We start from the raw sequence: 140970 nt of genomic DNA, 5'->3' as shown, positions 1-140970 counted from the left end.
AGTTAGTACCTATCAATCTATTTAAGTATTTTTAACTGTGTAATATCATACAGTGGCAGACTTTGAATTTAAATTGAGGGGGCGAACTTTTTTTTATTTGTAAGTTAGGAAGAATATACTTTATTTTCTACACGATATAATATGTTAAAAATTTATACAAACTTCTATGTTCATATTATTATTAAATATAATTTAAAGTAAAAAAAATAACAATAAAATGGTTAGTTTTAATAGTTAAGACACTACATAGAAGTTTTGTTGGTAAGGGTTCAAATCTTAAGACAATCTTTTTTTTAAAAAAAATAAATAAATAAACTACAAAAAAACTAAGTTGAGATTTGAAATTTTGACCTCTAAAATGTATATAAATTAGTTTAGCCGATAAACCAAAACAAATGTTTTGTTATAAATTCAATATATCATTACAAATATATGTTATAACTAACTAAAATATTTATACATATTTTTCTCCTTATCTTATAACCCCTATCTTATAATTAGACAGTCTTAGAATATTCCCAAACAATTTAAAATTATGCAACTTACTTAATATCTCTCTTACCCATCACATAATTCTGAATGTCATATTCTCAAAATTAAATTAACCTTAAATAATTATAATAAACATCATCATATAAAAATTCAGATTATAAGTAGAGATACAATTGATACGGAGTGATGTGTAGTGAATTCATCTTAAAGCACCTATTAATATTTTCTAAAAATTATACCAATTATTTGTAAGAAGCCAAAATAAATTGACTATCAACAAAACAAAACCAAAAGAATTTGTCAGCAAAATCCTAATCTTCAATTCAGCGTGAGTCAATTAAAATAACTCCTGACAAACAAATCAGTGTGTCAGTCACCTTCCTCACCACATTTACGAGTCTTATACATGGAAAAATAAATTAAATTTTTAATGCAAAATAATCCTTTGTAATTGTTAGTAAGTTTGTTCTTTTTTTCGTTTTTTTAATAAAATAAAACAATAATAACTGACTTGTGATGTAAAAGTGGGCTTGGAGAGTATGTGTACTGCTGTTGTTGTAAGAAATCATCTTGGTAGAGTGATTAGAGTTCAGACAGCTCGGGAGGATTTCTCGGATGCACTTTGTGGAGAAGCTGCGGCTTACTGCTTGGCTGTGTCAGTAGCTTTGGATATCGGCTCTAAGTATGTTATTGTGGAGAATGACTCGAGAGTGGTTGTCGACACTATCAATGGGAAGGGGTCTCGTTGGGCAATCGAGAACTATATCTCATTTTGTACTAGTTCTTCTCCCTCCTTTAGTAGTTGTTGTTTTTCTTATGTTAGTAGACTTTGTAACTTTGCCGCTCATAATGTAGCTAGATGGGCCTTTACCTATCAGGTGTTTGGGTCTCTCCCGGTCTCTTTCATACTGGAAACTCTATTTTGTAATGACCGAGAGGTCTAACTTGATGTAATTTTATGATATAAACGCTTTTTCTCAAAAAGACTTGGCATGGGCAAAGAAGAGGAGAGGGTCTAAACTGCTTTTATTGCATTAAGAAAAGACTACTTTGCTTAAACAAATCAGACTAATTAATTATGAGTTTTTTTTACGATTAAATAATTTTAATTATCGTTTTACTTGCATTTAATTCTAAGCTTAAATTTTAACAATAAAACCCTCCTGAAGTAGTAGTAAATATAAAGTGTCGTTCGGTTAACTGTTACTATGGGATGTTTATGTATACATTCTTATACACATGTCACGTTTATATTGGTACAATTAAGATTATTTTTAAAATTAAATAAAATTATTAAAATAAAAATACAATATTTAAAAAATAAAAAATATAAATTTTGAAATAATTTTTCATATTTTTAAAATAATAATATTAAGTGTGCCAATATAAATTTGACACATGTACAAAAATGTCTACATATGCAGTCTATATTGGCAGTTAACTGTAAAAAATAGATGAAACCTTAAATTTGCAAGCAGTTCAGTAGTTTGAAGGGTTTTGCCGTCGAAATTTGAACTTCAAAGATTAAGTGCAAGAGAATTAATAGTTGAGAGAGTTTACCCATAAAAAACTCAATCATTAATTAGAGAATTCAAAGCATCTCTAATGGTAATAATTTTCTAAAATTTTCATATTATCTAAAAATATAATATTTTATTTTATATCTTTTTCATAGTATTAATGCTATTAGGTCACCTCTAATGATCAATTTTTTGTTTTTTGGTGAAGAAAATCAAACTTGAGACCTCATCTTTATAAGAAAAAGTGTGAAACCACAAAACTATATCTATAACCACAAAATAGTTGTTCAATTAGAATCTTTTTATTACCTTTCTCTTCTCTCTCTTGCCACATCATAAAATATGACTCATTATTTTTTAGACAACTATATAATCTCACATATTATTATTTAATACATTATTTATTTTAAGCATTCTCCAAAATTTAATTATTGGAGATGCTCTCACAAAAAATGAGCTATATTAGCTAGAAGCTAAAAAAAAAAAAATAGCTAAAAGCTTAAACATGCTTCTGCCTCTTGGTAAACATGCTATTGGTTCTCGTTGGGTGTATAAAATCAAGACCAAGTCTGATGGGTTTATTGGACGGTACAAGGCTCGATTAGTGACTAAGAGCTTTTCACAAAAGTATGATATGGACTTTGAGAAAACTTTTGCTCCTATTGCAAAAATGATTATTGTTCATACTCTTATAGCAGTGACATTAGTTCGTCAAGGGACTATATCTCAAATGGATGCTAAGAATGCCTTTTTGAATGGTGACTTACATGAGGAAGTCTACATGGTTCCTCCTCCTGGTGTTCCTCATAAGCAAGGCAAGGTTTGCAAGCTAAAAAGGGCTTTGTATGGTCTTAAACAAGCTCCCCGAGCATTGTTTAAGAAGTTCTCTATTGTTATTTTATCTCTTGGTTTTGTTTCAAGTGATCATGATTCAGCATTACCTGTCAAGTGCACATCTACATGTCGTATTATGCTTTTCTTATATGTTGATGATATGATTATTACAGGGGATGATTTATAGGGAATTGAAATGTTAAAGTCAGAATTAGCTTCTCAATTTGAAATGAAGGATTTGGGTTCTCTGCCTTATTTTATGGGTATTGAAGTTGCCTTTTTGCCAAAAAGTTATCTTCTTTCTGAGTCAAAGTACACAACTGACATTATTAAGCGTGCTCGCCTTACTGATACTAGAGTTGTTGACACTCCTTCTGAGTTGAATGTTCAATATTCTCCTTCTGATGGCTCTCCTTTGGAAGATTCTACTTTGTATCGCACTATTCTTGGCAGTCTAGTTTATCTCACTATTACTCGTCCGAACATTGCATATGTTGTACATATTGTTAGTTAGTTATTAGTTGCTTCTCCTACTACGATTCACTAGGTTGTTGTTCTTTGCATTCTGCAGTATCTTCGGAGTACCATCTTTCAGAGCCTACTCTTGCCTTCTACCTCCTCTTTGGAATTACGAGCTTACTATAATGCAAATCATGGTCGTGATCCCGCATACCAAAATTTTGTCATCTGTTTCTGTATCTTTTTGGGAGATTCCCTTATTTCTTGGAAGAGCAAGAAGCAGTCCGTTGTTTCTCAATCTTCTACGGAAGTTGAGTATCGTGCCATGACGTCTACTACTAAAGAGATTGTTTGGTTAAAGATGGTTACTTATAGATATGGGTGTTATTTAGATTGTCCTACTCCTATGTAATTGTAACAATCAAAGTGCTATTTAGATTGTTCACAATTTAGTTTTTCATGAACGCACCAAGCATATTGAGATTGATTGCCATTTTACTCGTCACTATCTGAAATTGGACACCATTACTTTGCCCTTTGTTCCTCGCTGCAGCTTGCTGACTTTTTTACCAAGTCACATACGATTTCTCGTTTTCGTTTTCTTTTAGACAAACTTGCAATGCTTCTTGCAGCAGCATCGTAAGTTTGAGGGAAGGTGTTAAATAATTATTTAAGATTATTTTAATCTTTTATTTTATTTTAGTATTTTATATTAGTTGCCTATATAAGAATTTTTTATTAATTGTATTTTTTCACTTTTAATTTTACAATTGAATGAAACTCTATTTTTTTTTTTCTCTTCTAAGAGAAAAATCGACCAGCAATAATCAAATACAATATGGCTTATGAATAATAATAAATAAAAAAACTGGTGTCCTATAATCACTTTTTTTCTTTTTTTGCTCAGTAGGATTAATTTGAATTATCTTTCCTTGAGTTCAGTTATAATATCAATATGTCAGGTAAGTTTATTTTTATTTATTTATTTATTTTTGGAAATGGATATGTAACGTAGGTTGGATTTTTATTAATTTTGTCCTCTAATCTTCTATGACTACAAAGTGAGAATATTTCTAGGCTTTCTCTATTTAAATTACATAATTAACCTTCATTAAATATTAAATTACAATTTTTTTTTATGAACAACAAACCCATTAATATTTTTTTATGCTTTCAAAAATAAAATATTATATTATAATCATCTAACTCAATTACATCTAATTAAGAAATGGTTTATTTATTATTTTATTAAAAAAAAAATAGAAGTTTGCTTATACATGTATAATTAGTGTATATAAGATGTTAATTTTTTTTTTTTAAAAAAAGAAAACTATATATTTATATCATACATAAAAAGTGAAAATATTTTTGGACATCTTCTAATTGAATTACATAATTAGCCTTCAACACATATTAAATTACAAAAAAAAAAAAAAATTGATAAAACAAGTACCACATTACACTATACTACTTCTTAAGGTTAATGCTAAATAAGTTTGTCATCTAATTGACATTTTGTCTTATGTGAAATATTTGTGGAGGTGATTATTTTATCAAAGTCTCTCAATTATAAGTATAATTTTAATTTAATAAGGTTTCTTTATTCTTTGAAGTGAATATTTTGCATTTGATAATTATATAACGAATATATATACTAATAATCATACCATATAATAAATAAATTTATTAGTATGTATAATTAAATTGAGACAATATTTATCTATAATGTATAATTGTAATAAAATTGTTAATAATTTTAAAGTTCTATTTACACATGTACACTTCATTCTTAAAAAAAAAATCAAACTTAATAAAAACCTTATGTATTATTTATTTTATAAAATTAATTAGGTATTTTATGTATTGATTATTTCTCTCTTAAAAAAAATCTAAAGTATTCGATTTTACAAAAATAGAATAATGTGTGTAAAAGATCCTAAATATTTTTAAGAGCCACAAAATTAATAAATAATTTTGGCCCTTGTTAATTTACAAAAAACAATGAAGACTAAGAACACATCTCGAATGGAGATGCAAAATATAAGTAATGCAAATATAAAATATAGCATACTTTGTCAAAAGTCTACTTTAATGATATGTCAAATTATGATGCAAGTATCTCACATAACAAAAAGTAATCTAAATTTATCTAAATTTAGATCACAATATAGTATAATGCAAAATTTGTATTACAATGAATGCTATGATTTTATAATTATTATTATGCTATTTTTAATATTTTATTATAAAAGTTTAGTTAGCATGTTTATTTACATTATTATTTTATATTTTTAATAAATTGTTAGATGAATATTTAATCATATATTAAATTTTGCATTAAAATTTATAATAATACGCATAATAGTAAAAATTGATACAAAAATATCACAAAATCATTTTTTGTACTAAATATAAATCAACTTTTACATCTCTCATTAGAGACAGTCTAAAAAAATAATATATTACAAATTTATTGAAAAAATATTTGAATTGGACTCACGTGCAAAGCACGTTAGACCCAACTAGTATTTAATAAAAATCACCATTTATTCATTTGATTTTCTGTACGCTGAAAATTAATCCATATGGAATAAAATATCAAAATTATACATGATTTTGAGCTTATCATGAATGAACTAGCAAACTTAACTTAATTAAATTCACCTCTGAACATGCTAAAAATAGTTTAAAACCAAATTAAGTATTAAAAGAAGAAAAATGATTGAACACACTCAAATTATACATATTTTTTACACACAATAATATATAATTAATTATACCTAATATTATCTCACTTAAAAATATAAATTACTCTTAAAACAAATCCTGTATTTCCATCTTATACTAAAACAACATCTCAAAATCGAACACAAATTCCGACAAAATTATTTATCGAATTTCTACAAACATTCCCCCAAAAAAGAAACATTCCTCAACCCAGAAAAAATCAAATCATTACAAAAATGTGAAAAAAAAAATAATAATAACCCAATTCCCAAATGATAATAACTCTGTACTTATATCTACAATGGAACTTGCTTATGTGTAGAGTATAGTATACCTCTTATATGTAATTTTTTTCCAAAAGAAAACGTAACAACTTAAACTTTGAGCCTTATTTTTGGGCCTTATCCTTCGACATTTTTCCGGCCCAAGCCCGTTTGTGGCCCAAATCTTGACTTGGCCCTGTCTCCTTGCCTGAAAGAGTTCTCCTTCTCCAAGATCAAACCTGCCCTGAATCTCGCGATGAAGTTATCAGCTTTGGTATCAACATCCGGGCTCGGACAGAACAACGACGGCGCCGGCGACTGTCCACCTTCCGATGCCGCCAACGGACTCGTGCCTTCTATTGAAGAATCCTCGCTCTCATCCAAATCCGGGGACACACTTCTTGAGCTCCCGCTACTCTTTATCCTCACAAAATCCCCATGCTTCACGAATTTCCAGTCCTGAATCCTGAATGGCGGCGGCGGAGGCGGAGGTGGAGGGATCGAACTCGACATCGGCGGCGACTCGCTTCCGGTTGTAGCCGATAGTGGTAGTTTGTGAGTCACTGGAATCGGTTTGCTTAGAGCTTTGTTCTTCGAAACCCTTAGTGTTGAAATATTGACCGGTGGCCGAGGAGGAGGCGGCGGCGGCTGAGACCTCGAGTAAGGGTTTCTGTTTTTACCTTTCTTTGAAGAAAACAGATTATGGAAAACTGAAGGTGGCGGCGGTGGAGGTGGAGGCGGCGGTGATGGCGATGGGTATGAAGATGAAGATTGCAATGATGAAGTATGGTCGATTGAGGTAAGAATGGATTCAAAATTTTCGACGCTCTTTTGTCTTTGCTTTTTTTTCTTTCGCCTAAGTGAGATTAAGAAATCCTTGGTAGCCGTATTTCTCTTTTTCTCACTTTTTCCACTTTTGGGTTCCGATTCTTGGTACGTCGGCGGCGGCGGTAGCGGCGGCGGAGGTGGAGGGGGACGCAATGGTGGAGGTGGTGGTTGAGAATTTACATGTTTAACTTCAGAAAAGTTGTTTCTTTCAATCTCGTCTTTTTGTCTAATATCTTGATAGGTCCTCTTCGCTTTGCGCTTTTTCACCGGAGCCGTGGGAGGCGACGGAGGAGGAAATGGGGGTGGCTGAGGCGGAAGCTGCGTAGAAGGCTGAGGGGTTGGTTCAGGCGCTTGAGATTTTTCCTCTGTTCGGACCTGAAAAGTGTCGACCTCAATATTCTTGGTCTCCAAGTTTTGATCTTTTTCTACCTTTTCAGGTTCCTGCAATGGCCGGCGACGTTGGTGTAGCCCATCGGAGCCGAGTGGGCGGTAATTAGAGACATGGGTATCATCGTAGAATTGCCATTGTTCATCTCTGGTAACCCAGGAAGATTCTTGACGTAGATCAGGGTATGAGCTACTATTTCTGAGTCTAGTAAGTCCATTTCCATTGTTATATGACAGTGTCCGATCTGAATATTGGTACCATCGATTTGGACTTGATGGGTTGGACTTCTCAACCTCTCGAGTTGAAGAAGATTTAGAAACAGTTCGATCTTCATAAGGGCTAGCGTTCTCACCACTGTTTCTGCTTAGAAACCCACAAATAATGGCGAACAGAACTAGAATCAGATTGAGAGAATCCCAGCTCTTCTTTACAGACTGAGGTTTGAATATTTGAGAAGCGAAGGAAAGAATCGTTGGAATAATAAAGAAGATAAATGCAAGTGTTGTAACAATCAAGACTATGAGAAAAGCACTAGAGTTGAAGAGTAGAGATGATGAACGGCTCAGCCGCCGCTGCCGGCGACTATCTGAGGATTGTAGCCAAAAGGGTGTAAGATCATTCTCATCTCCTTCCATTATTTGAGTTTTTTTTTTTGCTTTTGATAGAATTAGAAGCAGGAAAAAGGGAATCAGAGGTTATAGATATGAGCTTTTGGGGGACACTCTATCTGCTCTATAATATTTTCTTTTTGTGTATGTTGTTGTGTTTGTGAGTTGGGTTTTTTCTTAGGTATACGAATATTATTAGCTTTTTATATAATATATGCTTTGGTTATAATAAGGTAGCATGTAGTAGTATTAGTACTAGTGATAAAGATGTGAAAGTGGGAGAAAAGTGGTTTGGATTAAAATGATTATATCATTATGTGGGGTCTTCGTTTCTTTATTTCATCTCTAAATAAGAAAAAAAGGAATAGAAACAGAACAAGTTATGCGCGTCACATGACCCATTTTTGCCTGTCATGGCTAGAATGACAGCCAAATGATACGTTGAATAATTGTTGTAAACCATGTGCATAGTACTTGTTTTCTTTTTTTTTCAGTTTTGTAAATTTGTAATATGCTAGTAGTAGTTGTTGTTGTTGATCCACCATATGCAATTTCGATAACACTAATTCTCATTCACACTAAAATATAATATGAATTTCCCAAACACATGTCTTTTTCCAAAACATTGGATTCAACATCATATCATATTAGATAATCTCCAATTATTTGTTACACAACAAAGTAGCTTGCTAAAATAAGCATATGGCTTTTTAAATTATAAAATGAAATTATGTTATGAGTCATGGTCAACCATTCCGCGTCGCGTAGTACATAAACTCAGCCATAATTTTTCACTTAAAAAAAGGTTTATAATTAGATTTTAAGTCACGGCCATCAATCAGCATGGATTAACTTATGGTAATGAAAATTGACAAAGACTAGTTATCAAAAAAAAAAAAAAAATTGACAAAGACTAGTAGAGCATATAATATTATTATTATTATTATTATAATGCATAACGCGTAGTTTATATTTGCTGTACATGTCTTTATCATACGCCACCACTTTTGTTCAAGGAAAATGCTACTCTTTGTTTAATCTTATAGATCACTGTATAATGCTTTGGCCCCAAGCATGAAACCAAACAAATATTTAGTCTTTGGAAACCCAAAAAAAAATATTTGCATGAAAATAAAAAATTATATGTATACACATAACTTTGTCTTAACTTGATTTACGACAAAAGATATCTTACAGTGAACGAAAGAGTTTAAAATGTTGGCACTACAGCTAGTAATGTTTAGACTTTTATATAAACCTGTACAAGTTTTGGACTTTTATTTATTAAAGCTAAAAGAAAAAGGCTGATAAATAAAGCTGGTGAAAAAAAGACAGGATCATGGTTTTCATAGTAATTACATGAGAGTTATTCCTAGCAAAAATAATTACACGAGTTATGGAGATAATTGAGGATAGGCCACTGTGGAGAGCTTGGCAATGTTTTTTCTTTTTGTCAATAACGGTGCCGTTTTGCCAGAGTGGGATTCCATCTCACGTGATTCTTGTGTCCAAGTACTTTGATTCGGACCACTTCGTAAAGGAATTAACATATTTAATACTCAAATATAGTTAAGATTATACTTTATCATGGAATTAACATATTTATTTATATTCGTCTGCGTTTACACATTAATTGTACCCTTTACATTGTTACAGTTCTAATGAATTTTGCGACATAATAAGCTTGTAATTTACAAAATAGTATGAACTTTTTTTGTTTAGGGATTCTAGCTCAACATTTACTTATATATATAAAATGCTTATAATATAATGCATAATAACTTAATATAGAAATAAATGTAATTATAGTAAAATAAGTATATATATATAGAAAATGTGTAACACATAAATTTAAGTAGTTTGACAGAATTTTATTTGCTTACGTCTATGGTAATATTTAAGCTATGATTATGTTTTATTAATAAATAGAAATCTACATACTTTAAGAATTATTCTCTCAGCTGAAATGGTGTGTAAAAATATATTTTAATGAATAGAGACGATATTAATGTAACTTTGCTTGTGTAGAGAGAAATTCAAATGAAGGAAAAAAAAAAGACAAAGGTGCCGTTTGGTAACACTATTGTTTTCTAATTTTTTAATCACAAAATGAAAGTAAAATTTTTGTTTTTAAAAATTTTGTTTTTGAAAAATAAAAATGCGTTCTGTAACCACTTTTGTTTTTCAATTTTAAAAACAGAAAACAAAAGTGTGTTCTGTAAGGTTTATTTTTATTTTTATTTTTATTTTATTTTATTTTATTTAAGTCGGGTCTAGGTCTAGGGTCGAATTCGGATCCGGGTCAGAGGTCGGGTTCAACATAAGGGCTGTGGGAGAGGATTTGTGTAACGTACCCGCTTCAAGCCTCCATTGGGCCCTTACACCCACGGACTAATGGCTCTTATACACGAGTACGCCACTCTGGCTGCTTCCTGGATTGATGACTGACCCTACAGACCAACACAAGTGTTTCCAGCGTGCTTTGTCCTCACTCACACGCATCCTGGGAAAACTTCCCAGGAGGTCACCCATCCTTGAAATTGCTCCAGGCCAAGCACGCTTAACTGTGGAGTTCTTTCGAGATGGGCTACCGAAAAACAAGATGCACCTTGTTGATATAGGTAGTACCAATCAATCCATTTAAGCCCTCTTCAACTGTGTAGTCCCATACCTACACAGTCTCAGAATCATCCCACTTGACCTTCCCCAGGCGATGTGGGATTGCACAGCTTACCCGGTATTTCCCCTTACGGATCACGGGACTACTGACTGTCACAATTTGGGTCCGGGTCGTGTCGGAGTCCAAAATATTGATTAAAAAAAACTGTTTAAAAAAATATTAAAAGTGATTTTTTTTGTTTTTAAAATTTTGATTCTCAATTAAAAAATTGAAAAGCAAAAACAGTTTTATAAAACATGTTTTTAAAAAATATTTTCACTTTTCTAATTTTAAAAACAAAAAACTGATTAAAAAAGTGTTACCAAACGCCACCAAAATAAACAAAGAGGTTTGAAGTTTGTCTTTCTTAAGGATTTGAAGTGGATAATTCATTGAATTCAGATGAAGTTGGTAGCTTATATACAAGCATGATGTTATGCTTTGAACCTTACAAGCAGCCTGTGTAGAGGAAGAGAAAAAAAAATAATTTCTTTGAAGATTGATAAGAAAGTTTGATGGGACTAGATGCCTTCTTTTCCTCTTCCCTTATCTCTGTTCGTCCCTAGCTAACAGCTTAGGTGAATGCATTTATAGAGGTAGCTTGTCGTGCCTCCTTGAGGTGAACCTTATTTTTTTTAAAAAAAAATCAAGTGGCAGCTGCTTTTACATTTATGCATTCACACCTAAACTTGGGTGTATATTCATCTCAGATTTTGTGCGACTACCATTCATGTTTTAATACATATTAATTTACTATTTTGCTTCTTTTACTGTTATTATTTTATTTATTACACACAATCTTTTTTTCTCTCTTTTTACTTATCAACATTAGCCCACTTGGAAAAAAAAAACGCTCAATATTTTTTCTTCTCACAGACAATTTTTACTGTTCAAAGTTGATTAATCACCTCTCTATTTTTTTAGTACATGGAGGGTTGGTGTTCATCCTCCATAGATCATCATACTCTTCTTTTACTTTCATGCATGCATCACAACAATTTTTACTGTTAAAAAATGATTACTCATCTCTTCATCTTTTTACTATGTGGAGGATTGGGGAGAAAGCTCATATGTCTATAAATTATCACTTTTCATGCATCTCTTTCATTCTTCCCATGCAATCTCTTTCTTTTTTTTTTTTGAATATCAACCCTGAGGTATGTCTTCTGGAGATCACAGTTTATCTCCTCACTTTTCACACAACATGAATCCCATTAATGAACTAAAAGAACTCCCTCCTAATGCTCTTTCATACCTTAACGATTTTCGAAATAAAGTATATTGTTTAGAGCACTCTCTTTCCAACTCAAAGGATGTTAATCGAGATAGGACTACGAAGTGTCATGATCATGTACGTCAACTGATCGTGTTGCGGAGCTATCACTCTTTCTCAGAAACGAACTACTGCAGGTGTCGACTATTATTTCCAGAAAGGATATTGAGATGAGACGTGTCCTCATCGAGCATGATAGAAACATGCATATCAATTGCAACTAATTTAATAGGAACGTGGAGATGTTAAAGATTGAGATCCAAATATGATTTTGTCAGTATTTGGATGCTACTTCGTCCTTAGCTAATAACTTAGAGTGAATATTATTGTGTCTCCTCGAAGTGAACCTTATCTTCGTAAAAAAGAATTAAGTGACATGGGTATATTCATCTCACATTTTGTGAGGCTACCATTCATATTTTTATACACATTTATTTACTATTTTACTTCCTTTATTGTTAATATTTTATTTATTACACACAATCTTTTTTCTCTCTTTTTACTCATCAACACTTTTCAAATAAAGTTAAAAGGAAAAGAAAAAGAGACAACATTGTGACTCAAGTTATTATAATTTTCACTATAATTGTGTTTAATCTTTTTGGTTAGCATGGTTTGTTGTAAACGGGACTTTGTTAATATTATGAATTTGCCCAAGTCCCAAAATACTATAACACAACAGCTGTCTTGTTTATGGGCAACAACTCGTGTATAGAATTTCGAGAAAATATGTTGTATCAATTATCAAAAATAGTTCAACTCTGAGACGAATAATGTTAACATTTACTTTCCAACTTAATCAAAAAACTGAATCCCAATATTGGTGGGTACAGCAAGTTTAACAACAATGGTGTTTGGAGTCTATCACATTCATATTACCTTTTCCCAAATCGAAATTTGCAATAGGAGAGGATCTAAACTATAGAGATTGACGTCATAAGAAAAAAATAGCATTATTCATTGAAAAAACGATAGAAGAAACCAACTTCTATTGAAGCAAAAAAAAAAAAAACTTTGAATAACATCATCATGCAAACATCTTATATAAAGTGAAATTACTAGCAATACATGATAAATCATAAATCTCAAGACATCTCCAATATATGTAAATGGAAGTACTTTCAAAAAAAGTAAATTCACAAGAAAATCATCATGTCAAATTTAAGAAACTAGTTCATGGTGAAAGGATAGCATATTAGTTTAAGGAAATAAAATCATAATAACCTGAAACCTATATGTCAACTGTGGTCACTTCTTGCCACTCACCATCCACAGCTTCTTTCCACAATGTTACATTGTTATTCCCATCAGCCACAGCCAATAAGTTTCCGGTGAGCGACCATGATACCCTCCAAACCGGGGTCTTAAAATCCTTGAGAACTTTCCCCTCCCATTGATCTCCTTCCTTGGCCACGGTCCATATGACTACTGTACCATCCTGTGAAGCACTTGCGATTGTGGATTTTGGAAGTCCCAAGTTGGGTGCCCAAGCAACATCTCTTACCCAATCAGTGTGCATCTGAAGAGCAGGAAAGCAATCCATCTTCCAAGTCCCGTTATACAGCTTCCACACTTTAACAGTATTATCACAACCGCCAGAAGCTAGCTTCTGAACAGGTTCCGTTACACCTGAACCAACAAGAGAACCGGGTGCCATTGATGGGGCCCATGAAACAGAGGTTACCCCAACAGGGTGGGCTTGATCTATCCTGGTAGTGTCCCAACCACCATCAGTCCTGGCTGTGATAACCGAGATATTCCCATCAGATGATCCACAAGCCAAGCAAAGGCCAAGCTCGTGAGGTGCCCAATCAATGGCATTCACAGATGACTTGTGGTCATTAAAAACATGTGCCTGCTGCCACTCGTTTTGATTACCCTCCTTCCAGATTATCACTTGACCATCATAGGAACAAGAAGCAAGGATGGATCCAAACTTGGGGTGTGCCCAAGCTACCTCCCAAACAGGACCTCTATGACCACTCAATGTAGCAAGGTGCTGAGAACCAGCATTGTTGCTAACACCAATAATCTTAATGGTAGCATCAGATGAAGCCGTTGCCAGACGCTTCCCATAATAATCCATGGCTATACCCTGGACAGTATCCTGGTGCCCTGTTTCAATCTTTTGTGGAGGCATTATTTGTCACTTTTTTATTTGCTTCTTGCCTAATGTTCCCTTGCTCGCAGCTCTTTAATAGTTAAACCTGAATTCCAATATTTTCCAAAATAAAAACATTAACACAAAATAGTTTCTTCAACTAAATTCCATAGACCCAATTATTTTATTGCAGAAACTGAGACCGAATTCTTAAATTATAAATTACTCGTATAATCTTTATATTTCTCGCGAATTACCAATCTCTTCGTGTTTCATCGCCCTACAGATGAAACCTAATTGTAGGACTTAAAAAACCACCAAATGCACACGATTAATGCTCAGATATACATATATTACATCTGAAAACTTCACAGCGAATTTATAAACAAGAATTTGAAAAATCTGAAGCAAGCAAACGCAAATACTAACATTATAGCGAAATCGAATCGAGTTTTAATAAAATGTTCTTACAAGCAAATAGGATTACTTAAAAACAAATTTTCAACATGCAAGAAGCAAAAATTCAGATTGTGTAATTAGATCTACGAACAAAATGTAACAAATCCAGAATTTCTCATCATAATCTCAAATTCAAATGAAGATCTATTAATGACCAAAACAATTCTCATATATTTAGATTTAGAAATAGATGGAAAATATAAACAAGGTTTCATACCTGTGAGAACAGTGGTGACAGAAAAACCTAAAAGAGGTATTTGACGGAGAGGAGGAAGAAGAAAGGTTCTTGAGAAAAGATGAAGGTAGTTGGCGTTGGTGGATCCCCCGAGATCGTGTGTTTGTGGTGAGCAGTGGTTGCTGTGCCGAGGAAGAGAGTGATCGGATCGGAAATGGGGTGAGAGAGAGGAATTGGGGAAGAAGGGATTGGGGTTATTCTTATTTTACAGAAAAAGAGAAAAGGGACACCTGTAGAAGGTGGGCCTAGTTAGGCCCAATATGGACAGCCCGGCCCAGGCTCTCTATTTTCCGCAAAATAGGGCTGTTGCCCAGATTTTTACAAAAAACTCACTAAGATTGTTTCATTTATGAAAATGTCATTCTCTACCTTTTACATTTTCCCTAGAAAAGAAAAACGGAGAAGTATTTGCTGTGTACAGTTATATAAGATACATACATAAAAAAAAAGGATATATTAAGGAAATATATACTGTTTTCATGTATGATTATAACTTGAATTAGTATAGCTGTCTTTTAATAGTATTTTATGTTTTATTTTTCATAGTGGGAGTTAATTCTTTTTGCTAACAGGGAGTAATTCGAATATGAATATTTAGGAATCCAAGGTTGAGATTAGTATAATTAATTATCTCAAAATCATGAAAATGCCCCCATGTTATCTCAAATCCACACTTTTCTCTGACTAACAGTTTGTGATTAGCTTTCAAGCTGGAGTAAAAGTCTCTTATGCCAATGGATTTTGAGGAATATACTAGAGAATAAAGTTTATGTTACAAGAAAAAGTTGCATGATACTAAAAAGTGAACCATCACTTCATTCATGCCAAATTTGGTTCATTTCATATATCATTATACCAGCACCCTTTTTCACAATTACATTTTACTCAGTTTCACACTTATACATTTCATTTCATTTTCTCTGTACATAACATAACTATACTATTTTTATAAACAGACAAGAACCTGATTCACAGGCTATAATAATTTTGTGTAAAAAGATTGAAATCACCCTTTTCCAATTGCTTCCAAAATATACAAGTGACTCCAGATTTATCTGCAATACGATTTACAAAAAGCTTTATGTTTAATGCTTGGACTCCAAACTGACTTGCATGTAAAATCCCAGTGAATGGGAACTGAGCATTGGCAGTTTCTCCAGAGTGTGAAAGAATATCCAAATACTACACTACTTTTGATAACATAAATGCTACTGAAACTGAGATAACAATATTATTTTCTTGGGCCTGGTAATGTATGTAAGCAAAGAAAGCTTGATCTTCATCTTACCATTAGTTTTAAGCTTCATTGAGGAAGCTGAAATATGTATATACGAGCCAAGTGGCATCATATTGACAAGGATTATAAAACAACAACTAGTACCGCAATTGTCACTGCGATTGTACATACCAAAGCCTGCATCAACAATCATTAGATTAGTTATTAAACCAAGAAGATAGAGCAAACACACCCTTCATCATAATTCCAACAAACCCGAGTATAAACAATCAGAATGGGGATTACTCAAAATTTTAATGGGAAGTAAAATGCTTATCACGAGGAAAAATTATTTCATAAGAGTCTTGCATAGCATATGACTTAGGATCTTATGATGCACCAATTTGGAAAGCTTCTTTAAGCACTGTTTGCTTCTTCAAAGGCTACAAGGTATCCATGGCAAACTAATGAATGGTGAAAATTTACTTGTTTAGTGTAAAACTTACAGCTATCGCTGAAGCAGCAAGTCCAGCTCTCTCTCTTGGGTCTCTCTGATAATAGTTTCGAAAGTAGAGGAATGTTGCATAGTACCACATCAATGGAAATACAAATCCAAGTAGAAAACTGCAGAAGAAAAATGTTTATAAGTCAGACATAGACAGATAGTGAGAGTGTGTTGATATGTCAGAGAAGATAGCAAGGAAAAGTGGAACTCACGAAAACCATCCAATTCCGCAACCACAACAAGGAAGGGGTTTGTCAAACAGGCTCAGCTGTGGATCCTCTGCGTCTTGAATCCTAGAATACTTGCCGCGTCTATGCTCCACTACATCTGTTGAAATCTCTGAAGTTCAAGAGACCACCTTCAGAAACTAAACCATACATTTTATCTAAAAATAGATTTCATAACAAAATGGAGAAATGCTATTATACAAACTTTATATGGAAATGGTCCACTCTTGATTCCAAACTAGCATTTAAAGATCATTTTTCACAAATTAGTTTGAAATGCAAATAAAAATACAAGGAATTTTCGATTCTATCTATCCTCTAATCTAAGCTGAGAACTCATTGCTGATAATCCTCTAAGGAACAGGTTGGACGGAACTCATTGTTGTAAAGTCTCATATCAATAATGTTGGAGACAACTAAACTTTCTGTAGACATAATAACCATTTCACAGACAAAAGAAATTAGGAGCAAGCAGCATCCCAAACAAGAATCATGATTGAAAATGTATGTCCAAATACAATTCATAAAGATACAACAACTACTATCAATTGCACAAAAGTAATTGCCAATAAGAAAAAAAGACAGTAATATAAGAATGCAGTAGAATTTAGTACTTTGATCCATGTTTCACAGAGACAAATCAGTATTTAGTATTCTCAGCTTTCCCTTTTTGCCTCCTCCAAAGCACCTGCTAAGAGAGATAAACATGCTTTTACTAATAAATATAGAAAATATATGCTAATGTTTGAAACCCAAATAAGAGAAAGAAAGGGGGAAAAAACTCATTTGAAAGTTGATCATGAAAATTATATGAAAACCAAAAAGAATTGCAAATTGAATGAGGCAATTCACGTACTAGACACGAAACAACAATCCAAGTGAGTTTTAACAGAACCCTAGATGAGAAGAAAAGAACATCTTCATCTCATAGTTGTAAACAATCGATAACTTAAGAATCAAAACGAGTGCGTGTAAAGTTGTAAACCCATATCAACGAACCCCAAAACCGAATTGAAATTGCTTAAAAGCAAAGAGAAACAAATGATTCAGCTACAATTATATTAAGCTAATTACTTTGTCAAGACGTTCACCCAAAACAGAAACACCTTACCTTCGACACTACATTAAGAACACCAAAGAATTATTGTTCATATAACTGCCCATACATAAATCCCTAACAAATACAAGAACTATTTCGCTAGTTCTCACTCATTATAAACATTTAAATTATCAATCACAATAAAATTAACAGAAAATAACAAAACCGACAAGAATTATACAGGGGCAGGGGATTTCTAAAATACCCAGTTCCATAAAAATGTTAAACACCCACTTTACTGATAATGCCTGGAAAATATAATAGATCAGCCATGGACAAGAAATCCAGAGCCCCATCTTAAAAAATTTCCCACCGTTTTTTTCTATTCCGGTAAAGATTACCCCCATTTTCCTTCACCATTGAGAAATCTCGACCGAAAGAAGTAAAATTTTGTTGAATTAGAAAGAGATAAAGGTGTCAACTTTACCTTGATATCTATACACACAGGAAACTGGATAGCAGAAAAGATAGATCAGAAGTGGGTTTGGGTTGAGAAAGTTTATTGGTCTTTAGATTGTGAAGTTGGAACAGTTTCTAGTTGAAAAAACCAGACTCCATAGAGGCTTTACTGGAGTGGTAGTTATGTTTCACTGTCTCACTTTCACATACAAGAATTAGAAATAGAAGAAGGAGCTGATACTACCAAGGCACACTATGGCTGGTAGGTGTAATAACCCCAGTTTACAAGTGTCATTACACGTCCACTTGTTTTGTAATATGATAGTTTATGTTGCATTTACTACAGCTTTCGAAAGTATGATTAGAAAAATTGGGGGGTTTTACTACCTTAAAATCACAATTTAAAAATGTGTAAAAGGCATACTTGCTACACTTTTAATTTTTTTTTTTTGATAAATTGTGAAGTTCACTTCATGGTGATGTGACTTCATTTCCTGCGTGGGCGAGGTTGGGTTGGGGTAATCGTTCGGCTAATTAATAATTTTTCTCCCCGAACTTTGGCGGTTAAAAATTCCATCTAAACTATTGAAATTATTAGATTTAAGGATTTTTGTGCTTTGGTGGAATTTGATATTTTTAATTTTTTTTTTTAATTTTTATTAACTTTGAAACCAAAAAAAAAGTTTGACCGGTTTGGGCGGGTTAACCCGACCAAAGGACCCAAACCGTTGGTCGGTTTACAATTTTTTTTTTTATTATTTTAAATTGGGCGGGTTTGACTTAAATTTTAGCTACCCGAACTTTAGATTGTGTTAGAAAATATATAAACCACCCAAATCGATCGATGTACATCCCTACTTATTATATCCCTTAAGTTAATGTAAATTATATGCTAGACTTAAGTAAAGAGTGAGAGTATATTGGGCAACTCACTACTCAAGGTGGGTATATTTTAATAAAAAATAATATGAGGACATTTTTGATTAATAGAGATAAAAAAGAGGTATTTCTCAAAGAGTTTGTTCTTGTTGTATTGTTCGAGTTAGCCCAATTTTTACAGGACACCCAAAACCACAGTCAAAGCGCGAGCCCAATCCAACTTCTTGGCTCTCTCTCTCTGTCTTTGTTACTCATCTTTATCGGCCTTTTGGGCTCTGTTTGGTTCTGTCACCAACTCATCAGCGCTACCCTAGAAATATTATCAACCCCCTTTACTGACTGATCGGGTCCGTATCGGAGATCGTAGAGGAGGAATTCCGTTTCACTCATTGGCCGGAGAAGCATTTACTTCACTCACAACAGGTACTGTGCTTAAGATTTTGAGGCCTAACGAGGTTGAAACTTTGTCTGGCTGTTTGAGTTTTTTAAGTGTTTCTCTCTGTTATGTATAGAGTTCACAACAGGGATATATGATTTAGCTATTATCCAATTCCCGTTTCTTATTATTTTTAATATTAGTTAGGGTTGTCGTAATTAGGTTATACTGTTTAGTTCTAAGATTTAGAAATTGTGTATGAATATTAATATGGGGTTTATAGGGCATCATCTTCTGGTGGCACAAAACTTGAGCCAAAAGCTTTTGGTGGGAAATTCCCTGCTCAGGTCATTTATATACATTTTCCTGTACACCATTCTGTTCGATGTCTAGTTAATAACATAAAACTTTGTTTTTTACTCAGAAAAGAAAAACCCCTAATATTTAACTTTACCCCGTTCTCCCATTTGTGAGAACCGCCATTCTTTCCTCTCCTTCTGGCTTATTCCTTCCACGGTTCCACCTCTCGTCAGTCTCTCCGGTGGTGACTGTTCTTTGCAGCTGTACCACCTCTCTCTGGTGGTGAGTGTTCTTGGTGGTTTCTTCCTCCTTCCTCCTCTCACTCTCCATCTTTCTTCGAGTTTTTCGGATGCCTGTCGCCTGCAGCAACTGTCATATTCAGTTTGAAGATTTGATTTTGTTAAAAAAAATAAAATTAACAAGCTGAAATTTGTGGACTTTAATGGAAGCAAAGTTGTTATTATTATTTTTTTAAAAAAACATTCCTGTGCATAAGAACTAGAAAATAAACGGAAGAAAACGCAATATTAGTTGAAATATTTTCTGTTCGTGTTTAATTTCTTAGAGATATGCAGGTTTTTTAGTTGTTAATTTCCTACGTCTGTTATTTGGCAGTTTAGTCTTTATCACTCATTAATTATATGAATGCCAATTCTTGTGATGGAGTTGGCCAATTGATACAAACGTATTTGCCATTCCAAGAGTTTACTTGTTTTTGTTTTCTTTTGTTTTGCTTCGTTGATTACACTCAGATAATCATCCAAGTATGTTAATGAATGATTTAGTACTTGTTTGTATTGTCAGATTTTGCTACCATTTTTTCCCAATCATTGAAGTGCTCTGTAGTTGTCAAAGTTGTTTTTCCAAAGTTTGTAGTTGAATTCCTTGATCATATTACTTGAGATTGTCATTTAAATTTTCCAACCACAAAAGGTTGGTGTTGTTGCTTACATTTAGTATGTAAGTATGCATATGTATGTTAAGGCTATTGACCTGCTTTCTATTGAACTGATATTTTTTATGTATAATTTTATAAAATATTGCCAAATGGGGGAGGTTTTACTATTGTGGCTGATTCATATTTATATTGAGAGTTCTTCGCTGAAGCAGATAGAAACTTTTTCTCTGTTCCTGCGATATTTATGTAAATATATATTTGTAAATATTGTTATTAATCTCTCACTATGTAACTCTTGATTTTTCTTATAATACTCTACTCTTTGCATAGCAATGGAATTGATCCAACTTGTTATTAGTTTCAATTTAGAGATTAGAAATTTGAATTTATCATGTTTATATCATGCTTGAGTAGATTAAAACTATCAATCTCATGTATTGTGTTTGTGACCATGCTGTAATTGTATTGTTGTTGAGCTATGCACTGTGTGAGTTTGTGAGATGGGTTTCATAATTTTTATATAATTATGTTTTTTTAGAACTCTAATTATATCAAATCATGTCAACTTCATGTTGTCACATGACATGTTTACAGTTTCAGGTTTGCCATAGCCAAAATCTGAAAGTCTTTTCTCATTCTGTGTCTTCGTATCAAGTATGGATTCAGACTTATCCCCATCTATGGTAAATCACCTAGAGCACACAAGTATGGTCACGGACTTATCATTGTCTCCAAAGAATGAAGACAAGAAGGAAAAGAAGAAGAAGAAGAAAAAGCAGAAGAAGGAAGAGAAGGAGAAGAGTCAAGAGTTGTCCGTTCAAGCAACTGTGGAAATGGTCAAAGAACAGACTGACAAATTGGCACCTCTTGTGGGGTATTTCCCTTCTGGATTTGATCCGAATAAGGACCCTTCTTCTACTATTACTAGGGTTTTTAGAAACAAGGATAAGCCTAAAAGACTCGAGCTTGTGGTCACTCCAAATGCTACGTCAAAGGTGGATTTTGTTGGAACCAACTATTCTGGCGAAGCTGCAGCTGGTCAGCATTGTAGCTATGCGCTTGGAGTTCTTGACAAGGAAACTCAAACATTGAAGATTGTTCCTATTGCTTCCAATAAGGTATTTTATAGAATTTTGTGTGGGAAACTATGGAGGTTCTGTTATTTGCTCTCTTTCCCTTTTTGAGACACTGAGGATTTATAGTTGCTTGAGCTTTAGTAGTTGGCAGATTTGTGCTGTGTTCGTATATTGTTTGTTTGTATGATTATCATCAGTAATTCATCTGTGTGTATTTGTACGTAGGTGATGTTTTTTTCTAAATTTTTTAGCATTTTAGACTGGCACTGATGATGAAAAAGTTAAATATTATAAATGCTCATGTCTTTTTCGTTTTTCCTTATATTCTATGTCCACGCAAGTTATTGTTGAACCTCACTCAGTCACTTGTATGTAAATGCTTGCCCAGATATTTAGACTAGAACCCAAAATTCGAGGGCTGGTTGGACAGAAGTCAGAGCAAACAGAACCTTCTAAATTGAAATCAGAACAGATGGAAGAGCTAACTAATCACTATGGTACAATAAGGTCAAGAAGAGAGGTAAGTTACCGCTTTTCTTTGTGTTTGTAAACTTTTTTAATGCGGCCACACTTGGTAATGTCACTATTGTATCTTGTTTTGAAAGTATCTGAGTTTTTCTTTTTAGCATTAGAATATTTAGTTGAATTTTTTGTGATAATTGCAGGCTGAGAAGTTACGAGTTCTGCATAAAGAACACGATCCTAGCTCTCAAAGAGATCTGCTTGGGACCATTAATCAAATTGCTGTGAAGAAAGAGGACATTGGAAGTTCTGAGGTTCATGGCTCCCGCAATACCCCACCATATAATTCAGCTGCTGCTACTCCTCAGGAGGCTTACCCATTGGAGAAGATCATTTTTGAAGGAGAATGGGATTTCCTACTTGAAGATATATATGACCTTTTGCAAACAGAAACAGAAGTGACTTGGGATGCTTATCCAACCTTTGTTGCCAATAGAATACATAAGTTGCACGAAATCAAGGTATGTGTTCTGTGCCTAATGTTTGAGTTTTGTGAATGGTGTACATTAAATGCTCTAAGATGGAACTTGTGGTGTGGCTTTGCCATGTACATATTCATTTCCCTTTTGATGCTTTATTATATTTTCTATCGTATTCTGGATTGGAAGACACTTTCCATTTATGGAATGAGACCTTCCAGCCTTTTCTCTGGGTAATAAAAAATCAAGTTCCTCAAAAGTTGTACTGAAAGACAATATAGTTTCTTTACTATTAAAGAACTTCATATATGGATTTCTAATGAAAGGGTAACTACAACAAACTAATAAGGCTATATAGCTCGTACATCCCTGAGACTCAAGACTAATTTTTATCTTGTGTAATGTCGTGTGTTTGTAGGATGAAGAGGAGAAGAAGAGGCTGTCTTGCGTTTTCTCATACATTACCCATCTTGTGAAGTTTAAAGATAAGCACTCAATGGATCATTTTTCCTCCGCAAAGAAGCACAGGTTGCCAAGAATTATACTCCAGAAGTTTTCATCCATGTTTGAAGACCCAGACTCTCACAAACTGTCACCAGATAAACACAGTCTTCTCATTAGTTATGTATTGGTACTCACACTACATGCTGATGGATTCCGAGCAAATTTGACAGATATAGCAAAGGATTTGAAACTAGATACAGGAACTTTGAGAGAGCATTATGAGCACTTGGGTTGCAAGCTTGTTCGTGACAAGAAAACGTTGGTTGCAACCCTTCCTACTCCTCTCAAGTTTCCCTCAATGAGGCAGAAGCGCCGACAATAGTCTAACTTTATGTTTTCGGCTTAGGTTTGGTACACAAAGTGTTGATGTTTTTCTTTGTATTCAATACAATAGTGCCATACTCATTGGGAATAGTTTCGCTTTTGAAAGTTTAAGTTTGTTGATTCAGGCTTGCACCATTTTTGACAAAGTCGTGTTGTATTAATGAATTTTATGAACGTATTAAAATTGACCTCATTCAACCCAAAAAAAGAAAATTTAGAAGTTTTTCCACACGAGCTGTACTCATCTTATTTCGAATAAATTTCAATTTATATGAGATGAAAGTTTTTCATGTTCTAAATATGTGTGTGGTGGTGTACTACTACTAATTCCACATTAACAAAAACAGAAAACAAACTAAAAACCGCTCGTTATAGCTCCAATAAATGCACAAGAGGATTTTCTTGAACTAAATAAGGACAAGCAAAATTTACATATCTAAGGAACTTTAACATGACGCTGACGCATATACCAAAAACACATATGGCATTCCACATTACAGTTCTTTTTGTTTATAGTACACAGATTTCTTTACTCAGAAATCAAATTTGAGCCCAAGAGAGGAAAAAAAAAAACAAATGGACATTAGCAATATATATGAATTAGATTTTCTTATCTAAGAGTAGTATGCTGGGTGAACTTTTAATCCATTAGGATTTGCTCTTGAATTTTCTTTGAGCTTTCAAATCCACCACAATCACAGAGATGTTGTCCTTGCTGCCCTTTTGAAGGGCTAGCATTGAGAGGTACTCAGCTGCTGCTTGCGCTGCTAGATCCGCGCCCAAACCCCTGTCTGCCAAAGCTGTGACACCGTTCTTCTTGTGCCAGAGGAGTAGCCGCCGTCGGGCTACTTCACAAATTTCTTCATTCGTCATAACGTCCCATAAACCATCACTGGCTAAGATAAGGCACTCGTCCTCTCTGGCTCGAGGGACAAACATAACTTCTGGTTCTGGAATTATCCACGGTTTTAAATATCTATCTCCTGTAACATAAACAGTAAAGAGTAGTAATTAGAAATCATGCATTAGTGGAGGTTAAGATCAATGTCAGACTAAGAGGGACAGAGATAATACCTATGGACCTTGACATTGCAAGAACACCAAAAACTCGGTGACCATTCCACTGAATGACCTTTCCTCCGGATGCCTCAATCCTAGCATATTCATCCTCTCTATTGGGCTGATAAAATAGACAAAATCAAAGAGAAAAAGTTGGAAGATTAAATTAGGTTCTCCAAAAATAAGTTCAGGCTTGTCTACAGTTAGATACGAAAGACCATAAAACCGCCTTACTTTATGATCTACTGACAACGGGACAGGTTCTTTCCCACGGCATAGCACTGCTCTTGAGTCTCCACAGTTTGCAACTATGATGTGTGATGAACAGACTAAGGCAACCACAGCTGTAGACCCAACAGTTTCTGGGGCAATAGGCTCAATTGTAGCATCGGAAGCATCTCCATTAATTTTTCCACCAATCTCATCATCTACCTTTTGAAAGCAAGAAGTAAAGGCTTTCTCCCACAGTACTTGTTGATTTTCTCCAACATCTCCATTGCTTAAATCATCATTACACATTTCTATCTCCTCAGCCAAAGCCAAATGGATACGCTCACTGCAATAACTAGCAACCTACACAAGGAGACCCCTCCCAATAAAGTTAACAATATCAGAGTTTTCCAGAGTAAAATTACTATCATAAGGAATACCAAAAGTGGTGCAAATCTAAAATATTGGCCATATGTTGTTGAGAAGTAGGCAAATTACTAACAAATAAACATCACAGAAAAGAGAAATTACCTGAGAACCACCATGGCCATCATAAACACCATAAAAATGACTGTTCAGGTGGGTCAAATTCTGGTTGGTTTCATTGAGCATATGATTGCCGATAAGCATTTTGATAGGAATTTTTATACACCGAGGTATAGCAGCAACTGCATCTTCCATTTCCGGTCTTCTTCCACAAATAGAAACAGAACCCCAAAGGGGGATGCAGTCCTGTTCCAAAACACTTCGGCTGCTCCCTTTACCGAAGTTCCTCTCCCCCTGTGACTGAATAACCAGTGTGGAGGCCACTAAGTCAGACTTGCTGGAAATATCCGAAGCAGGACTCACTGCTGCAACAATAACTTCACCAGAAGGTACCTTACCATTGCTTGATTCCACCAAGATAATAGCCTTAGCAACAATCTGACCATCTTCAACATTTTCAATCTCTACAACATCTGGTATGCTTATTTCAGGTCCCACCCCTAAAGCTACCAACTCTTCCTTGATAATTCCATTATTATTGTCACAAACTGCTACCATTTCATCATCACTGCTAACTTGGACCATAACATCACTGGTCACACAAATATTTCCATTCTCGGGCAATATAGTAAACAAATCGGCCCCACCTCCATTCTCTCCTTGAGTTGACATGGTCACCATGCTAACTGTATTCTTTGCAGCATTACAACTAACATTGGCACATGAAATAGACTCAGCAGACACCAACTTACTAGGATCTAATGGTAAATTTCCAGCTTCAGTTACGAGCTTGAGCTGAGTGAACCCAACGTGGGTTGTGATTCCAGAGTTATCACACATAGGATTATCTACGCTAAATGTCATTGCAACTGCCGAAGGCATCTCTTCCATCAAGTCCCCTCTTTCTCTACCATTAAGCTCTTACATTTCTTTCTTCATTGCATAACCTTACAATTCTTAATGTGCTTCATTCTTTTCGGCAGTGAGCCCAGGTTAGAGTTATCTAGCAGAAACAACAGAAATACATAATAAAATCAAATCAAACAGAATAAAATAATCTTAGTATCATCCAAAGAAACATAAAACAAAAAAGGAAAATAAACTATGTGGTTCAAGATTCCTAGAATGATGAAGGTGAAGACCACCAACCGAATTTCTATCAGACAAATCCAAAGGAAGGCCTTGCCCAGCAAAAGAAAAGCACGTAAAAGTCAAAGTTGATACATGAGAAACAAGCTGACCATCAGTCAATGCTAACACATAAGCTCATAAGTGTCAGAAAAGACTCTTAAAACCACTGCAAAAGTCATACCAACATAGATTTCTGCCACCAATTCCCTAAATCCTATTATTGTATATATAGGAGGGCTATCCTAAGTCCTTTTCATCAGAGTCCTAGAAAAAAGTTATCACTTTTCTTTAAAGTAAATCCAAACTGAAACATGGTAACCATATCAAGTGAGGAATTTTACACATGTTCAAATATACTCCACAGATCCACCAATACTTTGACAACTAAAGCCAAATTAAAGTACAAATTACAAATCCAAGATTAGAAATTCATGATAAGTTTCAGCTAATCCTCAACTAAACGAAGCAGATCTGACGGGCAGAAACAAATCTATTCACCTAATCATCGAAGTATAGTACTTTCACGTGTAAATTGATTTTCCATGGACTAAAAAGTTAGTAAAGTCTTCTTCTTCCTGGTACAACAATCCTATCCTCAACACCCAATCCTTATTATATAAATAAAAAAGATATATACATGTTCATATGAAAATGACTGCAATTTAATCTTTTTCTACAAATCCAGGAAGAGAAAGCAAAAGGGTCATGGGAAAGAACCTAGAAAATAGGAAAAACTACCCCTAACTATATCACAAGGAAAGCCCAAAAAGATGAAACCTTTTTTCACATAAAATAAATAGGTTTCCTGGATCTGAGGAAAACCATCTATCTTAACCTCTCTTATCAAAAGGGTCCTCCTCCTTTCTTCCCTTCTTCCAACCAACATAAAATTACCATTAACCCACTACAAATAATCACCAGGAGATTAAATTTTGCTACTTGGTGATCCTGGTTGGTAGGTCCCTAAAAAAGAAAGAAAAAACAAAAAAACAAATCCTTACCTGAGAAAACTGAATAGAGTTATAGAGTTGGGCCAAAAATAAATGGCACCTTGAAGGCTCTTCCCCTAGATTTTTTCTTCTTTCTGTGTTGGGATTGAAATGGAGTCTTCAGACTTTGAGAGAGAGAGAGAGAGAGAGAGAATGATAGAGAGAGAGAAAGAGAGAGTCTTTTTTTCTCTTTTCACTAAGGACTCCTTTTTAAGACACGTATACATATTATCTTACATCATTTATGGGTGTGTGCGACAGAAAATGCTTAGCTTAGGACTGTTGTTACCATGAAGACAACTACTCCCATGGATTTTTCAAGAGGACAACTTTGAGAAAGCCACGTGTCTATATTGTCTCGATAATGTCTCTTCAACAGTTCCCATCTCTATTATTACTCATTACATTACCATTACTACTACTTCACACAATCACAACCATTAAAGCAAAAAAGAAGAAAAAAAAAAAAGAAATTCTTTCTGTCAATGTAATTTTACGGCTCCAATCCAAGTTTTTCCCAAAAATATCTCACTTTGTTTTCATAGCACTTTCTTTTTTCATAGCTTTTTTTTTTTTCTTCCTTTTAATTAATATTAGAATAAATATTAGTTTGTCCGCTAGAAGTAGTGTTTTGTCCTTTTGACTTTTTTTTTGTTGTAATTTTTTTCAAAATTATATAAATCGTTACAATTACCCCCATCATTAATTCAATTATATTCTACGATTTTTTTTATAAAATTAATTTATCTATATGGCCATGAGTGATTCTAGTGATGTAAAAAATTAAAAATGTCTATTTAGCTACTTTTAATTACTTCAAATCTAATTTATTAATATTAAATATATAAATATTAACTCTATTCTCATAATTAATCATTAGTACTATGAATATTTGCTACAACTTTTATAGTAACAGAAAAAAAAAGTCCTAGACAAAATATGGAGGAAATCCTATTTATTCTTAATATTACTGTTGATAGATTTGGTATCATTTTGATTATGTAATATTAATTATTAGCGTTTGTTTTTTTAATTAATTTTTTTAACTCTCATTTTTTTATGAAATAATTTAAAAGTAAATTTATATTTAATTTTGATCAATTTTTTAATAATATAATAAATAGATTTAAAAAATTCGTCACCATAACCAACAGAAATTTGACAAACTAATTTAATTATATTAAAATAAAATTTTGTTAAAAATTAAGTTTAAATAACTTGATTTTATTTTTTAATTTTTATTTATTATAAAAAAATAGGAGTAAATACTATTTTAAACTCTGTATTTACAAAAATAAACGTTAAATAGTAAAATAAAGGTTATATTTTTTAAAATAGTAAAAATAAGATCTTAAGTTTAATTTTTGATTTTTTTTTTTATATAACAAACTTGAAGACAATTCTTATTATTAAGTTTTATTATAATAAAAAAAAGCAGGTTTCTATTTGAACCATTTTAAAAAATAAAGGATCTATTTTATTATTTAACAAAAAATAATCCAATTAATAGCTTTTACAAAACAAATAACAAAAAATAATATCTACCTTAAAGAATAGTGTGTAATTTTATTATCAAGAAATAAAACTTCATTTATCAAACAAGCTCATTGACAAATCAGGGATAAAACCCTCCAACACAACTCCTTGACAAGTTTGAGAGCATCTATATATATAAGGAGTTAAACATCTCAAATATGGACAAAAGTTGCTATTCATCCACATATGTTATAAATTGTCCTTGCAAAGCTACATAGAGCACAATAGTAATAACACTATTCGTTCTCTTATTATAATTAATTCACCTATTGAATAAAATGTGCTCGATCAAATAAGACTTCCCAACCAACTTCTAATTCTTTGCAAAACTCTCCATGAGTATGAGCAAGAGAAAAATAAGTGTGCATGATCTTTTATGTTTATATCTCACACATTGGATAGTTAATTAGCAGACTCAACATATAAATATTTCTTAATCAAATTATCTCGAATAAGAAAATTAATCTGAATTACTAGCCACATTATGAAGCGATGATTTGCAGCCGATAATGAACACCAAACAATCTTCTCAAACTTGAGCTTAGCATTGTTCGACCCTAGCTAGCATTGTTTGCTATCAAGAAATTATATATCCTTATGATTATTATTATTTAATAAAAAAACTTTATTACTCACAAAATAGTTTAAAAATTATTTTTAGAAAAACAGAGAATGTAACCAGGGACGAACCCATTAAGATTGATGTGGGGGCTATAGCTCCCACGAACAAAAATATTGCTTTTTAAAAAATTAAATGTAAATTTTTTTATTTAATAATTATAGGCAGAAATAGTAGAAAAGCCCCACAAAATTAGATAAATTTAGTAAAAGTGATTATAATGTAGCTATAAATATTTTTTTATGATAAATTAGCCACCACAAAATAAAAATCCTGGGTCCGTCCCTGAATGTAACAAATAAATAAGATGAAATACATTGTTGAAATTCGTATAAATCGTTCTTTATAATCTTCTACTTTTATGCAAAATTAAAGGTTGTGTGATATTTTAATTTAAAGTTGAAATGACTAGAAGAAAAAGGGCTAAGTTATTAAGATAAACGAAGAGAGACAATGATATTTGTTGCTTTTAATTAGTTTTTAATTCAAAAGTATTCATTATGGTTGGAATGTTAGATTAATATATATCGTTTACATATATGCTTACATATATTCATTGGATCTAAATTTCACGATTCACGTTCTTCTTCCTTTCTTTTTTTTTAAAAAAAATAAAAAATAAAATAAAATAAAATAAAATAAATAAATAAGTGTATTGTTAATTTATAGATATTTCGTTTAATTAAAGAATGTGAGGTCGACTTAAGATTAAATATATCAGGGTATGTAGTATATATTTATACTAGGAAAAAAAAAACCATATATTGCCTTTAATTTTTAAATTTGAGCAAACAACATTTTTGGATCATGTAATTCATCTCTGAATATGATTGTCTTAGATCGATTAGGAAAAAAAAAAAGCCAAAGATTATTAATTTAGATATTAGTGACAAAACTATATTATATATGTTTTAAACGATGAAATACATTATCTCAATAAAATCATGTGTTGGAAGATATGATAAACATATATTGCAAAAATCTTTATACATTTGTTTATACCATTAATTATTAAGTGTGTCCTTTGATGATTTTCAATTTTATTTTAATGAAAAAATAAATGCAAATTTAAAATAATAAAACTTAATTAACTATATATGTTTTTCTAGTTAAAAAAAAACACCTACTGTATTAGTGTATTTAATAAAATTTCACTTTTTTAAATATAATCTTTATGAGGCCTAACTGTAAGACTACATTAGAGATAGAAGATATTTCTTAAAAGATAAATGATAAGAGGTATGTCAAGGTGTTAAGCACTACAAGAGGTGATATTCAGTGCAATTTAATATCGGATCTTACACATTTTCATTTGTATGGGAAACTATTAACCATTTATAACGTTTCGTATCAGTATGATGTTAAGCACCTTAAAGTAACATCTCAATAGAGGGCTATAAAAGTAGTATATTACTGCCCATAATTTAGCTTATTCAAAATAATGAAGCTCCAATAATAGTGTAAAGGTGTGTCAAGTTTGGCACATGCTAAATATAGAATGGATTAAATTTATACCATAATTAATGTTATATTTTTTATTTACTCATTTGTCACTAATTAATATTTTTTGCTAATTAAAAGTTTTTTAATATTTTATTATTTATTCATTTAAATAATTTTTTATATAATTTCAATAAAAAAATTAATAATTATGTTGATTTTGAAGTTTGAAGGTTAATTTACAGTTTGTACATTGAAGTATAATTATAAAATTTGGACTAAATATAACATTAAGCTATTTTTTGAGTTAAATTTACAATAAAATTTGCACCTTACATTAGAGATAGTCTAATGGCAGTACTCTTTTTAAAAAACTCAGTTGCTTAGCCATAACACACCCATCAATTTCTCTACTCTTTTACAATATTGCAATATTTTTCTTTTATATTATTTAAAATTATTATTTATTTATTATGTTATAAGAAATAAAAGAATAAAAAAAATAAATATATATTTTTTGGAAACAAAAGATTAAATATATTGAAACGGTATAGTGTGTGAGAGAGTGATAGCATTGTAGCTAAACATCTTAGCCATTATTATATATATAGAAGACATTTTAAAAGATTTTGAATTATATTTTATTTATTATGGCATTTATGTAAAAATATTGTTGAAACAATAAATTTACATTAAAAAAATAAATACACATTAAATTTTATTTTTGATATCATAAAATGTGAATTATTCTAAACCCTTTAAAATTTACATATTTACGATATACATCATTATATAACTATAAAAAATTAAGATTATAATTATTCATTTATCAATAACACGTACGACCGTTTTTTTTAAAAGATTTGTCTAAAAGTTTCCCCGAATTATACCCTGTTTTTTTTATGTGTATATGATAGAATTTTCCTAAAATATTTAGGTTGAACTACGTGAGGTCCACACTATGAAGACTCAAAAGCTAAAATATATGAATGAAGCACACACACCTTTGTGTAGAAAAATCTAATATATATCAATAAAGCTATAATTGATTTTTGTCATAAACATTGGCAATGTATCAAATTATGCTATCAGAATTTTTTTAACCGTTAAAAATTTTCACTAAATCATTAAGATTGTTATATTTAAAGAATTTTATTCAATTTTACTTATATACTAAATTATGCTTCTCAGATTTTATTATGTATCAAATTATATCTCTCAAATTTTGATATATACTAACTTATATCTCTAATTTTTCATTTATGTTAAACTTGTCTTACTAAAATTGTAAAAAAAATAAATAAATATACATTTATATAACATAAAACCATGATCTAGTCTGGAATGATAAGGCTATTTCTGTGGAAAGAGTTGTTTCATCTGCAATTACTTACCTTGATATTTGGAAATCTGCTCAAAATAGTAATGGAGGAGCTTCGTCTTCTTCTAGTCAGCTTCATGCTGGTGTTGAGCACTGGATTAAACCATCTTTGGGAGAGTTGAAGGTTAATTGTGATGCTGCTCTGTATTCTGGAGAAAGGAGTCATGGTTTGGGTTGGATTGCCAGGGATCATGCTGGTTTGTGTGTTGCTGCGGCTGCTGTCAAACACCGAGGAGATATTGATCCTGTTGTTGCTGAGGCGCTGTCCATGAAGGAGGCGTTGAGTTGGATTAAGTCCTGTTGGGAAGATAGCAGGACTGTTGAGGGCTTGTGTCCTACAGCGGTTTTATTGGAGTCAGATTGTCTTGTGTTGGTTAATGCTATTAATAGCAAGAGCCATATTCTGTCTCCTCTTGGTCTTATTGTTTCGGATTGTATTTCTCTTATACGATCATTTTCTAGTTTTGATATTTCAGTTCAGTTTGTTAAACGATCTGGGAACCAAGCGGCTAACTGGTTAGCTCGTTCTTCTGGTTCTTGTCCTGATCGTTTTTCCAGTAGGGGGTCTGTCCCTTCTGGTTTGGAAGCTATTTTGTTAGCTGATTTGCTTTAATGAAAGTTGCAATTTTTGTTTCAAAAAAAAAACCATGTTTATATATAACATAGCACCATAACCTACTAAAACATGGCCAATTAATTTTTCTTCATATTTTATTTGAAGATTAAAAATAAAATATTTACGTTTTTTTTATAGATTTTTTTTTTTGTAATGTATAAATTTTTTATATTTTCTGCGTTTTGGAAAAATAATATAATATTGTAACAATATGAAATCAACATAAAACTGTAAGGCTAATTAGGATTATTACCTGGTGAACTTTACCATGTACCAAATCATGTCCTTAAACTTTTAAAGTCGTTAAAAATGCCCTCTGCACTATTGAGATTGTTGGATTTAAGGACTTTTGTCCAATTTTAGTAAAAAAGTCTAACATGGATAAAAATTTAGGGGCATGATTTAATACATGTCAAAGTTCGAAGAGCATGATTTGGTATATATTAAAGTCTTAGGAGCATAATTTAGTACATAAACAATCACTGAAATAGTAAATTGAATGAAATTAGACAAAAGTACTTAAATCCAACAATCTCAATAGTTCAGGAGTCATTTTTAACGACCTTAAAAGTTCAGGAACATTATTTGGTACATGTCAAAGTTTAGTGAACAAAAATCATAATTAGCTAAACTGTAAATAAATAAATCATACAAATTTTAAAAAAATCCAAGTGTATTATGTAAAAAAAAAAAATTCATTAACTCTACTTAGTTCCTCAAAGATTTATTTTTACAATTGTTTTTCATGGACGAGATGATGATCTGTATGTATAACTGATAACTGTATTATCTGTGTAACATTTTCTAAATATACTAAATTACAACTTATATTCCAATGAGGCAGAGAGCGAGGATGTTTTGTATGTGTATATCTACTATGAATATCATTATTGATTAACAATAATTACTGCCAAAATTAGCAAAACAGTTTCAAATTAACCAAGGATAGATGATGAAGTTGTTAATGGATGCTAGCTATTTTTTCATTTTATTATTATTATTATTATTTTTGCATTAACATATTATGATATTAATTAAATAAGAAGTGATATATATTCTCTGGTGGCCATCGGCGGTGGTGGTGGTCGTCAATGGCGCTTTCAAGAACATCCTCGAAGTTGGGGAATGTGAACGTCGTTATCGCCATTAATAGGGACAAACAAATTAGCCAATCTCTGGTCAAATGGGCAGTGGATCATCTTTTGCGTGGCCACAAGAAATCAAATTGTTTTATTGTTCACGTAATCAATCATGATACTACTCATTCCAGTAAGTATCCCTTTCCTTTATATAAATCTATACATATATCTATACACACGTTGTAGTATAATTATATTATAATTATTTATGCAGATACTAATTCGAGTAACAAAGGAGGTCGCTCATCTGATGAGTTGCAACATATCTTTCTTCCTTTACTTGGATATTGTGCTCGAAAAGGGGTCAGTTATAACTTATATATATATGTATGTATTATAAATATATATATAGAGAGAGGTTTTTAATATATGGTGTGTATATATATATATATATATATATATATGTTAACGTGCACTTCAGGTTACAGCAAAGGAAGTGATCCTTCATGATATTGATGTTCCAAGTACAATAGTTGATTACATTGTTAAAAACGACATCACCAACGTTGTCGTTGGTGCTTCCAATCACAATGCTCTTATAAGGTTCTCTCTCCTAGTCCTAACCATATGGGGTTTTGTATATAACTCTACTTATTCGATTCTCTATTTCTCTCTTTCTCTAAATAACAGGAAATTTAAAGAAGCAGATGTGCCCACTAGCTTACTCAAAACTGCACCACAATTCTGTTCTGTATACGTTATATCAAAAGGGAAACCTACTTCTGTGAGAGCAGCAACTCAAACCAAAACACCCAAAAATAATGAAGGATCCAATAATGCCAGGTAAAATTACTTCCTTACATACAATGCATAACATATGGTGGCACTAAACAAGTTTATATTGACTTTTGCTTGCTATGCTGAAGTCTTGGGAATCTGATTACTTCTGGTTCTGGACAATTATCTGTGGACAAGAGTAATAGAAGCAAGCCAAACAGCAGGGTTGATGCATCATCAACAGTCCAAACGAATTTATCGGTGCATAAAAGCGCCCCATCATTTGTTAGTACTGATTACACAGGCACACACAGCTTCAATTCACCGTTGCATAGTTTCCAATCATCAACCACCTCTAGGAGTTTGGACTCGTTTACAAGCTTGGAGAGTTCAGGCGACTCTTTTGTAACACCTGTAAGTGTCGTGAAAATGTAATGGTGACATAACATAAGGGCTAATTTTTTCTTATTCTATAATAAAACAGCATTTCATTCAAGTTCATGGCATTACTCATTTGATAGGATGAATTGGAAGTTGAGATGCATACACTAAACCTTCAATTAAAGCAAACTATGGATATTTACAACTCACTTCGTGATGAAGCTAAAGAAGCCAAACAAAGGGTATGCTGATATTCATAGATGATTATTATGTTATAAAACTAAATATGATTCTAAAACCTTTCACTTGGGGCTTTCAGGCCGATGAAGTTCAATTGAAGCCATTGAATGAGCGTAGCCTACATGAAGCCAAGATGGCAGAAGAGACTGAAACTGCTTTGGCAGAGATGGAAAGGCAGAAGACCAAGGCTGCCACTGAAGCGGCTCACATTGCAGAACGGATAGCAGACATAGAAACTCAGAAGAGAAAATTTGCTGAAGCAAAATCCAACCTGGAGGCAGAGGAGATAAACTCTATGCAGGGTGGTGTCCAATATAGGAGATATGGCATAAAAGAGATTGAAACTGCAACAGATTACTTCAACCCTGATAGAAAGATTGGTGAAGGCGGTTATGGACCTGTTTATAAAGGATTTCTTGATCACACTGCTGTTGCTATTAAGATCTTGAGGCCAGATATATCTCAAGGACTAGTCCAGTTCCAACAAGAGGTAACTGAAAAAGAAAGGCAGTTTTTTTTATTCATTTTAGAAAGAAAAAAAAGAATAGCAAAATCTATATTTTACTTGCAGGTTGAGGTTCTGAGCAGCATAAGGCATCCAAACATGGTTCTCCTAGTAGGTGCTTGCCCTGAATACGGGTGCCTTGTCTATGAGTACATGGACAATGGTAGCTTAGACGACAGGTTGTTCTGCAAAGACTACACTCGCCCCATTCCATGGAGAGATCGCTTCAGAATCGCAGCGGAAATCACCACTGCTCTTCTCTTCCTTCATCAAAGAAAGCCAGAGCCACTGGTCCACCGTGACCTCAAACCGGGAAACATCCTGTTAGACCGAAACTATGTAAGCAAAATCAGTGACGTAGGCCTGGCCAAGCTTGTTCCTGCATCTGTAGCTAACACTGTCACACAATATCACCAGACAGCAGCAGCTGGTACATTTTGCTACATTGATCCGGAGTATCAACAAACAGGACTATTGGGTGTGAAATCAGATGTGTACTCATTGGGAGTTATGCTTCTACAGATAATCACAGCAAGGCCTCCCATTGGTCTGTCCTATCAGGTTGAAGAGTCCATTGAGCAAGGTACTTTCGCTGAAGTTCTTGACCCCTTAGTTAAGAATTGGCCTGTTGAAGAGGCTTTGTCCTTCGCAAAACTGGCACTGCAGTGCTGTGAGATGAGGAAGAGAGATAGACCTGACCTTGGTTCGGTCGTGTTACCAGAGCTAAATCGTTTGCGTAACCTTGGAATGGAGGATGGAAGCAATTACTAGTGATATTAACGTTGAAACTGAAGACACTGACCCTCATTGGGAAAAGTGTTCAGAGGGGGGCTGTTTGTTATAGCAAGAAGAAGACTAATTGTAAAACTTAAAAACTTGTTATATGTATTAGTGTGTAAAGTCTATAAGATCGTGAGATAAATAATCTGAATGAACATTCTCTCTCAGTTTTTGGTCCACCAAGGAACAATAAAACAGACAAATATCTTACAATTATAGTAACAATAAAGCTTATAAACAAAAAGACTTGACAATTGTAAGATGACAACAATTAGAAAATCAAGTAAATAAATATCTTATTAACCAATGCCTTCCATTAATCATTTGTTTCAATCATAAATAAATATCTACCGTAGTTGCTTGACAACATACAAAATATGGTGAGCTAGCCTACAATATTAGTCAATACAAGCTAGTTGGAGTAACTATTTCCCTTCGTGAAGTAAGTTGAATCTGTCTTCTGAATCTGCCAGGAGCAAGTGGAGCAAACTAATTTCAATCACTCACTTATAGCAAAGTGAAAACATATTGTTAATTCATAAGTTGCTTCGTTCGAAATCTATATGAATATGACTGTCTCAAAGAATTTTGCCTTAAACCTGGCTTCCTGAGGGGACAAATAGGTGGTTACTTGATCCATTGGCAAAAAAAGAGTTACCTAGTTGTGGGATATTGAAGCCTTGAACTGTAGTACTGTACTGCATTGCCAGTTCTATAAATCAAATGCTTTTAAATACCCCGCGTATCCAACGCCTGTGGATAGAGTTTACAATCAAGAATAAGGAAAAGAACAAAGTGGAAAGCAAAGCCATTTTTGAAGGAAAGCTTTAAGAAGAGTGAAGATTTGAACTAGTGAAATCCATCCTTACAGTGGTTACAAGTTTATATTTGTCATACAGAAAGTATCAAGAGTGAAAAAATAGTATTGAAACAAAATAAGAACTCAAAATATCTTAGGCATACGGTATGCAGCCAGCATCCTAAATGTCTGGCCTTGTAAAGAGAATTTAACTAGAGAGTTTGAGAGTTCAGAAATTTGTATGAAAGAAGAATAGTTAATTCTCCTTAGAAGCAAGAACATGTAACGGGAAATACCTGTTCATCGTAACATTCCGAGAACGATTGTAAACCTCTCTGCAGTATGTGTTCATATCCACAGTGTGAAAGCCAGCTCTTAGAAACAATGTTGACAAAAAATCTTCAGAGAAGTAGAATGAGCACTGATGAACATAAATAAAAAGCTGTTATAAAATGATACACAAAAGATATTTATAGTTATACGAAAAACATTTGCCAGAAAGTGCAAAATACTTACAGTACCATCTCCTCGAACATAAAAGTCCTCACCGATCATCCTATCCTTTTTCTGTAACTTGACCTAAGATATTGAGGGGCATATAAGAAATAGACAAAGTTGAAACTTGAAACCCACCAAAGTGATGAAATTCAAGTCACTGAAAGAAAGAAAAATCTTTCTTTTTCTTCTGAGCCTTTGTTTTTTCTTCCTCCCTTTTGTGTACTTATGAATCAAAACTAACCATCTCTAAGTAATAGGATGTTGATTTCACATTAGCTTACTGGCTGAGAAAAGAGCTTCAAGTCTTAAAACCCAACAAAAGATTTACTAAATAGATAACCATGATAGAGAGGGGACTAATTGAAATTAATAGGTTATCAGACTTCCATCCTTTGATTCTTCTTCTCTTCTTCTCTAATATTAGGTGTATTTTTCCCTATCATTTTCTTGTACAGATTAATCATGCAAAATTAGAAAGAGATTATCATCTCCAAGAGCAATGGTGGATGTAAATATGCATTAGAACACTCACTTGAGCAAAATCTCCAGCAGCATAATCTCGTAATAGAACATAACCATTGGGCTGCAAGAATTAAAAGCCATGTAGCATTTAAATTTTAGGAAAGTATAATAAACTTACTGGGCAAATATTTGAACCCATAACAGGTACCTTTATCACTGTTTTGATGTTCTCCAATATCAAAGGCATTTTACTTGGAGAAACTGCAGATAACATGAAAACCTGTGGATAATCTTTAGTGTTCATATACGCAGTTTACCCACTCCCTCATAGACAGCATAACGTTTCATGTAATTTTGCTTGTAATTAACTACTTGGTCTTACCAATGTAACAACATCAACTGAAAAGGGGTCAATTTTCTCACAAAGAGACTCAAGTGTAACATCACAGACAATTGCATTAACCCTGTCTTCTATGAAATTCACATTTGACTGCACTCATTAGAGAAAAGGTAGCAATTAGCATACTCAGCCGGTCAATCTGAGAAATAACAACACATAAGATGATCATAAGTAATGATTGCTTGATAATTAATATGTTTAAGGTCAGTTTGGATGATAGAAACAAAAGAACATTAACAAAGTATTTGCAATTGTAACACTAAGATGATCATAATAACAGAGAAAAGCTACAAACAAACCTTAACAAGCTCAATTGCATGAGGTGAGAGATCACAGGCATGAACATAAATATTGGGAAATGCAGCCATAAGGGGAAAGAGGGTACTTCCAGACCCACATCCAACCTGCCATTTTCAAAAATATCAAACTGGACTTCGTTCAAAAGCAAAATCATATAATATAATAAACTAACTCCAAAAGGTCAAATAACTACCTCTAAAACGACCTTTTCATTTGAGCAGACTTCATCTTCTGCAAAGTAATATCTCCAATCCTTCTCCAAGTAATGTCTATCCTTGAAGAACTGCAAAAATTTACAAAATTAAACAGAACCCAGAAGAGAAAAACAGAAGATAAATGTATAAAGAGAGAAAAAAACTTTGTCTTGGTGGCGTTTGTAGAAATTGTCCCAGTATTTGGTGGCATTTCTTTGGTAGTGGTCTTCAAGAGAGACTTTGTTATGATTCAAACATTTTAAGGCCGTCGGATAAGTGTGAGTTTGCGATCGAGTGACGGTGGTGATTAAGTTAGAAAATGGAGGTGAGAGTACAATGGTTGGAGCTACAGTAGCTCTCATTATGCTTTTCCGTTACATCTTTTTCTGGAGAATCCTTTGGTTAAATACATACATCGACCACGTTTGGCTAATCTACAATTAGCTATTGATTTTTTTAGTAAGAAAAATTTAAAAATAATTTAAAAAAATATATTTTATTCTCACTTTTAAATACTGAAGATTAAAAACACAGTAATAATCTCTAGAACTGTAACTATCGTTGTAGTTTCTTATTATCTAATATTGTCGTTTTTTAAATTTAAAGTATACAAAACGACTTCATCAAAAAAAAAAAAAAATATACGAAACGACAGCGACTTCATTTGTCGTTTACCCGCCAAAACGACACGTTGCATTGCATATGAAACTTTTGCGCAGTGCGCCGCCACAGATAGAGGGATCCATCTTCTCCACTTCAGAATATATTCCTTTTCTTATTTAATATATTCTCAAATCTAAAGAAAAAAAAAAAAGAAATTAAAAATATTTCTCTTTGTTTTCCCAACGTTGTGGTGGATCGCTCTTGCGGGTCTCTCTTTCCCGTACCAGAAGCAATCTAAAACCCTAGATCAGAAAACGAGCTACGATTCCTGCCATGGCTGGCTCAATCTCTTCCTCTGATCACGAACGAGATCTTTCCAAGCCTCGTCTCTACAACCCCTACCAGGACCTCCAGGTACCTAGCAGAAACCTCTATCAGCTCCCGACTTCCCCCGAGTTTCTCTTCGTCGAAGAAGCACGTCGCCAGCGTCGATCTTGGGGCGAGAATCTCACCTTCTATACTGGTTGCACTTACCTCGCCGGTGCCGTTGGTGGCGCTGGAACTGGCCTTGTGACTGGAGTTAAATCGTTTGAGTCCAGTGACACCATGAAGCTCCGTATCAATCGGATTCTAAATGCGTCGGGACATTCGGGACGGGTTTGGGGAAACCGATTGGGTGTGATCGGGTTGCTATTTGCGGGTTTGGAGAGCGGTATCGTTACATTGAGGGATACTGATGATGTTTGGAATAGTGTGGCGGCGGGTCTCGGTACTGGTGCGCTGTATCGGGCGGCGAGGGGCGTTAGGTCGGCGGCAGTGGCGGGCGCGGTTGGTGGGGCTTTGGTCGGGGTAGCTTTGACGGCGAAACAGGCGGTCAAGCGATATGTGCCTATTTGAGAAGGGTTCTTGTGAGTGTCACTCAAATTGTTTGTTTAATCTTCCAATTTTGATCTTTTAGGTAGGTTCGGTCCATTGAAAAATTTTAAGAATGGACTTTATTCTATGATAATGATACTGTTTTGAACTGGAATTACTTTATTGTTGAATAGCTCGGCATGGGAGTCACATGCTTTGATTATAGTTTTGTTTAATCTATAGTTGGCTCTTCGAATTGTTTCGGATAATAAATAATGGAAATTGATTTGATCTTGTGGATAGTACGTTCTTTCTAAATGTATTTATTGATTAATACCCACTGTAATCGTTGTGCTTACTGCTTACCAATTGCTTTTGCATAGATTGTTTTTATTTGTTTTGTGGGCATTTTCATTTTAGATATGTGTTCTCAAAAATACATGATAGCATGAGTTTCTTGTGTGTTAGATAATTAATCATTGTTCTGTTATTCTGTGGCTGTTAGTAGTCAGTACTAGGTTTCCAATACATTATGTCTAGTAAGTGTTCTTTAGTGTTAAATCTTGTCTGGGTGTGTATGACATTATATTACATTGATCAAGCTTTAGTTTGAAAACTTTGGCTTGAAATGAACTATACATTATGCTTTAACTCGAATATAAAATTGTCAATTAAAAACCTGGGGAGCTTTGAAATTTGTTACATACATGTATTCTTTCCTAACCTGTAATGCTATAACATTTTAATTTTTCATCAATCCTGCAATCTAGAAGCTCCTGAACAGTGTTTGTTCAGTCAAGTGCTATATTGCTCAAATGACTTGGTCTAGCCTGATTTAGGGGTCTGGTGAGTTCATGTCAGTCCACTTCAGTTTAGGAGTTAGTACTAGCTGGTGCTTATTTGAAATATTCTCCGGAAGAGTATTTTTGTAGTTACCTTTCTCTACTCTTCCTTGTTAATCACCGTAGCACGAAGAAAGAAATATTCGAAATCAAATATACAATAAATAATATTAGTTCTTGGGATTCCTTTGTTGAACTTAAAAATATTCTCATAGTTAGGAGTTGAGTGAATATTTATATAACATTAGGGACATCTTTAGTATGTGTTTTGTTATGGCATTCAGAGTACCAAGCTTTGGATTGTTGCATGTCTTTGAAGTTAGTCAGTCAGTGACTGGACTGATGCCCAAAGATGATCCCCAGTTGAGCGAATTGAGCAGGTGAATAATATTGTCTGTTATATCTGTATCAGAAAACTTATTCAGGAATTAAATATATTCTAGAACATTCTAACATGGCAGGACATTAGGGACCAACATTAGTAGACTAAAGTTATTAAAAGAAAGTGTTTTGTTAGGTCGAATGGTCAGGTCATAGTTTGCTCCTATGAGGTCATGGTTCAATTTCTTAATGACCTAGTAACAATCTGCTATTTTCCGAGTGCATGGTGTAGTGATTGGGACGCTTCTTCATAAGTCCCTCATTGTTGCCTTCTGGAATTCAAGTCCCTATGGTGACATTTGGAACTTGACTTTAAAAATGGCACTCCTTTGGAGCTACAGGTGAATAGTGGGTAAGTTATGGGTTCCCTGGTGATCTCCAGGATTAAGCTGGAGGAGATGACGATATGATGTACCACTTTTGCCTCTCAAAGATTGTAGGGTTCATGAAATAGTATGAGCCCAAATGCGTATTAAAGAAACAAAGGGGAATAGTCGTTTACTTTCAAACTTATTTTGTAATTCTTCAGGATGGTAGGCTATGCCATTGTTTGTTAGGAGAATTTCTATGGGGCATTAAAGTGCTTAATACTACTATGAGGTGGCGTACTATAATTAGTTAGTAATTTTTTATAATTTTTATTAAAGTAAAATATGTGAGATCGTAAGACTTAATATTGAATTATAGTAACCGTTTAGCATTTCTCCATTGTTAGAGATAGAGCTTAATGGAAGGTGGGTGGTGTCTATAGAGACTCAAGGGAGGGATAGAGTATAGATTTTGAGCCAGTAACTTGTATTTAATTTCTTCCTACCCCTTTCTAGATAAATGCATTAAATCCTTGGTGATGAATGTTACATCTATTTCTTCCACATTTGGAAAAGTGTTACTTTCATTAAAATGCATTAAATTCTCACTTTGGGGAGTTTGATTTAAGTTCTCATACTAAACAGGAGACGATATATGATACATTCGAACGTTTTTTCAATCAAGAATCGTGGTGATAGTATTCAAATATTCGAATTAACAACTCACAAAGCCAGCTTCTATTTATAGTTCAAATACTTATAATATTTCATCAGTTTACCTATAATTATTTATAATTTATATCTTTCTTCTTTGACATTTACAATAATTTTTCTTATTAGCAACTGTTGTCAAATCTTGAGGATATGTCCATTCTTCCTCGCCAAGTTCATCAGTTAAGTTTTCTTAAATTTGGCATTATTGTTTGGAATGCAGTTAATTGCAAAACAAGTGTCAAATTTATTGTGCGTTTTGTTTAGTATAAATATTGTCATGTGAAAATATACAACTTGTTTTATCAAGGGTGGTCTTTGTTTATTTTGAAGACCTTTTTGCTCTCAATTTTGGAAAGATTAAAATGTAGTGAACCCTAGTTTGTTTTCAATATCTTCCCATCTAAATATTGTGAGGTGCGACCTAACTAAGTAGTTAAGTACCAACTTTCAATTGCAAGTATTGGATGCCAGTAATAGTAACAGGAAAACAAAATTTTCCAAATATTCACAACGATCCCAGAGAATGAATACGGGACAAAATCTAGTGTCTGCTCATATACAAGGGGGTTCAGCACTCTACATGAGCAAAATTCAAAGCCTCAATCAACCCCAATTATTGCAAAAAAAGAAAAAGAAGAGAAGCTTGGAACAGATACTACCCAAGGATGAAGAAATGTTTATCGCCAATGCAAAATTAGTCGAATCTCATTTTGGAACTCGGAGATGAACAAATGGGACTTAATTTAAATCCCTCGTTAATTTATGCAAGAAATTGGGAAGGAAAAAAAATTATTTGAAGATTAGCCTCCAGTTTTAGAGCAACATTGACTCGGGGTTCTCGATGTAGCCTTTGAATGCTTTTAGCCACTCTGCACCAACCGCACCTGAGAAAAACACAGCAGGTAATTATTTACTTGGTAAACATTAAAAAGAGGAGATGAACTGTCCACATATCTAGGTGAACTACTTGAAAAACTTACCATCAATAACGCGATGATCGCAACTTAGTGTTGCAGACATGAAGGAAGCAAACTTGTATTGTTCAGGCCCGGAACTAGGCACAACTCTCTTCTCAGCTGTGCTCAAACAAAAGGGCAAAAAATGTCAAATCCAAGGAGAAAATATCCACTCTAAACAAAAAGACGATGTCTAGGATTAGGCTTACCAGATCCAATTGCAAGAATGCCTGATTGAGGAGGGTTGATGATGGCACAGAATTGCTTGATACCGAAGGGACCTCCCAGATTTGAGACTGTAAATGTACCTCCCTGCACAAGAGGATAAATACTGTACATGTAAATTGATGTAATCACAACTTTTGCATTGAAGTTGGGGCAAAATATTCTTCTTACCTCATAATCTGCAGGTTTTAGGCCGCCATCTTTTGCTTTTTGAGCCAACTGCTTGACCTCATCAGCTATGGTGGACAGACCTTTCTTGTCTGCATCCTGCAAGTTAAATGCGAGTAGAGCAAGTTAAACAGATAATGAATAATAACAAGATACATTTTATCAAGATGTAACAGAGCCAACTCCCAAACATACCCGGATAACAGGGGTAAAAAGTCCTTTTTCTGTCTGCACTGCGACATTGATATTCACATTATGAAACCTAAAACAAAGAGAAGGAATAAGGTTTTGCTGAAACATGATATGAAAACACAACTTTCATATAAATGTATTCTTACTGGCGGATACATTCGTCAGTCCATGAACTATTGCATTGAGGAACTTTACGAAGGGCCAACGCAGCAGCCTGCAGCAATAATTACATAGGAGTTAAATCTGAAGAGTAAACAGAAAATAAATGATATACATATACTTAAATACATTACATTACTTAGCAAGGAAAGGAAGAAAAGAAAGGGCTGAAAGTTCTTGTTGGCAGCATGCACAAGGTACAGTTTGTAAATACATTGTGTTGGAAATGAAAGCAGAATCAGTTTTGACCAGAGAGATGCTTCACCCCTCATCTTAAGCAAGCATGAGTTTTGTTTCATTCAATTCTCTAACCATGAATTGTTTCAAACTATCTCATAATTTATTGATATTCAATTAGAGAAAATTTTCATTACTAATTAGTTGCCCAACATCTAATGTTACAAAAGAAAATGGATAAATCCAATACCTTTAGTACAAGGTCATTAACAGATATCCGCTTTCCACCTGATGCTTCTTGTAATGTATTGAGCTGCCCACGTAACCTGCAAGAAGAGCAGCTTTTACTAAGCACAAGACATTTAATCACAGCTTAACTTCGGAAGAATAAATGTTAATGCAGAATAGTTTGCTTACTCCATAAGGTTATCAACACATGAATCTACTGTCAAATAATAATGAGGAATAGTTTGCTTTGCGAATAATAAACGTGAAGCTGTGACCTGTCAAATTATATCAGAGAATAAGTTCAGAAATTAAAACAATTAAAATTCAAGAAATATGGTCCATAGAGTGCAGGCCAATATAAGAGAATCTAATCATCCTGGATTGGAAAATAGTTAGATTATTTACAACACAATAGTGAGAATAACTATGAGTTTAGAAACTACCTTTCGTATTTGAGAGTGAGGAATGTCAGTGTAATCTACATCTGCAGGTGCTGCATGCTTAGCCTTGGCAGGTGCCTCTTTGCTGCGAGAAGCTACACCATTGAATAAAATTGGTATATTAAACTCTGGCATTAATCTAACTTCACTATACAGAAAAATTGAAGAGAGACCAATACAATTAAGAAAATTTACAAATAATCATTAACCAAATGAAGATCAATAATGGTTAAAAAAGACATTAATACCCAAGTAATCTTCAATATCAGCTTTGACAATACGTCCATCAGGACCTGTTCCTTTGATACTTGAAAGTGACACCTAGAATAACGCAAACAAAGCACAAGTTATGAACAAGAGGCATCTCTAACTGTTTATGATTGACTTGAAACAAAAAAAAAAAAAGTCATTAACATTTCACATAACATACTTTATTTTCCTCGGCCAAATTTCTTGCAAGTGGACTGGCAAAAACACGATCTTCGGCAGAAGCTTCACTGGGCTTCGAAACCTTAGGCTCGGGAGAAGCAACTGGTTCTTTAGCCACCTCTTTCTGGGGTGGAGTGGAGACGGATGGTCCAGTATCTGCAGCAGAACTGGCATCTGGTGCCGAAGGGGTATAATCCTTAAACTTGGAAATGTCCTCCTCCTCTTCCACAGTTATAGCAATAACCTATAAGCAAGCATTGAATGTCAAATAGAAGCAACTACAAATAAACTTGTTTTTCCATGAATTTTCTTTACAAATAATGGCTGAGGTTGTGAAGCTGACTTTGTCTGCTATAAGTCTAATTCATTGGCCTTCTAAAACATCAACCAACCACACAAGGAAGGAAAGATAAATGATTAATATAATCATGCATGTTCCCTACAGCCAAATATCATTAATACCTCTCCAACTTTAATTTCTTTGGCCCCATCACCGCGCACTATCTTGGCAAGATAACCTTCTTCCATGCATTCCATCTCAACTGTAGCTTTATCCTACAGAAAAATTGAATCGATCAAGAGTAATATGTAAGCTAACATTCAATCAGCATTTCAGCAAATGTGTGCGCGTGTGTGTTTGTGTGTGAGAGAGAGAGAGCTACAACTTACAGTTTCAACTTCACAAAGTACTTCACCTGGAGAAACTTTCTCACCCTCCTTCTTTAACCACCTTGCTATATTACCCTACAGACAATAAAAGTAGTGCTTAGAAGGACAAAATGGAGATAATAAGTAAAAAAACCAACAGAAAGATAAAAACCTCTGTCATTGTAGGTGAAAGGGATGGCATTCCTATCTCTTGGTGAGGCGGAAGGCCTGAAAGAAATAAAAAAATATTGATAAGTTGTATTTTTCCAAGATAATATATAGCATGACCAGATCTGACTGAACACTACGTCATTGGTTTTGGATGATGATGTAGAGGTTTATTGTAACAAATTTAAATCTAGGAGATGAGTTTGAAAGCTGGGAAAAATTTACTTGTTCATGACCGAAATTAGGGGATAATTGGGAAACATCATTATAATGCACAGAAAAAGATAAAAAGATAAAAGAATCTTGGATAAGTACCAGATGATGAAAAGCCTCTCCTTAATAGCACCTGTGAACTGCTAATAAATAAATCAGTATTAAGGCATGGAGAGGGAAAACGAAAGGAGAGAGAAAAAACTCAGACAACTTACACTGAAAGTTTGTTTAATCCCAGTCCAGCAATTGAATTTCCACCTTTCACTGCGGTGGTAGAGAAATCCCTACCCTGAGGGGCACCAAACAATGACTTCTACAAGACACAAGCTAAGCTTTGTGAGCTCTATCAGATTTTTAGGTCATTTTATTAGGTAAAAAATAATGCAAAACAGACTGCAACCACTGCGAATTTTATTTCCTACTAACGCCACTAAGACAGAACTTACAGTGATGAAAGATTTAGTAACTCCGTCTCCTTCTGAAGTCACATAACCATGGCAGTTAAACCTCCGTATCTCTGAGATTAAAACAAAACCATGAATGAATAAGCAAGTCAATATTTTGAATGAATTCAATGCGAAAGCAGCAAAGCAGTCATTTTGCAACATGAATTTTCCTTGAAAACAGAACTGAGAACCCAGCAAAATGTCACTACCATCTGCAGCTTGTGCATAACAATATTTACACAATTGCTTAACCACAGTGAAACTTATCTTAATACTTGTTATGAACATTGAAAAATGATAATCAGCTCTTAACAACAAATAAGCGTACCATCTCTTTTACCGACAGAAGGTTGACCACTGAAAGAAAAGCAACGAACTAGGAGAGCTTGCTCGTGCCTCAGCAAGTTTGGGGCATTTCTTAACTGCTAATACAATTAATGATGATCAATATTTTTTAGCATACAAATAAAATCATAGCGCGAAGAAACATTCAAAAAACCCTGTTCCAATTAACATAATTCAAATAAAAAACCTAAACACTATAATTCTGCAAATGACAGTTCAACTATAAGTCACTATATCTACAAGTGCCAAACAAAAACGGACAGAAACAAAAGGCAACACCACTGAATTTTAGCATAATCTCATAATCAAGGAACTAAACCCACGTCCATTGTTCGAACCCATGATCTTTTATGCTGACAAAAATTAATCACAAACACACATTTCTATCATTTAACATAAAAATGAACATTGAAGTAATATAATACAACTTTCAAAATCCAGAATAATAAAATATTAGGTTCAAGATTCAAATTTGGGCAATCCTAATCTACCCAGCAAAAAAAAAGTGGGGACAAAACCCAAAATCAAGTAGGGTCCAAGTAAAACGAATAGTTCAATACGAAAGTACGAATCCAGCATCAGATGCAATAAAATTACAGCAAAGAGAGACTACACGTAAATCCATATTTAACATAACAATACGAAAAAGAGATACCTTTTTGGAGTGACTGATAATACGGGAAGCATAAGCCATATTTCGTATGGTATAGATCAAAATAAACTCAATTGAAGCTCAATGATGAATTCGAAGATAAGAGAAATGAGAATTGTTTGGTTAGACGGGAGATAGGTAAGGCTTTTCCTTAGGGTTCAGTGATCTATACAGAATCACAGATCGCGCACTGATTCGATTGTTCTTCCTTTTAATCTATTTTTAGTTAAAATAAGAATAAAAATAAATACTAATATGATATTGAAGGTAGGAGAAAGAGAAAGAGAAAAGAGGAGATGTGTGAGAGAGAGGGAGACGAGAAATTGGGCTGGGCTGGGCTTAGCTGGGCTTTTATTAGCTGGGCTAAGCAGATGCCGCGCCTACCTTTTAGGATTTTGACTAAAATCTTGCTTCTACCTACTACTCTTCTTTTCTTTCCATCTATTTGTCAAAGTAAATTTCTTTGTTGGATATTTTTAGTAATTATCGTCGTTTACCTTGATTATTGTCGTTTTTAAAAGTTAATTGTCATTTTAAAACTGTTGTCATTTCAACCGTTTTAATTGTGGCTCTATTCGTAATTGCTGCTATACTTGAGAGAACCTCACTTGTATTTCTTTCGCACAAGCTCTATTGCTTAGATTTCATTAACAGATATTCTCTACTCTTTTGTGTATCTAATTTTTTAAGATACCAGCAATTAAATGCACTAGTCCCACTATCATTATTATTGTTGTTGTTGATAGGAGTACTAGTTAGGGCTGAACATCGGGCGGGTTTATCGGGTTTCGGGTTGGCGGGTTTCGGGTTCAAAAAATTGAAACCGAACCCGGACCCGAATAGGGCACGGGTTGGCGGGTTGGCGGGTCACGGGTTGGCAGGTTTCGGTTGGTCGGGTTTAGCGGGTTGGCGGGTTGACCCGGTCAATTCAGTCAATTCGGTCAACTCTTTAAAAAAATTAATTTTTTATTGAAATAATTAATTTTTTTAATTTTTTTTATTTATTAAATTAAGCATATATAATATAACAATTTGTTCATAGTATCTACTATTGAAGAAAAAATGCATTAATCAATCCAACCAACAAACAAACAACCTATTTATCAAAGATTCAAATCAAACTTCATATTCATGTTCATGAATCATGATAAAAGTGAAAACTAAAATATTTCAAAATACATCCATATCTAATATCCATAGTCCAGAAAAATCTAAAATCCATATTATATATATAAAGATAGTAATAAAAAAAATATATATAATATATTTATAAATCGGGTTCGCGGGTTCAACCCGAAACCCGGTACCTCTAAAATCTCAACCCGCCAACCCACCCGAAGGGTACCGGGTTGAACCCAACCCGCCCGAAACTTTTTTAAATAAAATTTTTTTCGGGTTCGGGCGGGTTACTCGGGTTCGGGTCAAACCCGCTCAAAATTTTCAGCCCTAGTACTAGTCCCACACTTTAATGAAAATAGTCAAATTTCTATTTTTGGAACAATGAGCTATCATATTTTCTTGTTTTTGGAATATATAAGGGATGCTTTAACAATGGACTTTCTTACCTGGATTTATCAATGAGAGTTCACTGATGTAATCCAATATGTTTTAGTATATGATAGAATTTTTTATTTTAATTTTTTTTAAAGTCGTTTACGTTATAATTATTTAACACATCTATAAACTTCAAAACTAACAATATCTTGTAGAGTAATATCATGCTAGACACAATGGGTGTGGTTCAGGCAATTAGTAGTAACTTAGTTATGGATTTTTATTAGGAAATTTTATTTTATATGCTTAAATAAATACCCTCTAATAAAATTTAGATTCTTAATTAATTTATACAATTAAATACTTTGTTTTCAATTTCTACCCAAAATACCATCTTTTTCATTTCCTTCTCTCTTTGTCTCTTTCTCTTCCTCGCTCTCTCTTCCTCTTCCTCGCACCACTGAGACTACCCAGACCCAGGCACCAAGACCACCAACCACCACCACCAAACCTCCTTTCCTTCACTACTAAACCTCCTCATCTACCCATAAACCCAGACAAAACCCAGAGGCCCAGGACTCGGACCTCCATAGCACTCAAGCGTCCAAAAAACCCAAAGGCCCCAAACCTCCATCTCCGTCTTCGTTTGTGAGCGTCGTCCATACTGAGAAGGCGACCTCGTCTCTGAACCCACCTAGATGCTCACCAGATTTCACCTTCATCTTCATATTCGTGTTTATTTTTTTTTATTGGATTTGTGTTTGTTTCATACCTTGGATAGTTGTGGCTATGATACTTGTTGGCCAAAACGTGCTTGTCGATAGGTTATCGACAGTTTATCGATGATTTATATTTGTGAACACAGTTTTGTCAATTTGACATATATCGATAGGTTATCGATGGCATTTATCGATAGTATATTGATGACATTTATCAATACGTTATTGAGGATTTCTGTTTGTGTATAAAAATAGCAGTGCACACACAAAACCATCGATAACCCATCGGTAATCATATTTTGGCTGAAAAACCATATCCTCCACCACCATCTAATGTCTCAAATAAATACAAATTCAAAAGAGAAAGATAAAGCGAGGAAGAGCTTCTGGTGGTATATACAAATACAAATTATGAAAATAATGTTAAAATAAGTACTCAAATTAGCACAAGATAGTGTTAAACTTATTTTATTATTATTTTGTTTTTTGCTAATTAGGATTTTTGCCTCTTGAACTTTGACATGTATTAAATCATGTCCTTTAAACTTTTTTGGTCGTTAAAAATTCTCCTGAACTATTGAAATTGTTGGATTTAAGGACTTTTATCCTATTTCATTCAATTTTACTGATTCAGTGATTGTCCATGTACTAAATCATGCTCCTTAGACTTTGATATTTACCAAATTATGCCCCTTGAACTTTAACATGTGCCAAATTATATCCCCGAACTTTCATCGATGTAAGACTTTTCTTACTAAAATTAGACAAAGTCTTTAAATCTAATAATTTCAATAATTCAGTGAAACTTTTAACGCTTTTCAAAATTTAGAATACATAATTTAGTATATGTTAAAGTACAGAGCTAAAAATACTAATTAACATTATTATTTTTTTTTTTTAATATTGGCTACAAATGAAGACAAAAGGGTTTAGCTTAGGAGAGGAAAGTTTGAATATAAACGTCTCTTATTTCAACATTGACCTCCCTTCAACTCCACGGGCCCAGATCCGAGGAGTTTTAGAAAACCCTAGCTATATCTTCCTACTATTTTCGCTATATATCTCTCTACTTTCGATACGGAATCTACAGCTCGCAGGTATCCTTACATTTGTAACTATATGTATGTATATATGTTTCGAAAGTTTGTATCAACTTATTTATATCACAGCTGCACGTCGAAGTAATTTCTTACTGTTTTTTTGTTGTTTTCGGATTTGATGGTACCTCACAGTTTGAATCATTTGATGCTAGAATGGGTTTGGTTGAGTTTTGTTTGAGATCTATTTGTTTATGTATAGTTATTTTCAGATAAGCAGATACTCAGTCCGAAATCATTCTTAAATTATTTTTTTCACTTGCTTTTCACCGGGGAAGAACAAATTCAAACAAAACCTAACCAAAACCATCATAGCATCAAATGATTCAAACTGTGAGGTACCATAAAATCCGAAAACAATGGATTAGAGGGCTTTGTGAGCACGTCATTTCCCCGTTTTTTGTTTGGTTTAATGTATATGTATTTATATTATATATAACAAGTTTCCTTATTGATTATACCTAAAATCAGAGTCAGTTGTTTGGGGTATTTCATATGTTTTTTTTTTTTCTTTTCAATAATAAGTGCAATACATTGTGTATTTTTTTTTTTGTGTGTGTGTGTGAGGAAACATTCAATGCAGCGGATAGACATATACCTCATATTTGTTTCATTTGCAAGCTTTGTTCGTCACATTTTACTTTAGATGTAATAATAGATGTTTCTGGTTAATGGCTTTTATTTTCAAATGACATTTTTAGAAGGATTGATTGTTTTGTGGAGGGGTGGGCAATGTGTTTGTTTGCATGGTGTTTATCCACTTCAAGCAGATAAACTGTCTTCTATGTTATCTTCTCGATACATTAACACGGGATTTTAATACTTGTATTCATAATTGTTTGATCTGCAAGCTTGGCTCTTCTGTCACATTATTCTTTTACAAGTATAAAATTGATGTCTTATGTTCCTACTTCCTGGCTTTTGTTTTCGAATTACATTTCTAAAAGGATTGATTGTTTATTGGAGGAGTGGACAATGTGTTTGTTTGCGTGGTATTTATCCATTTCAAGCAGATAGACACTGTCTTCTATGTTATCTTCTCCAGAAATTAAAACAGGAGTTTAATACTTGTATTCATAATTGTTTGATCTGCAAGCTTGGCTCTTCTGTCACATTTTCCTTTTAGAAATATAATAATAGATGTCTCATGTTCCTGCCGTTTGTTTTCAAAATACATTTTTAAAGTATTGATTGTTTTGTGGAGGAGTGGGCTATGTGTTTATAGGCACAGTATTTATACACTACAAGCCGATAAACACTGTCTTCTATGTTATCTTCTCCAGAAATAAAAACAGGAGTTTAATACTTGTATTCATAATTGTTTGATCTGCAAGCTTGGCTCTTCTGTCACATTGTTCTTTTACAAATATAAAATAGATGTCTTATGTTCGTGGCTTTTGTTTTCGAATTACATTTCTAAAAGGATTGATTGTTATGTGGAGGAGTGGGCAATGTGTTTGTTTGCGTAATATTTATCCATTTCAAGCAAATAGACACTGTCTTCTATGTTATCTTCTCCAGAAATTGAAACAGGAGTTTAATACTTGTATTCATAATTGTTTGATCTGCAAGCTTGGCTCTTCTGTCACATTTTCCTTTTAGAAATATAATAATAGATGTCTCATGTTGCTGCCATTTGTTTTCGAAATACATTTCTAAAGTATTGATTGTTTTGTGGAGGAGTGGGCAATGTGTTTATCGGCATAGTATTTATACACTACAAGCAGATAAACACTGTCTTCTATGTTATCTTCTCCAGAAATAAAAACAGGAGTTTAATACTTGTATTCATAATTGTTTGATCTGCAAGCTTGGCTCTTCTGTCACATTTTTCTTTTACAAATATAATAATAGATGTTTTATGTTCCTGGCTTTTGTTTTCGAATTAATTTCTAGAAGGTTTAATTCTTTTGCGGAGGAGTGGGCAATGTGTTTGTTTGCGTGGTATTTATCCATTCATTTCAAGCAGATAGACACTGTCTTCTATGTTATCTTCTCCAGAAATTAAAACAGGAGTTTAATACTTGTATTCATAATTGTTTGATCTGCAAGCTTGGCTCTTCTGTCACATTTTCCTTTTAGAAATATAATAATAGATGTCTCATGTTTTTGCCTTTTGTTTTCGAATTACATTTTTAAAGTATTGATTGTTGTGTGGAGGAGTGGGCAATGTGTTTATCGGCATAGTATTTATTCACTACAAGCAGATAAACACTGTCTTCTATGTTATCTTCTCCAGAAATCAAAACAGGAGTTTAATACTTGCATTCATAATTGTTTGATCTGCAAGCTTGGCTCTTCTGTCACATTTTCCTTTTACAAATATAATAATAGATGTCTCATGTTCCTGCCTTTTGTTTTCAAAATACTTTTTTAAAGTATTGATTGTTGTGTGGAGGAGTGGGCAATGTGTTTATCGGCATAGTATTTATACACTACAAGCAGATAAACAATGTCTTCTATGTTATCTTCTCCAGAAATCAAAACAGGAGTTTAATTCTTGTATTAATAATCATTTGATCTGCAAGCTTGGCTCTTCTGTCACATTTTTCTTTTACAAATATAATAATAGATGACTTATGTTCGTGGCTTTTGATTTCAAATTAGATTTCTAAAAGGTTTGATTGTTTTGTGGAGGATTGGGTAGTGTGTTTGTTTGCATGGTATTTATCCATTTCAAGTAGATAGACACTGTCTTCTATGTTATCTTCTCCAAAAATTAAAACAGGAGTTTAATACTTGTATTCATAGTTGTTTGATCTGCAAGCTTGGCTCTTCTGTTACATTTTTCTTTTAGAAATATAATAATAGATGTCTCATGTCTTTGTCTTTTGTTTTCATTGTTATGTGGAGGAGTGGGCAATGTGGCATAGTATTTATTCACTGCAAGCAGATAAACTGTCTTCTATGTTATTTTCTCCAGAAATTAAAACAGGAGTTTAATACTTGTATTCATAATTGTTTGATCTGCAAGCTTGGCTCTTTTATCACATTTTTTTCTTATGTTTTCTCATTTCATTTTGAAAAGGTTGCTTGTTGTAGGGAGGGCAATAGTGTGTCTGTTTTGCGTGGAATTTTCCCTGTACTAGCTCTTCTTCACATTTTTCTTGAAATTATATATTTTGTGAATGCCCATGTAATTTCAATTTTAGAGAGGATACACATTGGTTTACTGAAAGTGTCATATTTTTTCTTTTGAGATGTGGAGCACAGGTGTTTGCATAATTAGGTGTCTACTATAAAATTAAAATTAGAAAATAGATTTGGTGAAAATGGTCACAATTTGTTAGGGATTCTCATTTGCTTTCAGAGGTGGCCTAGGAACAATTATTTAAGCCTATCTTTTGAATAAATTTGATAAAGATTTAGTCAAGCTAGAACGATAATTGTGTATATGGGGTAATTTAATTTGTTTGGTACTATATTTCACAATCAGCTGAAAAATTAGGACTATTGCTTCAGCAAGGATTATTTAAAATATGGAAATATGGGTAGATATGAAGTTATAAACATGGTCAGATCACTACTACCATAGATTATTTTCCGCTCCTACATAGGATATTTTTTCCTGTATTTGTGCTGTCTTATTTTCCCTTAACGAGATTTCTGTAAATCCCCTAGCAAGCGTTTGAATTGCACATCTTTCTTCCTGCCTCATTTATAATCTTTGAAACCAGAGATACTAAAGTTCTCCCACTTATGCAGCTATGGCTGGTTTGGCTCCAGAAGGATCTCAATTTGATACTTGCCAATACGATGCTAAAATGACCGAGTTGTATGTTCTCGCTCGCCATAATCTTTTTCTTAGTGTTCAAAATAGTTACATTTTCCACCTGATTGTAATTATGATCTGATGTCCCTGCTAATGAGTTTTGTTGCACATTAATTAAATTAGGCTTTCAACAGAGAGACGGGATTTCTTCAAACCATATGACGAGGTCTTTGAAACTTTTCATATAATGGGTTTGAAAGAAAACCTTCAAAGGGGCATATATGCTTACGGTACTTTTCTTGTTGTTTTATCTTTCATATATGCATGTATATGACATTTCCCTATCTTTTGTTGCAAACATTTTCAAATTCATATTCTTGCTAATCTGTAAGTTGTTTCAGTTAATGAATTTGTATATATATTTTTCAAGGAACAATTTAGTTGGCGGTTGCTATTGGGGTGGAATTTTATTATTTTATCTTGGATTTTTTTTAAAAGGTTTTGAGAAGCCTTCTGCTATCCAGCAAAGAGGAATAGTTCCTTTTTGTCAGGGACTTGATGTGATTCAACAGGTTCAGTGTGGAACTGAAAAAACTGCAACCTTTTGTTCTGGTATTTTGCAGCAACTCGATTATGATGTGGTCCAGTGCCCAGCTCTGGTTTTGGCTTCGACTACGGAGCTGGCACAACAGATAGAGGAGGTAATGCGAGCTCTTGGTGACTACCTTGGTGTTAAGGTTCAAGCTTTTGTGGGTGGGACGAGTGTTCGTGAGGATCAACACATCCTTAAAGCTGGTGTGCACGTTATTGTTGGCAGACCTGGTCATGTATTTGACATGTCGCGAAGGCAGTCACTTTGTCCTGACTATAATAAGATGTTTGTGTTAGATGAAGCTGATTAGATGCTTTCCTGTGGTTTTAAGGATCAGGTTTGTTTTTTTTTCTCTTTTTAAATGTTGATTCTAGTCTTCATATTTGGATTTAATACTGTATAAGTATGTGTGCTCTGTAACTTATGTGCACTTGTTTAATATTTGCTGTGCTCCAAAGATGGCTTTCAGTTTGCCAGATATACGATATATTCCAGCTCCTGCCATCAAAGGTTCAGGTTGGTATATTTTCTGCAACAATGCCACCTGAAGTTCTAGAGATTACCAGGAAGTTTATGAACCAACCTGTGAGGATTCTTGTAAAACGTGATGAACTCACCCTTGAAGGTCTTAAACAATTCTATGTCAATGTTGAGAAGGAAGACTGGAAGCTCGAAACACTTTGCAATCACCACGAAACTCTGGCCATCATCTGTCATTTTTGTAAACACAAGGCGCAAGGTGGACTGGCTTACTGACAAGATTAGAGGCCGTGACCACAGTGTCTCCCCCACACTCGGTGAAATTGACCCAAACACTCGTGACATAATCATGCAGGAGTTCTGTTCCGGCTCCTCTCGTGTCCTCATTACCACTGATCTGTTGGCCCGTGGCATTGACGTGCAACAAGTCTCTCTTGTGATAAACTACGATTTGCCTACTCAGCCTGAAAACTACCTTCATCGAATAGGGAGGAGTGGTAGGTTTGGAAGAAAAGGTGTTCCGATGAACTTTGTGACCAAGGACGATGAGAGAATGTTGTTCGACATTCAGAAGTTCTACAATGTGGTCGTGCGAGAGGAGCTCCCACAAAATGTTACTGATCTTCACAGAAGATCTCTTTTATTTCTACGTAGAGGGCTATAAGTCATTTTGCTGATCTACCAACTACTATTTATCATTGCTCATCTCTCATATTCCCATTTACTAGTGTCCTAACTTAATTTTTGAAGATCATATATGACCACTTTAAATCATATGTTTTTTTGCACAATATTGTTTCAAATTTTGTTTCCAATTTAAGCTTTGCATTATATGTTTATTTTTTCTGGTGAATTTTTTTATATGGAAATATATGTTTTTCTGGATCTTATGTATTTTTTTCATACTGATCTGCTTTCATCTAATCGATTCTCAAGATACCTGCTTCTTCGACAACAAAAAAGTCTCTTTTATATCTTGAATTGCATAAGCTGTCTTGTGGATTTTAGGTTTTAGTTCGATCATAAAAGTATACTAAATGTTTACACGTATATGGTTGAATCTTGGAGTTTTAAGTATGCCTAGTACAAAGTTAAGATGTCATGATTTTTTCTTTTTTTATTCTTTTTCTAAGTTTCAAATTAAATTTGCTTTTATTGCCATCCCCAACCTACTTTCCATCTTCCAATATTTGTTTTTCATACAAGGACTGAAATGCTAAAGAAATATGGTTAGTTTTTCAGTTCTTCTTTCTCAAATTTATGATAATCATAAATGCGCGTATGAGTGTCAACGAAAATATGATTGGTACACCAATTATTTCAGATTAAAACTTTTGATTAATAATTTACTTTAATAAAACTAAAAATTAAAAAATTACGACATTTACTAAAATGAAGTGTGAGAATTAGAAAGACACTAAAAATTCTTTAAAAAGAACTATCAAATCTGTGGTGGGTAAACAAAGATAATACATTCATAATTAAAAAAACAGATGAAGATTATGGCACAATCAACACCACTCAAATTTTCTCATTGTCACAACAACAAAGCCAACAATGCATCAAATACCCAAAATAAAAAACTTGGGGTAGTCAATGGGCAGTTGTACCAGTCTAAAAAAGATAAAGAAAATTTAGTGTAGTAGTACTATTAGTATAGGAGTAGTAGTAGTGTTGTAATAAGAGAGGTGGTCCCCTCAACAAGCTTTCAAGTCTCAAGTCTCAACCGCTTATTTTTCACAGACAAATTTTATCTCTGCACACTTATTTGGACACCTTTTGTTCCCTCCCTTTTCATTACAAATCAATCTGTCCATCTCCACAATTTCATTTTATTTTCCCATGTCAAAGTTTGTGATTCTATCACTTCTATGCATCATATCTGGATTGATGATTAAGATCTGAACTAGTTCTAGTTTTGCACAGACCAAACCAGAAAGACCCTATTGGTTGTTTTAGTAAACATTTAGTTTGTTATCATACCTTTTGTCCTTGCATTTTTTATGGGATCTCTCTCTCTCTCTCTCTATCTCTCTCTTAAAAGTTGTAACAGTCAACTTGTAACAATAATTCCACGTGTATGTAAAGTGAATGGTGAGAGAGTCAAAGAAAGCAGCAATAACAATCGCAGCCATCTAATATTCCACAACCTCCTAATACAAATTTCTAACTCCTCACTCTATTATTAATGAAAGATATATATCACTATTTTTTTTTTCTTATTTTTTTAAAAATTTTTACTTTTTTTTATTAATTTCAAATATATAATATTAAGGGAATATATACAAATTCCCATAAAAATAATTATTAAAATTTAAAATAATTAATAAAATATATTTAAAACAATAAATAATATCTTATGAATATAAAAAATAAATAATAAATTTTAAAAAAAATAAAATAAAAGTATTTAGAGTATTAGCTATAACATGTTTTTAATACAGTTGTTTAATTTTTTTTTTGTGAATGTTCTAATTATATAAAACGTGCCACATCAGTGATAGTATTAGTGACAGTGGCCAAATTATTCATAACTTTTTTCACATCAAATTAACTATATTTTATTACTATGTATACCCACGAAATTCAGCTCTTCCAAAAACATTTATATTTTATAATATTATTAATTAATTAATTAAATAGATAAATAGTTGCATACCTATTATTCACGCCCCCAAGAAAAAAAAAAAAAAAAAGCAAAGAGACTCAAAAACAAAAATAAAAACCCTTCTCTGTCCTCCATTTTCACACCTCCTCTCACCTTTTTTTCTTTCTTTCTTTCTCTCTCTCTCTCTCTCTCTACAAATGGAGAACTTTAGATCTCGATCGTGTAGAGATGGTGGCGGAGGAGGAGGGATGCAGATGGATGTTTACTACGGGAACAGAGCAGCTCCGACGAGTATGCGCGATCTGAGATGCTATAGCGCCAATTACGCCGGCTCATCGGCTCCGGCACCGGCAAACGAAGCGAAGATCAAGAAAGTGAAAAGCGGTGTTGGTTCGACATCGAAGAGCTGGAGCTTGAACGATCCTGAGTTGCAGAGGAAGAAAAGAGTGGCTGGGTATAAAGCTTACGCTGTTGAGGGAAAGATGAAAGGCTCTTTTCGTAAAAGCTTCAGGTGGATCAAAAGTACTTACACTCAAGTCATCTATGGCTGGCGCTGATCATTTCGGTATTTTTATTTTTTTTCTCATTTTCTTTAATTTGTTCTATTAATTAATATTTATATAGTATATAATTAATTAATTATATATATATTTAGCCTTCTACCTTCTGGGTCTGAGTTCTTCTAGTTCATGGTTAATTGTTATGAACTGTTAAGTTCTAATAAATTTCTATTGAAAATCCTATATTAGTTGTTGTTGGATCTTAAAGCTAATCTGAACAAATAATGATAATAATAATAATAATAATTATAGCAATTATATCATTTTTGATGTTTGTCCTGTTCAATTTTTTTTGATCATTCTCTATACTTTTTGGTTTGACCACAAAAATGCATAAATAAATAAATAACATTCTTGATAAACAAGTTTGGCTAAAAACAGGTTTTATATTATTTATTGTTATTTTTAAAGGCATATAATGTAATCTCAATCTATTTTACTCTTTAATTAATGGAAAATTGTGTCCAATTGAGATGAAACAGCTCTTTTCTTTACTCGTTCGACCACTAATTAAGTTCTTATTTATTCTCTCTCTAAGACACACACATCAAATATTTTATTACAATTTTAGTAACCATACTTAATTAGTTTAAAGTTGCAATCAAATTTAAAACCTAATGAAAAGAAAGAAAAAGAAAATTGGTGTTTAAAGAGAAGAGATATTTTTCAGCATAAAAGAAAAGGCAAGAGATATTATTTTCAACAAGTTGATTGGATTTGGCGTTCCCAACAAGAAACAATTTCGATTCATTTGTTGGAAGAAGCTGTTATTGTCTACTAAATATCATTATTTGTTGGCTAAAAAACAAAAGAAAAAATAAATATTTTTTTTTAAATGAAAATAAAATACTTTTAAACGTACAATTTTTTTAGCCAATAATAATAATAGTTGCTACAAAACTTTTAATGTCCATTGCTACCAAATTTACAATAATAAATAAGTTATAACGAATAATGATGAGTAGTTTGGCAGTAGTCATATCGGTCCACTTACTAAATCATAAATATATATCTCATCGCATATATTACTATCACTAATATTAGCATTTATGTAGATTGCGTAAATAAATTGTAAAATTGTGTTTACTAAATAAAATAAAAGAAGTGCTATTATCAACTTTTTATATATTCCATAGTTAATCTTTGTTTTCAAAAAAATATATGTAAAGATATATTTTGTCAATTTTCTTATGACAATATTTGTTATATATCTACATTTTTTTATGTAAGTTTTTTTTAAAAAAATTGAAAATAGGTTTTAAAGTTTATTTAACACGCTAGTGGTAATTGAAATATTAGGATCGAATTCTATTTTTGATATAATTAACTATTCATAATTTTTTAAAATAAAATTGTACATATAATGAGTATTGTTATAAAAAAAATTTTAAAAAATATTTGATCATTTTAGATATAGAGATTAATTAAGAGATATTAAGAAAATATTGTAATTAACAATAAGTAAAGAATAATTGTGTACAAAATTGACTTGAAAGTTCTGTTTGTTTGTTGTGACATTTTTTTGTTCCAAATGGTGGATTTTTTTTTTTTTTATATATATATATATATAATTGCAATATTGGAAGAGAAGAAAATTAGAAACTTTTTTATCTTTTAAGGGGGAAAGAGAAATTTGAATTTGCTATATATGTTGAAATCTTATTATAATTAATGGTTGTCCAAATTTTCCAGTTTGAGTTTTGAAATATAATATAGGGTTTAGCAGCCAAAAATTTCTGACTACGTAAACCAACGTATTACAAAAGCCTCTCCATACATATAGTCAATGGGCAAAGATGATTAATGTCACATCACTTGGGTAATTAGTGTTAATTAAGTCAATAAAAATATCACTTGTAATTATCACCCTCATAAATACCAATCAATTTCTTTAAACTACCATCAATAAAAATATTACTCCAACTTTTTCATGTTCCAGAAAGTTGCTAGAGATACCAAACAAAAACCTTAATTACTTGTTGTAAAACATATAAAATAATAGAGACAAATATAATTTCATTTCATTCTTTACGTTAAAATGTTCCAAACTTAGCTACTTTTATTTTATTACTTTAATCGACGATCGAGAATTTAAAATCTCAATATGCACAATCTTGTACAGCATTTTTGTCTAAAATATTATATCGGTTAATAGATTGAATAATATAATATTATTATAAACTATGGGAGACAGCAAAATAATAATAAAAATTATTATTATTATTAACAGTGGTATTTAAGAATTTGATGAACCAAATTAAAACATTAACATAATTTTGTGATCTAACAAATAGGGGGATTTTATCAAAACAATGATGTAATAATGAAGATGATAATAATATATAATAAGATTAAATATTTGGGTCTCATATCATATCATATCCACCGACCTCATTTTAATACAACCCAACTGGGAATTAGAGGTAGATAGAGTACTAGTAGTCGGTTATCACAAATAATTAATATATTATAGATTAATTAATAACTTAATTAGCTTAGATGACAAATACTAAATTGGAAATTGCTTTTTCAAATATATATGGATAACAATTTCTAATAATTCTCTAACTTGTAACAGTTTTCAATTTAGTTTATAATATTATTTACATAATTAATTAAAAGAAATCGTATTTTTGTAATTGTTTCCACATTTTCTAAATTTAGTATTTTATTTTTAAAATACTTGGTCAATTTTTTCAAATTCCCCTATTATTAAAAATAAAAACGTAAATATCTATTTTTTTATTATTTTTTGGAGAAGTCTTACCCTTTTGAAAGATATCTACCCAGTTATTAAAATGAATAATTCCCATGTTTTCTTAAAAATAATAATAAAATAAAATGAAAAGGTTATATAAAATAGAGAATTCCCACGTGTCATGTCACCATATGTGCATTTGCGCACATGGATGCTCGATAACATAATCCCAACTTGCAATCGCAGTCCCTTCCAGAAAATGTCAACTCATCTATTATCTAAATTTTTTTAAGGGTTTTAAAAAAAATCATTAGTCTACAATAATATTTTGGTAGAATTTTTGTCATTTTTAGTATCTAAACAAATTAATTTATTTTTTTTATAATCTACTTGTTTAAGATTATTTATAAATATTTAAAAAAATTTAAATAATATAAAGTTTAAATAATTACTTATCACGTGTATAAGATAAAATAATTTTACATATAATAAAATATTTAAATTTTATTTGTAGTATTATAAATAATTAAAACATTTCTTAAAATATATAGATGATCTTAAATAACTATTACATACATAATTAAAAAAATAAATAAAAAAATTATTTTCAATATCAAAATAAATAAAAAATCTACAAAATACTATTTTAAAAGAATATACTATAGACTTACCCAAAATTATTATTAAGAGGAAACTTTAATTATTTTAATTAGAATACTTTCGATTTATTTTGCATTAATTTATTTTTTCAATAATTGTTGTGTTAGGAAGAAGATTAACTGGTTTGATCTCTTTTCGGCTGTGCCGCAGTTAATAAGATTTTTAATTGCTCTGATAAAATATAAAAAAGAAAACCTCCTCCTCCACTGCCGTACCATCACACCTTACTGCCATTCTCTTCAACTACTCAAATGGATTTACTATATATTTATATCCATTGAAGGAAATGGAAGATGAATGATTATGATATTATTAAAAATTGTAACACATTTTTACAATGCTCAATTAAGTCTAATTTTTTTTTACACATTTATAGAAAAATTTACTTTAATTTTTTTTAGATAATTGTAAAATATTTTTAGAATTTTCTAAATATGAAAAATAGAATAGAATAAAAGCATTTTTTTTGAAAATTTTAATCTAAAATTTTCTAATTATACATGCTTAAAAATATGTAGAAGTGTATGGATAAAATCCATAGAAAAATCTAAAGAAAATAATTGTAACTTCAAATGCTTGAAAGGCAGCAACTATAAATAGGCATAAGAGTTCTAAATTGTAATACAACACCAAAAAGCCAAAGCTAAATCAATAAAAGCTTACTGCTTCTTTACACACAATTCTCTTTTTAAAACTAAACTATTCTCGTATACTAAATCAACAACTAATCATCATCACTGTTACCATAATAACCATTAAACTCTTATTTATCATATCCACTTATTCAAATCTAAACTAATACAAATTAATTCTTAAACTATGATACATACAATACAATGATTTTTATATGTGATTTTCTAAAGAAACAACAATATTGGAATCTTAGCATAATGAGCAAAGGTTATCTAATTTTTGTCCTATATTGTGTTTGAGTGTTTCGTTCTAAGTTTGGTTGAAGAGAAAATGGTAAACCGTAAACTCACTTATTATTGATATTTAAATCCGGTAGAATAATTTTCATTATCTTTTACATTATAGAGTTTTGAGATTCATTTCGTTGTGAGATTTCTTTATATTATATATAAATATATATATCTTTTACTAAATTAATTTCATTTGTCACAAATCATATTTCATTGGTGCCTCCTAACTGCTTGAGAAGCAATAATTAATTTTTTTTTTAATTATTTTTAAATAAATATTTAAGTTTAATTTTTTATGATAATAATACTTAATTAACTATTATATGTCAAGTTATTATCTACTATTATTTTTTTATTAATATATTTAAATTAATTTTTAAAAAAAATAATAATTTAAATATTATTACCGTAAAAATTTAAATTTAAATATTTATTTACATATTATTTTATTTAATAATACATATCTTCGACTTTTTTATTTAAAGTGAAGCAAACAGTAGCAAATGTCAAATCTCTACTTTTAATTCACTTTATATGTAGGAGTTGTTTTTCAGAACCAAAAAAAAAAACAAAAAGAGATATAGGAGTTTTCTTCTTTTTTAAATGTTTTTTCTTTTTTGGTTCGTAACTCTATTTTCCTCTTTCTTTATTAAGTTGATTTTAGGAATTTCAGAAGGTTGTTTATAAGAATTTTGAATTCTAGTTATCAATCTTTCCAAATGTATGTTTGGTTTTATTGTATTTTACTGTACACTACAATTAAAAAATAAAATTATTTAGAATTATGTCCTTCCTTGTAAGATGACTAACACATTTTTGTGACTTCTTAATTATTATCAATAAAAATTTCGATCATTTTATTAAAAAAAATAAAGAAAAAAGTTTTTTAATTTATTTTAATCGTATATATATAATTTAGAAATTTCTGTAAATTTAAACTTTATTCAAATATTTATGCATATAAGAAAAAAAAAGGCCATCACGTATGAAAAAAATATTGTGAAATTTTATAATACACCCCCTTAAAATATATATCGATATATTTAAGACATCCTACAAAATTTTAAAAAATTCACAAAAGTTTAACACACCGAAAATTGCGTTCAAGCAGTGTGTTGCACGCGAAACTATTTTATTTTATACGCGTGTAAAAATAAACTATTTAAACATTGTTTTCTATATTGTAAATTATTCTGAATCTTTCAAAATTTTGTAGAATACCTTAAATAGTATAACGTACATGAATATGAAAAAAATTAGACTAAATTTTTTTTTGGATGCCGAAACAAGTAGAGGTGCATCAGTACATTTTTTTTTAAGGGGGTGCATTGTAGAATCACCCAAAAATATTTAAATATAAAATTTTAATATTATAAATTATTAAAAAATTCTACCATGCACACCCTTAAAAAGGTCCCTATTTGTTTTTAGTTAAATTTTTTCTTATGTTCATGTACGTTATAATTATTTAAGACATCCTGCAAAATTTTAAGAAATTTAAAAAAATTTAACACGTTGAAAACAGACTTCAAAGAGTGTGTTGTACGCGTGACTATTTTATTTTATATGCGTGTGAAATACACTATTTGAACATTACTCTCTATATGGTAATTATTCTGAATTTTTTAAAATTTTATAAGATATTTTAAATAACTATAACGTATACAAATATAAAAAATTTGGACTAAAAAATTCTTCTTGATGCTGAAACAAGTAGTATATCTGTGCATCCTTTTTAAAAAGTGCATTGTAAAATCACCCTACTTTAAACTATTATTTTTTTTGATAATTTACTAATAATCTTAAATATCTACAATTTATACAATAATGAAAAACAGAAAAAAAATCTTCTAAATACTGAACAAAATAAAGAATGTGCCAACAAAATAACTCTTCATAGTACTATTTTCAAGTATGTGATGTGTGTGCCCTAAATATTTCTCTACATCTATAAATAAATATTCACCTTTTCATATTTTTTTTAGTATCATCGCTCCTTACTTAACATGAATAAAAAAACTATAATATAAATAAATTGGAACTCTAAAATTTCATTTTCTTTTTGTAAGACTTACAATATAATATTTAAAGGCAATCATTTTATTTATTAGGAAAAGTTAAAAAGGAAAATGATATTTGTACATTTTCTTACATTTTTCATATTTTTATTAAAAAGAAAAAAGAAAAGTAAAATGTATCAAAAATTATATCTGGTGTTTATTCATTTATTCATAAACGTATCAACATCTATACAATTTAAATTCATCTACATATTTTCTCTCCAAAAAAAAAAAATCATCTACATATTTTGAGGCTCCCAAATTCATTCATAAAATCCTTTAATAAAAAACTGCATTCACAACCTGTTCACACTTGTGCATTAAAATATGCAGTAGGATATATATTCAACATCATAGCAGTGTACCCAGATCATATAATATTTATTAAAAAAGTTGTTAAAAATAGGGATTTATTGTTTAATATTTAGAATTAATTAATAAGAGAGGGAGCCAGTAAAACAAAAATAGTAACAAACAAGCAATCATGCACAACTTAAATTGAATATGCATCAGGAATAGGAATATTGATTTACTTACAGTTTACAGCTATTTTTGTTTCACCACAAACATAGCTTATAATGGTTGATGAACAAAGAAAGAACATACGTGACATAAAAGAAGTTAAAAAAAAAAAGAACAAAATGAAACGAGGTTGAATATAACTCAAAATGTATTAACAAAAGCCTTTTTTTTTTACTTTTCTTTTTTTCTCAGTTTTACCTGGGTGGTAAGTAGGGTAGGATTTTAGGGCATCCACTTCTGCTTCTGAATTTTCTTTTATTTGCGTGCTTTGTTACAGTGATTGAAAAAACAAACCCCAGCGTTGTTGAAGCTCCCCCTACAAACATTGTAGACTAGAACAAAGCAAATTCAACTCCAAGTGCGTGATAATGGATTGGATGGATGTATACCATTTTTAAAAATTTACAGTGGGGAGAGAGGGACGGATATCGATTTGAGAGTGACTGCTCCTAATACTGAACCCTCTCATCGTTGTTAAAATTCAGGCTCTCCATGCCTCTAAGAGTGGACTCTAAGTTCTTTGTGTTCGAAACATTTCTTGAAGAAGATGTACGGTTCTGCTCCGATGACACAATAGGTGAACTTCTCTGCCCGCTTGGAATTTTACGTAGTGTGCCTGCGCTTGCATCAGTGGTTTGAGGGCGTGAAACATCTGACTCGTTGGTGATCATCCCTGGATCACGGCTGCTAGAGATGACAGGCCTCCTTGATGACCCACTTGAGCGCATGAATTGTGAGCTTGATAACTGCACGAGTTTAAGCAGGATAAACAAGCTGATTAAGTTCCAGCTTGAGCACAATGAATAACGTAAGTGAACAAACACAGTTTTAGTTCTCTCAGAAATTAGATGATGATCGTGCCATAAGGGGAAGCAATTGAACTACAATGACGCTAGTGAAATGACAGGAAACTAAGTCCCGACTGTTGCATTGCATTGACGTTATGAATAACCTCGGCAAAGACATAAAAGGCAAAACTCTTGAAAGCAGATAAAACAGCACTTACCATTGCATCTTTTGACATGGCTGGATCATTTGCAACCGGACTTTTTTGTCTCAACAAGCTTCCAGTATTTACCATGGGACCAGAGTGTCTCCTACGAGAGGGATCTCCAGATGCCCAACCTGCAGATCTACCGTCTTCCAAGCCTTCGTGAAAATAAGCAAAAGATTACTAAACGTTAGTATTTTGTATGAATAGATATGAATAGATAGCAACATAAAGAACAAGCATTCTGATTCTAACTATGTACAACATTAAATGTATAAATAAACTGCACGACAGTAATACCAGCGTGTCTATTATCAGCACTTGCGATAGCTGGAGGTATGCCAGAACTTGGCCCCGCACCAGTAACCTACAGAAGAATGGTAATGAAAAATTTAAGATTTGTCCCGCGGTAATTTATATATACCAGAGCACTAGCAACCAACAAAATACAGTAGTGACTTACAACAGTACGACTGGGGGGAGTGGCAATTTGGGATTGCTGGTATTTCAAGATGGTCCAATCGAAAACATAATCAAACTGAAAACCTGTACCAAAAGTATATATACATAAAGAATGTATAAAAGTGAAAAATGGAAGCTGGGTGTGGATACTGCTAAGGTAGAAAATTAGATGTCCTGAATAACAAAAATTAGAAGACTACCTTCACGAATGAAAAGATCACGAAAGAGTCTCTTTAAATAGGCATAGTCTGGCTTATCATCAAACCGTAGAGACCGACAATAGTGGAAGTAAGATGCAAATTCTGTAGGATAGCCACGACATAAGGCCTAAAGAAGAAAGAACGAAGGATCAGTAAGATTCCAAGACATACAATTTAATGCCAATCAACATATTCCCATTCTAACACCATGATACCTCAATTGAAGTTTGAACTTTCTTCTCACTGATCTTCTCATACTTCTGTTTCTTAGTTCCTGCTTTCAATCCCTGCCATGGAAGACTGATAAAGAAATAGGTCATAACAATAGAAACTAGAAAAGAACTCGTTAAGAAAACAGAACAGTAAGGAGCAAGAATATTCACCTTCCTCTCAAAAAATACATAAGAACGTAACCAAGTGATTCTAAATCATCCCTTCGGCTTTGCTCTGTACAGAAGAAGAATGGAAAAAAAAAAAAAAATCCAATATCAATCAGGTAACAATGAGGCTAAAAAAAGTTAGTTGTTGGATAACTACAAGTAAATCTAGTAGACAGACTACATGCACATGATTGCAAGGGTAAAAAATAATTGGCTTACCAATGCCAAGGTGAGTATTCATACTAGCATATCTAGCAGTTCCTGTCAAATTCTTATTTTCTCTGCAATTATACAAGGGTCAGTACTTTGTGAAAATAGCAATAAAAACTTTCGAAATAATTGAAAATAGAAAATGAGGCCAATAGAGAAGAGATAATAGAATATTAAACATTTAAATATTGTAAATGCTAACCTGTAAGGAATATGTTGATGAGTTGAACTATCTCTATACTTCTTAGCAAGACCAAAGTCAATGACATAGACCTAACAAAGGAGAGAGTTTATAGTCATGCATTCATATACTATTACAACAAAAGGAACTAAATTTTAATTAAAATTCCAAAATACCTGATTTGCACGCCTCCCTAAACCCATGAGAAAATTATCAGGCTTGATATCTCGATGTAGAAATGATTTTGAATGAACAAATTCCACACGGTTGATCTAACATAAACCAATTATTAATAAAAGAAACAGAAGGGTTAAAACGTAAAGGCAAGAAGAAATTGCACTATATATTCATTAATACCATCTGATCCGCAAGCATGAGAACAGTCTTCAAAGATAATTTCCTACTGCAGAAGTTGAATAAATCCTCAAGACTAGGTCCCAGTAAATCCATCACCAGAACATTGTACTCTCCTTCAGTCCCAAACCATCTTACGTTTGGAATTCCAGCTGCAATTGTTAAGAAATGGTCAGACAACAAATATATCTGCCGCATGAGCACAGCAGCATAAAGCCATTATCTAAACAAAGGCAAAGAAAAGGGTAAGGGCCATTACTTCCTCCCTGTAATATTTTGTACAGCTTTGATTCATATAGCAATTGAGGATGTTTCGTCTTGATATTTTCCTGCACAAAAAGAGAATTATGGATATAATCACTATGAGGTCATAATTTACATTCTCATATCATTATATGAGCAAGCGCCAAATAAAAGGTAAACAAATAAACGAATACATACACTCAGTTTTCAAGAATTAAAAGGAAACGTCTACCATGATAAAGATCATCAAAGTAGAAAAGTAAAATGCGACAACATTCATGCTTTAAAGCACCAAAAAAACAGATTTCGAAGCACAGTTAATAAAATATATCACTCTAAAACTATGTATTCCAAGAAAACTAATATATTGGAAGAGCGATAAAAACCCCTAATGTGTATAACAGTGTTCTAGGCCAAGGTGAACTTGAATCATGATTGATACTTCACAAAACCTTTTATAACCTACCAAATTCAAGTCATCAACAGCAATTTGGAACGAACTATTACTAATAACCCCATACCACAGAAAAAAAATAATAATCAAAAGCTATGTCAATCGGAAGCCAAATTCCTAAAAACAGAATCTGGAATCAACACTCTAATTTCGAAAACGAAAAAACAATAAATTGAATTGAACAAAATAGAAAGAAAAGAATTACTTACAAGCTTTATCGCAACCTCTTCATTCGTTTGAATATTAGTACCTAAACAATTAAGGGGGGAAACGAAGTAACGAATAATAATCAAAACAAAATACGAATACAGAAGGAAAATCAGAAAAGGAAAGAAGAAGAAGATTAAAATGAACAAACCGAGATAGATCTCTCCAAACGATCCACTACCGATCTTCCGGCCGAGTCGAAACTTTCCTCCAACTCGAGCATCCATAGGAAAATAAGAAAATCAAAGATCACGATCAAACTGAAGTAGTCCACAAAAGATAACCCTAGGCAGCCCTAGGAAGATTGTTCAGAAAATTCCGATGGCCGTAGCTCAAGGATTGACCGGCACTCGAAGAATTGGTATGTGTAGATATATCAGATGAAGAAGAAAAGGTGGGTTTGGGGGCATATTAGGAAAGATCGTCAACTTTCTCTCTCTAGGAATTTAGGTCATAGTGAGAAGAAGAAGAAGAAGAAACCAAAGGCATCGTCATCTTTCTCTCTCTCTCTCTACCTCGCCGTTTAGACCAAGAAAACCGGAATTTTGTTCTAGCCTTTTTATGGAAAGAAGAATAAGTTATTAATTAAAATTTAAAATTTAAAAAATAAAATAAATTAAAGGAGCTTCTTTTTTCTTTATTGTGATTAATATATTAAATTGAGGTGACAGAGACGGTAAAATTAATATTCCAGATTATTAGAGAGAGGGATTATCGTCTAATTTAGTATTTACTGCCAGTCCCATCCTCCCCACTCTCAGTTCCCATACAAACACGTTACTTTATTTCTTTTGTCGTTTTCTTATTTTTGTTGTCGTTTATGTGTTTTTTGAAAATAAATAAGATTACTATTGTAGTGTCTTGTCCTCTAAACTTTTCTTCATATTAAAAATTTTTCACGAAATAAATAAAATGTTATAAATATCTCCTCTAGTTAAATTTTATTTATTTTTTAATATTTTAATTATGTGACTATAAATTATAAGTATAATTTTAGTACAAAAAATTATTTAACATCTTTAAATTATTTGAAATCTAAATTATTGATATTAAATATACAAATATTAACTTTAAGAATCTACATATATATTTTCATAATTCATTATTACACTGCTATTATGTATATACTTTTTGTCTAAACTTGAGTTAAATTATCTTTTTGTTAGTGTTATATCAATAAATTGTGTAATAAATTGAAGTGAATATAACTACAAAAGGATATTTACAAAATTTTTTATAATTCAAGAAGAAATTTCGTAAAAAAATTAAAGTGACAAAACTCCACATGGGCCATAATTATGAGGATAAATCCTATTTATTTATTTTTTATTTTATTAAGGTTGTCGTTTATGTGCTAAGTATCCAATAATCTCTCTTCCTTTGCCCTCCAATTAATATTAATATATAATTATTATAAATCTTTAATACTCATTAAATAGTTTTTCTTTTTAATAGAACCACCAACTCTATCTATCTGCTGAGCTATTATCCTCACCCTCAAGTCAAATAAGTCTTTATCATATAATTCAAAAAAAAAAAACATATTAAAATAAGCAAGAACAGCCCTATATATCCAGAAGAATATCCATCTTAAAGTCAAAAATAAGTTCAACATCTACTTTTCTAAATATATATACATCTAAACCAAATCAAAATCATGAGGCAGCAGTAGATATGATATAATATCCTCAAGTCAAATAAGGTAATCTACTTTCAGTTTCAGTGCATATACTGAACTAAATTATGTGTTAGTCATATATACTATAATAGAACAAAGGGATATTGGCGGCTAAACCCCCCAAACTTTTGGGTTTGTGACAGTTAACCACCAAAACTCAAATTTTGGTAAGCTACTGACTCCGTTTCTTTCTGCTTGTCCAAAAATCATAGTTAAAGTGCGACATGTCCACGCGTACACACTTGTACACGTGGCAAATTTTAGTTAATTACGTAATATTAATTTTTTAAAAAAATTAAAAATATTATAAAAAATTAAAAAAATCAGAAAAAAAAATTAAAAATATTTTTTTTTACTTTTTTTTTTTCTTTTTCCTTTTCTTTTTTTTTTTCTTTTTCCTTTTCTTCTTCTTCTTTCTTCTTCGTTTTTCTTCTTTTTCCTTGTGGTCAGATTCGACCACCATTAATCAAAACATCAACAATTCCAATCATATTAACACTAACCGCTCTTTCCATAACCGAATAAGCCGAGCTCATCATACCATTCTGAGCAAGAATTTCAAGTATAGCACAAAAAGCAAATTCTGAGTATTGAAATTCAGATTGACCCAAAACCCATCTGAATAATCTCAAAGCGATTCTGGGTCTTTGATGAGAACAACGGAGGACTCGTACGAACAACTCGGGGTTGAGAATAATGGGTCTGAATTTAGGGGAGACCCATTTGGTGGAAGAGGAAAAAGCCCAGGGCTTTTTATCAATGGTGGTGAATAAGAGGTCTCTGTAATGGGTTTCTGAAAGTGAGGAGTGGTTATAGTGAGGGAGTGAAGAGAAGAGGTGAAAGAGAAGGAGAGAGAAGGAATTGGTGGGAAAAGGTTGAGCTTTTGAAACCCTAATGGAGAGGTTAATGGAAAGGTTGAGCTTTAATTTTAGTAATGGTGGTCGAATCTGACCACAAGGAAAAAGAAGAAAAACGAAGAAGAAAGAAGAAGAAAAAATAAAGAAAAAAAAAAGAAAAGAAAAGGAAAAAGAAAAAAAAAAAGTAAAAAAAAATATTTTTAATTTTTTTTTTCTGATTTTTTTAATTTTTTATAATATTTTTAATTTTTTTAAAAAATTAATATTACAAGAAAAATCATGAGGCAGCAGTAGATATGATATAATATCCTCAAGTCAAATAAGGTAATCTACTTTCAGTTTCAGTGCATATACTGAACTAAATTATGTGTTAGTCATATATACTATAATAGAACAAAACAAGCAAAAACAACACTAGATAATACCAACTTTGTTAGTTCATTTCAGGCTTTGAATGATTTCTCCAAACCCATTAATACTATAAATTTACCACTTTTAACAATTTCAAACAATCTTAGTCAAACGAATTGATGATCTAAGTCGTAGGTCTGTTTTTACACAACAAGACTTTTGTCAGAGAACCTCTAGAAGAGGCATATCACAAAATCATTAACAAAGAATAGATATATTTATATATAACCTTTGGATGCATTATTTTTTTGCCATTAAATAATAAATACAACGTATTATACAAATACAATAGAAACCAGAAAAGGAAAAGAAACAGCCAGATGTAGATATAGGTATCAACTATATTTCACAAGTTGTTAACTCTTCAAATTTTGTAAGATATTGTACATAGTACATACAACAACTCCAACGTTTTTCTCTCTATAATGAATGGGACTTTAAGCGACCCCACTTAACTGAATAAACAAATGGCCAAGAAAGAAACAGAAAGAGCGGCTCCTATATAAGACTGCAAACTGTGAGAAAGCCTAAAAAAAATTTAAGAGAAAAAAAATAATAAATCAAAATTGATAAGTATGTCACAACGTAGAGTCTGCTGCGTTTTGAATGATGATGGATGTCTGCTTCTTATGAAGTCTCCCTCTTAATTGCCTGATCTTGGCATCCACCCTAGCTGTGAATCCGATCTTAGTTTCTTGTCTTGCTTTGGATCGTTCTCTTGTCCACATGCGTTGATCCTCGAGATCTTTCTTGTAGTATTTAATTTCTTGGATAATATGGTGATCCATGGGATTGAAACATCTTTGGAAGGATATGTGAGCTAGGTAAGGGAGATTACAGGCAGCTGTTACTAACAGGGTCGATGACCAAAAGAGAGGTGCAGGGCCGAGAGCTTCAATCAAAATCTTGAATGCATTGCCTGAGTAAGTCGGAGACATCATGCCATAAAGCAAGAGAAACAGATACCACATTGCTATGCTGCCCCAGACCAAGAGGTGTTGGATCCATGTAAAGTGACTCATTGTGAGTGCAATTTGGCAGTTCACGGCCCATATGATGCAAGTGAACATGGCGGTTCCCATGACAGTCATGTCAGCCGTCTGGCCTCCAGGACGAAAAGCTTGGTCATAGAATATGATAATGTTGAGGAAAAAGATTATGAGAGAGGAATAGACACCGTTGCCCATCCACCCCAATATTCTGTACCAGTCAAAGAACAAGTTTTTCGGTCCTTGCTGATACAATGCAGGGAACTGTAGAAGAGATGATCAATAAGTATAATAGAAGGGTTACCTGAAAACGTACACATACTTTCTAAAGTAAAAACTAATAGAACTAACCTGTAGGCAGACCTCAGATGACACATCTTGTTCAAATACTCCAAGTGAAATGACTGGCAATGAGGTAAGAATGACGTTGAATGATAGCATGTACCAATCATCGTACATTGATTGCCCAGAGAAGCCCGTAAATGCCTCGAAGTAAAACAAGGTGAGACCAAATGCAATATTTTTGTAGAAGAAATAGCAAACCTAATGCCAAAAAAAGAACCTTTGTAAGAAAAACTTTTACCGAATACAACCACCTTCCAATTTGTTGTATTTATAAATCTTGCAAGTATTGAGCAAGTTAATTTTAGTGGAGAGATGCAGGTATTAACATAAAAAATCAAAAACATATGATAAGCACATGTTTACTACCATCTGAGCAATCCTCTTGTAGCACCAATGCCCATGAACAACCAAAAGTCTCTCCAAGAACCGAAACTGAGCGATAGAAAAGTCACTAGCCATTACAGCCTACAAACAGTTAATGAGATTTATTGTAAATACAGAAATATACATTGTTTCTAACAGCAGAAAACAGGATGTGAACATTTTAATGTCAATGAAAATAATTATAAAGACGTTATTAAATAAAAAGGACTCAGTCAGATATGGCACCAACCTGCATACCTTCAACCCCACTGATCCCAACCCCAATATCAGCTTCTTGAATCATACCGACATCATTTGCACCATCACCAATTGCTAAGGTGGTTTTTCCGGTTCCTTCTTTCACTAACCTTGTCACCTGATTAAAAAAGTAACGATCAAAATGAAAGATTGTGAGTAGTGCGCGGAAAATAAACAAGAGAAAGATTTGTGTGGTCTTGAAACTGACAAATGAAAATCTTAGGATAAGTAAACCTAAACCTTACCATTGCCTTTTGTCTAGGAGAAACACGACAACATATAACAGATGCACAGTCGACTGCTAATCCCAAGAAAAGAAGCTTCATATCATCCTCTAAAGCATAGCTTAAAGTTTTCCCATCAATAATCAGTGCAAATGCAGCATGAGGATCTTTCTCTAACTTGACCATTCTCGAGGCATTAGTAATTTGATTGAGAATGTTCTCTTTCACAGCCTGTTCATTGGCAAACAACAAAAAGGTCTAACCTAAAATGAAACTAATCTCCAAAAAACAAAAGCACCTACACTTTTTAAGCAAAATATATACCTCTTTGCTATCTTGGGCTAATGTGTCTGAGGTAGCCGTTGATATACAGATCCTCTTCATGCCCTGTCGCAGTAAACTACATGCATACCTGAATCATGAAACAAAATTACATCTTTTGTTATAATAAATCATCTTAGATTTTGTCCAATTTGAGAAACATGAACTTGGAAAAATGTTATGCCTAATTATTGATTAGAGACAAACCCTATGTTTATTGCAGTTTCCATCTTATCTCCTGTAAGAACCCAAAGTTTGAGACCAGCTTGTGCAAGTTTATCTATGCACTGGGGCACCTAATCAAAAGCAAAAGAAATTCAAGTTAAAAATTGATTTTCAAGGAGATGTTATAAACAAGATAAGATAAAGAGTTCAATGCGCATACTCCTTTTTGCAATTTGTCTTCAACAGCAGTAGCACCAACAAGAATCAACTCTCTCTCAATCATATCCGATACTTGTTCAAGCACAGTTTCTCTATCAGCTCCCATGGATGCTTTTGCTTTCTGAAATTCATTGTTCCAAGCAGAGTACTCAGACTCCTCCAGCTTTCTGTAAGCAAGTGCCAATGTACGCAACCCAGCTTCTCCATATTCATTCAAATGTTTAGAAGTCATTTCTTCATACATTTTCCCATTCTTTGATAGCCGCTCAAATATAATGCTGTATATATTAACCAAAGGATAATGCAAATGATCAGAGAGTTAAAAGTTAGAAACCAAGCAACTTCTCTTCTTTTTCCTATTGAAGGGGAGATATAATCAAGAATTGTGTCGCTGACCTGTCAGCACCTTTGCATAGAAGAAATATTTGCCCATCTTCATCCCGCACAATTACTGACATTCGCTTCCTTTTGCTGGTGAAATCCAGCATGCTCAGAATTTTGTACTCCCTATTAACAAGGAAATGTTCAGATATCAGGAGAAGGAAACACGATATAATAGAATGCCCAATTGAACAGCTGAATCACATTCTTACCTTTCAACAGAAGAGGGATACCTTTCCCGGACAAACACACTGGACTGAGTTCTTTTACAGAACTCGAAACCAAATTCTCTTGCTGCAACAAGAAAAGCTCCTTCATCGGGTGACTCTGCTTCATAAGTAAGAACACCAGTCTCTTCATTTAGATCAGGAATTGCAGTGTGGCAAACTCCTAATATCCGGAAAAACAACAATAGGACATCTGCATTTGGCTCATTCAACCAATTTCCATTCATAAGACGGCTGTCTTCAAAGCTAAATCCCTTTATGGCAGGTTTATGGTCCTTTCCGTAGGTAGGAGTAACAACATTCTCCAGCTCTATTTCTGAAGCCATCTTATTATCCCATGAACTAGGTGCACTATTTTTCGGCATAGGGAAGTTGGAAAACTCATCATCGTGCTCTCCGAGGTCAATAGCCATTTGTTTTGCTGCAGCAAGTTCAACTTCACTTGAGCGCACGCCATATGGAGAGCCAGCAATGGAACACTTTAGGAAGTCCATCTGATTGCAGGTCAAAGTACCTGTTTTATCAGAGAGGATGGTGTCAACCTGACCCAATTCCTCATTTAAATTTGATGTCCGTGCTTGAGCAGGATTCCCAGTCTCTTCACAATACATGTGAATATCTTGGTTAATGAAGGTGGCTTGTAAAACCTTCACAAGCTCAATGGAAACATAAAGGGATATAGGTATCAAATATCCATACAGGATGAGAGCGGTAACTAGATGAATAAGTCCTGCCAAGGCAGGTTTTTCCGGATTATACATATCTTCAGCATTTTTAGGTTGCAAGTACCATGCATCAGGCGTGTGCAACCTTGTCTTTATAGCAAAACCAATTGAGCTCACCATGGAAATAAACACAAGCATGCTGAAAAGGAGGTATATTATATAATCCATCTTTTTCTCTATTCTGCTTCTTTTTGAAGGTGACTTTGTTGCATTCTGCATGACTTTGCTATCATGTCCAGTAAATATCACCACCCCATACACATAAGCTGTATTCCTCAGCTTCGAGTCTCTGAGGAGAATCTGACTAGGATCAAGAGGAAAAACCTGACGGTCAAGATCAAGATTACCCACAAAGGAGTAGAGATTGGGGTTCGGGTCTTCACATTGGATTGTACCTTTGAAATCTTTGAAAGACTCATCATCATCTAAAGGTAAAGTAACTTCCAAACATCTTTTTACCTTCAAATTTGTCTCACCATCTAAGTTCATAGTCTCCACGTAGCAAATCCCATCCTCATAACTTGAGGATAACAAAAGTAAATCTGCAGGAAAGAACTGATCCTTTTCAACCTTCAGAACATCTCCAACTGAAATCTTATGCCAGGGCCTGTAGCCAAAAACACCACCTCCTTTATGAACACTCACTTTCCGAAGATTGACTTTCATATCCTGCAAAAACCTACGCCAATCTTCCAAAGCTTCCTTTGCCATACTAAGCCCAACAACAAAGGCTAAAGGAGCAATCATGCTCACTGGAGAGAATGGAGAAACGGCCGTGAGAGAGATAATAGCAGCCAAAAGAAAATATACATTGGCAACCCGTCTAAACTGTTCAAAAAGCGCTTTGGGCAAGAACGTAATGGGATTGTACTTGGTGGTTGATATAAAATTAGAGCAATATTTCAAAGGCTTCTTACGATGGAGAAGAGGTTGATTACAAAATATAGTTCTTGAGTGGCCAGGACCTGGGATCGGAAGCGGGCCATCTGTTGCAGTGGCACTTGGCCGGAGGCAATTGAATGTGTACAAGTTGCTCTGCCGGAGCTTAGCCCTTATCCTTCCCCTCGTCATCTCTCACCAGTTTCAACTCAAAATAAATTAGAGTTGGTACATACCCACCTGAAAGAATACCCAAATCTTCGTCTCCCCTTTTGGGATTATGGCAAATTTCTCTTTCAAAGGCCCGATTTGCAGAAATCCCAGATTGAATTTTCACAAATTCCTGCAAAACAATACCATTGTATTATCAAACCCAGCAAGCAAAATCAAAAGTAGTGCATCAAAATTGAAATGCAAAAATAAAGACTTTCAAAAATAAATAAATAAATAACGGGAAGGAAAAAAAAAAGAGAGAGAGAAAAGAAGATGAAAAAAGTCGCCTCTTTGTTGGAGCTATAATCTAAATGCGTTGTATACCCAGATTTCTAACTTTTTCAAAACTTCAGATTTGAGTAATGAATTAAAGTTTTAGCCAAATCTGAGAACAGACAAAATTTGCCTAGATTATAGATACATAATATAAATGAAATAGAGTGGAATGTAATCCTACTTACTTTTCCATCCTCTCTAATTAAAAAAAAAAATCCAAAACCAAAGAGAAAATTATGAAAGTTTTTTAAAGCTTATTAAGAATTTTCCAAACCCAATACTGCATTAATCCAAAAAAAAAAAAATCTAAGAAAATTTATTTAGAGCTGTAAAAGAGAGAAAATAAAAAGAAGAAAAAGAAAATTGTACAATGTCCAGCTCAAAGAGCAATCATAAATTCAAGTCCACAATCCTCGTACCAAAAAAAAAGCCTTCAAATCAATTAAAACGTATTCACATTAAAACGAACAAAACTAAATCCGACCCAGAAAACAAAAAACAAAAAACAAAACGGGTTACCTGAAACGAAGAGGCTCATTCATGTCAATGACAATACAAAGACAAATTATCCTTGTCAGGGGCGAGGGAGATAGAGAGAGAGAAGGGGGAAGGGAGAGAGAGGGAGAGAGCTAGGTTGAGGTTGCAGATCAATGAGGAAGGGAGAGAAGAAAGTGTAGAGATAAAAAAAAAAAAAAAACTGAAGAAAAGAGAGATTCTAGAGAGAGAAAGAGAGAGACAGAGAGAGGACAGGGGTTTAGGCAAAAAAAACATAAAAGAGAGACTTTCTCTCTCTTCGTCTCTCTATCTCTCTCTATTTCCCTTTCTTCTCTTTCTCTTTTCCTTTCTCTTTCTCCTTCTCTATCTCTCTCTCTCTCTTTCTCACCGTCCTGAAGTCTGAGCCAATGCCAGGAAATTCCGGGCCCTCCTTTTCCTATATTTATATTATTATTTTTCCCACCCGATTTTAACCTATTTTAATAAAAAAATAATTAATTTTTCTCAATAAATTCTAAAATGGGAAAATTAAAAGATTGGTCAGGGCAAACTTGAAATGACCTGGCAACAAGACTTTCTCTTTATTTAATTTTTTTAATTCTTCTGCAGCCAATCAAGAACCAGTCTGTCCCACCTTTTTGACCCCACAAACACCACTGTGGGTCCCGTTCATCCTACGTGGCCAGTCTTCTGCCATCTTAGTTACATTGTAAAAAAATAAAAATATAAAAATATATTTTGGATTTATATATTCTGCCTTACTTTGTCGAGAGTTTTTTTTTTTCTTCAAAATTCTTTTTTAAAAAATGAAGGAAAAAACACCTACTCTTTTATATGATTGATTTTACATTAATAAATTAAATGCTAGGTGTGGCAGATAGCTTGTCCTTGAGACTATATCCTATAAGAAAGAGCATTGCCATCCATGTTGCCATGAATTGTTGTGTTATAATTGATTAATGTTTTTTTTTATAATATTTATAGAAATAAAATAAATAAGATTCAATATTAAATTATACTTATAGTTAGGAATGCATATTTTTCTTACGGGGATGGACTCTGTGGGGACTTGGCCCTGATAGAGCGGGGATTCCCCATCTAAATGGAGAACAGGGCGGTGACGAAGATTATTTTTTGTTCCCGAATGTTAAACGGGGCAAGAATGGGGATCACACTCTCCATCCCGAAAGGAACCCGTTTAGTATTTTATCTTATATTTCTAGTAATGTTTTATAATTGGCTAATTAGGATTTTTGCCCCCTGAACTTTGACATGTACCAAATCATGCTCCCTGAACTATTAAAGCCATTGAAAATGCCCGTTGATCTATTGAGATTGTTGGATTTAAGGACTTTTGTCTAATTTTATTTAATTTTACTATTTCAATGATTGTTTATGTACTAAACCATGTTCCCCAAGCTTTGATATCTACCAAATCATGCCCTTTGAACTTTGACATGCACTAAATTATTCCCCCTGAACTTTCATCAATGTTAGACTTTTTTACTAAAATTAGAAAAAAAATCCTTAAATCCAACAATCTCAATAGTTCAGGGGACATTTTCAATGACTTTAAAAGTTCAGGGGGCAAAAATCCTAATTAGCCTTTATAATTTATAATTTATTTTGTATTTTTTTAGTACATTAGTATTTTTTTTTAATGAAGTTAAAGTTGTGTTTTGGATAATAATTATTTTATTGAATAAAAATTAATGTGTAATATTTTAATTTTTATGTAGTTTAATATTTTTGTACATTATAAATTTTATTTTTTTATTAGGAGATTCCTGTCTCGTCCCCACTCCTATTAGGGATTCCCCGTCCCATCTCCGAGGGAGAATAAGCAGGGATGGGGATTAAAATCCTTAACGGGGATGTGGACGGGGGAGCACAGCACTCCCAACCAATTCCCCGCTCCATGCGCATTACAAAAGTATAGTTGCCTTTTAACATTTCTCTATAAGAAATATTAAAACCATTCAAGCTTGCCTAACACCGTATTTTTAAGTGGTTAGTATTTTTTTTATATTATTTATTAAATTAAAATATGTAAGATTTGATATTAAATTATACAAATAATAGTATGATATAAGGTGTTCCTTAACATAATAACTTTTAAAAAATATTGTTAACGAATTGCAAATACCACCTCAAAGTAGTTTTGTGTATTATTGGTGACTTATAACAATACTCATATATTATTCAATTCTCAAATATTCTTGTCCCTTGCCACGTCATCTTAAAAAGAAAGAAGAACTCTTAAGAAAACCTCTTTTTTTTTTGTTAAGAAGAATAAGAATGATGTTGAGAGATTAGTTTAGATCAAAAGAATTTAGTATATGATTTATTTATTCTTCTTCAAGTGGATAGTTTAGTATTAATATCATTTTCCCAGTGTTTTTTTTTTAGGAACTATTTGACAATAAGGGGATGATAAATGAATTAGTTTTTTTAAAAGAGAGAGGATAATTAATAAATCTAGCAAATAGAAACAACCCTAGAAGTCAATGATCTTTAAATGAATTGGAGTAAGTTAGATCAGCAATCTTTTTGTATGATTTCAGATCTTTATTATGTTTGATACTAATATATGATTAGTAAACAAATATTCTAATAATTAAAAACTAACACAATAATGTGTTAAGGTTTAGTTGTTTGCATTAATTTTTTTAATGGTAGTTGTTATTTGTAGTAATGGAAGTTGTTAGTTGTTACCTCATAAAGCATTTTCAATGTAGAGATGTTAAATAAGATGTGTAAAATTATATATTAGTATTTTTGTTAAAAATGTTTCTCTAATACTATGCTAAATTTCTGTAGAATTTTTCACAAGCTAAAAAGTTAAGATATATCATTTTATTAAATTTGACACAAAATTAATACATATTTTTTATTTATAATATTGTCATTGAGCATTATTAATAAATAATTTTTTATAACATTTGTGAAGTTAAGTGTGAAACTAAATTATATCTATGACCACTTTTTGATAAATATTTTTAATTGCAATATTATATCATTTTATTGAAACACTTATTATAATTATTTTTAATAATGTATATTTAAGTTATTACTTATCATTAATAATAATTATTTTTTTAATGTCAATTTTTATCTTAGATCGGAGCACAATAAAAAAATGGTGCTAAATATAACATTTACATTTTTTTCCCAAATTTAAGACATATTTTTACATATTCTTTTTAGGGAAAATCTTAAAAATATCTCCTCCTATATTCGACCTAAAATCTAGGTGAGTCTCTCTCTTAATTTTTTTTTTTAATTTACAATTTACATTAACAAACTTATAAAAGCTAAGATATTTTTGGGCAAATCTTTGAAAAAAGAACAGAGCATGTAATGTGTGTGTAAAATTGTGGTGAATGGCCAAACATAAAAGATAATGCCCATGTACATGATCATGTATTTGGTTGATTGAGACCATTTCTTGTGTTAGTCAAAATCCATCAAAACAAGATATGAATTTATAATGGGTATGTGTTTGTCTGCATGTAATAAAATCTGATGACTTTCAAAACAATTCTAATGCGATTCGCCAAATCATCGGACGGCTGTCAATACACTATTTAATTAACAACAACAATGGTGGGCCCCACGATCAGGTCTCCCACTCCACTCCACGTGGTGAATTTTCCAGCTATTAAAGCCAATCACGTAAATTAAACACTTACTTTCTCATTAGTCACTCCATAATTTTTTATGTTCAACTAGTTTATGTGGCCTGCTCTTAGTTAATCATAAAGCTAGGGCATATTATATTTGATTAGTAATATTTTTATAAGGAAATGATTTTGTTTCGTAATTGTACTTTTATGAAATATATTTTGTGATGTACGATAATCGTTAATGAGGGAGTTATTTGATCTGAGGCTGAGATTGATCTAAGTGCAATTAGAGTTAAAAAATAATAACGTACACTGACACTGATCTAATGTACTCTGAGACTCATCTAATGTAATATAAAATACATTCCGTAAAAGTATCACGGAACAAAATCGTGTGTCATTATTATTTATAAGTTGTTGTTAGATATATATATACATATTTTTGTTATTAGATATATATACATATTTTTGTATTTATGTTAAAGATTTGTGTTGATCAAAATATATAAATACTAAAATCAGAGACACAAACCTTTTATTGAAAAGGTGTCAATATAACATGTTCAAAGTTTACTTTATTAATTTACACTCTTTATTTTAAACCAAAATGAACAATGGTAGACACAATGATATGGATTTTTCTTATTGTTTCTTAACTGAAAGAAACATATTTGCACATGACATGCATTAATTATAAGGTTTGTAAATTAATTATCATGTAATGTTAAAAGACTCGACAATGATGAATATATTACAATCATTTTTTAAAGGAAAATTTGCGGCAAAAGTCCCCAAAAAGTTCACGTTGATACAGATTAGTCCCCAAGGTCCAAAAATAGCGGCAATAGTCCTCAAGGTCACACTTTTTATTTGTCCGTTGGTCTCCAAGTTAACAGATCCGTTAAACCCAATTCAAATGCCACGTGTCGAAATATTATTGGTGGATATTATTATTTTAATTTAAAAAAATAAAAATAAAAATTAATAAATAATTTTAAAAAAATTTCTTTTTTTTTTCTTTTTCTTTTCTCTTTCTTTTTCTTTCTTTTCTTCTTCGTTTTCTTCTTCTTCAACCCAACCTAATCAGCCACAAAGTGTGACCAGAGCACCACCACAACCCACAACCCCAACCACAACCACATCCCGACTGCTAACTCCGGCCAGCCCTAACCCCACTCCAGCCCCGACCCCACAATCCCAACCACAACCCCCGACCACATAGATCTCGATGCACAAACCAAAAAGAGGGATTTGAAGGAGATTGCAGGTAGTTTTTGGTCTGTAGCTTCGATTTTCAGCAAAAAATTGCAGAAATGGAGACAGAAGCAGAAGATGAAGAAGCGTCAAAATGGTGGCAGTTTAGCCACATTGCCAGTGGAGAAACCAATCGGAAGACAGTTTAGAGAAACCCAGTATGAGATCGCCGACTACGGCTTCGGTCGTCGTTCCTGCGATACTGATCCTCGGTTCTCGCTCGGCGCCGGTCGAATGTCGTTGGATGCGAGTCGTATGCCATTTGACGACCCAAGATACTCCTTCGACGAGCCTCGAGCTTCTTGGGATGGTTACTTGATTGGCCGCACATTTTCCAAAATGCCCACCATGGTTTCGGGGCTGGAGTGAGGTTAGGGCTGGCCGGAGTTAGCAGTCGGGATGGCTGGGTTTCGGGGCTGGAGTGAGGTTAGGGCTGGCTGGAGTGAGGTTAGGGCTGATTAGGTTGGGTTGAAGAAGAAGAAAACGAAGAAGAAAAGAAAGAAAAAGAAAAAGAAAAAAAAAAGAAATTTTTTTAAAATTATTTATTAATTTTTATTTTTATTTTTTTAAATTAAAATAATAATATCCACCAATAATATTTCGACACGTGGCATTTGAATTGGGTTTAACGGATCTGTTAACTTGGAGACCAACGGACAAATAAAAAGTGTGACCTTGAGGACTATTGCCGCTATTTTTGGACCTTGTGGACTAATCTGTATCAACGTGAACTTTTTGGGGACTTTTGCCGCAAATTTCCCTTTTTTAAATAAACAATTTTATTAATTCATGGGATAAGGGTAAGTTAACCAGGTGGATTTAAAATGTCCCTTTCACATGTTGATGATTTTTTTTATTTAATTTTAAAATGTATATATTTCTATATTTATTAAATTATTATAGGATAATGATTTATTGATTTGGACTGACATGCTCTTCGGTAATTCGGTTGCTTGCAATTTTAATTTGTACACAGGGGGACAATAGTATTACAATGACTGGTCAAACGTTCAAAGTTTGAGATTTTTGTTTAGCCTAACACGCACAAAATACAAATAAAGTTATTTATTACAGAGAAAAAAAAATATGATATACTTATGAAAGAAAAATAAATAAATAAATAAATAAATAAAGCATAGGTATCAATTATTTATAAAGTAAGGAATGTCTATTAATAATATAGCCTGCCCTATATAGCATTATATTTTATTTATTCATATGATTAGTTGTTATTTTGAATAGCTCACTTGTATTCGTTCGATAAATAAAATTGTTATTTTGATCTTATATTTAATAAAAATAATTGGTGAAATATTTTATTTTTCTTATATTTCCTCCAATATTTTTTAAAGAAAGAGGTAAGTAATAATTTAAAATGTTGAAACTTGAAGCTTTACTAAAGAATTTTAAATAGTTAACTTTGAGAAGACAAACATGGATTTTAAGTGTAGTGTAAGGATTAAATGTTATAAATCACTATCAAATTTAAGTAATTGGATTATATATTATTATTTTTTTCTATATATATTTTGAAACAGGGATTGTACAAATTTAAAATTTCTTTTTATTTATTTTTGATTTTTGAAAAAGAAAAATGAGAAGAAAGTGAGTTGAGAAATAGTAATCCTAAAAATTCGTATGGTAAATATTTGCTTTGAGAAGAAAGTGAGTTGAGAAATAGTGGTACGGTAAGAGAGAAAATGAAGTAAATAAAAAAATTAATTATGATTAAAAAATGTTTAGATAAATTTTAAAAATAATTTGCCTTTATTTTTCAATTTGATTTTTTTTAAAAAAAACAAGTATATTAATTTCTTTCATTAAAAAACAGAAAAATATTTAAATAATTCTTACCAAATGCAAACTTAGAGTATTTTTTTGGATAGTTTGAGTTTTTTCTTCTCAAAATTTTATTTTTAAAAATAAGAAAAAAAAATACTTTTTGAAGTTGTTGAAACACAGTCGCGTTTGCTTTTTTCTTTTCTAAAAATAATTTTTATTTTTATTTTATTTTTTAAAAAATACTTCAATACTTTGAGACCCGATATAAACAAGACACGACATCAACCTTGGATCTAGAGCTGGACCCGGACCCAAATCCTAGTCCCAGACCCCAGACCCATAACACGGACCTAACCTGACCCGAGACCTCAGTAACCGAACCCAGACCCTGAACTTGAACCTTGACGCCAAACTCAAACTCTGACATCAAACTCAGACACGGGCGCAAACTTCGACACTAGACCCAGATGTGAACCCCACAACCGACCCCGACCTCAACCTCGGACACATACCTCGATACTTAACTCAGAACGAGACCCCAGCCCAAATCCCAGAGTTAGACCCGAACCTAGAACTTGGACTCGTACCCAGACCCGAACCTCGGCACCAGCCCCGGACACAGACTTTGACCCTAGACCTAAACCTTGGCACCAAATCGGGTATGGACTCTGGCCCCAATCCCCAATGTTGACCTTGAAGAGAGAGAGAGAGAGAGAGAGAGAGAGAGAGAGAGAGAGAGAGAGAGAGAGAGAGAGAGAGAGAGAGAGAGAGAGAGAGAGAGAGAGAGAGAGAGAGAGAGAGAGAGAGAGAGAGAGAGGTAAGAGAAAAAGTGATGAAAGAGAGAATGGTGAGAGAGAAAGCAATGAAAAAAAATAATATGAAAAAAATGAGGAGTGAGAAAATAATGAAAAACCGACTAATCCAATTAACATATAATTTTCTAAACCTAATCAAATTTAAGTATAATCATATCTAATTTTTATAATTAAATATAATTCAGCCTAATTAGATGATTTGAGATTATATTCCACTCTCCTACCTTTTCCTCTCTTGATCACAATCTCGTGTTTAAAAAATATAAACTCTCCAACCATCCCTTATCTTCATTTTTTTTTAATAAGTTGTCTTTTTTTCTTATTTGATTCTTTCAAATTTCAATCCACTTTTCCCTCCTAGTAGGCAACAAACACAGAAGAAGTACGTACAAAATAAATATGTTGGAGGGCATAACGGTCCCACATTATTTGGTTCTTCTTTTTTAAGGTCCCAAAATTCTTTATTTTTGTTTACTTTTTATTCGAATTTATTGAGATACCACAATATATTCCATCTTATTTAGAACTAATATAGGCTCGGGGATCCCAATTACAACTATCGATATCCATAGAATTCTAAATTCGACCAAAGGTGCAATAACTCACACGGACAACATTTCTTTTTTCTAAAAAAGAAAAGAAAAGAAAAAAAAACAGACATGAAATATATATTAAAAACTTTTTTTTTTGGCTTTTATATGCATAAATTGTTACACAACCTTATTTTACTTGCGGAACTCCGAATTGTTTAATATGCTTTTTTTATTTTTATTTATTAATTGTTCTCTCGTAATACAATAACAAGAAATTAGATCAATTTTCAGAGACTAAAAATTATAGCAGACCACTTTTTGACAAAATTGGCTTTATATTAAATAAGAAACCACACAAAAGACTTGTGTGGTGGCCTGAGTTTCTTAATTGTATCCGATTGAATCGATTCTATTTTTTTTTTTGTATGATATTAATTTTTATGGTATATTTTGTGTTATTATTAATTTATTCATACATTAAAAATACTTTGTAAAACATTAAATAAATCATAGGCCCGTGTGATAACATTAACATCTACATTCATTCATGATAATTAAACATATATATATTAGTTTTACAATAAACCTATATAATTGAGTCAAAATTTCAAATTTTTATAGTTGTGCAACCAAAGTTCAAATAACGTGAGCAAAATTAAAAGATGCAAGTAATAATAATAAATAAATAAATAAATAAAAATACAAAGTGTTTTTAGTCTACTTTGGAAAAAATACAACATAATACTTTGTATTAGGTATATAGCTATGTTTGTTTGTAAATTGGAAAATTATGGTGTTATATTAATTTTTTTTTTAATAAGCAATATCTACTAATTATAATTTACTTTTGCACATGCTGTGTAGCCTTTTTCTCTTGAGCAATAAAAAGAAAAAGTCAATTACTTTATCTACTCTTAACTTGAAATTTGCTTTATCCATTTTGTTCCTTTAAGGGGCTTTCTAGGCAAATTCCTCTTCTTATTTTTTTATTAATTTTAATTTACCATCCATATAGTGGATCAATAGATCATTCATTACATTACTAGTCATGCTTTTTTTTTTTTTTTGGGTAAGGAAAACAAAAGCAAGTTGCATGCTCGTCTTTGTTGAATTCCATGACCAAACTTCTCCATTATTTTCAGGATTAGAATATGGACTTAGCGGTTAAGCAGCTGAAATATTATAAAATCACTTCAAAATAAGAATTATTATTAATTAATTACCACACACTCTCTCTCTTACCTAATACTATTACTTAGCTACCACAACAATTATTTTAAAAATTAGACAACAAATAATACATATTTTCCACTCTTAGCTACAAAGTCTAATAAGGTCTTCCTTTGGTTACATGATGTGAAATTACAGAAATTCATAATTATTATATTTTTGCTGACTTGAAATAAAAATTCATAATAATGACACTATTCATTTTTTTTTTAATTTTGAAGAATATATATATATATATATTTTCGGCAAAATTGTTGAAATGATGCAAATACTGACAAAATTTGACTAGATAAATTTATTTTAGTAAGATGAACTAATTACGTAAGGAATGGGTATGTCATTGTAGGTAGATATTTATTTATAATGGAACCCAACCTTGATATTTTAATATACTTCGAATATGTTAATGTTTGATTTTTCTCTTCTTTCATTTTTTTTTTATTTTGGGTTTTAATGAAGAGTCTATTGGGAGGAATTATTCAAAAACGAATGGGACTTGACAAAAAATGATGTAAAGTTATAAACGCGTAAGGAGAGAGGGGTTGTTGTCACCATTCTGAACCGTCTGATATGTTGACTTTTCTTAATATTGACTCTTAATCTATGGCTCCAGTAGGTTGGGTTAGTGTCCAAATTTTAAGCACGTGTGCCGTCTTAACATCTGGAAGGATTTTAAGGCTTTGGAAATTTCTGACAGGAAATATATCACTGTAATGTCATGTATCTTAACTTGTATCAACTATAGGCTTTTAATGCTTTAGCACTGAAAAAGAGGCCCATGCAGTCATAGATTCATATTAAATTGATAATAAAAGGAGGAGAAAATTCAAACAGAAAATTAGGAGGATTGAGAGTTGTAAGAAAAATTTGGGGAAAGAGTGATTCTGAAGACTTGCTTTTTTGATTGCAAAATAGTCTAAAATTAACTGTTGGGGAAATAGTAATTGAAATGGACAGAACTAAACGTTTATCTCATGCTTTGGCTCATTCTCTTCCATAACTATAGTGTCAATAAATATTAAAAAAACCAAACCTTTCTCTCATAAATAATGAACAGCATTCTCTCACAAGACCCACAAAAAAGCATTAAAGGGCTATTGTTAATTGATTTGACACATACATATAAAGCAATAATTTTGATTCATTATGATTTTAGCATAGGCCAAGCGTTAACAACCAAAATGTCCACAAAGTTATCTACAATCGTCCAATTATTTTATTTTGCTTTCATCAATAAGTTTTGGCTCGTGGGGCATTAATTTTGGATGACAGATAAGGATGTTGTTTCTGATTGGGGTGGTTGAAGAACAAATTTATGATTTCATGATATTTGAATTTTGAAATTAGTTTTATGCCTTGTGTTAACACAAGTGCCTGTGGAAGAAGCTACTCCTACTTGCCTTGCCTCTTCCAAACCCAATAATCCATATGACCCCTGCAATGTCCGAATGTCCCTAACATAGAAATGAAAATGATACAGTTGTTCATTATGCAAAACAATTTAGAATATTTAGCAATAAAATCATCTAGAGCATGACAAGAATGAAGTCACACAAAGTGATTTAAAATGTATTCCCAAGCCCATTAGGCAAGTGAAGTTATTAAAAAGAATCTCTCTCAATCCAACCAATAATGAAGCCCAAAATGAAGAAAATAAGGCCCAATACAAAATGAGCCACTAATTTAAAAATGGGAACTAGAGAGTCTAAGAAACTGTCAAACTGTCAAAGAAATGAAACAAATATTACAAAAATGATGAGATGAAACATATGTATAAACGATCATTTTTTCTTTTCCTTTTTAACCCTTTGTCAACTCAGTTGAGAAGGGTTCTGGATAAATGCTCCCTCGCTGTAGCCCATGCCTGAGTTATAGTCTGCAGCAGAAATTAGAAAAGCAAATGTTGGGATTATACCAAAGATCAAAGATAGAAAGTTTGAGCTTCTCATAGCATATGTATGCTAACATAATTTCTTTCCATTTTATGAGATATTATAAGTGTCATAGTATTAGTATTACCTGCTCAGCTAAGGGTGCATCAGCATCCATGCTATGGCTTGCAACTTTTCCAGCAATGACATTGGGATCGGTTTCAAGGATTATCCTGGAAATCGAACCAAATAGATTAATATCAAGTGGAATTAAAGGAAACATGTGATAGTTTATGTAATGAAGTCATTATGGTATAAAGAACATTGGTTGAAAACTCAAAAACGGGACTTTTAATATGTGAAAAGGATCATACCCTCCATCAACAATCTCATCAAGACATAACAGTATAAGATCCAAATTCTCAAGTGCTTCCCGTTTATCAACAGTATTCCTATACAAGGACAAAGCAGAACAAAATCACAAGATGAGAAAATAAGTGATAAGACAAAGCATTCAAATGAAGGCAAAACAGTAAATAACCAGAGTAGCACCTCAAGATGAGAGAAACTGCATCAAAGAAACCCTGAAGAACTGTGGATAAAATAAGCTCATTTTCGTCTTCCCCTCCTGTCACATAGAAGTGAAGGTCCTGGACAAACTTATAAATAACAATTTTGTCGTCGAACATCGCTATCTCCGCTGCATATCATAATTACTTTCAACATTAAAAAGAATGCAGGCATCTTAGTACATCCTAATCCAATAACAAATTGATAAAGAAAATTCATTTGCAAAGCGGCTATAGTAGTGCAAGACTGCAAGTTCTATCATATTTCCAAAGTACGAATCTTGTGGCAATACAAAGGGGATTATCTTAGTCTAAAACAATGAGAAACATCTCTTGCACATACAAAACAATAGAATATAAGGAATGAAGCACCTAAGTTTTTTTACATTATTTTTGGATCAGTACTGTATATTGATTCAAATCTTTTAACCCAAACTTCTATATCTCGGACCATGACAAAATTGTAAAAATCATGTCTGTATAATCAATTAGAAGCATACCTTCTGTACGGGGATTTGACTTCAAAGTCCTGTGGAAGACAGATTTTTCAAAAGCTAGTTTATGAGTAAGTGTTGGCCACTCATCTGTGTAATACCTTACAGCAACACGCTGCCCCTCAGAGTCTAGTAAAAGAATGTTTTTCACCGAAGGGCTCAAATCCTATCAGAAAAGCAATAAAATAAAATTACTTAGTGTTTCAATACCAATATGAGAACCAAAATAATGCTGATGATCACTTATATAGAAAACCTCTTCTAAGTTTTGAGGCATTTTACCAAATAAATAAACCCCATTTCAGAAAGAACAAAAACGTTCCATAGAAACATCTAATGACGAAATGATTTTGTATAAAGTCAAATACATTATCTTCTTAATACATTATCTGTCAAGGTTCGAATCCAACTCTAATACACAGATCTATAAATGGGACAATCAAAGGTCGATAATCACACCTAAAAGTAACAGAAATTTGTAAGAACGTTCTGAAAAAAAGAAGGGAATACTTCCCGACTCAAAAATTTAACTCGGTGAATAGATCTTTACAACGAATAGCCTTGAAACAAATCTTATGACAGAACTGTAAAAGAAAAAGAGAGCGAAACTTACATAATTGTTGTAAATACTGCCCATTTCGACGATATACCAGATCGGGGGAATTTGCAGAGTTCGCTAATGGAGAAGGGAGTTGGGTTCTTCGATTTGTTTTTAAAAGAAAGACAAATGACCAATTAAGGAGTGTCTCTTTCAGCAAAAATAAATAAATAAATTAACGAGTGTCTATTTGTTATTTTCAACTTTTTTATTTTTTATATTATACGTATAAAAATATTCTTATGAAATCGTTCTATTCTAGTTAAAATCTACTCTATATTGCTAAAAAAAGTCTAAAACTTTAAATATTTAAGCTTTTTCTTGAGAATAAATATTTAAGCTTTTTTTTGAGAATAAATATTTAAGCTTATTACATTATTGTATTAACAACTTGTATAATAATGTATGTAAAGTATTTAATTACATATTAGTTTGACAAATTATAATATTTTGAGAGTTTTTATAGTACTTTTAAATGATTCCTCAAAATCTGTGTAATGTTGTTTGAAGTAATGAATTTTAGTTAAAAAAATGGACGATTAGAATTTTTTATTCTTATGTTTTATAAAATTTAATCTTCTATTTATGAAAATTTTAATGGTAACTCTAAAAAAATCTATAAAAATTAAAGCCTCCAAAAATTTTGTTATGAAATTATTTTCATTTTTGTATCGAGTTTAAAATTTTATAGTAAATAATAATGTATATTTTAGCTAATATCAAATTTAAACTTCTATTTCATGAAAATTTTAATGGTAACTCTAAAAGATCTATCAAATTTAAAGCCTCCACACTAAAAGGAACCTGGAAAATTTGTTATGTAATTCTATTAAAATTTGTTTTATTACTATTATTATTAGCTTTAAAAAAAATAAGTTCAATTTGTAAGTAAATGAAAGAGAAATGAGATTCCGGGGCTCTTGAAATCTAAACTTTTATAAAGATAGCCATAAGGGTCAAGAAGAGATCCATCAATAATATAATAAAAATCACTTTAATACTCTTTGTACAGATGAGATTGTTGATGATTTTGATAATACAATGGTGGAAAACATAGTAGTTTTAGAGTAATTTTGTTCATTATGGGCTATACAATGATAAGCCACATTTGCATTTCCAATCCTCTGGTTCATAATTCGCATATTGGATCCCTATATGGTTATGTCTGCTGGTGGTTGGAACTTGTATGGCCTCACAAGGAACACATCCATAACACTTGTGCTCACAGCTTGGTGGACTTGAACCTATTTTTCCTACCCCTTTGTATTTTTCTGGTTCATTCATATTTGCCTCCTCCTTTCTGTTCTTCACCTCTTTTGATGTTGGTTTCATAGACTGCAGGCTCTGGCCTGGACCTGATTCAGTAAGGAAAGAATAATTCAGAAACTTTTTAACAGAATATATGAGAGCCCAATAGCTAAAGGTGTGAGAATCAGAGAGTTGCAGAGAAAAAAGAAAACACAAATGAGATCATGTATTATATGGGAAAAGACAAATGATAAGGTTAAAGAAACCATGTTATTCTAAGTAAAGATGGTGGTAGCTACTTAACCTGCTGGATGAACATGATCAACAGTAATACTATCAGTTGGTGGAAAAGTCCTGCTAGTTGCAGCAACCAAGTACACCATTTGCAGAGCTATTATGAGAAAACCAAACCTTCCCTTCATTTGTATGGTTGAATGATGATGCTGAGTATGATATGATTTTCCAATGTCAAATAATTAAGGAGCAACAAAGAGAGAAAATCATACTTATTCAGGATTACATGCATGATAGCATGGATTTATAAGGGTGAGTAAGCTGAACAAGAAAACAAAAAGAAAAATATTCCTTTTCCCAAGAATAAGCTAGGGGGAATATATCTATTTAGTTTACCTTGAGCTAACTTGAACTGAGTAGAGAGACTTTAGAGTTTACTTGTCAAGCAATTGATTCTTCTTCCCTATCAAAATAAAGCTTCCTCGTTTCATTTGACAAGACTCTTGTGACCAATCTGTTTACTGTGATCCTCTCTACCATTTGGATTCTCGCCCTTCCACATAGCCTATCTTCACTCTGTCTTGAATGAAAATGAAGAAGAGAATACTAGTATACTAGTATGTGAGGGTGATGCTTTTGGTCCAAGAACAGAAGCACTCTTTTTGGGGGGTCTGGGAGAAACCTGCTACACCCTATGAGTCTCTGAATCAGAATAAATCTTTGGTGCCTACTGCCTAGACTGCAGAGCCTTTTTTTGTTTTAATATATAAATATACAAGTTATCTTCTGATACTTAAATTCCCTTGTGAGGAAATGGAAATCCCGAGGCAGGAAGCCTTTTTTTGTTTATTATTTTTAGCATAAAGAGGGTTAAAGAGAAAGCTTCCCTATTGGCTGATACCAGACCAGTACGAAAGAATTTAATGAGTTAGTTAATGGTATTAATGAAGAACTTGGGTCAAACTTTTTTACAGCTAGGAAGGGATGTGGGAAACAATGGAGCTAATGTACCACCCTCTAATCTGAGCCTTCCATTTGGAAATACAACAGAGAAGATAGCATTTATGCTCAGATATGATCACCTTCATTGAATGATAATATATAAACATTTATTGTAACATGAAGAAGAAACATAAAGAGGAAACAATGCCTAGGAAGATTGAGAAGCTACTCAGAAAGCATGTTAATAAGCTCAACTGTGAAAAAAAAATTACTATGTAAGATCGAGGTTATAGTTGTTAGACATGTGTTTTTGAAGTTTGAGCTGTTCTGGTTAGTTTGCTAAGTTAACTTACAAATCTTGATTGCATGCCTCAATCTTACAAAATTGGATTGATGTAATGACATAGTGAACACTGCTAACTGCTAACTGCTACTGCTATAGAGCAGTAGCTAATTTAGAATTTTAATGTTGTATGTATAGTTTATACAAGGTTCCATTTTTTTTTTCTTTCACTAAATGGAAAAAATAATAGTGGCCTGCTCAGAGGCATTATAATAAAAAAAAATTGACAAGTCAAATATCATCAGCAGATAAAGAAAAGGCCTAACAGCAGACTGAAAAGATAAACGTAAACCATATGTATTTTTCAACCTTGCATTGATTCTAGCGTGGAAGGAAAAATAGTGACTGTGTATTAATTAGCTGTGCTGAGCAGTAGGCCAGTTACCTAAGTCAGCCAGCCAGCATTACTCTTAGACCTGAAAACTACAGAGAGAGTGAAAGAAAGCATTGGTCAATTTAATGATCCAAAAATGTGATTAAGAACATCATAAACAACTCACCTAATCCAAAAGAAGAAAAGAAATAGGAAAATAGAACTGGGACTTCATGAATGAATGGATGGATTTGATTTTTCATCGTTTTAAATCTATACATGAAATCTCAATTTGTCATTCAAAATCTGAATTAGGCTGCAGACAGACAGAGTGAGATTTTTAAAATACTGTCCTTACTCTGATAAGGTAACAGATAATTACGTTACTATTCTACTACAGTATCTTGCCTTTTGGATTAGATTAACAAAATGGTATAAGGAAAATATTATGGAAACTGGAAATGCTTCTCATTGTACTACCATTGTACTAAATAACCAGATAGATATTAAAAGACACAGTTAACAAAGGAGCTCATCTAATTAACTGAAATCACTTATGTAGAATAGGATGACTACATTTAATAAATAAGAAGAAAAATTGCATTCCAAACTACAATGTTTTCACATTATATTGTAAAGCAAATCAAAACATACATGATACATAAAACCAAGCCAAATATTATAAGTTGTAACAATATTGCAAATGGGACTACTTTACTTGTCACTTTTGGACTCTTTCTTTGGAAGAATTGCAGAGAAAAGGGCCTCAATTTCCTCTTTAATTCGTTGAAATACACCTGGACCTTTGACTTCATCTATCTGGGTATTCTCATCAATGTCATCACTGGTTCCATGCGTTTCTTTATCATGGGTAGGGGATTTATGAGCATGGGCTACTGCCTCAATCTCTTCTTTTGCTCTCTCCAACAAGTTTGGTGCTTTTACATTTTCATCTACCATTCATTACAAAAACCCATACAATTTAATATGCATTTCAATTTTGAAATAAGAAATTATGAATAACTTTTTGCTTCAAGAAATCCCAAGATAAAAGAAGCCAGTAAATTTCATTACTTATATACAATTAAATCAAGTATTATTTATGAGCAGAAAATTATGAGTACACAAAACCCACACTTCAATAACTACTAAAGATGATTGTTCTTGAAAATATAGCTACACGCCTATACCTAATTCCAAAAACGTTGGGCTCACATGTAGGTGGTATGTTTTACCCAAAAGCCATCATCACAACTAGGTTTAAAATTGAGTGATAAGAATAATAATAATACCTGAAGTCGTTGGTGCTGCTTTCGGTTCCGCCATTAGAGTTTATCTATCTAGGAATATAAGAAAGCGAATGTTTTAGAAACGTTTCTTTTTAAGATTGTTATTGTTTGAGCTAGGATGCATCCAAGCAGACTTTCCGTGGACCCTCCCTCACCTCGCTACTGATCATTTAACGATGGATTTGAGTAACACGTGGATAAAGATCAGCTGTCCACGTCTCTTTAGTTCGGTGTATCTTAATCAAAAGCATTGCTATTGAGCACGAGTGATGCTTAACACTAATCCGATCCAATCCAATATTTTTTTTTTCATCCGATCCACAACTGTATAGAAAATTTATAGAAACTATAATATACACGACTATTTATAAAAATAAACTAAAAACTAATTTTTTTTGATTGGATGATATTCGTTAATTGTACTAAAAGATCTTAAGAGGTATTATCTTTCTTTCATTAGTTTTGATTTAATCTATATATTGAAATCTTTGGACTTATAGTTCATATTAAATAAAAATTGCTTCCACTTTTATAACTCTAATGTGGACCATAAAAACCGATAAATTCACCAAAATCATGCACAAACCAAAATTTACTTCAAAAGTAACAAATTCATGGTCTTCTAGGATTACCTTAATCTTGATAATCAGTTCTCCTCAAAAAACTAGCTGAATTCCTTGCCAAAATTAATTTGAGTTGATCTAAAAATGTTTGTTCTTCTTGGGATTTCTTAGTGCCAAAGGGAATTAGGGAGAGTTAGGAGAAAGAAAGAATTACTTTGAGTGATGTTAATCATGTTTCTTCTAATTTTTAACTTCAGCATAAAATCTCTTATTTCTCTACAAAATACACTAATTTGAATAATTATCAAATAAAGCTTAGGTGACAAATTCTAAAAACGCCCTTAACTATTTTTTTTTTTTGAGTCAAAAAAGGCCCTTAACTTTTAAGTTATCTTTAAATTAGGAATAAATTGGTCATAATCAAATATCCCGCATAATTTCGATATTTTAATTATTTATAAATTTTAACTCGCTGAATTTAAGATGCTAAATCGTATCAAAGTGATACTATTGGCCAACTGTCGAATTTCCACTATTATGAAAATACTAAAATTCACATATAACATGTATGACACACTTAGAATTTAATAAAATCTCAATAATTGATAAATTATATCACTAATGCTTATTTTTGATAATAAAACTTTTTTATAATAAAAAATATTAAGGTGTTAACACTTTTATTTTATAATTTTTTAATCACAAAATGAAAGCAAAATTTTTGTTTTTAAAAATTTTATTTTTGAAAAATAAAAATGCGTTCTGTAACTACTTTTGTTTTTCAATTTTAAAAACAGAAAACAAAAATGTGTTATGTAAAGTTTATTTTTATTTTTATTTTTTGATTTTATTTACATCGGGTCTAGGTCCGGGGTCGAATTCCGGTTAAGGTCAGAGGATGGGTAAGGTCGTGGGAGAATTTGGGTCAGGGTTTGATCAAAGTCCAAAATATTGATTAAGAAAAAAAAAAACTGTTTAAAAAAATATTGAAAGTGATTTTTTTTTAAAAAAAAATTTGATTCTCAATTAAAAATTTGAAAAGTAAAAACAGATTTATAGAACATGTTTTTGAAAAATATTTTCACTTTTTCAATTTTAAAAACAGAAAACTGATTAAAAAAGTGTTACCAAACGCCACCTAATTTAATCACTAATAATATACTAATCCCAATATAATTTCATACTTAATTTGATTACAACATTCAGCAAAGTATTTACAAAAGTAAGAATGAAGACAAAAAGAAAAGCACATATAATGTCTCTTGGAAAAAGTTATGAGTGCTTTTATGAGAATCATTGGTTCTATCCTAAAAGAGATGCATGGTGTGGTGGGGTTTCATGGGTGTGTGTGAGATTGGGATTCTTCATTGGATAAATTTATTGAATTGGAGTTAAAGTAATAATTGTAAGAAGTGGCAATATTACCCAAAATTAGATCAATTTCGTACTTTCTATTCTTTCCCTGGTGACTCTCAAAATTGAATATTGTCCAAATCTCAAGTGAATGGGAATGATTTTTTTTTTTTTTTTTGAATAAAAGCGTTTATAAATCAATAAAAAGAGTTAGACCTCGCGGTCATTACAAAGGATAGCAGTCGGAATAGTAGATATCTCTACCATACCGATAATATTGTTGGCAAATGCCCAATTAGCCACATTATGGGCCACAAAATTACAATTTCTAGTAATAAAAGAAAAATTACAGCAAACCATCAAAGTAGAGAGAAGATTACATTGTTTTGTATAGTTTTCAAGCCCCCACAAAGATTCACCACCTTTTAGGTTTTTGATCACACATTCTGAATCGCTCTCCACCATAACAAAAGGATGGTGCCTTGAGACCGCCGTCTCCATAGCTAATAAGCAGGCCGCCGCTTCCCCAATAAGAGAATCAGCAAAGTGAAGCATCTTAGAGGCCACCCACAAGATAGACTCCTTATGATCCCTCGCAATCGCCACCACACACATAGAATCACCTCCGACACGAACGTCGCAGTTGATTTTGACCCAATCCTCTGGCGGGGGGGGACCAAACAGGAGAAACAGCATCCTGAGGCGGCATGGACAAACAGGAGCTATAGTCTGCGTAACAACAAGAGATAGAGTCAATATAATGAGTTAAGCTTCCCAAAGTGTTGTTGTGGACTTTGTCATTACGAGCCCTCCAGATCGTGTCAACCACTATGGAAGCATAAAGAAACAAATCATCAGTGTCCACCCCTCTAGATTTAAGGTTCCAAAGAAAGCTAACCCAATCCCACATACGGGCTCCAGAGTCTAAGACCGGCATAACACCCCACGGGGAAGCCCGCCATAGGTGGGATGCAAAATTGCAGTAAAGAAATAGGTGTTCCATAGTCTCATCCCCGACCCCACAAATGGGGCATGAAATCTCATCAATATTCATTCTCCTAGCAAGAAGGACCCTCAGAGGGAGAGCATTAGAAAGGATGCTCCACCAAAGGACTTTATGACGTTCCAAAATTTTAGAGTTCCACAGCTTGTTCCACATAACCGGAGCTACATTCCCTAAAGCAGCTCTCCCCAAGGCTTGGATAAGGTAGGCAGACTTAGTTGAAAACACCCCCTTAGGGTCTCTTGTCCAAACCCACCTATCCTTACCCTGACAATTTGGCTTACCACCCTTTAAGATGCTACCAACAGTTTCCTTGTCAAAGAGATCATTCAGCTTTCTGGTGTCCCAGTTCCCATCGGGTAAGAGAAGATCAGCCACAAATTCAGGCTCTCCTCGGGGGTTATGATTGAGTTTAGGGAAGAAAGTACACCCATGGATGATCCAAGGGTCATTCCAAATGCTAGTATCTCTCCCATTCGCAATTAGTTTACAAGCCCCCTTTTTTAAGATTTCTTTTGTACTCACGACATTTCTCCAGAACCAGGAGTCAGAACTCCTAATTGTACAATCAAAAAACTTTCTGCCCCTCATATATTTTGCACTTAGGACCTGACAACAAAGGGACTGATTCTCATTTAGGAGATCCCATCCCCATTTGGCCAAAAAGGCCTGGTTCATCTCCACGGTTTTCCTAAACCCAAGGCCACCGTGAGATTTTGGAAAGCACAACTGATCCCAGGCTTTAAGGCAGATACCTCGATTTCCTTGCTCATGGCCCCACCAAAAATCTCTAACCATCCCATCAATTCGCAAGGCAAGTTTTTTTGAAAGCTTGGTCGTCTGCATAGTATAAACAGGTAAGGGTGAATGGGAATGATTTTAATATATCATTTCCTCATCTTTTTGATCTACAACACAGAACATTATGAAATGTTGGGAACATTCAAAACCAAATTTTATGAAATGTTGGGACATCCCTTTCTTGCACAAGAACATTATGTTTCCCATGTATTCATAGGGTGGAACTTTATTATTTCTAATATGTAAATCATAAATCCTACCTAAAAAGTCAAGGTTCTTGAAATTGCACATTCTCCAATTATTCCCATCTGTAAATTTATATAATACATTAGACTAAACATACCAAAAAAGCAAATTTTGAAATCGAAAAGCCTGAATTTGTGCATTAACAGACTAACTCAATGTCCCTTAGTCAAATGCTCAAAAATAGAGAAAAGAGACCATATGAAAACATACCCAATACAAGTTCTTGATCACATTAACAATTTGTGTAATAAAGCTACAATTACATAGTCACAATGCTAACAAACGTTTCTACCCAGATCACATAAATAAAAATTAATCAAAGAACAAAGAACAGTAATACACGAAGCAAATACTCCAAAATAAATATAATGAATCTAAACCCCAATAGAGTAGTGCATCAACAAATGGAGAGAAGTGGGGAAAACAAACTTGCTGTTAGTATACCAAACAGGTTACCGAAGCAAAAATCTTTTTTTGTGTAGTGGCATGTAGTACAAATTAAATTAGATGAACACATTTATAAAATACACACATTTATAACTATTATACTAGACTAAAATGACTTATCAAAAAAAAAAAAAAATACTAGACTAAAATGACGTACAATACACATATACTTAGTTATATAATTGCATTATAATTTTTAAATATAATAGATAATGTGATATACACTATTGCTGGATGTCTATTGGAAAACTTGTTTGGCAAAGCAATTAATAAGTAAAGATAGGCACTAGTGCAAACTATTATCTTAAAAAAAAAAAATGGAAACTATTAGTGTTGATGATGTTTTTTGTCAACTAATTTAAGAAGATCATATAAAATAGAGGACTACGTTGATTAGACATTAATAAAGTAAAACTGTAAAAAATTTACAAGAATTTATAGTAATTCACATTCATGTCACGATGATAACAGAGTTATGTTTATTTTATATTTTATTAATTTGGTATGTCACACTAGAATTATATGTTGTGAAGAGTGTGTGAACAATAATATAAAAATAAATATTAAGTGAAATCTATGTCAAAGCTTATGAACGAAGGTAACTAGACTCCTATAGGAGACTAACAATACATAAACTTTGACAATAATGGCAGTAATGACCAATATTCTTGGGAACTCGAAAATTTGTATTAAATTTGTATCAGCTCAGAAATTCATTTTTACCACACAATGATCGATGGGGAAGGTCAATCGACTTCTTTATGGGCATATTAGATTTGGATTTGATTGGGTAGGGAAAATAAGAGAAATGCTAAAGGACACCAGTGGTGCCTAACACCTTCTTATGTGTCATTATCGCTATTGGTCCAACTAACTATTGGGTTCCAAGTAATTTAATAAAATAGTTTTTAGGGAGTATCGCTAACCAATCGCACCACTGATACTTTATAACAATGCTCGAAAAATAATGATCCAAATTCATTTAGATAGTTAACGATTTTGTCCTTTCGTTTATTCTCTTTAATTTTTTTTTTTCAAAACTTAGCCAACAAATGTACTTTACACATATTAGTTATAAAAAATTAATAAAATAAAATTAATTTAAGTCAAGTATTTAAATATTTAAGCACATGTATTTTTTTTTAACTGGTTTGGTATGATATATGAAATTATATTGTATTATATTAAATTAAATTATATATTATATTTTTATATAATATTATGTTAAATTTTAATTTATACTAAAATAATATATATTTATATATCATTAAAAGTCAATACTACATACATTTTTAAAAGAAAATATTACATAAAATACAATTCAATATAACACTATAAAAAATCTTACTTTATTTAGTCACAATAAAATTTGTGACTAAAAATTTCAATTTGTCACAATACTTGTTGTGACTAAAACTAATATAGTGACAACTTGTATTTAAATACTATGTTTTAGGCACAATAACTTTTTGTTGTGACTAAATATAACTATTTTTTGGTATTATAATACTATACAATAGTACAATACCACCTTATAAGACTTATTTTATATTTAGTTTATTTCATTCATTGTCGTCGACATTTTAATTAGTTTTATTTTTGTTAAAATTAAAAGTTAGAGCAATAAATACACACCATTGTGTAGTAAAAAAATATTATAAATTTCTAACACTTGTTTTAGTATTTTGTTATGTAATTAATTAAGTGATCAGATTTTATATAATTCAAGAAAATAGTTTTAAAAATTATCATTAATTAATCGTAACGCCATTTATAAAATTTGTTAAACACTATCAGGGTTGGCCTTGAGGTAATTGAGTTAGGCGTGAGCCTCGGGTCCTCGAACGCTCAGGGTTCCGAAATTATGAAAAAAAAATATATATTAATATATAAATAAAATATTAAATAAAAAATAAATATAACAAAAATTATCTCGTGTAGAGGTAAAAAGTTTTGGGTGATTCTACAATGCACCCCCTTAAAAGGGATGTATTGATGCATTCTTAACTTATTTCGGCATTCAGAAAAAAAATTTAATATAATTTTTTTTCATATTCATGTACGTTATAGCTATTTAAGATATCCTACAAAATTTTGAGAAATTCGGAATAATTTACAATATAGAAAACAATGTTCAAACAGTCGATTTTACACACGTATAAAATAAAATAGTCACTCGTGCAATACAATGTTTGAACATAGTTTTCGGCGTGTTAAACTTTTCCAAATTTCTTAAAATTTTGCAGGATGTCTTAAATAACTATAACGTTTATGACCATGAGAAAAAATTTAACTAAAAAATTATTTCGGATGCTAAAACAGATAGGGGTGCATCAATATATCCATTTTAAGGGTGTGCATTGTAGAATTTTCCAAAAGTTTTACTTTAAAGTAAGAGATCAATAGATTGATTCTTAACTTTTACTTTTTAAAAAAATATTTAATGTGTAGTTACGAGAGATTGAACCTTAAAATTCTTATAATTTTTTAAAAATTTTACCATTATACTAAAACATTAGAACTATTATTTTAATAATAGCTAAACTATATATAGGGCTCTAAAATTTAATTTCATCTTAAGTTCCATATACCTTAAAACTAGGGGTGTTCACAAAGTATCCGATCCAATCCAATCCGCACGATCCAATCCAATCCAATCCGCAAAATGCGGATATCCGCACTTGTGCGGATTGGATTGGATTGAAAAATCTAAAATCCGCACTTGTGCGGATTGGATGTTGTTTGACATCAAAAAGTAACCGATCCAATCCAATCCGCACTTAATTATATATATTTTTAAAAAATTATAATTTGTAATATATATTAATTAAAAAAAACACAAACTTCTAATTTCTTAATCTTTTTTAGTAATATATTGAGTTGGTGCATTTTATTTATTTTGTAATAAAAAACACAAGAAAAATAATTCTTATTCACATAGACACATACACATAAAGTTTAAATATATACATACTAGCTTATTTATTTTAGTAATTAGATACATATATATTTTAGTGTAAATCTAAAGATAAGTATATATATCTATTCTATATAAAGTGTGCCTATATAACCGAATTCTTGGTTTATGAGAAATTCATGGGTGATTTTTTATTTATATTAAAAATAAAATAATTTATTATTAAAAATAAAATAGTTTATGAAAAATTTATGGGTCACTTTTTATTTATATATAATAAAATAAATAAAATAAATTCCATTAAATCTAAAAAAATACGATTGGGTTTTGCTGTTGTACATCTACGATTTTTCTCTTCTTCTTCTTCTCTTCTTCTCTTCTAGAATTACCATTTTCCTATAAAAACACTCATTAAAAGAAAAAGTTATATTTTAACACATACAGTATAATTAAGAAGCCATAAAATTTATAATTTCGTCTTCTGTTAAATAAAAATAATAGCAACTTAAAACATTATTATAATTATGCTGCTTTGTACATGCTGCGACAAAAAGGAATGCCAATCTTATTAATTTCTCCATGTTCTAGCTATTAATGCAAACCAGAATAAGAAAAACATTTACTAAAACCGACCAAAATTTATCATAATTAAACCTGAGGCATTAGATGCAAAAAAACAAAAAACAAAAAAAACAAAAACAAATCAGAGAATACATTACAACACTGTTTTTGATCACGTGCTCATAAATTAGAAGCACAATTAAATATATTAGTGAAATAGTGACTAACATCCAAATTTCAGAGTTGATGAAAAATCTGCAACTGAATGAGGTAAAGACTACTACAATATTTACTTTATAAAACTTTTGTTTCAATATCTTACTATTATTAACACCATTTGATTTGGATGTATAAAAAATATTTTTGGATTGAGGCGGCAATAAAAATAACTGATACCGTCTAGAGTTTTTATTACATGTCATGTGACGCATGTCATAAAAAATAGATTTATACAATCGGAATGAAAAAATTATATGTGACAAGCCATCATGCGGCCAGGAAGGATTTCCTACACCACGGTATATTACAAAAAACATATGATGTTATTGAAATTAAGTTAAAATAATAAAAAAAAGATACTAACAATCTTATTATGTATTTTACAGTGCTATAGCATATGTTGAACTTAATGACAATACAAAAAGCCTATCTGCTGTCATGTTCACAGATATTGTGGAAAAAATATTTTCGCGTACTGCTGCCCAACTAATGAAATATACTGCAAAGGTCTAATTTTAAAAGAATAAAATAGTTTTACATGCATTTCATAAGTTGATTTTTTTAATTAAATAAGCTATGCACACTATGTCTAATCATTTTAAATGAAAATACATCACGGTTTGCAGGAACACCGCCGCTTTGTCGAGACTACCATATTTAATTTATCAATGAAAAAATAGACAATCTAGATATATGCGGACCCGGCTAGAATGAAAAGTGCAAAATACAAAAATTACACTATTGTCTCTATCGAAGCAAATGAAGATTGAAATCCACCAATGACTATCATTAGTTTTCTTATCTACAATTTTTAGACAAATGCTATCTTCAATTATCAATAATTTAGAGATTGATTTTTAATTTTCTTTTTATCTTACACTCATTTAAGTAATGTTTCTTTAAGTATTAGAACATCAATTTTTAATTTATTTTTGGATTAACTTAAGAACATATTTAAATCATCAAGCTTTCTTAAACATTAATATTTTGTATTCGGTATTCATTTTTAATTGACATTATAAACTATAATATTTAGATACACATAATAATAATCTCACCTAATAACTAATAATATATTTTTTTTTAATTTTTAATTGTATCACTTTCAACTAACATAGAAAAAAACTAGCATAAAATTTAGTATACGTGCTTGCACGTAGCTTTTTGCTAGTATTGATATATATATGTATATTGGTTTAATTTGTATATAAATAGAGATGGAAATAGATTAGTATTAGAGATTAAGAAACAATAGTTTTTTTTTAATTTTTTTTTATGAAATATTAAATAATTTATTATTAAAAAAGTAACCGATCCAAAATAACCGATCCAATCCGCACTATTGCGGATTGGATTGGATTGGATTTAAACTCTTATGCGGATCGGATTGGATCCAAAATATGAAATCCGCACTTAGTGCGGATTGGATGTTGTTTGACCAAAAAAGTGCGGATTAGATCGGATGAACACCCCTACTTAAAACCGACCCTAGACACTACTAATATCCTATAATAATTCTCAATTAAAATTGGTAGGAAGAGTCAAGACACTGTAAAACAACACTACCAAAGAGCAAAAATTCAAGACAAGAGAGGTCGTTTTTTGGGTCAGAGTCTTTCGTTGTCGTAACCGCGTCGAACATAAATTAAATACCACGTGGCACTAATTGGTTATTGCGGCGTCAAAGTTAAACAGTGTGAAGCATAGAATGTGTTTTCACTTAAAAAGAAAAAAAGGCCACGTGGCACTATACATGGCAGGGCCATTCACTTAAAAAGGCCTGTAGGGCCCAGCTTCCCGATTTTCCAGTCCGAAATGCAGCACTTGTAAGTAACATGATTATATTGTTTCCTTTTAAAAAAAAACATGTTTATAATGTAATTTTTTTTTTTTTATATAATCATTACATAAGAAATAAGAAATGACAAGTAGTCCTCTATCACAGCAGAGTAGAGGAATTTATTAAAATATTCCTCTATAATTTATTTATGATCATTACATCAATTTATTTATATTTTTTTAATCTATTTAAATAATATATTTATAGGGACACAATTTTGTCCTGTTATTGTACTTTCACGGAATGTATTTTGTAATGTACGATAACCGTTAGATGGAAAAGTTATTTGATCTAAGAGCTGGAGTTGATCTAAAGAAAATTAGGGTTAAAAAATGTTAACGTACCTTGAGACCTAATATTATTACGTACCCTGAGACTCATCTAATGTATTCAGTACATCACGGAATACATTTCGTGAAAGTATAATAACGGGACAAAATTGTATCCCTATATTTATAATACACACAAATAAAAAAATATTATATATTACATAATATTTATTTATTTTTACACTTAAAATTAAATAAAATACATTATAAAAATAACAAAAAATTATAACTAAATACTAAAATCAAAATAACTATTAACTACATTTAACTAAGTACTATTCATAAAGTAAATTTTTAATTTTTTCTTAACTCTTAACTATTTTTTAACCCTTATAACTATTTTAGGTTAGCTAATATTATAAGTGGTCTTAGCTATAAAGTGCACCACTTCATTTGCATGAAAAGACATGATACCATTGTCCATAATTAGTGGACGTATATCCATAAACATGTACATCTCTAATCATGTAATTTAATCATATGATTATATAATGATATGTGCTTAACCATGTAATTTAAATGTCCATAATCAAATGTGCTTAGCATGATGATGTCATGATGATTATATATATTGACGTATTTACGTATGTACATGTTTATTTAGTTTTTGTTTTTATGAAAACAAAAGCTTTATTGAAAAACAAAAGGCCTAAAAGCCTAAGTTCATAGTGGCAACAAAGGGTGCCACTATTGAAAAATCTATTTCTTTTCCAAATGTGGAAATAAAGTATATTGACCATTTCAAAAAATAAATATATAAATAAATAAAGTATATTGATATTAAAATATTGTAAACATAGTCACAAATTTAATATGATCAAATATATTTTTAAAAATATTTCAAAAAAAAATATACGTTAAAATTATCTAATTCAATTAATTAATTTATGTATATATATATATGTATTTATTGAATATTATATTATTATTTGACTTTTCACTCATACTTAAAAATGAATCAAATTTATAATTATATTTATTAAATTTGAAAATTAATTTCATATATTATATATGAGTACTTAGAAAAAATATTAATTTATTGTGATATATTAAAATTCCTACAAATTTGTTAATATTATAGATTTAACAATTTTTAAAAAATTTCTCAATTAAAGGAAGAGAAATACAGTTAAGATCGATTAAGATATTTTGAAAAATAATCCTTGCATAAAGTATAGTATGAACGATATAGTTCAATATGACATATGCCAACTGTAAATCAATATTATTCAAAGTTGAGTTAGAATGAGTAAAAAAATACTTGAAGCGTAAATGAACAATATAGAAATTATTAATAAATATTTATTTAATTTGTCCTAAAGATGTTAAATCTAGATGTACTCATGGAGATACTTAATTGTTATAACTATTAATAATTTAAAATGATAACTGTGAAAAAAATTGTACTCTAAAAGGGACTCCCTAGAGAAGTTAGACATAACATATTTCATCATAATTGAACCCTTGAAATGGTTCTATATAGGTACCTATAAATTTTCAAATATGTAATTTAAAGAGATCTCTATAAGTTATATCAATATGGGAGGAATTATCATATAATGAAATTCATGTCGACAATAGAGTTTAAATGTTTGCATATGCAATCTATTGACATGAGATAGCAATGATGATGGTATTAGATTGTCGAGAATCATTGACATACATTTTATTTTTGGCTAAAATAATATGACGTAATCCAAGCAAGTTTACCCGCATAAAGTGAAGTAAGACCTGTAGAGTGTACAAATAAATATCTTTAATGAGAAATTTGTATATATGTATTTATACACAAAATAAATTGTTGTACAAAATTTGCATAGCCATAATAGATTGATTGGAGTAAGGCTTAAATATTGAAAAAATATAATCATGATTTGATTATAGCTCAGAATAGATTTTATGAGGATTTATAAACGTCATATAAATATTGCAATAAAAATTATTTATTTAGAGCTCTTAATATATTGAAAATTTGAAATATGTCTTATCTAAATATTTAGTACCCTTAGAAGGAATACAAGAGAAACAAGAATTCAAATGAGTACAGAGGAAATCAATATAAGCAAAACACCAAGAACTCTACATGGGGTTCAAATTCTAAAGGAAACTCAAGGAAACAGTGCTTTACTGCAAGAAAGGAGGGCACTTCAGAGATGAATGTTTGACATTGAAGGCTAAGTTGAGAAGAGACAACTATTAAGGAAAGAATGAAAACCAAGGTGAGGCTGATGTTGTAAATGGTTATGAATCTGCATGAGTTCTTGTTGCATCCAGCTCAAACTTAGGTGGAGAATGGATCATAGATTCAGGGTGTTCATTTCATATGACACTAAATAAGAATTTGTTGAGTACTCTTACAAAAGAACACAATGGTACTGTGTTACTAGGCAACAACAAAGCTTGTAGCATCACAAGAATTTGTACAGTGAGGATTAAGGCTCATGATGGGCAAATCGGAACCCTGCACCAAGTCAAAATTTTCCCAAAACTAAAAAAGATTGTTATCCATAGGCATATTTGACAAACTTGGATACAAAATAGATGTGAATGATGGTGTGATGATAATCAGACAAGGGTCACATGTGTGTAGATGTAAGGAAAGTTGAATAATGGTTTGTACTTCTTGGATGGAGACACAGTAGCTCGATCTGCTGCACCAACTATTAACTCAGTATAGGTGCAAATCAAACAAGACTGTAACACTTAAGACTAGGTCATGTAAGCCAAAGAGGGCATGAAGAACTTGACAAGCAAAGGCTATTCAAGGATAAGTTGAAAGAAAAGTTAAAATTTTGTAAAGAATGTGTCTTGGAAAAGGCCTGCAGGATTAAATTCAATAAAAGAGAAAATACTACCACTGAAAGATTGGCCTATGTTCACTAGATCTGTGGGGTTCATATAAAAATTCCACTATGTGTGGATCCTATTTCATGAGCATAGTGGATGATTTTAGTTTAAATATATGGGTTCATCTATTGAAAAATAAGAACCAATCTGTTGGCACTTTTGTAGAATGGAGGAAGCTATTGGAGAATCAAATAGTGTAATAACTAGTATAAATATATTATTATTTGACATATTATTGTGTGTTATAATATTTTATATATTGCATTAAAGGGGATAATGTTGTGATATTTTGCACACGCAAGTGTACGTATCGTTACAAGTAGTAAACTCACCAGGAGTTAGGTCGATCCCCCAGGGATTGTAGTTAAGTACGTTGAAATTAAACTTTTACTTCTATTTGGTTAAATAAAAATTAAGAAAGAATTAAAAATAAGAAAACTAGTAAGAAGAAAATATTTAGGAAAATTGATAGTTAATAAAAACTAGGGCTTAGATTTCAATTGTTTCTATTGATTATGGCCTAATATGATTATTTTCCTAATGTTAATTTCTATGCAATAACAAGTTTACTAAGGTAATTTATAGTCTTCTCAGATATATAAATATCAATTACATGAAAACTTTCTACTCTCGTGATAAATTTAACATGCAACAGGCATTAAACACAGAAACCCTATAAGCTATCTAAACCATATAGGTACTCTCGTCCTATATCGAAATTCAGTTCTATTTCACTATAGCATAATTGACACTCACTTCTCAGATCTCGCATCAAAATCATAGACAGTTAATTGGTGATCAGGCAATTAAAAGTAGTTAAATGAAATAGAATACATAGAAATTAGGGGAAAAATAAATCATATTAAAACCATAAAACAATATTAAACAACATCCATCTAACCCTAATTAAAATGTTTATCTACTCGTGTTTATGAGAGCACAAGCACACATATTAACTTTAAGAAAAGAGATGAAAGTAGAGAAAAGAAGAATGCTGAAAACCCTATGAAGAATGCCTCCAATATTGCAGTTGATGTCTCCACTTTGCATCTGTATTCTCTCTTTTTTTCTCTCTGAAATTGCTCTTTGAAATCAACTCCCTTCTTCCCTTTATATAGGCATTGAACGCCTAAAAATATTGAAAAAACGCACATGTTTAAATTCCCATTCGGATTTAAATTTTTGGGAAACCTCAAACGAGATATTTTTTCTACTGCGTCGACTGATAGTATTTTGGTCATAACTCTCTCGATATTGCTTGGAATTAGACTATTCAAGATGTTCTTGAAAGATAAAAAATAGATCTAAAACTTTTATGTTTTGACTTTTTCCAAAATCTAATCAGAAGATAGTCGAATTCAGGCTTGAAGTTTCAGCTTTATTTTCTTGCACAATTTTCTCTATTTTAAATATCTTCTTTTTGTGAGATATTTTTATCTTTTTTCCATCTTTTTCCTCTAATATTTTTATAATCTTCTTTTATTTTAAATCTGCAAAAATAAAAGATAATAACAAGCCTAAAAATGCTCCAAACATGATTAAAACTTAATTAAAAATATACTAAACTTAATCTAAAATTAATACTAAAAATAACCTAACATATATGCAGACCCGGCCCTGGGCATAGGCGGGCTAGGCCTATGCCTAGGGCCCACCCAGTCCAGGGGCCCAAATTTTTTTTTTCCTCTTTTAAAATTATACATTTTTTTTTACTGATTTTGAAAAATACCACATTTTTTCTAACATAAGGGCCCAATTTTTTTTTTCCTTATGACCCACTTTGTTTCAGGGCCGGCCTTGCATATATGTATATTATTGGTATTTGCTAGGTACAATTATATTTTAGTAATTAGAGATTTTGATAGTTAGATTATATATTAGTTAATTTTAATTGTATTAGAGAATAAAATTTATTAATAGATATTTGTATAATTAGATAATAAAATTATTATATCTATTCTATATAAAGTGTGCCTATATAACTGAATTATTGGTTTATGAGAAATTCATGAGTGTGACTTTTTATTTATATTTAATAAAATAATAAAATATTATTTACATATAATAAAATAATAAAATAAAAATAAAACAAATCACATTTAAATTGATATTTGATATTTGAACTGATATTATTTATATATATACAATATTATATATTGTTCTCATGTGATATTATTTAAACCATAAATTTATTATCCTATTTTGAATTTAATTAAAACCAACAAAATATATATACCTAATCTTGTACGTTCTCATTTTTTCTAATTTTTTTTTATTAAAGTTAATTATTTTAAATAAATAAAAATTCATAATAAAAATCTAATTTCTAAATTTTCTCTATTACTATACTATTTTGAATTTAATTAACAACAATAAAATATATGTACGTATATTTTTCATTTTTTTAATATAAATTTTCTATATACATATATATTTATACAAAAAAAAAAATAGAGATAAAAAATAGTAGTGAAGAGATCCAAAAAATTTCACATAAGCTTCAAACACACTCTAAAAAAAGTATCATTTATAATTCTACGTGTAACTAAATTATTTGTTTATTTGGATGATTTTAGTCTATATATCTCAAATTATACTTTTTAATTTTTATAATTCGGTTATAGCAAGTGAAAATATTTGGGTTGATGTAATCATAACAGTATATATATAGCTTTAGTTGAGCATGAATTGTCCATTTGATTTTGTTTTAAGTTTAGATTTTACAATTGTATTTGAATACTTGGCTATATATATGTGGATCTTGAATTTATCGGGTTAATTTGTTGAAATATATGTTTACTGATTTACTCAAAACAAATATACATAAACACATATATTTTGTTGAATCCAAATAAACATAAACACATATATTTTGTTGAATCTATCATGGAGTGCTATGAGATTGATGAGAGGTTTCAAGAGAAGAATGATATTAAGATAAATTTGGAGAGCATTGCTTTGTTATAATATTATTTGGAAGCTATCATATTTCTTGTTTTTTATATTCTTTCTTTCATATGTCTAGTTATATGTCTGCTACCCTTATTCTTTATAATTTTATTATTACCGGCTCGAGTTAAGTGTCCATAGTAAGTGTGTAGCATTATTATTTTTTAAATATATTTCAAGCTCATCTCCATTCTCCTCTTCTCTTTCTGCAAATTTTAAAATTGACTTTTCACTATTGATTTTCAAATAACCCCACACACTAATTAAAATTAGTTTTTAAATCATTTTAAATATAATTATTTATTGAATCTTTCTCAATTAAATTATAAAACACCTAACATAAAACTAAATATACGTGCCTTGCACGTAACTTTCTTCTAGTATAATATATATACGTATAGTTAATAACAATACAAGATTTATGATATATGTAGAAGTGTTTTTTTTTGGTATGTAAAGTCATATTTACATATATGAGTTAGTATATTTAGAAAAATAGTTTAAATAATGAATATAGGGTTAGATTTGTTAGAATAGATATTTATTTAAAAATTATTATTTTATTATTCTGAAAATAATAATAATAATAATTCGAATAGATAATTAGTTAGAATTTTAATTTAAAATTTAAACTAGGATAGGTGATATATGCGTATAGACCTATGATATACGATATACATTTCAAAAAACTTAATAGCCATATTTTTCATACCATTTTTTTTCTCTAAAAGTAATATCATCTTTACAATACCAAATCGAGAGTTTTATTTCTTTTCGTGTCTTCTAAACTGAGCATCTCGAACTATTGAGGTAGTTTTTTAAGGTATTAACAACAATGTAATCTAAATTTGCAGTTGTTTTTAATTTTTGTTTTCAGAGAAATAATTTTTCATAAAACTACCATATCTCCCTCTTCGTATGTTTATTTTCAGTGATCTAGGTACAGTTTTAAAGATAATTTAATGATCCACATTTTTTGTAAAGAGACTTTTCTCTAATTTAGATTCTTTTGGTGTCAAAAATTCAGTTTTTATGTTGATTGTTGAATAATAATTTTTCTAAATTTTCTTCCGATATTGTCTTAGTAAAAGTGCATTATCTCTCTCGATATTTATTCTTTTCTAGCGCTCTTGGTACCATTAGAAAGATAATTTGATAATCCATATTTTCTTTGAAGAAACATTTCCTTAATTCGGAGCTCTTACTTGTCAAAAATGTGTATCTTTACTCAATTAGGATGTTTTATTTTATGTTTTGTTTCAGAAAAAATGTCCTCAGTAAAAACTTATTATCAGTCTCAATTTTGATCCATTTTAAAAGATCCTTATGTCGTTTTAAAGCTTAAGAGAATAACTACATTTTTTGTGAAGAAAATATTATCTAGATCGAGGTGTAACTATACTTAAAATTATTATTTTTGGACTAAATCTAGAAATTGCCTGTTTCAAGATTTTAAATGAGTTGTTTTGATAAAACATTCGTAACTCCTAGGTTTAACTCTGATTTTGATGATCTCTATACTGTTAGAAAGGTATTTTAATTATCTAAAAACTTTGTGAACTGTAGAATTCTAATTCAAATATTTTATGAGTCAAATTGTGAGCTAAAATTACTTTATTGAAAGAATTACGGATATATTGAGTTTATTGGTGGTCTTAGGGTTCGCTAATTGTTGATAGGGCCTAAAAGATATCGTAAGAGTTAATTACAATGAAGTTGAGGTAAGGAAAAATAGTTACACTTATTCCTTGTGCTTTCTTATGTATGGTTTGAGTACTTAATGGGGCTTGTTGAATTGTATTAAAACTGTAGAATGTGATAGTTTCGGTGAAATCGTATTTTTCAATGGATTATACAAGGCTATTTAATCATGTTCCAAGTACTTGGACGTGGTTAGTGTTGGATTTTATGCCCTAAATAAAACTCTGTTTCAATATAATTTTTTATATTCATTTATCAATAAAGAAACAGGTTTATTTCATTACTTATATAATGTGTTATTTGGTTCAAGTGATCACTTGTTTGATTTGTAAATTTATCTAAATCCTTATCACATTGATATACTTGTTTATTGTGTTCTCAACACAGTAGAAAGTAATTAATATTTTGTGATTAAATATATAATTTATCAGTATGCAGGGTTTAACCGATAAGATAATCTACAATGTAGTTTACTTGCACCTTGGATAAGTGTTGTGTCATTTCAAGGGCATTGATTAAAGTAAGCTTGGGTTGGATGTATGGAGTATGCATCGGAAAGGACCGATATTGAACTTGGATAAGATATAATAAACTTGCCGTTATATCTATTCAATTCATTATCACCTAGTTAATCTTAAATCAAATTATCTCAATCCTGAGATTGTTAGGTTCTAGTTCAGTTGTATTACTTATGTTCTTCAATTTGTTCGTTAAATTCGATAAATGGATCTTCTCGTGACATATAGATTAAGAACATGGTAGTACAATTGAGTGGGAGCACTAATCATAGATACAAAATCTATAGCTTTTATCTAGAGATAGAAGTGAAATGATGATTTCCTTCAAGCTTGGCTTAATAGAAATAAATGGTTGAGTACTCATTTCAGTAATTATATAAGTTTACTGAAATATCATTTATAGGTAGCTAAATGTTTTAAGGATAAAATACATTGAAGGGTGTAATGGTAAATTTGTCCCTATTCAATGTAGATCATCTATAGAGGATCATTGATTATTAGGATTATAACAATGGATAATTTCATAGCGTATCTATATCGTGGAACATATAGAGCGCTCTATATAATTAAGAGTGCAATTCCAAATCTATTGGTGCAAGGAGGAATTAATAAGTTAGAGAATTTACTTGGTAAATTCTAGAGCTACTTATTGGAAGCTTGATTATATAGGCCCATGGTCCCCATATACTAGTTTAGGTAATACTGCTTGTAAGACTCAGTTAATTAATTTTAATTAATTAATTATAATTCTAAAATTAGACTGTGTCTTATTTATAAATTTTACTAAGCAATGACTTAATTGTGAAGAAATTTTTTTTTAAGGTTTATTTGTTAGTTAAGAGATTTTATGGAGTCTAATTAATAAATAATACAAATGATAATTTTATTTGATTATTAATTATAATTATTAAATTAATAATTTTGACATTTATAGGATTAAAATTAAAAAATATGGCATTTGTGAAATAAAAGATAAATGGTTAAAAAAATAGTAAAATTATAACTAGTGGGGCCCATCTATGTGGCCGGCCACTTAGTCCAATTTTTGGCTATTATTTTATAATTTTTCATTCCATATAATTCAATCCTAACCCTAAGTGAAATAATATAAAAAGAATAAGATGGTCTCATTATCCAATAGCTTAACCTCATATAACATAGTTTACATTCTGTCAAACAACTAGAGTTTTGAGAGCCTCCATTCCTTCTTCTTCTATTTTCAAAATCTCTTATATTGTGTTTCATAATTTTTGAGCCATTAGTAAGTGAGTGCATGCGCACTCATAGCAAGTCTAGTACTCAATCATAGTGTATAAGACTGTGAAGAATCCAAGGGTTAGAGATCTGAGTGGGAGGAGTCATAATATTTCGCTGCAATCAATGTAAGGTTACTCAAACTTTATATGTGTTTAAATTCTATTGTTTTAGAAATTTATATTTAGAATGTTAATAAACATACGTGTTAGTAAATCTAGATCATGATAAAATATATTCTAATAGTTAAAAACTATACATGTATGGTGATGTGGTAAGTGAGATAGTATACGTAAGGGTGCAGTGGTCATTGGTACTGCGTTCGAGTTAAGAATGTAAGAGACACATGTGTGTGTGTGTGTGTGTGATATTTATGTATCTGTGTGGCTACCTCCTTTTAAAAGAATATGATGAGATTATTGCATGGTTGATGTTTTTTAATTGTGTTATGTTGTGTGAGTGCTTGTACATGGTATCTTTTTTTTATTGGGCTTTGTAGCTCACCCCATATTTACTTTCCATGTGCAGATAAGTAAGCCTATAGACTTTCCATGGCAAGTTTAGTTTAGGCAGTGTAGAGTATATCTCGTGAGATCATATAACTACGTGTGGTCTTGGCTATCTTCTGCTGAAAGTTATTTTCAAATTCATAGAACTTATTTGTGAATATTGTCTTTTAGTTTTCTATTACTTAAATTATGATATTTTGATTTCAATTGGGTACCCAACTTTAAAAATTTGTTTTTAATAAAGGAAACATACACGAATTCATTTATGGTATTTTCTTTTAATTAATAAATGAGAGTGTTACAAATAGGGAACAAGATTACAGTTCTAAGAACATATAATGGACTTGAATTCTATTCAGATGAATTTAAACTATTTTGTGCAGATAAGTAAGCCTATAAATTTTTGGTGATAAGTTGGATTTAGGCAAAGTGGGGTACGTGTATCTCGTAAGATCATGTAATCTTAGCCATTTCCTTTGAAAGTCACCTTCAACGTGTGGATGTTGTCTTTTAATTTTCTATTGCATTTACTTAAATAGTAACACTTTGTTTTAAAGTTTATTAAGTATATTAAAACAATTTAAATTTTTGAGTTCGTATATTTATTTTAATTAGTTAAATGTTTACAATAATATTAGCGGCAAAGCCAGGAGCAGCTAATGCCTCCTTTATCGTCGGCTATTGTAGTGTAACTATCGGGCACAAAAGATATAGATTGATGTGCTGTTTTGCTATTGAGTATTAACTTAATCTGTGAGCTAATTCTCAACATGCCTTTTAGTAATTCTCAATTCAAAAGTCAAACCAGGCAACAGAGGGGCCCGGCCGTGTGTAATTAATTAATAGGAATATATAGAAGATTTTTGTTTTTTCTCAAAACACTGCTCAGTTTACGACAAGTTGATGAATTTACTATTCCAAAGATTTCTTACGTATTTGAACGTATCATTGTCAAAGTCGATCTTTTCCTTCTAACGTCCACTTTTACTATTTTCACTATTTTTTCAAAATCTTATAAAATGCAGCAGCTATATAGCTCTTATCTTCTCCTTATTATATATATAAATAGCATTTTTAAATTGATCGTCGTCTATTTTGTTTCAGAACTAAAGCTATTATATCATTTAATGATCCATACAAGTGTTTCATTGAATATGGTGGAATTAGCTGAGGTAAATTCTAATGGTGATATTAATAATAATGATGATGGAAAATGTTCTTATTCAAGAACAAGTAGAGATGAGGCCATGAATGCAGCTGCAACCAAGGTGCAGAAAGTTTACAAGAGTTACAGAACAAGAAGAAGCCTTGCAGACTGTGCTGTCGTTGTTGAGGAACTATGGTAATAATAATGAATTCTTTTTGCTATATATATATATATACATATATATATATATTTATATGTTAGAGATTTTATAACAATGGAAGAAAATCAAAATATTACAACTCTATCATAATCTGATACAAGGACCAAGGAGATTAAATAAATGTTACAACTACATAATATACTGATATATATACATTTATATATATTATATATAAGAAATATAGAAGAAGATAAGAACACATGCAATATAAAATATGTATATATATAACAAAAGAATAATATATATAAACACTCACTCACAACCTTGAGTGTAGATTAGTGGGGATCACCATGACTTGAACAAGGTATTACACCTTTGTCCAAAAGCTTATTTCCCCTTATCTCTAAGCACTAAGGGAACTCTCATGGAAATAGCTTTGGGAATTATCAAGCCTTAGGGTTTTCTAGCAATGTGCTTTCTTGATAGAAAACTTCCTCTCTCACAAATGAGCACCAAAGACCTCATTTTATAATGTATAGGTGATCACTTAGAATTCAAAATACACAACACTCATTTCTCTCATATAAATGAGTATTAATATAGTTTGTAACAACTATATTTCATACCATTTGAATCCTATCATCAAATTGTGTAACAACCCTTTTATTACACTAATAATGTGTGATCAACACATGAGTTACAAGTGACAACAAATTGTAACTCCTCTCCAAGTTACAACATGTAGGTTACCAAAGTGTAGGTTATAAAATCATAGGTTACACATTTATTTACCATACACTTAATATATATTATTCACATATATTTATCACATTTTAATCTACTTTATTATTATATTATAAAATAATATAACAATCCCCCACTAGATTAAAATGTGTGACACACTTGTAACACACTTGTAACATTTATTTAATCAATCAAAATATTATATCAAAATATAACATTCCCCCACTTTGATTGAATAAATATACACTTTTAAAGAAGTCTTGCTTAGGTGCATTAGGTAAAATGTCTTTCGACTTGAATTTTACCTTAGTGTAGTTACCACAAAGTTTGATGAAATTTTGGTTGCCGTAGCATTGAACCACTATCCCTTTAATACAAACCGGTGATAACACACACACCCTCGCTAATGCTCACTTGAGACCGCATGTCTCGCTCTTGCAGATTAATGGCCATGTGCAAAATTCCAATTCATGGACTCTCTAGAGAATACTCCCAATTCTCATAAGAGGCGGCACCACCTCTAGTCCATATAGGTGGAGTTTTAGTGTCTCACCACTCGTTAGACACTTCTTAAGCTTAAGTGAGTTTTCTTAAGCTTAAGCGCCATTAAAAAACCTTTTGGTTTTAACCCTCAATTTTACAACATGTACTCATCCATAGATGGGACAATTGAGTACCACATTCACTCTATTGACTTGTTATTACCTATTGAACTTAAGACTAGATTTTTACTAGTGTTAAGATAGGTTACCATCAATGAGCAAAACGCTAAGGGAGTTTAGGTCCCATCCCTCGAAAATTCATGCTTTAATCTTGTACGGAGATTAAGCGATTTGTTATAACCTCTCACTATTGATTCCATGTGAATCATGCATGCCAAAAAATATAGTGTTCACTTTGTGACCACTTTTCTCCTTAAGTACTTAAGCTTTGAAAATTCAATCATAAAAGATTAATTTTCGCACAAATTCTCAATAATTTTGATACCAAGCATATCAAAATTAAACACTAATTTAGACACCAAACATGTCTAAATTGCACTTTATTTTAAGACATCAAGTATGTCTCAAATTCTCATATTGGAGTGTGCACCCCCACACTTTCACATTTGACTTATCAAGATAATATCTTGATTTTAAAATATAGAAGACAACTTTGTCTCTATAACTCTTTTAATTAATTTCCTTCTTGAAATTATTTTCACTAAATTTTGACACCAAAATATGTCAAAATTTTACATATGCACATAGCCAAATTTGATTTAGAATTTGAATTCAAAATCAAATAAATTAATCAACAATGTCTCAACACATTTTGATTCAATTTGTGGCTCACCCCCACATTTCTAGCATAAAGTGTATATAAAATATCACTTTTGTGTATTTCCTCTTGAAATGACTTTTTAAGGTCACCTTAAAAAATATCATTTGACATTTTTAGTTTTCTCAACAAAACTAAAATGTCAAACTCACATTACTACTCATAAAATAATGTGATTATTTTTACCATAATTTTAAAGTTATCTCCTCATTGAGATTAGCCCAAAATTATACCAAAGTTAACAAAATTCTCATCAATTTTGTTTACAACTTTGACTATTTAAGAATAAAAATTGCTTCACTATTTTTTGATGAATCTACATTGATTCATTTACTTTTGAGTCCAAAATTGCTCTTCCAATTTATGGCTCATTTCACAAGTTTGGATCCACTTTTAATCCATTTGTTCTTGCTATGACAAGACAATTCTCATAAGTGTAACTCTCATATAGTTCACTTTTCTTATCTCATAGTATGAGATGATTATCTCTTATAATCCAATAAAAGATGAAACTTCTCAAAAGCCATCTTTTATTATCTCATAAAGTGAGATGTTCACCACCAAATTGAAAAAGAATTTAAAATATTCTTTATTCACAAAATAGATGATTATAATTCTCACAATAATAATAAACACTATTTTATTACTATCAACATTATTATCATGCTATGTAACTCATATATTAAAATAATATGTATGTTACTAATCAGCATCTCATATGTAACATACACATAATGTCAATATTAAATTCACAAATAAATATGTTACATATCTCATATACATGTAACATATATACTTTAATATATATCATATAAACATAATATATATTAATTACACAACTATATATGTTACATATCTCACACATATATATAATATATATACTTTAATACACATTCATGATATATATTATATATAATATATGTATTATATATGCATGTCTCATATAAATACATAGAAATAATTATTTCTACATATTTAATCTCACTAATATATATTATATCACATGCTCTACATATATATAATATATATTACTCATATATATACATGTTATATATTATATATCTCACATATATACATAAAATAACATGATATAAATTTCAAATATCATATATATAATATGATATAAACACATGATCACATATATATAACTCATATATAAATATCATATATATTACTATCATATAAAATAGTAAATCACATAATATACACCACCATGCTCACCCATGAATGGTTTTCACATAAAATCTCTTATCCTTGTATTATCACAATCTTGATTTATCTCCTCTTCCATTGAAAAGGGATAAGCTTTTGATTGTTAGAGATTTTATAACAATGGAAGAAAATCAAAATATTACAACTCTATTGTAATACAATACAAGGACCAACAAGGAGATTAAATAAATGTTACAACTACATAATATACAATATATATACACTATATATATTATATATAAGAAATATAGAAGAAGATAAGAACACATGCAATATAAAATATGTATATATATAACAAAAGAATAATATATATAAACACTCACTCACAACCTTGAGTGTAGATTAGTGGGGATCACCATGACTTGAACAAGGTATTACACCTTTGTCCAAAAGCTTATTTCCCCTTATCTCTAAGCACTAAGGGAACTCTCATGGAAATAGCTTTGGGAATTATCAAGCCTTAGGGTTTTCTAGCAATGTGCTTTCTTGATAGAAAACTTCCTCTCTCACAAATGAGCACCAAAGACCTCATTTTATAATGTATAGGTGATCACTTAGAATTCAAAATACACAACACTCATTTCTCTCATATAAATGAGTATTAATATAGTTTGTAACAACTATATTTCATACCATTTGAATCCTATCATCAAATTGTGTAACAACCCTTTTATTACACTAATAATGTGTGATCAACACATGAGTTACAAGTGACAACAAATTGTAACTCCTCTCCAAGTTACAACATGTAGGTTACCAAAGTGTAGGTTATAAAATCATAGGTTACACATTTATTTACCATACACTTAATATATATTATTCACATATATTTATCACATTTTAATCTACTTTATTATTATATTATAAAATAATATAACATTATATTTATAGGTCTCTTCTTCTTGAGACATTTTAAAATAAACCCTACTGGTGATTGGCTTAGCTGGAACCCACATGATCCTGTGCTTGGTAGCTGAGTTCTAATCAATTTTAGGGTTTTGGCTTTAGTGTGCAGGAGATTAAAAGGAATTAATGTTTTTTTTTTAACCTTCTTTAATGCATCCATATATTTGCTTTCTCAGAAGGCAAATATTTTGTTCTATGCTTCTTAAAATTCTTAAAATAAGTATATTTTGTTTATTTTAGTTTTCTTAACCCTTTTGATTTTTCAGTTTAATTAAAATTATATATATTCTTATAAACCCTAGTTATTTATATAAATATATATATATTCTCAACCCTAGCTATATATATAACTAGTATATTGATACTTTTAACACACAATTAGCATAAATATTTTGCAGTAAGTTAAAAGTTAAAACGGATGATATTAGTTGAGATATTTATACATACATATCAATGTAATCAAACTATGCTAACTATATATGTAGTGTAATTAGGGGTATTTATTAGACTATATCCAATGTTTTTAAGCCTATTCAGATCCGATCCTATTATATATTGGATACGATCCGATTTAATTAATTTCAGTTATCCAATCGATCAATCCAACATCTATAATTAAGATGTTGTTCGTTGGATATATTTCATATATAAATTTATTGATTTAATTTGAATTTATTTAATATTTTAGACCTAATATTATTTTGGATCAGATCAGATCAATCCAATATTTTAGGATCCAATATGTATTGGATTTGATTGGATTCATCCAATCTAAAAAAAAAAGATTAAAATTTTAATGTTAATTTTAATATATACATATATATTTTATGTATAACAATATAAAATCTAATTACTCATCTCCAAACTAAATGAAAATACTAATTAGTTTAATTAGATGTTGGATGTATTAGATTTTTGGACACACCATTCAACATCCGATCCGATCCAATTGGATATTCAAAAATCACATCCAATCTGATCCGGTCACAATTGGATATCCAATGTTTAGCGGTCGGTTATAATTGAATCGATCAATTGTCATTGGATTGGATGATCTATGCACACCCCTAATGGCATGTTTACTCAAAAGGGAAGGTTCTCCTCCTATTTTTATAGGAAATACCTTTCCCTATTCTAACTTAATTTATTTTAATTTTATTAGTTAAAAATGAAAAAAACAAATATATGCCTTTTAAAAATCTATAAACAGAAAATAATTACATGTTCTAATAATGATAATTTTGTCAAATTAAAGTATTATGATTACCTTTTTTAATTATGTAAACAAAATAATATGATTCTGATTTTCTTTTTGGACAGTTTAGTAAATAGCATAATAAAATATTGTTTTTGATTATTTTTTATTTTAAACCGATATATTTCTCCCATTAATTATTCTAATTCCAACTAGAATTTAGTAAAAGTGCTATAAATTATATAATGGATTTTCATTCTATGCTAGCATATATACGAGATAGTGATGTTATAAGTTATATAATTGGGTCAAAAACATATAGACCCAGCATGCATTCCAACAAAAATAGTAGAAAAAGTGGCTTAAAAAGATTAAAACTGATTAGTTTTTTTAAGTGGTTTAATATGATACATACAGAATTAATATAGATGTGGTTTAATAATATTTTTTTTTCTGACTTTTTAATCACCAAAATAAAAGTAAAATTTTTATTTTTGAAAAACAAAAATACGTTATATAACTACTTTTATTTTTTAATTTTAAAAACAGAAAATAAAAGTTTGTTCTGTAGAATTCATATTCATTTTCATTTTTTGATTTTATTTAAGTCTAGTCTAGGTCCAGGCTCGAATTCGGGTCAGAGGCCAAATTCAACGCCAAGGCGGTGGGGAGGGGGAGATTTGAATCGGGTCTGATCAGTGCAAAATATTAATTAAGAAAAAAAATTGTTTAAAAAAATATTGAAAGTGCTTTTTTTTTGTTTTTAAAATTTTATTTCTCAACTAAAAAATTAAAAAGTGAGAACAGTTTTATGAAACATATTTTTGAAAAAATATTTTTGAAAAAATATTTTCACTTCAATTTTAAAAACAGAAAACCAATTAGAAAGATATTCCAGACACTACCATAACATTTAACATCTCACCAATGATATTACTGAATTTAATTCCACACCAGTGAGGACTAAAAGTAAGTTCACTTTGCCAGAAAAATTCTGTATATATATAATTATATGTAACTTTTGTTAATTATATTATATAATAATGGATGAAGGTGGAAGGCATTAGATTTTGCTGCCCTTAGGAGAAGCTCTGTGTCATTTTTTGACTCAGATAAGCCAGAAACTGCAATTTCCAGATGGTCAAGAGCTAGGACAAGGGCTGCCAAGGTTATATTAATACTCGATATTTCTATATATATAAATATAAATATACCCTCATGCTAACTAGCAATTAATTTTAAAACTCAAAATTTCAATTCTACATATATAAAATCATGTCTCTTTTTTCTTGATATATATATATATATTTTAAGATATATGCATATGTATTGTATTATATTTACATAAACTACATTTTGATTATTATTTGGTTGTATTAATGTAGGTCGGAAAAGGTTTGTGCAAGTATGAGAAGGCTCAGAAATTAGCTTTACAACACTGGCTTGAAGCTGTACGCTTGGTTTTCTCCAATATTAATTAATTTATATTATATATAAATCATATATATATGCATATGCATGGTTATAATAACTTGATAAATAATTAATCACACATTTAATATATACTAGGTAGGAGTTACGTGCCGAGGCACGTAAAGATTAGTTTTAGGTAAAATTTAGTTATTTTTTTTTATTTCTTCTTATTTAGATTGTATGTAAAGGTATGATCATACGAATAATTTGTTTTATCAAATTAATATTTGTGCTATTATAATTGGTTGGTAAAATATAATTAGGTATATATAAATCATAATAAAATAATACTTATTATTTACTTTTAGAAAATTGGGTATATGAAATACTTGCATATACTACTCCATGTAAATCCATAAATAACAAGTCAAGAGAAAGAAAAACAAGCTCAGCAGCAAGAAAAGTCTCAACACTAAATAAAATAAAATTACTATAAAAAAAAAAAAGGTAACTTCTTCCTAATCTTCCATTGGTTCAACTGCTTGAATGGTGAACTGATTGTACTTTGAAGTCATTGTTCGGTTTGCATCTACGTACAACTGAATTCTCCATTTTTTGGCTGATAATTGCTTCGTAGTTTTTTGGACAAACAACTTATGTTTCTATAAAAAAAAATGATTAGTTATAAGTTTTAATGTATTTCTATGTACGAAAATGTATAATTTTTACATATTTATTTTTTTATAGTTACCTCGTCCGAATATGATCTTAATTGAACTGCAGTACATGAGAATATGTTTTCTGCAACATCACCGAACATCACAGCATTTAGCAACTCTGTACCATCGTCGAGTTGTACATATGTCCTTGCACTAATAATTTATACAGAATATGTAACGGTTAGTATGAATATGCAAGAAGTTCAAATATTAATTTAGTTATAATGTGCTTACCGTGGTGTAGGAAGACATCTTTTTCCGCATTTTGGATTTTCACAATCTGTTTCTTCGTTGTCGTTGTAGAACATAAGTTTCTTATTACAAAAATCACACGACATGTAATAAAAATCTTGGTTGATATTTTTTAATATGATTTCAGCTTCAATCCAATAATATGCTTTCTGCAAAAAAAAAAAAAAAACTACATATGTAATAGAATTCAATATTATATTAAGTACAAAAAAATCAATGATTTTTAATTAATTTTTTGTGTATATTAATTACAAAAAAAATCAATGACTTTTAATTAATTCAATATTATTAACCTCTTAAAACACATAAAACAAATAAATTTATAATAAAATGAGAGCAATGACAATCGAATATATAAATTTATTTTTCTTGTTCTAGGCTGTTAAATATAATAACCACTAACAAGTAATGTGAAATATGATCAAAATCTACGCAAAGAAACAACGGAATATATATGTCGCAATCATAAATATATTACTAAGCAATAATAGTACATTATTGGTGATGTCTCAAGATAGTAATTAGTAATTACTAAGCAATATATATTATACATTTGAAAGTGTTAAGTATTACTATATATTTTCTTTTTACCTGAGTTGGTTTTAATTGCTTTACCAAATCGGTAACTTCGTTGTTCTTAACATATTCTCGTTTTGCAGCAGATGAATTTGGAGAATACTGATATGTAGGTGCTTGAATAATAATATTATTTATGTCTGCTTTGTTATTTTCAGCCCTTGACATTGTAATTTAAATGTTAGCTTACTTATTAAAGTAATAAACAATCAATATTATTTAATCAAAAAATGATATTTAATGAAGGTAAATCAATTTGTTTAAGAGTCGTACCATTGATGAAGAGTAGTTGCTTCATAATTGTCAGGATTGATTTCGATTGTACTTGATTCACGGCTTGACAACGACAGTCCTGTAGGAAAATAATTTTTTCAGAATACTTGAGTGTACGAAATTGATAGAAATATATATGGTAGTAGTTAGTATATAAGTACCTCTCTTAGTTTGAACAATCATCTTTGTTCCCATTATTATTGGGTTGTTTCCAGTAACTTCAGACAATTTTTCACTAATATCTTGTACCAAAGCACCCCACAGAGTTAAACATATTGGGTGGAAGCTACAACTGTAATTGAAAATAGTAATGGTAATTATTAGTTTTGCTATGTATCATAATTTTAAATCCATATGAAATTATTATGAGTGCTCCAATGAAGATTATCATCATGTATTTGTATGTTATATTATATATACCTGTCATCGATTAGATAAATTTCTTGTATGGTTCGCTGTCCATACACTGTGTTCACCACTTTTGTTGGATTTATTTTGACAGCTACTCCTATGATATCTGAAAATTGACTGTGATGTTAGTTAAAACTTCGTAAATCATTTGTCATGTTGGTATATTGTTGGGATCCGAAGTTACCTTGTGGTGTGTTGGAGTATTTGTCAGATGACAAGTTCTTAAACGAAACGAACTCATGGACTGGCTTAGAAATTTGTTTGTCTTCTTCTTGGACTTCAACAACTTGTGTTTTTGAGTTCAGCGTCCAGCTAAAATGGTAATTTGTGTCATTTTTAAGGTATCTGGCAGGGGTTCTGTTGACACGGGCATCACTGATGTGGTAGGTGTGTAACTCATGCAAAGTGTCCTCCAAAGCTTCAATATCTTCTGCGAAAATTACTGCATCTACTCTCGTCCCCTGTGTAAAGTTTATCAATATAAGACATGCAATTAGATTTTGTATTAGATAACTATTTAAATTAAAACTTGTCTATAAATGTACTGTCCTGATATCTTCGAAAGATAACGGGCCTTTTATGTGATTTAGCAGTATCCGCAAAAAATATCTTTCGCCTTCTAATGGGTTTGCTGTTACAATACGTCCTATTACTGTCTTTTTTTTTCGTGGAGTCCACCTTCTGTTTTGATTGTTCCAAACATAGTATTCAGGAATTTGTCTGTACAGTAACATCCTTGCATTTTCATCTACTTTATTTAATTCAAAGAATTCTGTTAACATAGATTTTTTGTAATGTTCCGAATTAGCAATGTTTGACAGGTCAGAATTTCCTCGGAATGTAACCGTATGCTGATTCTTGAGATGTAAATGCAAGCTATATACTGCTGGGGACATCTCATTTACAATAAATCCGTATATTCTCCACATTGCTTCAGGGGCAGCAATCCATCGAGCTGTCTGGAACTGATGTATTTCATCAACTTGTTGGTTGTTTGTTTCGGAGACCAAGTTGAATGCAACACGATCATGGCCTTTGTAAATGTATTTATAGAGATACTTTACCGCCTTCACTGTAGAGCAAATTTCTACATTCATGTGGCAGTCAAATGTGGCAAGGAGATATGGGTTGTAGGGAACAACCCAACGGTTGTCTAATGTTGCCCCTCTGACCTTTACGGTCACACCATTATTTGAACGCCTATAAATAGGGAAACAGTCATTTCCAACAGACGTAAATGGAGCATACTTTTTTGGAAAATTATTTTTGCAACGTGGATTCTCCCCCTTCATGCAAACATTTGTTTTGTTCAAATCCCCACAAGGTCCATGCATCATGTGTTTTACAACCGCCTTGTGCAAGTGGATGTTAGAGTTTTTATCTAGAATCTCTGCTGACACGATCTCATCGAAGGATTCAGGAGCATGTAATTTCCAATCCCTTTTCAATATAATTAAAAAGTGTGCATGTGGAAGACCTCTTTTTTGGTGCTCAATAACGTAGACATATGCTGCGACCTTGCCGAATATCTCTTTCTTGAATAACTTGTCCTTTAATTCCTCTAGTTTTGCATGGAAAACTCGTGCAACCAGATCAGGTCTATTTTGGCTCTCCTCGTGTTGACGTAATTCATTTGTGATTTCCTTCCAGTTTGGGTTGCATGTCATCGTTAGAAAAATATCAGGTTTACCAAAGCGTTGTACTAACGCCATAGCCTCCATGTATCTCTTCCTCATGTCTCTTGGTCCTCCTATGAAAGACGAAGGGAGTATGATTCGTTTCCCAACATTAGAAGCGTCTCGTTCTCCCAGCGTAATCGTGTCAACTATACCTTGATATAATTCTGTTCGTATGTGCATTTGCTGGCCTCTATAATAATCCAATCTTGAAGACTCCATCTTGACATACATGTCTACTGCATATTGTTGCGATGGCCAGACCGAAGAGAAACGAAAAATGGATCTTTCATCTTCCCGTATTTGTAACTTGAAGCAATAATATTCACGGCACGAAACTTTTGGGACTTTCGTTTCTTGGATTGATACTGCATTAGTTTGAATTGAAGGGAGTAAAATAATATAGTTAGATGTGAACATTGAGTGATTTGTACCTATTTATTTAAATATATTTATATTTATACATATTCAAGGATTGTTTACCTGCTTCTTCTGCTGCTAATAATTCTTCTACATTTGATGATCGTCGAGGGTTTGTTGTTTGAGTTTGTTCGACGGATCTTGATTGGGTTTCTCCAACCCTTTCAATCCCTTTATGCCAACCATTATCACCGTACGGAAATAACAATGGATATTGCAGTGAGTCATAACAGCCGTAGTAATATTGAACTTTGAATTGTCTACCGGAATGGTTATATACAAAAATATCACGCCTTCCCATTTGGTTATCATCTTCATTTTCAACCCATATTGCCGCTACTTGTGATGAAGTAGGAGCATTGAATACACGTTGATCTAGGCCAGCGTCACTCCTAACATGTATTATTTGTCGTTCCAAATCTGGCATATCACCAAGTGAACGAAAGAAAATAGAGTACGGATTGATGCGAAGAATATGGATGAGTTGATTTGTGACTGTTGGGAGCATTCTGTATTGTGAATCAAATAGTCGATTCTCTAACTCATGTTCCGTGTCATAAAAATATAATTGGAGATTTGAAGGATGACCATCAGAAGGAAGTAAATCTGTGATGTTGTGGTAGATTTGTCCCTGTGCTCTAAAAGTGTATATTCCGTTGTTTCTTTGGCAGAGATTTTGATCATATTTAACACCCAACGATGTGAATGCAAATTGGTTGTTATAAGTTCGAATATATGTCCGAAAATGTGCAGAATCACTTGTGTTGGAGGTTAATAATTCATAAAGTTCATTTGGAACTTCATTTGTGGTCAGATAAATTTTTCCATCTGCACAACAGAATCCATTTGTTTCATGGATAAATCTCTTTGCTTTACAATGTATGCATATGGGGACCGACGGAAGTGAAAATGCTTCAGACGGCACATTTTGTAGCAAATCTCGATATCGAGTGATCCTATTTTGCGATGGGCCTAACATAATGAAAGGTTTAATTAGGTCAAATTAGCAAACTGATATTTTGTTATTATGAATGTATATTAATATAAAACAAATATTGTGATGTTGGAGTAACCCTTACAGAAGTTGTTGACATAATTGTACGGCTAAGCGAGTTCTCGAGATCAACAGATGGGATCTGTTTGTGTAATTTTTATTAGGTAGACTGATGAGAAGAAACAGAAGGTAGGATCAATTAGAAAAATGAAGGCAGTATTCTGTATATACCTGATCAAATCTCCCATTATTGTTGGAAGATGAATTTTGGCAGAGATTATTTTTATCACTATATCCATTTGAAGAATCCAGATCTTGATAAGATCTCTTTGATACTCTGTCACCATGTTTATCTTGTCGAGAATTGTTAATATTATTAGCATGATAATACGAATGTTGCGTACTTGTAGATGCCGCATGATCATCAGTACATGGGGGTAAATTGTTACGATTCAAATAACTTGAATTAGTCGTATCAATTTGATAGTTTTTCAATGCTTTTTGTTTAGCATATCTCTCTCGTTGTTTTCTACGTATTTCTTCCTTCTTCTCTTCTGGCAAATCTCTATATGAGATTCTTTTAGAAGCTCGTGTGTTTTGATCTTCAGAAAATCAAAATGCAATACATAAATGTTTTTAGAAATTTATGGTTTAATCTTATGTAGATTTGAATTTAAATTTTTAAGTATGGTATCTGTACAATCTTACCATCCGTCATTATGTCAATCAAGAAAATGTAGGTTTCAGACGTCAACCATCACTATACATCAATAAAATATTAAGGTTAGGACAATAATTATGAGGCTCTTTTAACTTTAAAGTATATATCTTTTGGTCTTTTCGTTTTTTCCAAGCTTATTCTATTTTTTCTACCTTTCGTTACATATTCATGTAACTATTGTGATCACACACGTATTACCTCCAATTACAATAATGTATTTATATCATATTACCAAAAAAAAAAACCTTAAAGATCAACACACACACGTACCTCATATATATTTATATGTATCTACGGTTTAAAGATATATACCGTAATATCTATATATATTTCCTAATTAAGCCATCCATGCAAATCTCAATCCAAAAAATGTGTGGATTGGATAGTGTGAAATCATATTAATGTTGTATTGTACACATATGTAAATCACGTATATTTTAATTTGCATGGTTGATATAATTTATTTGTTTTTATATATATACACTATACACACATACATATTCATAGAATAGAACTAAGTAGGTACAATATTTATTGTGGTTCAACTATTTAGTAGTAGGTACGTACAGTAAATCAATCAAATAATTATATCCCAGCAAAAAATCAAATAAATATATTTTTTTTCGGAAAAAAAAAATTGTTAGAGCACCTATCAAATTTTTTACTGTATTTTAAAAATAAATTATCAAAATCTCACTTTTTTTTTTATAATTTTAATATATTTTATTTATTTTAAATAAATAATATTAATATTTACAGATCTCTTCATATAAAAAAAATTAAAACCTTAACAATTAATAAAATATATTTAAAATAATGAACAGTATTTTATTAAAACATGAATAGTAAAATTTATAAAAAAATCTTAAAAATAATAATAAAAAAAAAATAGTGTATTTTTAATTAAATTCTTTTAAATATATGTAAAGAGTAAGTGATTCTTCTCAAAAACTAAAAATAAAAAAGAGTAAGTGGTCGTAATTTAAAAATAAATAATAATATATTGTATAGAGAAGAATATTGTTATGTTTGGGTGCAGGAATAGGATACCCTCTTATCTTAATGATTCTATTATTTGGTTAAAGTAAATAAAATAAAAATTAGGATTAAAATTAGGAAGGTATCACGTCAAATTCGTTGGGAGAGGAATATGCTTAAAGATGCGAATCACTCCACACCATTCCATATCAAAACATATGTGACCGGGTAACATATGCATCACCCTAGTAACTAATAACAAAACATTATCTTTAGGTTGTGCTAGGTGTAAAATAACAATAAAACTCTTATAACTAAGTTGAGTGTATGGATATTAAAACATGAAGAAATAACTGATCTCTTGTTGACTACAATTGGAGATCATGGCCGGGTACCATACAAACAAAGTAAATAAAAGAAAAATAAATGATGAATTAAAGTGAAAAAAGTGTTGTCGTGATGATGATGATGAGTTAAGAAGTATAGAAGATAAAAAGGGAATCTAATTGACAGTGTCCATGATGTTGGTCTGAAGTACAAGTCTCTTTAAATTCTGACTACAACAACTCAAGCCATATCTCTCTTGCTCATATGAATCCCATCCACAATTTAGTGAAATTTATCTCAATTATTTATTCAAAAGCAACAATAATGTGAATCATTTGCTTTTCATTATAAAAACAAGTTCTTCAATTTTAAATTTTTGACTAATTAGAATCTTTACCATTTAAATTTTGACGTGTATTAAATTATATTTTTTGAATTTTTTAATTGTTAAAAAATTTTGATGAACTATTAAGATTGTTGTATTTAAAAATATTTGTCTAGTTTCCTTTTCAAAAAAAAAATATTTGTCTAGTTCTATTTAATTTTGTTAATTATGTGATTGTTTATATACTAAATTGTGATTCTCAAACTCTGTCACATTAAATATTTTTCCAATCAAACTCGTCGTCCGATTATTAGCATTTATTTGGTCTGATTGCTCTACACTCTTTACAGTCCACAGTAAGGAGTAGGACCTCCCTTACCTTATCAAACTCCATTGCCTCAACGTTTTTTCCAATTTAGGAATTAAGATTAGGCAGTCACTATTTCAAAGTCAAATTAATTAATTACTGATAATTCCGTTTCAATCAAATACAAACAAAACTAATGAAGAAAACAGAAAAACTATGATTATATGCTTATTACTATATAACATGTAACAGAAAAAACAAAAGTTTATTAATTCGTTGGAAGATAATGTTTTATTGTTATCTTATTCGTGTTTGGTTCAGTCCGATGTGTATAAAAACAAAAATAAAAAATATTTGTTAGAGAATTGCTAAATGCTATTATTACTATCTCACATATTTTTTTTGATATTATATTATTATTGGTGTAATTAAATATCAAATTTTACATAATTTAAGAAAATAGTTTTTAAAAAATATCGTTAACCAATCTTAGAATGTCATCTATAGAAAATATCTATAGAAAATATATATTCAAATGTGATGCAATCATGTACATATTTAATATATCTATAGAAAATATAAAGAAAAAATAATGTGTGATTTTTATTATGCATGATATATAATTTTATCCTCAATATATATATATGTCACAATAAATACATTAATAAATATAAATTAATATGTGTAAAAAAATACCTGATATTCAAATGGAGAGTACGGCACGGATAATCTAAACCGACAATAAATGACAGCAACCTACAAGAAGAACGACATTGAATGATAGTACCCGTGGAAAACGACAATGTTGAATATAAACAAACTCAAAGAGTATCTCCGGGTATCAAATATATAAACAATAACTTACTAATATTATACTCGACAAGTATATATTTTTAGAATAGCCTATGAATAGCTACATAAGAATCATTTATAAAACTATAAAAATATTATATTACTTTTTCAATTCTTTTGAAATATACGAGTGGGATAAAATTGTATATTTTTTAAAATTAATAAAATATAGAGATACTTAATTAGGTATGTATGATCGATGTATCCTTTTAATTAATTGTATAATAAACTATTATATATGTATACGTGTGTCACTGTGGGTGACGTGATATTCATATTGGTTACATAATTTAAATGCAAAAAAAGGCCAACCTTATTATAGGCTGGTTTTTTTAATAAATCATCTTTTCTTTTTTGTTTTCAATTCGTCACAGTAAATACATTTATAAATATAAATTAAAATGAGTAAAAAAATACATGATATTCAAATGGAGAGTACAACACAAATAATCTAAACCGACAGTAAATGGCAGGAACCTACAAGAAAAACGACATTGTAAATAAAAAATGATAATGACCATACAAACGCTCTACATCCAATTCCATTCAAAATGTATATTTATTTAATACAAAAAATAAATTCCAATTCAAATTGCATAGACTTCTCAAACACCAAAGAAATAAAAAAGCCAATATGACTTAAGAAATAGTAAAACATCTAAAGAACATCATTGATTGCATTAAGAAAAAATAAAAAATAGTAATGTAGTAATAAAATAGAAAATAATAATTTGAAATGTTAGTATAAACACACAAGGATATATATAGTTAATGGCCTAATTAATTAAGAGATTAATTATTAGATATATGTGAATATGAAATAAGAATGCGTAATGACCTTTCTTGAGAAAATTATTAAAAAGAAGATTAATTCAAGATTACGTATGATATGTATAGTTAATGGCCTAATTAATTAAGAGATTAATTATTAGATATATGTGAAATCGGATTCTTTGTTTACCATGAGTGCAAATAATTTTCTTAATAATTATTTCCAAATGACATATGTGATCCAGTGTTGCTACGCATAAAAATTAAGAGATGGAAAGAGAAGAAAGGGTACCTATGCAGTAAGAACAGCCTTTTGCTCAAAATCTTTAAGTTGGAAGAGACTATAACATCATATAACCATAGAGTATAGAGCACGTAACCATAGAATATAGTTTATTGAACTATATATATATTACTTGATCGAAATATATAATAAATATAAATATTATTATTATATATTCAAATTTTCAACTAAATCAGTAGAATATAGATATTTAAAATATCAGGTGATATTATAGTGTGATATTTATTATTATTATTAGAATATAGTTAATCAGTAGAATATAGTTTTATTTTTATAGTGTGATATTTATTATTATTATTTACATCTTTTTTTTTTATTATTATTTTGTATAATCCTAGAGTATAGATATTTAAAATATCAGGTGATATTATACATGGATATTTTGTATAAACTATACTCTAGGACGTTATATTTACATCTTTTTTTTATTATTATTATTTTGTATAATCCTATTATTTTGCACTCGTCATAAAGAGAAAAACTAAGGATGAGCTATCTATGCAAAAGTTATACTGAAAGAATCAAGAGAAAAACTAAGGATGAGCTATCTATGCAAAAGTTATACTGAAAGAATCAAGAATGGGTCTCAGAAGTTTTTGCAAATGTACTGAACTTCTGAGACCAGCCCCTTTCTTTTAGAGAAGGTTGTAACAATAAAGAGTAAGCTGATAATTACAACTTAAGAGCTAACTAACAAGAAATTGTTATAACAGAAATTAACCAGCAAAACCACTTGGCTTATCACAAATGAACAAAAAGAAGGCCCAAGTTTCCAAACAGAAATTATTTAAAAGAGCACACAAATAACCTTAGAAAGGATACATAATACTGGGCCAGATCCCCTCGATTGAATTGGTACTGATGTTCTATGATGTTGTTGATATAATCATTGCTAAAACAATAGTCTGCAAAACAAATTCAATGCAAACATTGAAGAAGTTACCAATAAATTTGCAATTTACCAAGACAAAATCAATTTTAAAAAAAAAAATAAAGAAAGAAAACAAACTCATGCTCAGCGGATCAAGCAGTACATAACTTACAAATTGCATGCTCACTATCCATATTTTGAATCATTATGCTCGAATGCGAAGCAATGGTATTTCAATTCTCGAATCCCTACTAATTTTAAGTACACGAAGAAACTCAGCTAAAACTTGACATTCCATAAAATATCTGCATAAAAGCCACAATTTGATACCAACTCAACATACACAGACATACTTAAAAGCCAAAAAATAGATACAGACAAAAAGGAAAATTTCATACTCAAAAATCATCGGGTCTTGTTTGTCCCCATAGGTAACTATCTCCACTACAGACTGCAACAGATCTACCACTGATTCCTGTAGTAATAAATAAATAAATATATCATACAATAGGAAAAGAATTTAAAAGAGAAAAAAAAAAGAACAAATTCCTATAAAATTGAGCAGACATACCTTGTTGTGCTCATCCACAACTTTAATTTCCCGGAGTTCATTCACTACATATCTACAATTATTCCCCAAAATAAAAAGGACAAATTAGCTCAAACATTATACGACACAACACAAGCACAACAACTCTAACCTTCACCAAAGCCATAAATCACAATCAAACCGTAAAATCACTGAGTTAAAAACAAAAATGTACAATTGCAATGGTTGATTAAAGATATAATGGAGAAGAACTAACTTGAAGTTTTGGAGGGAAAATCGGTCGAGCGGGCGAAAGAAAGAGAGCCACGTGGTGATCGAAGGAGAGGTGTGGAGGAAGAAGAAGACGATCTGGTCTTGTATTTAGACGATCTGGTTTTGGTGACGATCTGGTTTTGGACAAAAACAAAACCCAAAGAGAACGAATCTGCGAAAGAAGAGGAGGAACAAGGTGAATGGGTTTATGAGGAGGAGGCTGTGGCGGCCATTTCTGGGTCGCGAAAGAGAGGGATTGAGAAGGTTTAGCTTGTGTTTGTTGGGGTTTGGGGGTTTGTAGAGAGACAGAAGACTCTCTCGTGTAATGAAATGGAAGCCCTAATTTGAAGAATGCTATCCCCAAATCCAATTCAGGGATGAATCGTGTGGCTCGCACGTGCTAAACCTAGACCGAATATTGATTTAACAGAATATTGATTTAACAGAATATTGATTTTTTTGGGGTTAAATTTAACAGAATATTCTTTTATTTGTAAAGAATATTCTATTAAACCAAGAATTGCCGTTACATAAGCACTTTTAATATATAAAGATATTTATATCAACTATATACTTGCTGTGCACAGATTGATCCACGTCATCGTTATGGACACAATCTACACATATATTATAATGCTTGGTTTGAAAGCAAGAGTTCTCAACCTTTCTTCTATTGGTATGTAAAAGTACTTGACCCAAGAGCTCTCAACAATATTTCTTCTTGTTCTAATTAATAATTTGATCAAACAACAATGAAGGTTGGACGTTGGAGATGGGAAAGAAGTCACTCTTGAGAAATGCCCAAGAACTGTGCTTAATCTTCAGTGCATAAAATATCTTGGACCAGTAAGATCAACTCTTTTTCTTTATTTAGCTATAACTGTATTTATATGTATATATATAGATTAAAGGCAGCGTACACCACAAAATATGTCATATACTAAAATATGCAAATAACCTTTTCCATGTCTCTTTCTTCAAGTCCAACATATATAGTGTTATTAAATTTTTTTAAGTATTTCAAGTCCAACAATGATGGATTGTATCATGTCCATCAGAGAAGAAAGACGTATATATGGAAATTAAATTGCCTATATCGATCTTACCATATTAATTTCAAAAGAAATAAAAAACAATAACGCGTATGATAAAATCAAGTAATCAACCACCCACAAATAAAATATCAACTCTCTCTCTCTCTCTCTCTCTCTCTCTCTCTCTCTCTCTCTCTCTCTCTCCTTAATTATAAGATACATTGATCTCTCATATCAATACTATTCTCTCATCTGCTCTATCTATTTGAACAAAAAAAAAAACCCTAGCCTCCTCATCTTCCAACCTTCTTCTCATCATTTGGACGACGGCTCGTGAACGACACGCGGCTGGGCTTCAACGACTTGTGAACGGTGTTTTCTTTCTTTTTCCGGGAAGACGCTGACGTCGGAGCTGGGGGTTAATTTCTTAGAGGCGCATGTTGTGGTTTCTGAGAGCTGAGGGTTCTCAGATTTCGGCTTCTATATATGTTCTTTTTTTTTTTTTCTAGATCTAAAAGGGCTTGTGGTTTATTAATTTATTTTATTTGTTTTAAATAAAATTCCATGTATATTTACTTGTCGTAATCTATATATATTAATTCTGTATATAATTGATATTAATTTATTGGGTAATAATTATGTATATTTGATATTAATTTATTGTGTAATAACTATATTTGATATTAATTTATTCTGTATAAAAATTTAATTTATTTTTATATTTATTAATTTATATATAATACTTTTTAGTAATTTATAATTATAATTTTAATATAAGTTATTTAATATTTTTTTTAAAAAAAATTAAGTTTATATTTTAAATCCAGCTTTGTGTTTGGGTTGGGGACTTAGAAATGTTTTTTAGTCCAATAGTTTGACTACAAAAATAGCCAAGAAAGTTTTTGTATATAGTCACGTTTCATTATTAATTATTTTAAATTATTTAATATTGCATGCATGCAGATAGAGAGACAAGCGTACGAAGTAATAGTGGAAAGTGGGAAGCTTCTCTACAAGCAAAGTGGATGCCACGTGGAGACTGATGAGGGCACCAAGTGGATCTTTGTGCTGAGCACATCAAGAAAATTATACGTAGCTAAGAAGATTAAGGGCATATTCCAACACTCAAGCTTTCTAGCAGGTGCTGCCACCATTGCAGCTGGAAGATTGGTTACCCATAATGGCATTCTTCAGGTTTATATAAATATATAATTAATTTGTTTTGTTTACATATATAATCATACACCATCTAATTATAATTATTAATTTAATTAATCGACTTTTTCCAGGGTATATGGTCCTATAGTGGTCATTATCGCCCAACACAAGAAAATTTCATGGAAATAATTAGCTATTTGGAGCAACATCATGTGGACTTAACAAATGTCAAGGTGATTAAATTATTATATATATTATTTAAGTACGTATTTAATTATAAATTTAAATGAACTGATCATGAGTTTATTTGGTAATTAATAATATGATGATGATGCAGAAATGTCCTATGGATGATGACGTTCCACCTAGTAATAATAATAATAATAATTTGACGAAGTCTGAAAGTGGAAATAGTCTGAGTGTCCCAAATGGTTTGAAACGTAGCAATGAGACCAAAATGGAATTGAGTATGGGTTCCTCTTCGTCCAAATGGTGCACTGGGGCTGGACCACGTATTAGCTGCGTCAGAGAGTACCCTTCACGCCTCCAATTTGATGCCCTTCAACATCTAACTATATCGCCCAGGACCAGGCCCAATTCAATTCTTATCCCATCTCCTAGGCCCATCCCAAATTTCCATCTCTCATCTACGCTTCCACATCTTGGGCTTCCAAGCCCAAAGACTGTATAAAGCTTCATCAAGTCATTCATTCAGTAACATATAGATTAATCTATTACATTTTTGAGTAATTCGTACTTTTTAATATGTTTGTTTTTTGTTTCAATTTTTCTTTAACAGCAAGAGAAGTAAATCAAAAGTAATGTTGTTTTGTTGATTTTATTATTAACTATGTGTTACTATAACAAATCAACAATTAAAATTATTTAGTAGTCAAATGAGAGCTTATTATGGTTAATTAAGTTACAAATGAATTAAACAAGATGTCTTAATAATTATAACGTATACAATTATTAATATTAAACTTTTTTTTTAGATGATACTCGATGGTGGTGTAGTGTTGTTGAAAATTATGAAGTTCCATCTCAAAATTAATTGGCAATGAGTAAAGTAGCTTATGTTCTTATATATGGCTTAATTCTTTATCATTTATTCTATGTGGGATAATGTCCACGACAAGTCTTAATTTTACACACATGGAACACCTATATACGGATGTGTGTATGCAAAAGATATTTGGGCTCAACCTCAAATAGATTGTGCTACACATTAGTCACTACTGAGTAGAACAATTAATATTGCTCTTGAAATATATATTGGTCAAGCGTACACACTTCTGTGATGGTACTCATGGATTAGCTAGATAAATGAAGATGGTAACCAAAGGAAGGAAGGGGACCCAGTGACACTATTCTAAGACAGTATTACACAGGAGATTTGGCTCCTATACGGATGCCAGTTCGGAGAACATAATCCTGTAAAAATTAGCTGGCGCAGCCGATACCAACCATGATCCAAAAGTCAATGCCATATGCCATATGCCATATGCCAAATGAACACGTTTTTTTTTAATATCCAAATAAGCGTACACACTTCCTTATTTATCATTATATATATATTTTTCTTATCACAGAAATTGGAGTAAATTAAAAAAAAGTGTAGTTGTGTCAATGTGGATTAAAAGCATACAATACAACCCAGTCCATGTTGGTTCAAAGCAGTCTAGGCAAACCGAGTAGCTGTCAGTAACTGTGACTGCCCCAATACCAATAATCTGTTCTTTCGGATATTTTACTAGCAGCTGTCCTGGTTTTTTGTCATCCTATTTGGCCAAATGGCTCGCTTCGCCACTAAGATTTATCTAGTCACGGCAAGACTGGTTTTTTGTCATGCATGCTATTTTGCCAAATGGCTCGCTTCGCCACTAAGATTTATCTAGTCACGGCAAGACTAAACATCTCTAATAATAATATTCTTTAATAATGTTAAAAATTTACACATTATTTAAAAATATAATATTTTATTTTATTTTTTTACACATTATTTTTATCACTTTTATTCCTAAAAATACTCTAATGTATAATACTTTTTAAAAATGTTATAATTATAATCTCACATATTATTCTTTAATATATATCTTAATTTTTACTATAATTTTTTAGCTTCAATTTTTTATCAAGAAAATAAATAGTATTAATGCTACAACATAGTATCCATGTAAATTTCTAGAATGTCATCCTTTTTTCTTCAATGGTATAGAATCTCAATATTTTACCACATAATATATCCACCTCACCAAACATACTCTAAAGTTTTACTATTGGAAATGCTCTAAAAAACCCTACTTTGGCAAAATCATCCCAAAACCTTATTCTTCACCCCTAACCCTAATTTTTTCACCATTCCACATGCCCATAACAGCTACCGCCACCAAACTTCTTTTGATGGAAGTATTGTTACGAAAATTGTAAAACAATACGCAAGTGTACGC

General features: G+C 31.4%; 19 protein-coding genes, 1 long non-coding RNA gene and 1 pseudogene across 31 annotated transcripts; 9 read left to right on the top strand and 12 right to left on the bottom strand.

The window, feature by feature from the left end:
- Positions 1-3042: 3042 nt before the first annotated feature.
- Positions 3043-3717, top strand: LOC115704530 (uncharacterized mitochondrial protein AtMg00810-like). The gene is made up of 2 exons (XM_030631731.2): positions 3043-3351; positions 3418-3717. The coding sequence occupies exons 1-2, from the start codon at positions 3043-3045 to the stop codon at positions 3715-3717; spliced, it is 609 nt and encodes a 202-aa protein (XP_030487591.2).
- Positions 3718-6096: 2379 nt separating this feature from the next.
- Positions 6097-9017, bottom strand: LOC115707029 (formin-like protein 20). Its single transcript, XM_030634836.2, has one exon. It carries the CDS (start codon positions 8144-8146, stop codon positions 6434-6436), a length of 1713 nt encoding a protein of 570 aa, XP_030490696.2. The 5' UTR covers positions 8147-9017; the 3' UTR covers positions 6097-6433.
- A 4106-nt stretch (positions 9018-13123) lies between these two features.
- On the bottom strand, positions 13124-15281 carry LOC115707025 (protein transport protein SEC13 homolog B). The gene is made up of 2 exons (XM_030634830.2): positions 14829-15281; positions 13124-14258 (listed from the first exon to the last, which is right to left on the bottom strand). The coding sequence occupies exon 2, from the start codon at positions 14189-14191 to the stop codon at positions 13283-13285; it is 909 nt and encodes a 302-aa protein (XP_030490690.2). The 5' UTR covers positions 14192-14258; positions 14829-15281; the 3' UTR covers positions 13124-13282.
- A 383-nt stretch (positions 15282-15664) lies between these two features.
- On the bottom strand, positions 15665-18650 carry LOC115707026 (large ribosomal subunit protein eL20z). Of its 2 annotated transcripts, XR_004009677.2 has the most exons (6): positions 18321-18611; positions 17409-17482; positions 16780-16906; positions 16569-16686; positions 16135-16260; positions 15665-15901 (listed from the first exon to the last, which is right to left on the bottom strand). XR_004009677.2 is itself a non-coding variant. In XM_030634832.2 (5 exons), exons 2-5 carry the CDS (start codon positions 17416-17418, stop codon positions 16207-16209), a joined length of 309 nt encoding a protein of 102 aa, XP_030490692.1. In that variant the 5' UTR covers positions 17419-17482; positions 18321-18650; the 3' UTR covers positions 15665-16206. The 2 variants fall into 2 exon arrangements, 1 of the variants encoding a protein (XP_030490692.1); XM_030634832.2 differs by having other exon boundaries at positions 15665-16260; positions 18321-18650.
- Positions 18651-19324: 674 nt separating this feature from the next.
- LOC115707024 (DNA-directed RNA polymerase I subunit rpa49) lies at positions 19325-23803 on the top strand. 2 transcript variants are annotated; one of them, XM_030634827.2, is made up of 5 exons: positions 19325-19594; positions 21340-21863; positions 22210-22341; positions 22487-22804; positions 23181-23803. In XM_030634827.2, exons 2-5 carry the CDS (start codon positions 21402-21404, stop codon positions 23586-23588), a joined length of 1320 nt encoding a protein of 439 aa, XP_030490687.2. In that variant the 5' UTR covers positions 19325-19594; positions 21340-21401; the 3' UTR covers positions 23589-23803. The 2 variants fall into 2 exon arrangements, with proteins under 2 accessions (XP_030490687.2, XP_060971886.1); XM_061115903.1 differs by having other exon boundaries at positions 19408-19594; positions 21346-21863.
- A 184-nt stretch (positions 23804-23987) lies between these two features.
- LOC115707022 (protein phosphatase 2C 16) lies at positions 23988-27968 on the bottom strand. 2 transcript variants are annotated; one of them, XM_030634825.2, is made up of 5 exons: positions 27478-27968; positions 25391-26348; positions 24884-25222; positions 24665-24770; positions 23988-24573 (listed from the first exon to the last, which is right to left on the bottom strand). In XM_030634825.2, exons 2-5 carry the CDS (start codon positions 26234-26236, stop codon positions 24239-24241), a joined length of 1626 nt encoding a protein of 541 aa, XP_030490685.2. In that variant the 5' UTR covers positions 26237-26348; positions 27478-27968; the 3' UTR covers positions 23988-24238. The 2 variants fall into 2 exon arrangements, with proteins under 2 accessions (XP_030490685.2, XP_030490686.2); XM_030634826.2 differs by lacking the exon at positions 27478-27968 and adding an exon at positions 26495-27465.
- Positions 27969-30849: 2881 nt separating this feature from the next.
- On the top strand, positions 30850-33054 carry LOC133034661 (uncharacterized). Its single transcript, XM_061109940.1, has 2 exons — positions 30850-30859; positions 32399-33054. The coding sequence occupies exons 1-2, from the start codon at positions 30850-30852 to the stop codon at positions 33052-33054; spliced, it is 666 nt and encodes a 221-aa protein (XP_060965923.1).
- Positions 33055-34061: 1007 nt separating this feature from the next.
- LOC115704528 (U-box domain-containing protein 51) lies at positions 34062-37032 on the top strand. Its single transcript, XM_030631730.2, has 8 exons — positions 34062-34326; positions 34411-34499; positions 34618-34739; positions 34827-34979; positions 35063-35327; positions 35435-35536; positions 35614-36024; positions 36106-37032. The coding sequence occupies exons 1-8, from the start codon at positions 34149-34151 to the stop codon at positions 36808-36810; spliced, it is 2025 nt and encodes a 674-aa protein (XP_030487590.2). The 5' UTR covers positions 34062-34148; the 3' UTR covers positions 36811-37032.
- Positions 34622-39923, bottom strand: LOC115707444 (tRNA N(3)-methylcytidine methyltransferase trm141). Of its 4 annotated transcripts, none has more exons than XR_009687978.1 (10): positions 39637-39921; positions 39472-39561; positions 39278-39382; positions 38961-39068; positions 38787-38858; positions 38649-38699; positions 38135-38197; positions 37915-38039; positions 37478-37572; positions 36730-36870 (listed from the first exon to the last, which is right to left on the bottom strand). XR_009687978.1 is itself a non-coding variant. In XM_061115891.1 (9 exons), the coding sequence occupies exons 1-9, from the start codon at positions 39832-39834 to the stop codon at positions 35304-35306; spliced, it is 834 nt and encodes a 277-aa protein (XP_060971874.1). In that variant the 5' UTR covers positions 39835-39923; the 3' UTR covers positions 34622-35303. The 4 variants fall into 4 exon arrangements, 2 of the variants coding, with proteins under 2 accessions (XP_060971874.1, XP_030491268.1); XR_004009740.2 differs by lacking the exon at positions 36730-36870 and adding an exon at positions 37091-37285 and having other exon boundaries at positions 39637-39920; XM_061115891.1 differs by lacking the exons at positions 36730-36870; positions 37478-37572 and adding an exon at positions 34622-35325 and having other exon boundaries at positions 39637-39923.
- A 282-nt stretch (positions 39924-40205) lies between these two features.
- On the top strand, positions 40206-41232 carry LOC115707514 (mitochondrial import inner membrane translocase subunit TIM23-2). Its single transcript, XM_030635512.2, has one exon. It carries the CDS (start codon positions 40409-40411, stop codon positions 40970-40972), a length of 564 nt encoding a protein of 187 aa, XP_030491372.1. The 5' UTR covers positions 40206-40408; the 3' UTR covers positions 40973-41232.
- Positions 41233-43652: 2420 nt separating this feature from the next.
- LOC115707018 (dihydrolipoyllysine-residue acetyltransferase component 2 of pyruvate dehydrogenase complex, mitochondrial) lies at positions 43653-49017 on the bottom strand. Of its 4 annotated transcripts, none has more exons than XM_030634823.2 (19): positions 48625-49017; positions 47953-48046; positions 47625-47695; positions 47394-47491; positions 47281-47318; positions 46970-47025; positions 46819-46893; positions 46612-46704; positions 46151-46393; positions 45969-46041; positions 45724-45815; positions 45470-45555; positions 45303-45378; positions 44863-44930; positions 44720-44786; positions 44528-44623; positions 44341-44443; positions 44156-44251; positions 43653-44059 (listed from the first exon to the last, which is right to left on the bottom strand). In XM_030634823.2, exons 1-19 carry the CDS (start codon positions 48661-48663, stop codon positions 43989-43991), a joined length of 1635 nt encoding a protein of 544 aa, XP_030490683.2. In that variant the 5' UTR covers positions 48664-49017; the 3' UTR covers positions 43653-43988. The 4 variants fall into 4 exon arrangements, with proteins under 4 accessions (XP_030490683.2, XP_060971863.1, XP_030490680.2 ...); XM_061115880.1 differs by having other exon boundaries at positions 47394-47488; positions 47953-48049; positions 48625-48911; XM_030634820.2 differs by having other exon boundaries at positions 47953-48049; positions 48625-48909.
- A 2754-nt stretch (positions 49018-51771) lies between these two features.
- Positions 51772-57554, top strand: LOC115707016 (eukaryotic initiation factor 4A-6-like; annotated as a pseudogene).
- On the top strand, positions 55639-56478 carry LOC133028992 (eukaryotic initiation factor 4A-13-like). The gene is made up of 4 exons (XM_061109930.1): positions 55639-55706; positions 55827-55933; positions 56142-56407; positions 56461-56478. The coding sequence occupies exons 1-4, from the start codon at positions 55639-55641 to the stop codon at positions 56476-56478; spliced, it is 459 nt and encodes a 152-aa protein (XP_060965913.1).
- A 1837-nt stretch (positions 57555-59391) lies between the features above and the next one.
- On the top strand, positions 59392-60146 carry LOC115707277 (uncharacterized). Its single transcript, XM_030635188.2, has one exon. It carries the CDS (start codon positions 59521-59523, stop codon positions 59878-59880), a length of 360 nt encoding a protein of 119 aa, XP_030491048.1. The 5' UTR covers positions 59392-59520; the 3' UTR covers positions 59881-60146.
- A 6543-nt stretch (positions 60147-66689) lies between these two features.
- On the bottom strand, positions 66690-71115 carry LOC115707012 (casein kinase 1-like protein 2). Its single transcript, XM_030634806.2, has 14 exons — positions 70580-71115; positions 70431-70471; positions 69784-69853; positions 69528-69676; positions 69347-69442; positions 69192-69262; positions 68999-69060; positions 68783-68846; positions 68615-68699; positions 68400-68526; positions 68201-68283; positions 68038-68104; positions 67753-67895; positions 66690-67492 (listed from the first exon to the last, which is right to left on the bottom strand). Exons 1-14 carry the CDS (start codon positions 70653-70655, stop codon positions 67196-67198), a joined length of 1431 nt encoding a protein of 476 aa, XP_030490666.1. The 5' UTR covers positions 70656-71115; the 3' UTR covers positions 66690-67195.
- A 2582-nt stretch (positions 71116-73697) lies between these two features.
- LOC115707009 (probable phospholipid-transporting ATPase 4) lies at positions 73698-79885 on the bottom strand. Of its 2 annotated transcripts, none has more exons than XM_030634804.2 (11): positions 79479-79885; positions 76852-78813; positions 76655-76765; positions 76260-76536; positions 76082-76170; positions 75878-75965; positions 75575-75811; positions 75322-75447; positions 75075-75173; positions 74715-74906; positions 73698-74627 (listed from the first exon to the last, which is right to left on the bottom strand). In XM_030634804.2, exons 2-11 carry the CDS (start codon positions 78660-78662, stop codon positions 73953-73955), a joined length of 3705 nt encoding a protein of 1234 aa, XP_030490664.2. In that variant the 5' UTR covers positions 78663-78813; positions 79479-79885; the 3' UTR covers positions 73698-73952. The 2 variants fall into 2 exon arrangements, with proteins under 2 accessions (XP_030490664.2, XP_030490665.2); XM_030634805.2 differs by having other exon boundaries at positions 75575-75784.
- A 10296-nt stretch (positions 79886-90181) lies between these two features.
- Positions 90182-92471, bottom strand: LOC115708132 (coatomer subunit zeta-1). Its single transcript, XM_030636330.2, has 6 exons — positions 92242-92471; positions 91635-91794; positions 91118-91265; positions 90940-91017; positions 90714-90798; positions 90182-90570 (listed from the first exon to the last, which is right to left on the bottom strand). Exons 1-6 carry the CDS (start codon positions 92263-92265, stop codon positions 90511-90513), a joined length of 555 nt encoding a protein of 184 aa, XP_030492190.1. The 5' UTR covers positions 92266-92471; the 3' UTR covers positions 90182-90510.
- A 709-nt stretch (positions 92472-93180) lies between these two features.
- Positions 93181-95416, bottom strand: LOC115707977 (EPIDERMAL PATTERNING FACTOR-like protein 3). 2 transcript variants are annotated; one of them, XM_030636101.2, is made up of 3 exons: positions 94105-95416; positions 93779-93917; positions 93181-93581 (listed from the first exon to the last, which is right to left on the bottom strand). In XM_030636101.2, exons 2-3 carry the CDS (start codon positions 93894-93896, stop codon positions 93307-93309), a joined length of 393 nt encoding a protein of 130 aa, XP_030491961.2. In that variant the 5' UTR covers positions 93897-93917; positions 94105-95416; the 3' UTR covers positions 93181-93306. The 2 variants fall into 2 exon arrangements, with proteins under 2 accessions (XP_030491961.2, XP_060964361.1); XM_061108378.1 differs by having other exon boundaries at positions 93779-94692.
- A 404-nt stretch (positions 95417-95820) lies between these two features.
- Positions 95821-96754, bottom strand: LOC115707978 (uncharacterized). Its single transcript, XM_030636102.2, has 2 exons — positions 96599-96754; positions 95821-96259 (listed from the first exon to the last, which is right to left on the bottom strand). Exons 1-2 carry the CDS (start codon positions 96630-96632, stop codon positions 96021-96023), a joined length of 273 nt encoding a protein of 90 aa, XP_030491962.2. The 5' UTR covers positions 96633-96754; the 3' UTR covers positions 95821-96020.
- A 20293-nt stretch (positions 96755-117047) lies between these two features.
- Positions 117048-139331, top strand: LOC115704527 (IQ domain-containing protein IQM1-like). The gene is made up of 9 exons (XM_030631729.2): positions 117048-117994; positions 124390-124504; positions 124722-124787; positions 136916-137004; positions 137087-137174; positions 138326-138556; positions 138652-138753; positions 138858-139205; positions 139320-139331. Exons 1-9 carry the CDS (start codon positions 117672-117674, stop codon positions 139329-139331), a joined length of 1374 nt encoding a protein of 457 aa, XP_030487589.2. The 5' UTR covers positions 117048-117671.
- On the bottom strand, positions 135221-136740 carry LOC133037986 (uncharacterized). The gene is made up of 5 exons (XR_009687952.1): positions 136333-136740; positions 136098-136149; positions 135925-136001; positions 135699-135831; positions 135221-135560 (listed from the first exon to the last, which is right to left on the bottom strand). It is a non-coding gene; the product is annotated as an uncharacterized LOC133037986 (long non-coding RNA).
- Positions 139332-140970: the final 1639 nt, after the last annotated feature.

The sequence above is a fragment of the Cannabis sativa genome, chromosome 1 (assembly GCF_029168945.1).
Source record: "Cannabis sativa cultivar Pink pepper isolate KNU-18-1 chromosome 1, ASM2916894v1, whole genome shotgun sequence".
NCBI classification, from domain to species: Eukaryota; Viridiplantae; Streptophyta; class Magnoliopsida; order Rosales; family Cannabaceae; genus Cannabis; species Cannabis sativa.
This window is presented reverse-complemented; position numbering and strand designations above follow the sequence as displayed.

What these genes read in the sequence shown, in the direction of transcription:
- LOC115704530 (XM_030631731.2), top strand. Translation starts at nt 3,043, where the DNA reads ATGTTAAAGTCAGAATTAGCTTCTCAATTTGAAATGAAGGATTTGGGT. An exon ending in TTGCATATGTTGTACATATT is followed by an intron (nt 3,352 to 3,417) that starts GTTAGTTAGTTA and finishes TGCATTCTGCAG; the next exon opens with TATCTTCGGAGTACCATCTT.
- LOC115707029 (XM_030634836.2), bottom strand. Translation starts at nt 8,146, where the DNA reads ATGGAAGGAGATGAGAATGATCTTACACCCTTTTGGCTACAATCCTCA.
- LOC115707025 (XM_030634830.2), bottom strand. Translation starts at nt 14,191, where the DNA reads ATGCCTCCACAAAAGATTGAAACAGGGCACCAGGATACTGTCCAGGGT.
- LOC115707026 (XM_030634832.2), bottom strand. An exon ending in TGCGGAATTGGATGGTTTTC is followed by an intron (nt 16,687 to 16,779) that starts GTGAGTTCCACT and finishes TTTCTTCTGCAG; the next exon opens with TTTTCTACTTGGATTTGTAT. An exon ending in TTGCTGCTTCAGCGATAGCT is followed by an intron (nt 16,261 to 16,568) that starts GTAAGTTTTACA and finishes TTGTTGATGCAG; the next exon opens with GCTTTGGTATGTACAATCGC.
- LOC115707024 (XM_030634827.2), top strand. Translation starts at nt 21,402, where the DNA reads ATGGATTCAGACTTATCCCCATCTATGGTAAATCACCTAGAGCACACA. An exon ending in TTCCTATTGCTTCCAATAAG is followed by an intron (nt 21,864 to 22,209) that starts GTATTTTATAGA and finishes ATGCTTGCCCAG; the next exon opens with ATATTTAGACTAGAACCCAA. An exon ending in ATAAGTTGCACGAAATCAAG is followed by an intron (nt 22,805 to 23,180) that starts GTATGTGTTCTG and finishes GTGTGTTTGTAG; the next exon opens with GATGAAGAGGAGAAGAAGAG.
- LOC115707022 (XM_030634825.2), bottom strand. Translation starts at nt 26,236, where the DNA reads ATGGAAGAGATGCCTTCGGCAGTTGCAATGACATTTAGCGTAGATAAT. An exon ending in CGTTGTCAGTAGATCATAAA is followed by an intron (nt 24,771 to 24,883) that starts GTAAGGCGGTTT and finishes CTATTTTATCAG; the next exon opens with CCCAATAGAGAGGATGAATA. An exon ending in TGCAATGTCAAGGTCCATAG is followed by an intron (nt 24,574 to 24,664) that starts GTATTATCTCTG and finishes TTTATGTTACAG; the next exon opens with GAGATAGATATTTAAAACCG.
- LOC115704528 (XM_030631730.2), top strand. Translation starts at nt 34,149, where the DNA reads ATGGCGCTTTCAAGAACATCCTCGAAGTTGGGGAATGTGAACGTCGTT. An exon ending in GATATTGTGCTCGAAAAGGG is followed by an intron (nt 34,500 to 34,617) that starts GTCAGTTATAAC and finishes CGTGCACTTCAG; the next exon opens with GTTACAGCAAAGGAAGTGAT. An exon ending in CTAAAGAAGCCAAACAAAGG is followed by an intron (nt 35,537 to 35,613) that starts GTATGCTGATAT and finishes TGGGGCTTTCAG; the next exon opens with GCCGATGAAGTTCAATTGAA.
- LOC115707444 (XM_030635408.2), bottom strand. Translation starts at nt 39,834, where the DNA reads ATGAGAGCTACTGTAGCTCCAACCATTGTACTCTCACCTCCATTTTCT. An exon ending in ATGAAAAGGTCGTTTTAGAG is followed by an intron (nt 39,383 to 39,471) that starts GTAGTTATTTGA and finishes TGAAAATGGCAG; the next exon opens with GTTGGATGTGGGTCTGGAAG. An exon ending in CGGAATGTTACGATGAACAG is followed by an intron (nt 37,573 to 37,914) that starts GTATTTCCCGTT and finishes CTCTATCCACAG; the next exon opens with GCGTTGGATACGCGGGGTAT.
- LOC115707514 (XM_030635512.2), top strand. Translation starts at nt 40,409, where the DNA reads ATGGCTGGCTCAATCTCTTCCTCTGATCACGAACGAGATCTTTCCAAG.
- LOC115707018 (XM_030634820.2), bottom strand. Translation starts at nt 48,663, where the DNA reads ATGGCTTATGCTTCCCGTATTATCAGTCACTCCAAAAAG. An exon ending in TTCTGTCGGTAAAAGAGATG is followed by an intron (nt 47,696 to 47,952) that starts GTACGCTTATTT and finishes TTTTAATCTCAG; the next exon opens with AGATACGGAGGTTTAACTGC. An exon ending in ACTGACGAATGTATCCGCCA is followed by an intron (nt 44,787 to 44,862) that starts GTAAGAATACAT and finishes TCTTTGTTTTAG; the next exon opens with GTTTCATAATGTGAATATCA.
- LOC133028992 (XM_061109930.1), top strand. Translation starts at nt 55,639, where the DNA reads ATGGCTGGTTTGGCTCCAGAAGGATCTCAATTTGATACTTGCCAATAC. An exon ending in GATGCTAAAATGACCGAGTT is followed by an intron (nt 55,707 to 55,826) that starts GTATGTTCTCGC and finishes TAATTAAATTAG; the next exon opens with GCTTTCAACAGAGAGACGGG. An exon ending in AAGGGGCATATATGCTTACG is followed by an intron (nt 55,934 to 56,141) that starts GTACTTTTCTTG and finishes TTTTTTTAAAAG; the next exon opens with GTTTTGAGAAGCCTTCTGCT.
- LOC115707277 (XM_030635188.2), top strand. Translation starts at nt 59,521, where the DNA reads ATGGAGAACTTTAGATCTCGATCGTGTAGAGATGGTGGCGGAGGAGGA.
- LOC115707012 (XM_030634806.2), bottom strand. Translation starts at nt 70,655, where the DNA reads ATGGATGCTCGAGTTGGAGGAAAGTTTCGACTCGGCCGGAAGATCGGT. An exon ending in TCATGCTTGCGGATCAGATG is followed by an intron (nt 69,443 to 69,527) that starts GTATTAATGAAT and finishes GGTTTATGTTAG; the next exon opens with ATCAACCGTGTGGAATTTGT. An exon ending in TGCTGATAATAGACACGCTG is followed by an intron (nt 67,896 to 68,037) that starts GTATTACTGTCG and finishes ATTTTCACGAAG; the next exon opens with GCTTGGAAGACGGTAGATCT.
- LOC115707009 (XM_030634804.2), bottom strand. Translation starts at nt 78,662, where the DNA reads ATGACGAGGGGAAGGATAAGGGCTAAGCTCCGGCAGAGCAACTTGTAC. An exon ending in CTATGCAAAGGTGCTGACAG is followed by an intron (nt 76,537 to 76,654) that starts GTCAGCGACACA and finishes TAATATATACAG; the next exon opens with CATTATATTTGAGCGGCTAT. An exon ending in AAGACAAATTGCAAAAAGGA is followed by an intron (nt 76,171 to 76,259) that starts GTATGCGCATTG and finishes GCTTTTGATTAG; the next exon opens with GTGCCCCAGTGCATAGATAA.
- LOC115708132 (XM_030636330.2), bottom strand. Translation starts at nt 92,265, where the DNA reads ATGGGCAGTATTTACAACAATTAT. An exon ending in GCAGTATTTACAACAATTAT is followed by an intron (nt 91,795 to 92,241) that starts GTAAGTTTCGCT and finishes CTTTTCTGATAG; the next exon opens with GATTTGAGCCCTTCGGTGAA. An exon ending in GCAGTTTCTCTCATCTTGAG is followed by an intron (nt 91,018 to 91,117) that starts GTGCTACTCTGG and finishes GTCCTTGTATAG; the next exon opens with GAATACTGTTGATAAACGGG.
- LOC115707977 (XM_030636101.2), bottom strand. Translation starts at nt 93,896, where the DNA reads ATGAAGGGAAGGTTTGGTTTTCTCATAATAGCTCTGCAAATGGTGTAC. An exon ending in TGATCATGTTCATCCAGCAG is followed by an intron (nt 93,582 to 93,778) that starts GTTAAGTAGCTA and finishes TTACTGAATCAG; the next exon opens with GTCCAGGCCAGAGCCTGCAG.
- LOC115707978 (XM_030636102.2), bottom strand. Translation starts at nt 96,632, where the DNA reads ATGGCGGAACCGAAAGCAGCACCAACGACTTCAG. An exon ending in AGCAGCACCAACGACTTCAG is followed by an intron (nt 96,260 to 96,598) that starts GTATTATTATTA and finishes AATGAATGGTAG; the next exon opens with ATGAAAATGTAAAAGCACCA.
- LOC115704527 (XM_030631729.2), top strand. Translation starts at nt 117,672, where the DNA reads ATGCAGCAGCTATATAGCTCTTATCTTCTCCTTATTATATATATAAAT. An exon ending in GTCGTTGTTGAGGAACTATG is followed by an intron (nt 117,995 to 124,389) that starts GTAATAATAATG and finishes TAATGGATGAAG; the next exon opens with GTGGAAGGCATTAGATTTTG. An exon ending in CCCATAATGGCATTCTTCAG is followed by an intron (nt 138,557 to 138,651) that starts GTTTATATAAAT and finishes GACTTTTTCCAG; the next exon opens with GGTATATGGTCCTATAGTGG.